The 144,179-nt window shown below is 37.9% G+C and overlaps 1 protein-coding gene and 2 pseudogenes across 3 annotated transcripts; all 3 read right to left on the reverse strand.

Moving 5' to 3' along the window:
• Window positions 1-1,306: 1,306 nt before the first annotated feature.
• Window positions 1,307-75,434, reverse strand: ZFR (zinc finger RNA binding protein). 3 transcript variants are annotated; one of them, XM_032470637.1, is made up of 21 exons: window positions 75,282-75,434; window positions 74,896-74,995; window positions 59,276-59,299; window positions 57,500-57,782; window positions 55,855-55,999; window positions 53,575-53,793; window positions 47,418-47,665; window positions 44,260-44,451; window positions 43,444-43,735; window positions 41,357-41,550; window positions 39,596-39,715; window positions 38,417-38,562; window positions 34,780-34,942; window positions 33,510-33,715; window positions 32,585-32,735; window positions 30,529-30,670; window positions 25,848-25,945; window positions 24,888-24,983; window positions 7,880-7,991; window positions 7,672-7,769; window positions 1,307-2,923 (listed from the first exon to the last, which is right to left on the reverse strand). In XM_032470637.1, the coding sequence occupies exons 1-21, from the start codon at window positions 75,316-75,318 to the stop codon at window positions 2,744-2,746; spliced, it is 3,246 nt and encodes a 1,081-aa protein (XP_032326528.1). In that variant the 5' UTR covers window positions 75,319-75,434; the 3' UTR covers window positions 1,307-2,743. The 3 variants fall into 3 exon arrangements, 2 of the variants coding, with proteins under 2 accessions (XP_032326528.1, XP_032326533.1); XM_032470642.1 differs by lacking the exon at window positions 59,276-59,299; XR_004316251.1 differs by lacking the exons at window positions 1,307-2,923; window positions 7,672-7,769; window positions 25,848-25,945 and having other exon boundaries at window positions 7,946-7,991.
• On the reverse strand, window positions 9,110-9,251 carry LOC116662878 (annotated as a pseudogene).
• A 54,371-nt stretch (window positions 75,435-129,805) lies between the features above and the next one.
• On the reverse strand, window positions 129,806-130,137 carry LOC102523425 (annotated as a pseudogene).
• Between the last annotated feature and the right edge of the window lie 14,042 nt (window positions 130,138-144,179).

Here is a 144,179-nt window from a genome sequence, read left to right on the forward strand (position 1 = left end):
AAGATTTATGCTTTTTGTCAAAAAGCAGGAAAAAATGATTTGAAATACTAACTAGAAAAGTCTGAGATCTCTTCCTATGCTGTTCATGCAAGTTTGTATTTTTAATACTAGCTTATTCAAAGAAATAGAACAAACAATAGTGGTGAAGACAAAAATCTAATTTGGAATGCATCAGGTATTGGGGAGTGGCTGAGAGGAATCAACTTATTTTATCTGGGTTATCATTACTGAAACATAAGCATGCACTATATAACAGGAAAAGCCAGTCTGAGATGCAGGGAATAACTGATAAGTAAAAGTTTAGTCACCAAAACAACTGGTTGAAGAGTGCATTAGCAGGGTGATAACCAATGCTTCTTTTGACTAGAGTTTAGTTTTCTTTAAAAATTGTCAAAGCAGAAGAAATACTGAAAAACACTCAATCGAACTTATTTCATAGATGGTTAATATAGATCTAGCCTCAGTTATGAAAACAATTAAGCCATGCAAAAAATACTGAAATAATTATTTTAGTAAAAAAAAAATTCAGTGGTATCACTTGTATATCTGAATGAAGACACCCAAACGAAATGCAAAAATTTGAAACCTGGGCTGAAAACATTTTTAGAACATAACTGCAAGATGAAGGGAGCAGACTGGCAAAGTTCTGAGCATGAATGAACTTTGAAACCTGGCTCTCAATTTCAACTCCGTCACTTAAACTCAGGTACTGCCTTTAGTCAGCCATTCCGGGCTTCAGTTTCCTCATCTGAAAAATAAGAAATATGACACCTTCATTTACTCTTACTGTTACGATAGTTTTAAACAGGAAAATGTATGAGAAGACCTAGCATGGTGTCTGTCCACAGTGCATGATAAATATCAGTTCTCTCCTCTCTTAAGAGAACTTGAGAAACAAAATTCCAAAACTTTTACTGGGTGGCTAAATATTCAAGAGCAAAATGAGATCCAGAAAGATTACAAGGAAGGAAGGAAAGAAGGAGGAAAGAAAGAAAGAAGGAAGGAAGGAAGAGGAAAGGGAAGGAAAGGAAGGGAAGGAAGAAAGAAGAGAGAGAAGAGAGAGAAGAGAAAAGAAGTCTGCCTGAGTTACAAAGATAGTACGTGAGAAATTTGGGAGAAGAGCCCGAGTCTCCTGTTCTATTTCCTCAGTGGTCATCTCCTACAGTCTCCTGGTCCTCTAAGAATCCAGGGGATGATTCTGACCCAAAAGCAACTGAACCAATATGGTACTGCATAATACAATTTCCTGGAAATTATGTGTTCAGGTAACATCATTTGTCAGGAATAACAAGATGTAAGTACCCAATAAATCTGAATATGGTTTTACTGAAGCATAAGGTCATTTCAAAGCAAAAGCAGTTTATGATGTCAATTCTAACATATAATACATTTAAGTCATTATATGAATTTAAGTTTTTATTTGTGTATTTCACTGTAGTGCTGTGACAACAAAATGACATTTGTGTACCAGAGCATATATATATCAACAGTAAGATGTAACTTTTCATTACACCACTGCTAGAATATTTAGCTTTTTGTAGGACGCGTAAGCATGTAAGATGGCCACACCAAATAATTTTCTGTTTTTTTTCTTTAGATAATCTTAATTTTTTAAATCAGTAATACTTTATCAACCTCACTGTTAATAGAACTGTAAATTATCTGGGCGATGGGGTGTGGGGTAGGGGGCAGGGATCATTCAACTGTGTTATACTGTAACAGTTGCTAGAGTAATCTCACACACACCAATAAGGAACTGTCATAATTAAGGGCTAGTTACTGTTGTTAGTTGCACAATGATAAAGTTCTTTTGAAAATATTGGTTAGCCCACTTATATATGAAAAATGCCCTTTCCACTTATGCAGAAGAAAAAAATACTCAGAAAGTTATTTTTGGCCTTGCTATGTCAAAAAGTCAACTGTACAAAGATCTACGTGTCAAACCTAAAATTATAATTTTAAAAGTCTATTAAAAACAAAACTGTCATGCATTTTTATTATCAATTATGCAGAGGCTTTAAAACTGTTGCAAGACCATATAGTATATATTAGCTTTTATACTGCTAATAATGCACAACTGACGGCAAACTTGATTAGATTAACAGAAATATGTCTTAATTACACCTTTATATATCACACTAGAGAGACAAATGCCACAAGATCTGCAGAAACATTCAGTTCTGAGCACTTAAATGGCAGGATAACTTTTTTGTGTTGTAATCTGTCACACACAGAATAACAAAACAAAAGGAAAAAAATCCTGCAGTCTCACGTTACAAAAAAACGTACTGCTGTAAAATATTAAGGGATAAAGGATATCTGTAACACAAAGTAACAACTAGTGTCAAAGAGCAAACAAAACCTCTAAATAAAAATATCAGAATACACATAGCAACTGAAGAACAAATACTGCATTAAATACAGTAAAGATTTAATAGGACTAGTTAATAAAAGACACAAATATGAGGGACCTAGGGCAACCAGCAAATAAAACCAAAACAAAGGGGAAAAAAGTCAGAACCATTGTTTTTCCCCTAGTCGGAGCACAACTTTTTTGGGGGTGTCTTTCCATTCACATAATACCTAACACTGTACATTAAGATTTTAATGTCATAGAAAAACTTGGTTCTTCCATGTAATTCTTTGAATTCTTGATAATTTTTTCAAAGTAGACATTATTATGAATGAAAAACAGCCAACGAATGGGCACTTGTTTTTAACACTGCAGATTTACAGAAACTTTTTAAAAGTTATCATAATCTTTTTTGTCTTTTTTCCCCTCGGCTTCAAATCCATCAACTCCATCGCTATCCCTTCTTCGTTTCCTGTTGTTGTGGATGTTAAAACGTTGGCTCATTTGGGGTAGTGGATCCATGCCTAGAACTTTGTGTATCTGGCGGAATGCAAGGAGTCTCAGTGCAAACTGCAACAAAAAGAGCCAGAATTTAGTTAATTTAAAAAACCAATATTAATTCTTATTAGGTTTCTATCCCCATAAAACAACATAAGAAAGCATGTTTAAGGAAAGAAACACATTAAACAATATTAAGTTTCACAAATGAAATACTCCATATGTTCTGATGTTTTTATTTTCAGGTTCTTTTGTGTGCATGCTATTTTGTTTTTTTAATATATAAATTAAAAAAATTAGTATTATGTTCATTAAAAACAAATAGAAAATCCTAAAACAACATACAGCAAAAGTGTATCACTAACTGAATGAACCTCTATTTAGTTCATATTCATGTATTTTCCTACTTTTTCTGTGGATGTCCATACATACACAAATGCTCAAGGCCTGGAGTTCATATGCGCACACACACAAACCTCCCCAGGTTTACAAAATGAGGATCATACTTCTTCAACTTGTTACTTCATGAACTAAGAAAAGACTTTCACTACATGGCTATGTATACATAGGAATGTTAGGCATCAATGTCAAAAGATCTCATGATTTTGAAACTAGAGGGACTTTTGAGATATGATAGATACCTTTTAAACTAATTTAAGGAGATTTTAGTCATCTGATTAAATGGCAACTTTCACTATATGGTTAAACCTTCAATGTAACTGCTTAGACTATTTTTTTGAAATATAATTCATATATTTTAAGTGTCACTCTTTTAAAGTGTACAAGTCTGTGCTTTGTAGTATACTTACAAAGTTTTTCAACCATAATCAGTCTTTGACTCCAGAACATTTTCATCATCCCAAAAAGAAACCATATGGTGCAATAGCCATCACTGCTCAATCCCTCTACCCTAAAGCCCACACAACCACTAACCTATTTTTCTATCTCTATAGATTTGTCTACTATGGACATTTCATATAAATGAAATCAGACAATATGACTTTTTGTATTTGGCTTTTTTCACATAGCGTAAGATTTTCAGAATTCACCTATATTGTAGCATGTATCAGCACTTCATTCCTTTTAGTGGCTGAGTAATTTTCCACTGTATGGATATACTGTATTTGTTTATCCATCCATTCACTGGCTGATGGACACTTAGGTGGTTTCTACTTTTGGCAATTATGCACAATGCTGCTATTTGTCTATACAGTATTTTTTTTGGGGGGCGTAATTGGGTTTATTTTTAAAATTCATTTTAATAGAGGTACTGGGGATTGAACCCAGGATCTCATGCATGCTAAGCTCGTTCTCTACCACTGAGCTATACCCTCCCCCCTATAAAATTTTTAATGTACATACATTTTCAGTTCTCTTGGGTATATACCTAAGGAGTCAAACTGCTGGGTCATATGTTTAACTTACTGAGGAAGTGCCAAACTTTTCCAAAGTGGCTGCTGTTTAGACTGTTTTTAATCCTTGTTTGTTTTCTTAAGCTGAGATATAATTATTGATTACAATTATCCAGTGAGAATTTACTGCTCTAAAACTTTTTTCCAGATCAGATGATTCCAGTTTAAATTTACAACTTTGCCTCATATATTTGCTTTTTAAACCTTGAAAAGTCCCAAATCATCTGTGCTCAGAACGTGATACTGCATTCTGCTTACGCCTGCAATTCTGAATTTTTGACAGTACTGGTTGCTTCTCTATCTCATTTATTCTATAAGGCTGTTAACTTTCTGAAGTGAAACCAGGAATATTTATCATAATAAAATACTCATTCTTTATTTAAAGAGACTTATAAAAGGTCCTTCTCAAAGATAAACAGAATAATGTTTTCTTCTGTATGAAAAGAAAATATCCAAAGATATCTACTGCATTATAATGAATAGTAACACATTTCTACAGAGATATTGTTACTGATCATCAGCCTGTTCTAATACTAGGAGTTTCTAAATGTAAGAATACTCCAGTAAGGAAAAGTATGATAGCCATTTGATGCTGGAGTGAGCACTCTATAAGCTTTCGTTCTGCATATGGTTTGCAAGTATTTCTAACACCTGACAAGAGAGAGAATTCTAGTGTAATTGGCAATTATTTAGCAGCAAACAAAACTTGAGAATACTGAAATTATTCCTATACAAAGTCATTTTGGAGTTTTTAAACAATATCAAAGAAAACTTACAGTTTATTTAATTCCTTTTATGAGGGGGAGGATTAACCTTATAAATGTGCCTTTTAAAAGGTACATTGTTCTACTGGACACCTATAGGAAGGGATGTGAATAAATGACAAAGGTACATCTTGCAGAAGCAATTTGAAAAGGTTACTAGAGAATAGTACATACAGAGTCATAAAAAAAAAAAGGTAAACATTATGGAAGGAAAAGAATAGTCCCAGACAGAGACAAAGGAAGAGAATTATTGACATGGGTGCTACAGGCCACCAAAACCAAACTGAAACTGACAAGGGTACAATCTACAGAGCTTATTCAGATTTCACCAGTCATACATATACTTGTTTACATGTTTTGCAACTACCACGTGTTTGGCCTGGCATAACCACCAACACAAGACACTAAACTGTACCATCACCACAAGACTCCCTTTATAGTATCACCCAACCTTCTCCCATATTCCTAACTCCTAGGAACCACTGATCTGTTCTCCATCTCTATAATTGTTATTTCATGATTGTTACATAAACGGAATGATGCAGTAATGTTACCTCCCCACATTCATTTATTCATTACTCAAGGATGGTTGATGTACACTAGTATACAAGTTACAGGTATACAATATGGTAATTCACAATTTTTAATGCTTATATTCCATTTATAGTTATTGTAAAATATTGGCTATATTCCCCATGTTGCACAATATATCACTGTAGCTTACTCTATACCTAAGTTTGTACCTTGTAATCCCCTGTCCCAATATAGCCCCTTCCACCTCCCCACTGGTAACCACTAGTTTGTTCTCTGTATCTGTGAGTCTGCTTCTTTTTTGCTATATTCACTAGTTTGTTGTATTTTTTAGATTCCACATATAAATATCATACAGTATTTGTTTTTCTCTGTCTGACTTACTTCACTTAGCATAATACCCTTCAAGTCCATCCACGTTGCTGCAAATGGCAAAATTTCATTCTTTTTAATGGCTGAGTAGTATTCCATTGTGTATGTATATGTGTGTGTGTGTATATATATCTATATATATATATATATCTCTTGTTTATCTATTCATATGTTGATGGACACTTAGGTTGCTTCCATATCTTGGCAACTGTCAATAATGCTGCTATGAACATTGACCAGGGTGCTTGTATCTTTTCAAGTTAGCGTTCTTGTTTTTTTTTTTTCAGATACATACCCAGAAGCAGAATTGCTGTATCACATGGTAGTTTTATTTTTAGTTTTTTGTGAAACCTCCATACTGTTTTCCAGTGGCTGCACCAATTTACTTTTCCACCAGTAGTGTACAAGACTTCCCTTTTTTCCATCATAACTTCTTCACTTTTAACTAGGACATTTCTAACTACCTCTTAAAACCAGACTACTTTCTTTACAGACATTAAAAGAAAATTGCCTTCCTTTCAAATACAAATTCTCTTAAGTTTTCGAATACCCTGCTCCTAAGCCAAAATTTATAAATAATTCCTTCTTTAAGTACCAAGGGAGAAACAAAAGAAAAGACACCTACGGTAACTTTCTTCTTCCTTAGAAAATTAAACCCAAAGAAATAAAAACAAAACAAAGCTTGTTTAACACACGTGAGTTGGAAGTCTACAGTCTGTTAGATTTCATAATCTTCTATTACTATTGACTCACCCTCAATATACTTTTAGCATAACAATTTACTTTAATCCTGGTATCTTCCAAATTCCAAATCATTCTTGCCAGAACAGATCAAGCTCAACTGCCTTACAGTGGATTATTATTGTTTACAGCTAGTAGCCATTTCTACTCTTAGTACACTTCTAGAGTCAAAAAAAAGAAAACTACAGCAGTTCTAGATTGACTGAAATTTTAACTCATTTAATCTTCCCAACAATCCTATTTGAGATAGATACTGCTTCACCCCTTATAGATGAGATAAAGAGCTGGTATTCAAACTCAGAAGTCGTGACTCCAGAGCCCAGTTTTAATTACTATATTAGATGGCCTTTTCAGTGGTAGGAAAGGCTAAATAATAGCAAAAATTACCATAAACCACACAGCACATCACTTTTGTACAACCAGAGGACATAGTTTCTCTACTGATCTTTTTTTTTAATTCAAGTATAGTCGATTTACAATGTTGTATTAATTTCTGGTGTACAGCAGAGTGATTCAGTTTTGTGTATGTGTATATATATTCCTTTTCATACTCTTTTTCATTATAAACTATTACAAGGTATTGAATGTAGTCCCCCATGCTATACAATAAGACCTGTTGTTTATCTATTTTATTCATAGTAGTTACTATCTGCAAATCCCGAACTCCCAATTTACTCCTCCCTACCCCCTACAACCAGAGGACATAGTTTCTCTACTGATTCTAACATATAATGTAATAACCAGATTTAATGACACTGAAAATACTGTTGTGTTTTTGTATTTATATAATACATTTAATAAGATACACACATAGTTAAAACAATAAAATTTAAGATTATATTAATGCAATCTAGTTTAAATTATATCCCCTCTAAGGGCTTATTTACTAAAGAAGTAGAAGAATTAATTCTATACAGTGACTTCTTCTAAAGGACAATTATAAAAAACCAAAACCTTAAGGGCAGTGAACAAAGCTTTGGGATTAGGAACACACTGGTACCTGCGCACTGGATGTGATGTCTTCACGCTGCTGGTCAGTCATTGTTGCCAAGGTATCAAAGGGATCCTTCTCACAAGGATCCAGAAGTCCAGGACTACCTGTAGCAATCAGCAGAGGGAGAAAGAAGAATTAGCATTATCCATTTGTAAGAGAAAGAATTCTTATTTAACCATCAAACACAAACATTAAAAATGAAGTTAAAACTTACCTTTAAGAATAATCCCTGAAGAAATGCACTCAAAAACTCTTCTCAGTGCATCTCCAGGGCTCTGAGGACTAGAAGCACTACTGATTGCTTTCTCTACTAGTAACTCCATAGCCTAAAAATAAAAACATAAAAATGTGTTTAACAGCTTACAGCCAAAGGAATTAATCATTTTCAAACACCAGAATGACAAACTGCTTGTGAAATTGTCATTAAAAATTTTAAAGATTGAAAAAGTTACACAGAACAAATCACTAAAAAGAAAATAAAAATTACATAATATAAAATCAAAATTAAGTAAAACAAAAATTAATAAGGCAATGTATAATCTGCATTTTAAAAGTATTTTGCAATTTATGCTTAATGAAAAAGTAGATTAATAGGGTTTTTTTGTTTTTTATTTTTAGTTATTATTATCCTTTCCAACTCTTTAGATATTTATAGGGCTCACATACATTTGTTCCTTATACTTACATACTGGTAATACTAAGGAGTTAGATCAGGATTTTCTTTACAAACAATGGATGTTATCTAAACTTTCATTGAATGCACAATTAGACATCTATTATCCTTAAGGGAAATTATGCTTTCACTGTAAATTGCATTTGAGAGACTCAAAATCTAAACTGATGACTAGAAGACAAAAGTAAAAGTATAGATATAGATCTAGAAGTGTTGTAAAGGGTATCTTATTAGAAAAATTTGCTTCCATTTAGGTTTCAAAAATTGAGATATAATTCACATAAGATTCACTCTTTCAAGGTATATAATTCAGTGGTGTTTAGTACATTTACAAACTTGTTCAACCATAACCACTCCCTAATTCCAGAACATTTTCATCACCCCCAAAAGAAACTCCAACCTCAAAAGCAGTCTTTTTCCATTCTCCCTTTTCTCTAACCTCTGGCAACCACTAAACCACTTTCTATTTCTATAGATTTGCCTCTTCTAGATATTTCATACAACTTGAACCTTATAATATGTGACTTTTTGTGTCTGGCTTCTTTCACTTAGCATAATGTTTAAGGTTCACCCACGTAGCTTTTACTTGAATTTTAAATAAGATCACCAAGATTAATTCAAAGAAACTAAATAGATTGGAACTCGAATGAAATTCTTAAAATGACAGTGAAGCCGAAAATACCTTAGTGAGAACTCATTCTGAAAAAGTATACTTAAAAAGCTCAAAGATCTAATCCAAGGTAACAACTACATCCACCTATTCACGCCAAGGCCACTTACTCAGATATTTTAAATAATAACGCTTTTTTTCCTATTTATTTATCCTCCCTCCTTATGGTTTCCGGTGCTCTACATGTTCAGAGAAACTTCTCTAGTAACAAACTATAGAAATGATCCCTGAAAGTACAGTCTTAAGAATAATTCTTAAAAGATTGGACATGTGGAGATTCTAGTACCAAACAAGTTAAGAATGAACTGTAAGAAAACTAATGTATGTATATGCATGACCGGGACATTGTACTGTACATCAGAAATTGACACATTATAACTGATTGTACTTCAATACAAAAGAAAAGAATAAACTGTAAGAGAGATGGGAATTTAAAGAGACAGTACACATTAACAGCTACAAAAAAATGATAACTGAAAGCATAAGACTGGAAAAAATCTGAGAAAGGATGTTAATAATGATAAATGTAAATCACAACAAAAAATTTAAATGGTCCAGTTTATTCAGTTGAAGAATGCAGGAAGATGTTCCAGACACTTTTAAAGGATTTTTCATTAAAAATTTTTAGTATTTTAAGGAATCAGCTTCAGTTATCTAGACAATTCTATGAATATGTAATCTCTCTCCTTTCCAGACAAGTATTATTTCAAGATGTCCAAAAGACTGAAATCTTTTTTAAAAATTTGTTTTGGGTTTTTTTTTTATTTTTGGGGGGGAGATAATTAGGTTTATTTATTTATTTTAATGGAGGTACTGGGGACTGCATGCTAAGTGTGAGCTCTACCACTGAGTTCTATGCTCCCCTCACCAAAAGACTGAAATCTTTGAAGATAAAGATTGTCAAATGTCATTTATTTTGAACCCCTTTGCCCAGCATTAGTAGCCAGCACATAGAAAACACTCAACAAATATTTATGAAACAGTATTTTTAGAAGGAATGTGAAAATAATCCTGCTGATTAGAAGAAATCACGGGTTATAATTAGCAACCTACTAAAATACAAAATTGATCAAGTCTTAAGCAACTTTCCAAAAATATCTCAAATTTATAAATCCTTTTAGAAACTGTTGGAGAAAAATAAGTATCAGATAATCAGCTATAATATAGGTATATCAAGATATAAAATGTGTTTCAAGTTAATTCAAAGCTTTTTCAAAGTCTGCTTACTAATTGACCTCAGAAGTGGGAATTTGCGATTTACACTTGCATAATAAGGTAGAAACTAACTAAAACCAAGAAAGAAATGGAATTATTTATGGAACACAAAAGGTCTATATATTAAATCACATAATAAAACTAAGTCAATTATCTGCCTTCTGAGATCATCTGCTGTGGAGCAAGGAATTTAAAAATATTAATTTTCTATGGAACATGGTTGTTGTCTAAGGAGATGCCTATAGTTAAGAAATCAACAAAAGTAGAATATATGAGGTTTATAAACTCTGAAATGTATGCATTCAAAAGTAAAAGGGCAACATCAAAGATGAACAGAATCAAATTAGGGAAATTATATTTAGGCTTTATTGTAAAGGATCTTGGTGGCTAGTGTTATTAAAAGAGAAATGTTCTCTTAAATATAAAATGATGTGAAACCTATGTAACATTTGCTTTAAAAAACACTCATGAGGTATTATTTTTCCTTCTTATCTTTAATAGTGGCAATAAGAACAACACTTACTAACTAGTAGGCACCATGCTCAACACTTTAAATGCATGGTTTCATTTAATTTGTCCAAACTAGATGCCATTATACCACAATTCTAAAGATTAAACAAACAAAAAACTTTAAAAGAGGGCTAGGATTTGAATCAGTCAGGTCTAACTGACTTTTAATGCAAACCTAGTTTTTGTTTTTTTTTAAACTACAACTCTGTTCCAATAAATATCCTTTACAATGAATGATCCAGACAGGTAACATTAACTAGTTTCCTTGGATGTTAGTTTCTAATTCTGGTACAGGTAAAAGGCCATGTTTAGGAAAAAAAAAACAAAAAAAAACAAAAAAAACTAACCCCCCTCCCCCCAAAAAAACCCTCAGGAGACTGGTAACACAGATACTTTCACTTAGTGGGAGTGTAAACATGCAAAATCTTAAAAAAAAAAAAAAAAATCCCACAATTGGCAAGTTCAAAGGCACATACTAATGAACTCAGCAATGTCAGTACTTAAGACTTACAATAGGACTATTACACTTAATGAAACCACAAAAAGTGTTCAGTGTGGCTGTTTGTCTGTTAATGGGCTGGAAACAATCTAAATATCTAAGACCAGGAAGTCTGGCTAACTAACTGTAATAGTTGCAGTTATCCTCTTTACCATTGTAGCCAACTTACTGTTTATTATATATACTAAGCACTGTTCTAAGCCTTTACATATACTAACCAATTTTAATCTTTATGTGCATGATAGACTTCTCATTCCTAAGTCCATGAGTAGGATGTTACATTTTTGTACTTATATTTGAATACTTCATACTCATCAATTCTTAATAAAAACTGTCATGTCTTCTTTAAAAAAAGTTTACTCACAGCTTCTGGTGATTTGAGGGTGTTTATGTACTTCAGTGCATGGTTTTTGTTATGGAACAGCTAAATGCTAAGTTATCATCTTTGAGCTAAATTGAGTGAAATGATACAGTCCAAATATCATCTGCTAATTCTTCTGCAAGCTAAAAGAATGTTAGTTCTTTGCCCTGTGATGTCTGTGTCCTATCAGTTAAAACCTCTTCATTGGTTCTAAAACTGACAGGAGCTCTCTTACTACAAGCCACCATCACTAAAATCTAATTAACTTATACTCCTGAAAAATCCATAAAGTATGTGGAAAGAAATGCTGAATCATATATTTTAACTGATATTTGCGCAGAGTACACTTATATACATTTATGGCAGTTTTCTCAGCCTCTTTTTTGGGGATTTTCTCTTCACATTTGACAGATTTTTTTTTTTAAGTGAGATAAAATGCACATAAAATAACTATTTTAAAGCTAAACAATCCAGTGCATTTAGTATATTTACTATGTTGTATAACACCACCTAGATCTAGTTCAAAACATTTCGATCACTCCAAAATAAACCCTCTGGCCCATTAAACGTTTCTCCTCATTTCCTCAGTCCCTCCTTCCCCTAAGTCTCTAGCAACCACCAATGTACACTCTGTTTGTATGGATTTGTCTATTCTGGATATTTCATACAAATGCAATCGTATAATGCATGACCTTTTGTGTCTGGCTTCCTTAAATTAGCATAATGCTTTAGAGGTTCATCCTGGCTATAACAGATCATTCTCTTTTATAAAATATTCCTCAGCCTAATATACACTGTTTAGAAATAAAATATATAATAAACATTAAAAAATTAACTATATGCCTTTTTGTAATTTATAGAAGGTATACCATTCTAAAGGAAGTGTAGATTCTACATCAGCAATTCTGATGTCAAACCAATCTTACAAGAGATTTTAACCTCTATTTTCTTTACTTCATCACCACAGATTCAGGACAAAAGCAGAACTAATTTGAATGCAGAGTATCATTAGCAGCACTTATTGCAGTGGTAAAGGAAAAGCCTACATGCAGGTGTTACTGAAGACTTATTCAAGTAAGTAATCTGAATACTAAATATATTGGAAGATAATAAAGTTCATAAGAAGGGGGGGAGGTATAGCTCAGTGGCAGACTGCTTGCTTAGCATGTACAAGGTCCTGGGTTCAATCTCTAATTCCTCCATTAAAGTAAATAAATAGATCTAATTACCTCCTCCCACAAAAAATAAATAAATTAAAAAAATTAAGTTCATAAGAATTTCAAATTTCTTTTACGAAAATCAAGAAGAAAAGTTATTCTGCTTAAGGTGATAGCACAAAGCCAAATCTCAAGATCTCTTAACCCCAAAACCTGATTATGATTAAGAAATATGTAATGATGCACATTAATGCCACCCAAGCAAAAAAAAAATAACAGCTTCAACTAAACAGTATAAAAGGCCAATGGAAGAGAGAACATTTCTATTGCTCCTAATTTGGCTCTCTAATAAAAGAATGAGGAAGGGATTAGTTTAGCGAAAAAATTTTCTAACCGTAAGATCCTCTTCTGACCACTTTCCATCCAACCAGAGAAAGGAAAAGTTAATAGAACTTACCATCTTGAAAACTCTTTGTGGAAGACAAGGAAGGAAGAGCAGAAGAATAGTAATTATCCATATCTAATCATCTCTAATAATAAAATAGGCATTTGATCAACATGTAGATAAAAGAAAAAATAAGTAAGGTAAGGTCATCCAAAAGAGTAATAGGTAGGGAAAAATTAGTATCAAAGATGGCTGTGAACTCTAAACACAGGTGTCCCAAAGTGGCTTTACATACCCAATACCCTCTGTTAGGTCAGGGAAACAGAAGCTGTTCTTGAAAGGAGATAGTGAATAGGCTCAGGAAACAGAGCATTTTCTGCATAAGCAAAGGCTCTGTGAGCCTAATCTGCATTTGCAACCTGAAGCCTGAAGGTATGCCAATGGAATCCTCCTCACAGACTGTGATGGCACACTCAATCAGGACTAGGAGAGAGAAAGCCCATGTCTGTAATAAGGCTGCACACAGACAAACCCTACTCCTTTTCATAAATAATCCTCAAAGCAGAGCTGATGGAGGAAGAAAAAGAAAAGATATTTAAAAAGGTGTGGACAAATTCAAAGACAAATCTTATTTGGATGTCTCGGCATAGAAGGCTGATTCTGCAATGAAACTACAATGCTAAGCACTAACGAGATGAAAAAAATTAAAACCAGGCATGACATCTTCACATTTGGGTAGAACACAGCATGAAAAATCGAAATGAAAACTCTATTCTCTGTGGACTTTGACAATTTGTTATTGTGTGTAACAAATGTGTAGCTCTAGTGCAGAATGTTGGGGGGAGGCTATGCATGTGTAGGGGCAAAGTATATGAGAACTCTGTACTTTCTGCTCAATTTTGCTGCGAACCAATAATTGCTTTAAAAAATAATGTCTATTAAAAAAATTTACTCTGAAAGACTCTTAATTTAAGGGAATGAATATCCCCTAATGTTCTATGTTATAAGAGCACTTGATAAATACAAAAAGCCAATAAAATTAAGAGCTCAAAGTTGAGATGAAAAGGAAGACCACAAAACTAATAAAGCAAACTGAAATGCAAAATAACATTATTATAGAACAAATAAATGAGCCATAAATAGCAGAGATTAGGATATAGCTGAAGACTAAGCTACTGTCAAAGAGACACATGAGAAATTAGAACAAAGATGAAAATAATCACAAACATAACAGACGTGTAGGACAAAGGCAATCCAATAGAAGAACTGGTGTCCCTGAAAATAGAGAATCATATTAACCAGATATAACAGGAGACTGTTTCCCCCCCAACTGAAAGAAAGATTGAATCTGTAGGACAAAAGGACATAAATTTCAATGAAATGCTGTTATTAAATAACAGATTCCAAGACATAATTTGGCTAAGTTACTGAAATTCAAGATTAAAGAAAGAATTCTTTTAGCAGCCTGTAAGAAAAAGTAAAGGCAAAATATTAGGCCAGACTTAGATTTAGTAATACTCAATGCTGGAAAATAATGGAGCAACACCAATAAATGGAGGAACTTACAACGTATTTTCTCAATAAAATAATGGTAATTGGCAAAGATTTTCAAACATGAAAGAAATTTTAAAAAACTTACAACACATTTTGATTAAAAACTATTTGATGATAAAACGCAATCAAAAAATGAAAAGAAGCATCCCCAGAAAAAGACCTGCTAGTTGGCACTGAAACATTTTAAATACAAAATATTAAACAACCAAAGGGATATGACTAAAGAAGGTAAGTGTAGTTATTTTTACACTTTTAAAGTTTAAAAAAAAGCATTAGGTGTAAATTTCCTTGTCTTCAGTAGAATCAGTATATACTGAGTAAGACAGATAAATCAAGAAACAGGTTTAAATACATTACTTAAAGAAATGAATGAAACAAAAGAAAATATAACAAAAATCTCAAAACAGGATTGGGGTGGAGGAAGGAAGTGGTAATTTTCTCAGCTTTTATAGATGACAGGTTAATAGATGTTATCTAAAATTATTAAAGAAATAGATGAATGCAAATACCACATCGAACTATAAGGGCAACACCAATTATCTAAATAACCAGAAGAAACACACACACACAACAAAGAACAAGAAAAGGATAAGAATTACGGTAAAGGACAGAAGAAAATAAAGGAAACAAACAGAATCGTATCAGACAAATGCTAACAAAAAAAGCCACATTTTAGGAGGGTGGGGGTCCAGATAAAATAAGTGAAAGGGATTTAGAGGTATAAACTTCTAGCTAAAAGACAAATAACTCATAGGGATCTAAGTGCACACAGGGGAACATAGTACATAATATTGTAATAACTTCATATGGTAACAGATGGCAACTGGTCTTATTGCAATAACCATTTCATAATGTATAAAAATACTGAATTGTAAAATCTTTTCAGGTGTACAAGAAAGAAATACTCTATGTATACCTGAAAGAAATATTGTATGTCAGTTTTAATTTTTTTTAAAAAAAGCTAAAGTTTTGATACTAAGAAATGGGCAAGATGTTAACTAATGGCAGAAATGTTAATTAAATGCCCTTTACAATGACACAGGGTTCAAATTCACAATAACATAACTATACTAAGTATTTATGTCCAAAACATTACTGCAACAAAACAGTAAAGCACTATCTGTAGAAAACACAACAGAAATAGATTTTATTTAATTCATCTTTGTCAGTTCATGGACAGATGAAGTAGACAAAACATATGTAAAGAAAGGAAATGGGAATTCAAAGTCCTGAATGAAAAAAAGATGCAGCCTAGGACACTCTATCCAGCAAGGCTATCCTTTAGAATAGAAGGAGAGATAAAGAACTTCACAGACAAGCAAAAACTAAAAGAGTTTAGCAACACTAAACCCATGCTAAAAGAAATATTGACAGGTCTACTATAAATAGAAAAGAAGCAGGATGCTACAAAAATGAGAAACTCATAACTGGAAGGTGATAACTACATGAATTCCAAATAGAATAAACAAAAAATTGTAAAAGAAGACATCTAAATCATTAAGAGTGTGAGAAGGAAGCAAGAAAATAGTATTTTTTTCTTTCTTTTTTAAATTTTTTGTTCTCAGTAGGATGGGTTTGAGATTATATTACTATCTGTTTAGTACAAACAGTTATAGTAATAGGTTAATAGACTTACAAAATAGGGAATCACAAGCCAAAAACTTACAAGTGAGTCACAAAAAGTAAATACAATCCAAGATAATACAAAGGAAAATTACCAAACCACAAAAAGAAGAAGAAAGGACCAAAGAGGAAATACCAAATCAACTGCAATAATAAGTTCAAAATGGCAATAAACACTCATCTATCATTAATTACTGTAAATGTTAATGGACTAAATGCTCCAGTCAAAAGACACAGAGTGGCAGACTGGATAATAAAGCAAGAACCTTCAATATGCTGCATACAAGAGACCCACTTTAGGGAGAAGGACACATATAGATTGAGAGTGAAAGGATGGAAAAAGATATTCCATGCAAATGGAAAAGCCAAAAAAGCAGGTGTAGCAGTACTGATTTCAGACAAAACAGATTTTAAAACAAGGGCCATAAAGAAAGATAAAGAAGGACATTTTATAATGATTAAAGGAATAATACAAGATGAGGATATTATAATCAATATAAATGCACCCAATATAGGAGCACCTAAGTACATAAAACAACTACTAACAGAGATAAAGGGGAAATTGATGGGAATACAATCATTGTTGGAGATTTTAACATCACATTAACATCACTAGACAGATCTTCCAGACAGAAAATAAACAAGACAACAGAGAAATTAAATGATACAATAGAAAAATTAGATTTGGTGGATATTTTCAGAGCATTACACACCCCAAAAATAGGATATACATTCTTTTCAAGTGCACATGGAACATTTTCTAGGATTGATCATGTACTTGGGCACAAAAAAAGCCTCAACAATTTTAAGAAGATAGGAAGTATTTCAAGCGCATTTACTGACCACAATGCTATGAAACTAGAAATCAACTACAGAGAAACAAAGGAGAAAAAAAGGTAAGCATGGAGATTAAACAACATGCTATTAAAAAAACCCCAATGGGTCAATGATGAAATCAAAGTTGAAATTAAAAAATATCTTCAGACAAATGAAAATGAAAACACAATCACACAAAACTTATGGGATGCACCAAAGGCAGTGCTAAGAGGGAGGTTTATAGCGATACAGGCCTTTCTCAAAAAAAGAAGAACAATCTCAAATAAACAATCTAACCCACCAGCTAAAAGAACTAGAAAAAGAGCAAAAACACTCAAAAGTCAGCAGAAGGAAGGAAATAATAAAGATCAGGGAGGAAATAAAATAGAGGTTTAAAAAACAACAGAAAAAAATCAATCAAACCAAAAGCTGGAATTTTGAAAGAGTAAATAAAATCGACAAACCTCTGGCCAAACTCACAAAGAAAAAAGAGACAGCACAAATAAGCAAAATAAGAAAGGAAAATGGAGAAATCACAACAAGTAACATAGAAATACAGAATATCATATGAGAATATTATGAAAAACTATATGGAACCAAAATGGATAACCTAGAGGAGATGGACAAGTTTCTAGAAACATACAGTCCACCAAGACTGAATAAAGAAGAAACTGACCACTTGAACAAACCGATCACTAGAAATGAAATAGAAATAGCAATTTAAAACCTCCCTACAAATAAAAGTCCAGGACCGGACAGCTTCACTGGGGAATTCTACCAAACATATAAAGAACTCATACCAGTCCTTCTCAAACTCTTCCAGAGGACTGAAAAAGAGGGAATACTCCCAAACTCATTCTATGAAACTACCATCACCCTGATACCAAAACCAGGCAAAGACACCACCAAAAAAGAGAATTACAGACCATTATCACTGATGAACAGAGATGCAAAAATCCTTACCAAAATACTAGCAAATAGAATCCAACAGCACATAAAAAAGATTATACATCATGATGAAGTGGGGTTCATCCCAGGGACACAAGGATGATTCAATATACGCAAATCAATGTGTACATCACATCAACAAGAGAAAGGACAAAAACCACATGATCATCTCAATAGATGCAGAAAAAGCTTTTGATAAAACTCAACACCCATTTATGATAAAAACTCTCACCAAAGTGGGTATAGAAGGAACATATCTCAACATAATAAAAGCTATATATGACAAACCTACAGCCGGCATAGTACTCAACGGTGAAAAACTCAAAAGCTTCCCACTAAAATCTGGGACAAGACAAGGCTGCCCACTATCACCATTCCTATTCAACACAGTCTTGGAAGTCCTAGCCACAGCAGTCAGGCAAGAGACAGAAATAAAAGGGATCCAAACTGGAAAAGAAGAGGTAAAAGTGTCACTATATGCTGATAACATGTTACTATATATAGAAAACCCTAAAAGGTCCACACAAAAACTACTAGAGCTGATCGAAGAATTCAGCAAGGTAGCAGGTTACAAGATTAACATTCAAAAATCAGTTGCATTTCTTTACACTAACGACGAATCAACAGAAAAAGAAAGCAAAGAAACAATTCCCTTTAAAATAGCACCCAAAGTAATAAAATACCTAGGAATAAATCTAACTGAGGAGGTAAAAGACTTATACACGGAAAACTATAAAACACTGATTAAGGAAATTAAAGAAGACTTAAAAAAATGGAAAGATACCTCATGCTCTTGGATTGGAAGAACCAATACTGTTAAAATGGTCATACTGCCCAAGGCAATCTATAGATTTAATGCAATCCTTATCAAATTACCCAGGACATATTTCATAGAACTAGAACAAAATCGTAATAAAATTTATATGGAACCACAAAAGACCTAGAATTGCCAAAGCATTACTGAAGAGAAAGAAAGAGGCTGGAGGAATAACTCTCCCAGACTTCAGACAATACTACAGTCATCAAGACAGCATGGTATTGGTACAAAACCAGACATATGGACCAATGGAACAGAATAGAGAGCCCAGAAATGAACCCACAAACTGTTGGTCAACTAATCTTCGACAAAGGAGGCAAGAATATACAGTGGAGGGGAGGGTATAGCTCAAGTGGTAGAGTGCATGCTTGGCATGCGCGGGGTCCTGGGTTCAATCCCCAGTACCTCCTCTAAAAATAAATAAACCTAGTTACCCACCCCCCAAAAAAAGAATATACAGTGGAATAAAGACAGTCTCTTCAGCAAATGGTGTTGGGAAAACTGGACAGCAACATGTAAAGCAATGAAGCTAGAACACTCCCTTACACCATACACAAAAATCAACTCAAAATGGATCAAAGACTTAAACATAAGACAAGATACAATAAACCTCCTAGAAGAAAATATAGGCAAAACATTATCTGACATACATCTCAAAAATGTTCTCCTAGGGCAGTCTACCCAAGAAATAGAAATAAAAGCAAGAATAAACAAATGGGACCTAATTAAACTTACAACCTTCTGCACAGCAAAGGAAATCATAAGTAAAACAAAAAGACAACCTACAGAATGGGAGAAAAGTTTTGCAAATGAAACTGACAAAGGCTTGATCTCCAGAATATATAAGCAGCTCATATGACTTAATAAGAAAAAAATACACCCAATCCAAAAAACGGGCAGAAGACCTAAACAAGCAATTCTCCAAGGAAGAAATACAAATGATCAATAGGCACATGAAAAAATGCTCAATATCACTAATTATTAGAGAAATGCAAGTTAAAACTACAATGAGGTATCACCTCACACAAGTCAGAATGGCCATCATTCAAAAGTCCACAAATGACAAATGCTGGAGAGGCTGTGGAGAAAAGGAAACCCTCCACTGCTGGTGGGAATGCAGTTTGGTGCAGCCACTGTGGAAAACAGTATGGAGATTCCTCAAAAGACTAGGAATAGACTTACCATATGACCCAGGAATCCCACTCCTGGGCATATATTCAGAAGGAACCCTACTTCAGGATGACACCTGCACCCCGATGTTCATAGCAGCACTATTTACAATAGCCAAGACATGGAAACAGCCTAAATGTCCATCAACAGATGACTGGATAAAGAAGATGTGGTATATTTACACAATGGAATACTATTCAGCCATAAAAACCGAGAACATAACGCCATTTGCAGCAACATGGATGTTACTGGAGAATGTCATTCTAAGTGAAGTAAGCCAGAAAGAAAAGAAAAATACCCTATGAGATCACTCATATGCAGAATCTAAAAAACAAAAAACAAAAAGCCATAAATACAAAACAGAAACAGACTCATAGACATAGAATACAAACTTGTGGTTGCCAGGGGGACGGGGGGGTGGGGGTGGGAATGGGATTTCAAAATGTAGAATAGATAAACAAGATTGTACTGTGTAGCACAGGGAAATATATACAGGATCTTATGGTGGCTCACAGCAAAAGAGAATGTGACAATGAATGTATGTATGTTCACGTATAACTGAAAAAATGTTCTCTATGCTGGAATTTGACACAACATTGTAAAATGACAATAACTGAATTAAAAAAAGTTAAAAAAAAAGGAAATGGGAGATATGAACAAAATGATGAAGTTGAAGAGGTATATATTACATGCTATATATACACGTACCTCGTTGAGAACATATTTTGCTCATAGGTTTTAGTTGTACATATTAAACCACAAAGAAAACTTTGAATTCCAAAAATTACAAATAGTGGAATATATTTATTGGATTACATGCTACAAAAAGTAGAAGTTATTTACAAAAACAAAAGCAACCCTTCTCCAGTCACGCAGAATTTAAAGATTCCCTCAAAACTACTCTTGGCTTAAAGATAACATTAAAATGAGTTTCAGATTGCACAGAAAATAAAGAGGAAATACTACATATATAGCCAAAAACCTGTGTCCAGCCTTAAATTACAGCTTTAAAATCTCTATATAATTAAAGAGTGAATGAAACAAGTGTACAATTCAAGAAGTTTGTAAAAGAACGAAAATAAACCCAATGAAAATATAAAGTTAGTAGATCTGGTAGCTAAATTCAAGGAGCTGGCTCTTGGCAGGAGGGGTTGGGAGGAGATGAAATAAACCACTGACTAAAGAATAAAATACTAACAGAGATTTTTAAATGTCAAAAAACTGACATTTTGGTGTGCTTTAAGCTATCAAAATACTGGTGTATTTTATGTTACATGTACATGATTTCAAAGACTGGCCAGCAGCTTTGCCCTCCTTGATTCTCCCATCATTACCCTGCTACGGCCTATGCTCCTCCAATTCCTTTTACCTGTACATCCTCCTCTTTTCCACTCAGTTCTTAGAGTTCTGCACCCTCAGAGGAGAGAGTGCCCCTTGAAGTTGATGGCTCTCTCTGATAAAGAGGAAATGTAAGGTACAGGGCAGAGCAAGGCCATCTGCATTGCTGGATCTCCAGACTCCAAGATTTGCCAGCAGTGGCCTGAGAGCCCATTCTCAAAAAAGCACTGATGCTTACACTTACTACAACAGAAATATCCTCAAGGGCACCTTGGCTGAAGGAACTGAAGTTGAAGGAAGAAGGAAGTAGAATAATAATGTACAATGCTTATATTTTTATACACTTAAAAAATTTAAAGTTATATAACATCCATAAATTTTTACATTTAAAACCTATTAATAATTCAGTGAACTCTGATCATAAATAAATACTGAAACACTCCTATGTCATTTTGCTCCTATATGGCAACTGCTATTATTGGCTAGTTTATTCAATCAATTAAAGAATTAAAAGCAAAAGAAATGGGTATTTAAAAGACCCTAAGAGAGAAAAACTTGTATTAAATAAAAATCTAAGTATCTGGCTGAATTGGTTGATTTTTCTGGGAAAAGATAAGTTCCCAAAATCAATCCCAGGGGAAAGAAAAATTAAACAAACAATTAATCACAATAAAAGAAACTAAGAAAGAGCTACCCCCTTTAAAAGGGACTGGGAACTGATGATGTTACATGAATTTAATAAATTATCAAAAAACAGATAGTTTTGATGTTACTAAAAATGGTTTCAGAGTTTAGAGAAAGAAAGCTTCAAAATTATTTTTACAAAGTGCACACGCTATTGATTCACAGAGGACAAAAATAAAACTACAAAAATTTGTTTTATGTCACTGCAAAATTCCTAAGTAGACTACCAGTTCATTAAGATTATCCTTATATATATGAGAATCATCTCTAGAATGAAAGGTAGCTCAATATGAGGAAATCTATTTGTAAATGTAGAGTATAAACAGGTTGAAGAAAAACTATATACTCATGTCAATAAACCTTGAAAAATTATCTGATAAAATTCAATTTTCATTTCTGGTCTAAACTTAGTAACTAAGAGAAGAATGATACTTCTAACATTACAAAGAAGTAAATATCTCAAATAAAAGGCTTTTTTTTACCCACCATACTTAATATACTTTACATACTAGAAGTAATTTCAATGCAGTCAGAATATAACATGCATGTAAAGTATTGTTTCTTTTATTATACATTTATTGTAGAAGAATCAATTAAATTAGAGAAGAGAAAGAAGGCAAAATATTGGAAAGGAGGCAAAATATCATTTGCAGATGTGGCTCTAAGACTAGAAAACCCAGAAGAATCACATGAAAAAAACTGGTACAAATAAAGGAGTGAAGTCAGGTGGTGGGCTACAAAATTTAATGTATTTACTATATATAATAACCAGAAAATGGAATTTAAAAAACTCTGAAAGATACATACTTAGGTTCAAACTATCATCAACAAAACATAAACAAAACAGAACCTATTGAAAACTAAATAAGCACATACAATTAATTCCAATAAATAGGATATCCCATACTCTTAGCTAAAGAGTCAGTATTATACAAGTGATGACAGTCCACAAATTATCTATTAATTCAATGCACTACTACTTAAAAATCATCAAGAGAACGTTAGAGAAACTGAACAAAATGGTTATCAAGTTCATTTAACTTGAAAAAGAAACATATAAGAAAATCCAAAAAAAATTCTTCGCTGTAACATCGTGTTTATAGTGAGCGGCACAGAATGGAAAGGGAGAAATGTGATGAAGAGGACAATCAGCATTTTGAAACACACTATGAAGTTTTAATAATTAAAAGAGTTTTAGCACTAGAGAAGAACAAAGACTGAGGAATGAAGACTGCAGAAACAGGCTCACAAAAAAAGGAACTTTGGATTATTACAGTGTTTCTCATTCTTAGAGCTACTGATGAACAGTTTTGACAGCTGAAAATATCTTCAAACACTGCCAAATGTCCCTGAAGGGCAAAACTGACACTGGTTGAGAATCACTGGTTTATGATAATGGTGACATTTCAAACTGGGGGTTGGGAGAACAAATATCACTACTAAATAAAATGGTATTAACTGGCAACTGATCTGGAAAAACATATACTGGATCCATCTTTAGCCCATTTATGATTTTTAAATCTATTCCTAATTATACAAGTAATATATGTATATTTTATCCTACTAAAACCCAAACATTACAGATCTCTAACCTAACCATCTCTTCCTTTCACTCCTCAGAGACAACCACTGTCTTAAGTTGGGATATATCCTTCCAGGAACTTTGCTACATATTAAAAATAAACTTATGTATATACACACATTTGCAGAAAATATAATTTGACTAGGGGGAAAAAAACTCTAGAAAAAAGCATGTGTGAGCAAAAGACTGCAAACAACCCAATTGTCCATTAAATGGACACCATTTAAATAAAATACGGCATATCCATACAAAGGGAACACCACTTAGTTAATGCAGCTCTCCGAACGCTCCAAGATGTATTTTATTAAGAGAAACGCAATCACAAAATGCAACAGTTTGAAGAAGAAATACTATACATTCACATCAATAAACCTTGAAAAATTATCTGATAAAGTTCAATTTCCATTTCTGATTCAAAATTACTTAGTAAACTAAGAGAAGATTGATACGTCTAACGTAACAAAGAAGCAAATATCATGTCAGAGTAAACAGCATGACACACTCCTGTGTTAAAAAAAAGAATTAGACAACCCTGGCTATTCAACTCTCCCTAACACAACTCTAGAATCAGTAGGTTCAGTTATATTTTTGAATGAATCCCTCTCTATCTGAATTCTTGCTATTTAGGAACCAAAGTAACTCAACATCAAAGGGATATTTGTACATAAATGAAAAACAGGAACATACATGATGCATACACATGCATTTTTGTTCCTGGAAGAAATCATAAACTGCGTCAAGATAACTTGCCCTTAAATAAGAAGGCTTTTGTTTCTTATTTTTTGCCTTTTTGCATTATTTGAATTTTCTAAACTTATGCATTTTTGAATGTATATTTCTGAATTTTTAAAATTCCTAAACTTATACATTTTAAAAAAAGTCAAAAAAAAACCTTACATAGGGAGATTAGTAATTATTTTTAGTTTTCTTTGTACCTTTATGTATAATTGTACCAATTTTTTTTAAGTAATAAATATTGTGAGAAGAGTTTAAAAAAAAAGGGCTGGGGGAGAGAAAAATACAAAAAGAAAACGAAGTGCAAGTCTCAGAAAATTAAAACACTCTAAGACCCCCCTAGTGCTTCACTAGAAGAGGAAAGAAACTATGTTTAGGAAATGAAAATGAAGTTGATAACTAAATGCAAGATGAGGCTGTAAGAAAGCTGTAGAAATATTTCCTTAATGTTTATTTTTCACACTGTTCAGTTACATACTACTCACCCAGCTTGGAAAATCAGACCAAGTTGGAACTCGCTGACAGAGGTCCCGGAGAATACGTATGATAATCACACAGGACTGCAGACCGTTAGCTCTAGCCTTGAGAGCAACACAAAAACCAACTGAATTAATCTTAGAAATACTGAAAATATCCCTTGATGAAAAAAAAAGTTAAAATACCACTGTTCAATGGAAGCTCAGATAAAAATAAAACAAAATAACCACAGTTAAAATTGGATTCAATGAGCTGCCATTTACAGCAATATTTTATACCAAGGTTAGTATTTAAAAGCTGATATTTTAGGTCAAAGTAAACAGATTATACAAGAATAATTGTTCTTGATCCCCTGTGAACCTTGACCTGTGTTCATTCAATACAGTAAACTTAAAAAAAAGTCTGCCTACATCAGAAATAAAAGAAAAAGTAAAGAGCTAAAAAGTTTGTCTAGGGACTGAAAGGTTAAGGAAATCTGTTTGGTTTCCCTTCTGTGCCTTTGCATGACTGCAAAGTCACTAAACCAAACAGCTGCTTCCTCACCTTTCATTCCCTACACTTATTAACTTAGAGAAAGAGGGGGGAAAAATCTTAAAACTATACAGAAAGCTTTAAACACATATTCCATTATTTAAAGCAAAGTTTATCTGCAGCCTTATGGAATATAATATATATACAAAAACATGTGATGTTCCTAAACAAGTCAACTTTAAATATAGTCACTAAAAATAAAAATAAAAAAACCCGAACTACAAAACACCCCCCAAACCTGAGTTTATCGTCAAATTAATAGTAACTGCAATATGCAGATCTTTATACCCAGCTTTCTATGTCAACATATTTTCTGATATTTAATTTAAATAGTATTGCTTGAGCAATCTTTTGAAATGTTTAAACACAGTTAAACATGTTGTACTGAACTACTCTCTCATAAGGCTACAAGAGAAAAGTAAAATGATGTTCCGAACCTGGAACCACTTAGCGTGGCGTAGAGCAGCCAGAGCGTCAAGGCATTTTTGCCTGTCCAAGACGTCCGGTGGGTCTTTCACCATACCCGAGGTTACATCTAAAATGGATTGAATTGGCAAAATGCAGTGAGGAATGGGTGTTTGACCAGGTAAGCAAGACACTTCCTTAAAGTAGCATCAGTGTCACATGAGCCATTTGAGAGTTTATCAGCACTTTAAAGTACCCAGGGAGTTATTTTCAACAAATTTACATAATCCAATATGAAGATCAAGAGGAGAATTAAACTCTTTAATTTAGAGGTGTAATAAATAATTTCTGCAAATATAAACCCTACCCACCAAAATAAAATCAAAAGGAAGGAATACTGGACACAGTGCACCAGCACGGAGACCACAAGACAAGACAAGAGGGAACACAAAAATCCACTTTAATAAATGAGAATGTACAATAACCTACTGAGTTTGTTCAGCATTTTAAATGATCATAGGTTATTCTGGAGCTAATATAGCAAAGAACTAATGATAAATATGGGATGATTAATGCAGTAATAATCATAGAAAAAAAAAAGAGCCAAAAAACAGGCATTTTGAAGAGTTCAAAGCTTTCTCTTCCAAAAGAGAATTTTAGCTGTAATGGAATACAAAATGCCCTTTAGAATTCAAAATTCCCATAAAGTATTTCAAAGAATAATTGGAGAAAAATAATGAATGAAGTAGAAAGGGGCAATAGGAACTAGCATGGTTAAACAGAGTAAGTACAGAAATAGAAAAGATGCAGTAAGCAGAATGATTTGATGATAAATACGTAGATTCTTTAAAATTGGTTATAACTGACTTTAAAACTTGAATCAGATTACTGTATTAAAACATAAATGAGCTATATAAAATTTAAGAAAATCTGAACCTAAATCAGGGCAAGTAGTTTACATTGATAAAATTAGTTGGAGGGCCAGTTTTATATTCATCTAAACACATGTATAAAAATTCCTAATCAAATTTGCTAATCAAACTATTAAGTAAGTCAATCGAATTCACAACTCTTGGTGACTTTAAAAAATTTTCTATATATAGGAAAATTATATACCAGGCAAGTAATCTATTAAATTTAACAGTCTTCTAGACAAAAAGCACCAAAATTATGGGGCATTTAGGATATAATTTAATAAATCACTGATGATAACAAATGAATATGAGGGAAGAAATATATGATGAAAAAATATTAAAGATGATTTTATTTTAAGAGTACTATTGTAACTCTTGGCAAGTTAATTTGATAATACATTTTTACATGAGCATTCAGAAATCTTAAAAGATACTCATCCTTATTTTGAGTAGATGACAAACAAAAAAGCATATTTTAAAAGCAATGAAGAATTCTATCCCTTGTCTGGGCTTTCTATTCTTAGTTCTTACTCCTTAAATAATCAGATGGCACAGATTTTCAGAAGATGTATTAGAAGGGAGATTTACAGATAATCAAAGAACACTGTGTGGCATTCTGAAAATGAACGCTGAAAGAGGAATCTGGGCACTAAAAAGAAACTATCAAGTCAGTAATTTTTAAAAATTAATAAATAATCTCAAAACCTGCAAGACCAACTATTTAATCCAGAAATATACTGAACTAAATGGGCTATTCTGAGAAGAGGAAAAGAACATAGGAAAGCACAGCTAATTATTAAAGAAGAAAGAAAAGAAAAAAGAAACAACAACAAAAAACCACTCCCCAAAGCAGGGCTACAGAACATGCTGAAGAACACTTTCCATGTCCCTTATTATTTTAATCATTTGCTAAAGCTAGAATGCAAATAGGTGACAATGTGCAATCTCTTTCTAAAAAAAGTGTTTCTGAATTTCTAATATTAATTCACAACGTTTTAATTTCCTCCAATATGTAAGAAATAATTTATTTTTCTACACAAGCATTCACAACTTTAGAATTTATTCAAAGATGCCAAGACACCTATTGCAATTATAAAAGAATTAAGAGCTATAAGTGGGAAATTTCTGTCCAATCTTGAGTGTGGATTTTTGCACCCATTTTATATTTCAAGTGGATTAACCCCTTAGATATACTGTACTAAAATAATCCTTGTTTCCTAATACCCAGTTAACAAAAATCAGTTAATTTATTAAAAGAAAAAAAAGCAAATTCTTACCCTACAAAAACATATTTCATAAATTTTAAGGGGTTAATCACCAGTTAGAAGACATGCTGTGTCCACACTATTTTATGATTAAAAGTTAATGGGAATATATTAATTTAAATTAACATGGTTATGTAAAATGTATAATCCACCCAACAATTTAAAAACTAGTGTGAACACTGCTCAATTCTAGAAGAGACAAAGACAAAACGAACAAAACAGCCACACAAAAGACAAATGCCAGACTCTGTATCCAAAGTCCCTCCTTTATCAAATGGCAGATGTGACACTGAGCTTTTGAAAACCTTGGTCAAAAATCCTTCCGATGTCTTGGCAGCAACCCCTGACAGGAATCAATTCCCTCTGCTAGAAGGCTTTGGACCGGGCCTGATAAGCTACAGGTGGAAAAAAACACACACAATACTTGACTTGCTGCAGAAGAGATTCTGTAGCAAGGGTTAGAGCATTTTGAACATTTCAAGCTTCAAGTCAATTAAATGTTTAATGTTTTAACTGTCAAACACAGTACCATAAAATAGATCTGTCATGTGTTTAACAGTTATTTGGGCAATTTAATCATCTCCTTTAAATAATTTTTGGTATTAAGCAGGACCATTACACATTAAGAGGCTATGACAACTATGAGCAAGTCGCCAGTCTCATGATTTACAAGTGCTCTTCCGGCAAAGCCTTCCTTACTCCTTTACTAACTCCCCAAAGCAAGCTATAGGCTTTAAATGATTTTAAGACACAGAGCATTCGGAGCTGCAGTGAGAGAGAATACATACCGTTATTCTGCAGCAATCTTCACAATGAAGCTAAAGACATGGTTTACTGCAGATATCTGCAGCAAGGAACACTATCAATGTTTCTACATTTTTTGCACATCCAACTTTTCAGCTCAGTGTCTTCAAGTAAAATCTTTCAATTTTGAACTCATCATTTCTCTCACCATAATATATATCAAATTCAGAATAATAATTCTAACTCAAATCTGGGTCAGACAAAAATGTAATTTTGTTTCCTTTAGAAGGGATAGGTTATTGAAGACCACTACAAATACATACTATTAACTTCAAACTTTTGCAACATAATAACATGACTTGATACCACACAAATTTAATTAAGTCTAAATATAATTGGACAAAATATGCTCTGAAATAAAGTTAAATGGTTATATGAGTATAATTTTATAGTAAAGGTACAGCAACTGTTATTTTTAACGTAATTTCTAAGATTTCTTTTTCAAATCCTAAGAGTCATATGCTGCATATAAATCGACCAGATTGACTCAGGAACTGTTTTTCCAGCAATATCCATGGACAGACCTTGAGTGGAAACTCATGCTCATATAAAAGATCCTTTACATAAACCTCATTTATTCATAAGATGTTATACAACATACAAGACCTGATATGGTATATATACATAGTATGCAAGGTTAGACACATCTCCCAGTGATGATATTTTTAATAAAAATGTTCTTTTCCTGGGTTGTGGAAAGCCCAGTGCCTTAAAAAAAAACAAACCTGATTTGTCGTAAAAAAAAAACAAATTTAAAGGGACAGTAATTGAGAGCCTACTTATGTTATTTGAGACAAAATTAATTTAAGTATTCTCTTTTCCTCTATCCTTATCACAAAGAAATATTAGTGTAGACTGTAATTCTATACTCAACAAATCAAGATGTACAAAAACAACATGAAAGGAAACAAAGTAAATTTTATCTGACCCATAAAACAACAGAACCAACATACGGCAGACACTGACCATGCTTTTTTGCTTAAAAGCTTTTGAAGCTTTGAAAATGTTACAGAACAGTCCCTAAAGCAACATTGCTGGCACCAGCAGATTTCATATTCTATAATTGTGAAGTAAGTTTAAAAACCTTGTACTATAACTTACTAACTATGCTGACACCATTTATTTTTCAGTATCTCTACTATAATAGTGGGGTCAGATGCCCAAATCTATGTGCATTAGGATGCTCTGCATTTATGAAAGTGCTCCAAACCAAAGAGCAACCTCAGAGAACTAGAAATATTTACCTCAGGACAAGCCAAATCCATGATTACATACACATCAATGTCTCTTAAGCTGTTATGGATATTTAACCAATTTTATTTATGAAATTCTCTTGTCTTTTTTTAAGATAAGGCAAGAATAAGAGCTTCTTAAAAGTTAAATTTGTGGCCCCTTACTGGCAACATTTCTTTAATTTTTTCATGGGTCAACTGTGCTGTTAACAATTTTGAACTTTTTTTCCAGAAATCTGAGGTTAGCAAGAAAAGAAAAAAAAAAATTAAGAAAATCAGTAATACCATGAGTTATTTTATATAAAAGTACATTACAAAAAAGACAATGAAAGATCTGGGAAATGATCTTAGGTAGAACTGGTTGCTATATAAGTCAAATCTATCCAATTCATATGTAATGCCAGCATGTTGCCTTCTAGGGCTTAATGCCATCTTAAAGAGTAGGTAAATGGGGGGAAAAAAGCTAATTAAAAGTAGAATGTGTAATGGCTTTCCAACCTCCTTCCCTCATGTTCTCTTCTCGAATAATTGGAGATGTCAGGGTGATAGTGACTTGCATTTTGGGTTCCACACATGAATTCAAAATTATTGCCGCTTCAGAAACAGCACATTTGATGTCATACTTCTCAGGACTTATAACCTATATAATGAAAAGTACAAGAAATTAGATGGAACTTTAACATTATCAAATAAGGCAGTTTCATTATGGCTCTTACATTTTCTCACTAACTTAACCATTTTATAAGAACTAGATCCCCCAAGAAGCCTTGTAACATGTACAAGTATTATAAATCTCTTGCTCTTCTTTCCTTTTAGAATTCTTTATTGAACTAATGTTTACCATTATTTGTATCATATGAGTTATTTGCATATGTCTGTGTCCCTCTTAGATGATGAATTCCTGGATAAAAGAAACACTGCCTATTTATTACTGTACTTTTCTAATAGCATCTGGTGGTTAAGTACCCAAATATTTGCAAAATTTGAGTGAGACTAAAATAGATACCTGAAACTAACAGCAATCATAATTCAACCATTCCCACTGTACCATGTCTGTGAAATCAACAGATCTACATTTTTATCAGGGAGCAGAAAGTCCTGATCAACAGAAGAAAAACCAGGATTCATTGCAATTGAATACACATGTAATAAACCCCAGTTAATATGAACAAATGAAGACTCTACAGAAATTACCTGGTGCATTTATAGCATAGTATCTAGGTTCAAATCCTAGCTCTGCTACTTTATTAATAATGTGAAGAATTACTGGAAGAATAAATGAATTAACTACACAAAGTACTTAAAACAGTGCCTGGTAAATAGGAAGTATTATATAAACTTTATAACTATGACAATGATGATGAGAATTAATGCTATTTCTCTTGCTTATCCACTTATACAAGTACAGACTGATTTGGAAAGAGTATTCTGCTTTTAGTTTAATTGCTTAACTTACTGAATAAATTGTTAATTATTTAGTTAGGATATAATATTTCCTGCTTTGTAGTTTCACTAAGCACCACAATTTGGGACCAAGTTGTTTCCTGCAAATTACATACTTTTCTCAGGGTCCTCAAACCTTCTTCCCCTTCATTGCCCTAGCAGCCTCCACAGAGGGGTAAGAAGCAGAGACACAATGACAATTCTCATGACTTAAAAGACTCATTCATAGAAACTTCACATCTGGAATGATGGTAATATAAAGCAAACAACAGTAAGTGCCAGAATTGTCAGGGCTTAAATTTAATAATTAAGCTTTTGTTATCAGTTGCTCTGCTGTGGTCAGGTACTATTTATTCTCACATTACTTATCAAATACATATAACCAATGAAATGTCAACGCTTGGATTTCAAATATCTAAGTAAGTTTTATACATTATTCAAGGAATCTTTATTTTAAATCTGTCTGCGATTCTGACAAGATACTGTATAACATTAAAAAAAATTCAAACTTAAAAAACAAAAGGTTTGTTTCTGTAGGACCAAAAGGAGATATTCTATTAATCGTACACTGCCACAATGTGCTGGGCAGAGAAAGTGAGAAGTAATTCCTATCATTAAAACATGTAGAAAATCAAAAGCAATCAAAATAAAACTGGGGAAACTCAAATTTTGAAAGATTCTCTATTTTAATTAATACATTCTATTAAAAACATGTATTCAGCTGAATAGGGAAGAGGTTCATGAATTCTAAAAATTTAAGCTCACTGTATATGGGCTTTGTTTAAAAAAAAGAAATCACTTTTTGTCCCGAATAACTGTCTTCTCTTTTATGATTCAAATCTTGGGGAAAAAACAAGAGGACATGTGCTGCAATTTTATATTTTGAAATAAATTAGCAAGATGGCTTCATGCCAAAGAGAAGCACTATAAACTCTAAAAACACAAAGTAGAAAACAGTTCTACCAATTTGCACAATCAAGCAAAAACCTCAACTTGGAAATTCAAACCAAAACTTTAAAAGGCTGGCTTAGGTAAGCTGAAGCACATTTAGTCCTGCCAAAAATTTCTGAACCAGACACGGGGTAAAAATGAACATTTCCATAATACTTACAGCAAGCTGTTTGGGTAGGTTTTCTGCAATACGGCTTAATAATGACTTTGAAGGTTTCTCTGAGCACAGCAAAACAAGGTTGACATTTCTGTCTCCTCGGAGAAGTAATCCTTTTGCCAATACTCCCACTCGCAAAACTCCTTTTAAAGCTCTGCAGTGAAATCAAATTATGACATTTCTTTTCTCAACCAGAACCATGATAATCTCTCAACACACAATAGTAAATGAAATAATTTTATATTATTAAAATTTTCATCAAATACAGTATAAAAACATTCAATATTTTTAGTATCCTTCACGTAGGTAAGAAATATGGATAAATTAATAAATTAAGAGCTATGTTGTCACAGGAATAAATGTAAAGCAAAGGACATTAATGCTTTTCTGTGTCTCATTTTACAAATTAGAATAAGGAAAGTCATATTTAATATAACACAAAAATATTTCCAAATGGTAAAAGGAAAATGAAAAGTTATGAGATCGTAATACAAACTTGATACGAAAGTTGTTGCTAAAGCTTGGGCTTATTCATGTTTATGGTCAATGTATTAACGAAAAAGAAGTTGCTAAAACATGGGTGAGATGAACATGGGGCAGATGCAACAAATAAATAAAAACTGAATAGGAGCTGAATGCAACTGGAAAACTATAAAGGCTGCTTTGAAAATAGACTTGTTTTATGTAAGTTTTTAAATAATTTAAATTAAAACAAATACATTTACAAGGTTGGAGATTGTATGAAATTACGTTATTTTTCTTTCTAGCAAAAAGCCGCTGAATACATTAAATATCTAACACAAGCATGATAAGACATGCAGACTGACATCAGAGAATTTTCAGGCTCTGTAACATTTATTTCAAGTATAAGAAGTCCACATAAAGGAAAACAAAAATATACAAAGTAAAAAACTTTCTGAAAACACACCTGTCTTTACCTCCCTCTTTCTTATCATCTCCCTCTTTGCTCTTGCTCTTCTCATGTTCAGACAAACTGTCTGAAACAAGTTTTAAAGCACGTTCAGTGATAGAAACAATTTTCTGAACTGCTTGTAATTCCTCTTCAGTTGGATAAATGGTTGCATGTTTTGTCATTACATAACGATCATCAGATGAGTCAGGACGACGTAACGGCTGGAGAAGAAAAACAGGTAACTTCATTTTAAAAAATGTTTCCTGAGAAAAAGTAAACTATTATTTTCAGCTATACATATGTTTGTCATATCTTTTAAATAAGAAAGTCAATTATGCAAAATGCTCATTTAAAGCTATCTTCTCTTTTTTTCCATTTCAGTAAAAACAAAAATGTAAACTATGCAAAGCTACACTAACAAGAGTGAGTATGCAGGTATGCATGTATGCATGCATACAAGCATGTTTTGCTTCTAAACAAATAAAATTATAAAACCCACCATCTAAGGTTATGAAAATAACTTTTTACTCAACTTTAAAAACCAGTGATTCTGAAGCATTTTGCTTTTAATAAAACAAGTTTTGAAAATGCTTATCCTACGTAAATACAAATGAGAAAGAATAGGTTAAACAGAAATTGCTGTTTCTTTCTAAGTGATCTCTAGAAACAGGAGGAAAAAAAAATCCTCTTGTTTTCTGTAGTCTGAATTTATAGGAAATATTCCTCGTAACCCAAATGTCTCCTCTTTCACAGAACACAAATTCTCAAGATGCAGATATTTCCTCAGTTTTCCTAATACATCCACTGTGTGCTCATCTTGAACTACTACCTGCCTCTTACCCTGTACTCAACTGACAAGTAATGGTAGGTTTTAGATGCTCTGGATTTGAAGAAGGAAAAAAAAAATTCTAAGCCACTGGTAATGGGAAAATAAGAATAATTTTGAAATGCAAAGCAGTTGCTTTCAAAATTAGTTATTCTTGATAATCTAAAGAACAACAAAGGCAAGAAAATCTCTTATGTGAAAGAACAGTTGGCAAAAGAAGCTCTCCTCCTGCAGCTTATACTGAAAGTGAGAAAGATTCATGGAAATTCTCTAAAGTCCTTACACATCAGGACACAAGTTGAGAACCTGTAAAAGGAGGGAAAATTCTAAATCAGATGAAAAACTTACGCTGAAATTCAGAGATTATTAGGTCTAAGAATTATCTCTTCAAACTGTTACCTTCTAATGCTGACTCAGTCTTATGCTGTCATCCCCTGTGTAAACAAAGCGGACACTCACTGCGGGCCCCTGTGGCTGAGGAGGCATGCCTGGTCGGACTCCCAGAAGGCCTAATGGGCCTGGGGGACCATGAGGATAGCCCCCATCAGGCATTCGGCGGCGATCATCCCAATGATGCTGTTCTTCCTCCATTCTTCTCCAGTACATGTCCTCTTCATAACGTCTGAAACATAGAGAGTGATACTGTAAGCCTGCAAGAAAAATACACCCCAGGAATTTGCAACGATAATGATATAAAAAGCAAACAAAGAAACAAACAAAAAAAAAACCCCTCAATCAGTCTAGCTAACACCTTTTCCCCTATTTTATCTGATTACCTTTATTTGCTTTCATCTAGAAATAAATGGAAATGAATCCAAGTGAAAAGAGATGGAAAAAAGAGAAAAGCAAAACAAAACTTAATAGCCTGAGGACAAAGTTAAAAGAACAAGCACCAGAAACCTCAGAGTTCCTTCCAACCTCTTCCTCTTGAAGAGAGAGACTGTAAGCTTAAATGCCTACCTGATGTATCCAGACAAATAATGTGTATGAGTAAAAGACCCAAAGCACACATTTAGGAATTTTCTTCATGTCTCCAAAGAAATGTGCTCTCTCCTATCTTTTTCTTAGAGAGAGACTGTTAAGACTATCTTCAATTTCCCCATCTGATACAGGGAAAGACAAAACTATTTTTCCACTATGAGGAAAAACAACTCATATGCCTGTGTAAGTAGCAACTCATATCTGGTCTCACTCTTGGGGACATATTAAGGGTGATGGGAGCTATGGTAAAGAAGAAAATGCATGTTCTGGCTAGAGACAAGAGCCCCAATGTAGCTATTAATTACTGCCATAAGGGAATATAGATTGTAATCCAAAAGTCATCAGGATTTTGTGAAATCTTATGACCTTTAAATGTTGGTTCATATTGGCATCAAAAAAATACCATGTGTATCAAATAAAACATCCATGGGCTAAACTTGAACTATGAGCAGCCAGTACATAGCCTCTGCTTTAATGATTAACATTTTTAGAATCCAATTTCTTTTTTACCATCTGACTCTCTCCCTTCTCGGTTCTATCCTCATTTTCAGCTTCAAACCAGGATACTAATAACTCGCAAGGGAAATCATGTCTCTACAGCAAATTTTGATAGCAGTTAAGTTTTTACTAGACCAATTTATTTAATACAAAACATAAGAAAGAACCATGCTTCTCAAGCAGCACTTAGAAACCAACAACTTCTTCAGTGCATTTCAGGTCATCCAACTTAGGACTGATAGAACCAAACTTCTATATTACTTAGGCCTTAAGAGAAAATGAATGAAAACAGCTTGAAGGCTCTGGAAAACCACGCTCATTCCAGTTTCAAATTGTTTGTTATAACTAAGATGTTTAAGTTAAATAAGGGCAGGGACCTTTATCCATTGTTCACCAATTCATACTTGGTGCGTAACACTCTATGTGCTACTGCCTGGCACACAGTAAGTGCTTAAAAAATATCTGATATAACAAGGAAAGAGGAAATAACTGCATAATCTAGGCATAGAGAAGAATTTCCAGCACATTACAAAGACAGAAACTTCATACATTAAAAAAAAAAATCAATACATAAATAACAATAAAGACTACTTAAAGGTAACATCTTAATGAGTTAATAGTTAATCAACAACAGGTAAGTTAAAAAAATGAATAGGCAATTCTTCACAGAAGAAAAGTGGTTAAACATGAAATAAAAATTTAATTTACCCATAATACAAACAATTTAAACTGAAACAAAACTGGCTTTCATATTTCACTTTCTCACTGGCAGAGATTTTAATAAATTATAGCAGCAGTTCTCAAAGTGTGGTCCACAGACCCCAGGTGGTCCCTGAGACATCTTCAGAAGGATTCATGACATTAAAATTACTTTGATAATAATATCAACACATTTGCCTTCTCCATCCTCATTTTCTTATGAGTGTATAGTGGAGTTACTTATAGGCAAAACACGTTCTCACAATCTGTTTAACACAGAAGTAGATAGGAGAATCATGCTACCTTAAACCAGACATTATAAAGAATTTTGCAAAAATGTAAAACAATGTCATTCTCATCATTCTGGGGAAGAAAGTTAGTTACCATATTATGTTTATTCACCATATTATATTAATAAATATATGTGACCTAATACTGTAATTATCAATTATATTTAAACAAATATAGTTAAATGTCACTTAAAAACACATTCATAAATATTTAAACATTTCTGTTTCCATTTCTGATATGGTAAATATTGATAGTTATAACCCACATACACAAAAGCTCTTTGGAGTCTTCAATAATTATTGAGTATAAAAAGTCCTGAGACCAAGAAGTTTGAGAATCACTAAGTAATACAATCCAGCAGAGGCAGAAGTATAGGTATCTGTCAATCAAACATTTCTGTTTCTGGGATTTTATTATTAGCAACTAATCATGATCTGTAGATATAGCCTCAAGGATAGTCAGGATAATAATTATAATAGGGAAATACTGGAAACAACCTAAATATCTAACAATATGAAATTTGTTATAAGGAAAATTCTGTATTTATCCAAGAGAATACTATGCTGCCATGGAAAATAAGATAATATTAACCTCAGCTTAATTTCTTGAAAAAAGTTTATATGTAAATGAAAAGTGGGTTATAAAATACACATACATTATGTTTCTATTCATATTATCATAGTTGTATTTTAAAACTTGCACACAAATACTCATAGCAACAGTATTCACAGTAGTCCCAAAGTGGAACCACCACCACAATGTCCATCAATTGACAAATAGATAAACAAAATGTGGTACATTACTACAATGGAATATTATTCATCCATATAAAAGAAGTACTGATATATGCCATTACATGCATGAACTGTGAAAATATTACATTCAATATAAGTAGTCAGATGCAAAAGACCACATATTTTATGATTCCATTTATACAAAATCTCTAGAATAGGCAAATTTACTGAGACAGAAAGTATATTAGTGGTTGCCTATGGGTAGAGAGAGGGGTTAAGGGGGAAATAGGGAGTGATTGCTAATGGGTTTCTGGTTTCTTTTGTGGATCACAAAAATGTTTTAAAATTGACTGTGGTGATGGTTGCACAACTCTGCAAATATGATGTGTACCATTTCAAGACATGCCAGTTGTATCAATAAAACTAAACATTTATATATTCCTGGGAAATGTTCTCTCATTTCTCCTTTCCTGTAGCCTCTGAAGTTTTTATAATAGAAGTTTCTTAAAAACAAACAAAACCCCACACAATATTAATGTTTAGAATTTATTAAATCTTATATTCAGGATATTTTTATCATGTAACCAAATGTTCTATTTTGCTTGTTCTAAACTGAGGTATTTATTTACAATATTGAACTATTCCTTCATATATTTAATATATATAAGATACCATTTTCCAACATAACTCCTAAGATCAAGGACATGATCAAATATTAGAATGGCCAATAACCTAATTCTAATGCATTTATTTCCTAGACCTTCCTGAGAAGTGAAAACTAAAAGCACAGTAAAGAAATCTGGATTGCTCTGAATGGGAGTCACACACTTAGAATAGCTAAGGTTTTCTAGAAAAGCTAAAACTGCTTATCGTGGTATTAATAAAGATACTACCTCATTTCCATTCTCCAGCGTTCCTCCTCTTCTCTTCTTCGCCAGTACTCCTCCTTCTGCATTTGCTTCCTCATTTTCTCTTCTTGAATCTTTCTTGCTCGAATACTGGGTTTTACTTCTACTTGCAAATCTGGATTTACTTTTTTCTGTTAATACGGACAAGACATTTGATAAACCAGCAACCTCTCCAACAATCCACACATATCTTTAAATTATACAATCCCACAGTCTTTCATTACAGAGGCTTTTAGCTACAAATTTCCTACTATAAGAGTAAAAGCAGTAAATAAGCTGAATCAGAGGAAACATTCAGAATACGTTAATAAACATTTTTTCCTTCCTATCCCCCAAATTCTTAAGTGTCCAAGTTTAAAGTTATACACTTAGTATGTAAAAAGTACATAACCTAGGGCTAATCAATAAAAAGAAATCCTTAGGGGACTGATGAATATTTAATTTTCCTTTGTTTGTAAATAAACAATTCTAGGTGTCTGAGTGTGGGGTTAAAAAGTTTCTTTTCATATAAAAGTATTGCCCTTTAACAGACTTTTTAAATTTTTACCACTTCTGTGTTTAGAAAACATGAATCTAGTGCATCAGTCCAACTTAACTTAAAAACTTTAAATACAATATTTAGATTTAACTTATCATTTGCAGTGTTTTCAATGAAGAATTCCTCACCTCAAAATTCATTTTAAGTGGGAATTCTGCCAAATAAAGGAAATGAATGGGGGGGAAGGTATAGCTCAAGTGGTAGAGTGCATCCTTAGCATGCAGGAGGTCCTGGGTTCAATCCCTAGTACTTCTGTTACAATAAATAACTAAATAAACCTAATTACTCCCCCCAAACAACAAACAAACAAAGGAAATGAATGGAGACCTGATGTTTCTTTCAAGCACTTCATTTGATGCAGTTATCTTTTGAACGACTGCTCAATGTTATAGTTTTATTTTGCCACTGTCACCAGAAATAATGAAATATGATTATATCGTTCTCATGTAAGTATAACAAACTAATCAATAAAACCCAAACATCTGAATTTATCTCAGTGAGATATGACAAGCCAATCTTAGAGTGGGAGCTCATGGACTTAATGAGTTATATTCACCTACTTTGTTTTTGCATCTAGAATGTTTCAAACCACACACACACACACAAAAAGCTGAAATTTTACTCACTTTATACTGAAGTCTGTGTCTTCGCCCTTTTAAGTGCATCTCCTTAGCATTGGGATCATTAAAGCTGCACTCACATAATTTGCAATGGAATCGAATCACTTTTCCTTCATCATTTCGTACCTTGACGTGGAAAAAAATTCAAGAATCACAACAGGAATGTTAACAGCTGAAGATTTCATTCGTAAAACCTCACAGGTTCTCTCTGAAATTGTAAATAACTTCTAGAATTTGGAGTGAGAAAAAAAAAGAGGCAATGTCGGTACTTTTTAAAAAGGATAATCTATAGAAATAAAGGTTAGAATTTTTTAACTATAGCACGTAGGATGTTAGCATGTACTTAGCTTTTGTAATTAATTTTAATACTTCTGTTTACATGTAAACATTTAGATTTAAATGCAATTAGATACCTTGAATTCTCTAATAAATATTTACTGAATACCTGCTACTGGCCAGGTACTGTTCTTGGAAATGGAGATAAAGATGAATAAAGGTATTATTCTGGTTTATTTCTAGAAAGCCCAAGCTTTATTACCTTATGGAAAACCAATGTCAATTTCTTTCTCACTGAACAACCAGTTAGGAAGACAAGTAGACTAGGATGTTATTAAAAAGTCTACAACAAATTCTAAGTTCAAATTGTGCAAGTCTTAAACATTGGCTCTGAATGTAATTCTCTGAAGGCAAGGATTACTTAACCAGTATTATTAGCAATTAAGATGTTCTGGCTGTACATTTTTTTTAAGATAATCAAGTCTTACTCTTTTAAGAGCTTTAACTTTAAATTAAAATTGCATGTGAATTACTTCCAAACTACATAGCCCAGATTTCTATCTTTTTTTTTTTTAAGTTTAACATTTTTTATTGAGTTATAGTCGTTTTACAATGTTGCATCAAATTCCAGTGTAGAACACAATTTTTCAGTTATACATGAACATACATACATTCACTGTTACATTCTCTTTCACTGTGACCAGTTTTCTATCTTGTAAACAAAGAACTCAGTATGTAATTTTTCTTGATGGGAAAAAGGAATAAATAAATATTTGTCAAAAATCAACTGTATGCTAGACACTGTGCTAGGAACTTTAATTTCATCTAATCTTCACAACTTTGTTGGACATCCAAGTTACATATGTGCACACTGAAGCTCCAAGAACTTATGTTCCACAACGCAGTGAAAATAGAGAAGGACTACACCATTGTATGTTCGTCTTTCTGCCAACAGCAAATATTTATCAAGCCCCTCTGATGCTCCCTCATCTTCCATTTACTGAGTTCCTTTACTTGTACAACAGGAATAGCTTTCTAATCAGCTTGAGAAATCAAATAAACAGGATCTGTTAAATCAGTAACCCCAATTTTATAAATGAAACTACATGACTGTTCAGAAAGAGAAATATTGATCCTTTGTCAACATTTTTGCTGCTCACAATTTTTTTTTTTTTACTTTTTATGTTCAGGATAGAAGGATACATTAAAAGAACGCCTGCCAAATAAAGGGAAAGTTACCTCACATCACAGTGATGATGTCAGCAGGGAAAGAGATAAGTAAACAAAAAAACATGTCACTTAGGCAAGGTTACAGGGCAGGCTTTTAAAAAGGCCTTCAACAAAGATTCCTTTGATATTCCTTCATAAATAACCCTAAATTTAAAATATAATTGAATATAATTTAATTTTACATGTAAAGCATGCTTGTAACAAACTGATATACATCTTTCCTTTATCTAATATCATAGCGTAGTATTTTCAAATCAATACCTCTTCCACATAATCATGGCCCACTGGCTGCACATCACTCTGCAAAGCAGCAAGAGATGCAGGTGTGACTGATTCTGACACTGTGTCTGGCTTTACTTCTGGAATCTGTACAGAAGTGACAGGAGTGCTTTTAACACATTCAGTTCCTTTTAAGTCTTCTGTTTTATTTCCTGTTGACTGCAGTTTATTACCACCTAAAAGAGCATGAAAGAATTACAGTCATTTTCTCTCTGTACAATGTATAACCTGATACAACAAAAACTTCAGATAAAGTTCTGATCTTTACTACCAATAGTCAAACCCCTGCTTGACATACAACAGGATCAGAAATTTTGAAGAACCACATGCATCACTTGCCTTTTTCATCCTATTAATGAAATATGTATCTTTTTCCCCTTTTCTACCTCCCAACACCCAATGGTCCTCTCTGTCCTCACCATGGCTCTTAAAACATCAAGTACCTAAAAGTAAATAGCAAGTACCTGAAATGGTAGAGTCCAAGCTTAATTCATGCTTGGATCACTGCCAAGGAACTGGCCACTGTCCTAAGTTCTGGTAATATAAGACAGTGTAGCTGCCTTTGAGGTGCCAACAATTTAAGGGAAGATACAAGTCATTATAACAATATGGTAAGTGCTGCAGTAAGTATAATAGAGTATTGTGGAAATGTAGAGGAAAGAAGCCACTACCCTTTAACCTGATCCAGTTAGAAAAGGCTTCACCAAGGGTGTGACACTTGAGCTGGGCTTTGAAAGAAGAGTAATGAGGATGAACTGGCTAGGCAGAAAGAAGAGAACATGTCTAACCAGAAAAAAATAGTATGTCCAAAAAAAAAAGCATAACAACATGGAGTTAAAAAGACTATGGCAAATTCAAAGACGACTCAGTAATTCAGTATGAATTACTATCCAGGTAGAGGTGATGATATATGAGGCAGGGGTCAAATTATGAAGGGCCCTGGATGACATAATTAAGGAATATACAGTTTTTTTTCCCTATATGCAAGCAGAAGGCCACAGAAAAATTTTAAGCAGGAGACTAACACAATTTAATAAAAACATATTTTAATAAAATGACTTTGACAAGGGTGTTGGAGAGGCTGGATGCAATAAGAGACAAAGCTCTGAAGAAGAGGCTTTAAAGGCTTAAAAATAAGGCAGTGGCCATGAAGAGGAAAGGACACGTTTTGGAGAAACATTGTAGTGATAGAAACAAAAGGACTAGGTAAATAACTAGAGGAGGCAGTAAGTAAGAAGAAATAATGTCAGTGAAGTTTTCAATGTGAAAAAGCAGCAATTTTATGAGATTATTTCATGGTACTTTTGTGATGAGATAACAGGTTAGAATGAGACATTGGTAGGCATCAACAGAACTATATAGATAATGACCAGGAAATATCTAAAATATGATTCTAGAACTCAAGTGGGAGTTTTGAGTTTGCCCAAATGATTTTAAAGTCACTTCACACAAAGTAGAATAGATGAGACCATTCAAGCATATTGAGTAAGTAAAGTGAGATGAGAGCCAGAATAAGAATCTTAGGAACACCAGCATTTAATGAACATGAAGGCAAGAAACCAATAAAAATACCTGAAAAGGGGGTGAGTGGACATATAATAGTGCGACAAAGATGCATCTTAAGCTTTAAGGTATAGCAGTCAACTGTGTCAAATGTTAGAGGTTAACAGGATGAAATGGAAAACTGGCTAACTGATCTGGCATTTAGGTCTTCGGGGAATCTTGAAAGCAGTTTCAGAAAAGTATAAAGTTGAAACACTACAAGAGACTGAAGACTGGACAGGAAATAGAGAAGTAGAGAAAATAAGAACTAGGTTAACAGCCTGAAGAATAAGAATATATATATTTAAAACTATGAAAGACACAGGTATACCTGATGACTAAAGTAAAGAGAGAAGAAACCATTATAGAACTGAAAAAATTCAAGGAAAAATACAGATATGTGACTGAATAAGGCCCCAGAAAAGGAGAAGCTGGTACAAGATTGTAAGTAGAAGGGTTAGTACTGGAATGGAGGAAAAACATCACTTTAACAGTTAGGAGGATCACAGAGAATCTTTAGTACTTGCCAACAAAGTTTATTTTGGGTGTAGATGTTTTCTTGGCAGCCATATTTGCAGGCACTGCTGATACTTTAGTGTTGGCTGTGCTATTAAGAGATGAGTTTCCTGTAGTTGTAAGACCTTTCACTGAAGAAGTTGCAACTGATGAAGTATTCACAGTACAATTGCTTGCTGCAATGCTTGAAGGAGAGGCAGTTGGTTTTGAAGCAGACACAGCTGTTGAAGAAGTAGCTTGGCTAACAACATTTGGTTCTGTTGAAGGAATGGGTTTACCAAGTTTTGTGTGTAATTTAACCACCTACAAAATAAAAGCATATTTATTTGTCAGGAAACTCAAGAGTGCAGATTTTTAAAAAAAGCTTGTCTAAAAGACACTATAAAATGAGAGTTGTAACTATATTTTTCTTTATTTTTTGTAATACATTTTAAGATAAAAACTCATTATTTTCAAAATAATCTGTGAAGCAGATATGGATACGTATTCCATCTACCACCAGGTAGGAAATCAAGGCAAAGAAAGATGAAATGACTTGGCCACAGGCATATCAACCTAGACTTAAGCAAGACAAAACGAGGAAAACAATCACATGACTCAATTTCCAATTGGAATAAGTGATCTAGTTCAATTTAAAAAAAGGTCTCCAAGCTTTCCTTCTTTAAGCAATGACTATTTGATGTTATCTTTATGTATATTAGGCATATAAGCAAGGATTATAATGCAAAGTTTTCAAATTTTGAAGCCTCCTTTACTTTAAACCTCCCATTGAAAAAGGAAAAGAAAACAGAGTTAAGACATACGGGTGTGTGGGAAAAAACACCTACTTTCTGATGCTTAGCACCACGAATGTGGGCAGCATATGCATCTGCTCCTGTACAAGACACATCGCAGAGCTCACAACGTAGCTGATTTTGAGTCCCACGAGTAGAGTTGTTGCTGCTGCTGGTATTCTGTGAGGCTTTCAATGCGGCTTCTTTTTTTTTATGTTTCTGTCCTTCTAAATGTTCTTTATAAGTCTGTTTCAAACAAAAGAATAAACTTTGCTTCACTAATTTTCTATCTACATCATCTGAAATTATTCAATTCTCTAATCTTTAATATTAATTTTCAAATGAGCACTAAACAACTTTAAAAGCAACTGAACAGGAGCATGTGGTTTCCCTACATATGTGATATATCTATGGTTGTCTGTATCTTGTTTAAGTATACATTTATCTAATACTTTGATTTACAAAGGACTTTCATACATAGCCCAAATATCAATATAGGGTAACTGCTCTTAGTTTTAAAGAGTGTGTATCTTTTACTACTTATGCATATTGTTGGATAGAAAATAAGAGTTCCACAAATTCCACACACACACACAAAAAATCCACAAAAAATTATTTAACTATAGGATTAAGATGAGGGAGGGAAAATTTGTCTGCCATATAAGAAAAAAAAAAGTTACTGAGTTACTCTTTGGTAATAAGACTCTTTATAAACAGGCATGTTTATTTATAAAACTGACTTAGAAAAGTCAGTTGCATCTGAGAAAACCCAGTATGCATTTTCACACAGTATCTGTGCTGGAATCCATGTCACGCTGGACAAAAGCCCATTTAAAATATTTAATAGCCAAAATTGTGTATCTTTTTTTTTTTTTTTAGCATTTTTTTCATTGAGTAATAGTCATTTTACAATGTGTCAAATTCCAGTGCAGAGCACAATTTTTCAGTTATACATGAACATACATATACTCATTGTCACTTTTTTTTTCTGTGAGCGAAACTGTGTATCTCTGCAAGGAAAAATAGTATTATTACAATACTAGCCATCAAAATAGTGAAATTAAAAACTGTCTTGGATACAGACAATTGAAAAAGGCAGCTTTATTAAAAAGGGAGGAGGTTAAGGACTGCTGGGGAGTTTGTTTTTTCTTGAGTGGGGCCAGACAGTTACTCTTTCATATATTATTTTAAAAATTGTTTTTAAGACAGACATGATTAGCACAGAATTTCAGAGCAGGACTTTAGAGAGTACCTAAAACAATGATTTTCTAAATTTTAAACAAGAGAATCCTTTCTCCAAATGAAATTTTATGTACTAGTAGAGTTACTCTGTTTTTTGAAACAAAAGAAGATCTAAGACCTAGCCATTTGATTCTCCTCTCATTATCTGCAGCAGCCTAAAGTGGCTCCATGAAGCAGTCTGAGCCTCGATTATTTAGGACAAGTCCTTATCACAGAAATGAGGAAACAAAAGCCCAGAGAAGTTAAGGTATCCAGCTTGCCCATGGCCACAAGTCTGGCTGAGACAGGACTGGAACCATGGCCCCTCATTATCTGAACCAACTTACTCTCCCTCCTTATGCCTACGCCTAGACTGTAACTCACCACCTCACAATATTTTTCTCTGAGGCTCATTAACCCCTTAAGGCACTGCCTGTGACTTGTAAAAGTACCCTTGGCCTGTTCTTGTGTAACCATCCAGCTCCCCCAAATTAATGGTCAGCCAATATACTCATTTTAAATGCTGCTGTTAACCCTAGAGGCATGTTCTGTCCATTTATATGGGTACCACATTTTCAGTAAGTCTTTTAAGGTCTGTATTTGCTACTCATCATCTCCTCTAACCAGTCATTACTCAGTAGTATATACTAAAACTAACATCCTTGTTCTCTTTCATGTTTAATCCTGGGTTGCTGCAAACATTCCTAACCAGTCTTCTCTCCCTCAATCATGTAATCAAAATGAAAGTGTTTTCCATCATACTCAAAATAGGAAAAAAGGTTTTATATTACTAGCCACATACATTAAAATATTCCCTAACATAGTGTAACTTGGGGAATGCTGCTAATTCAAAATACCCCCAAAATTCAGTATTAAAAGGAAACAAAACTTATCTAGTAAATTAAAAAGAATGTACACAAGTTGGGCAGGGGTGGGAGACAGATATAACTGGAAGAAACTACTACAGGGTAAAAATCTGATCTTTTCAAATAATACGCCTTTTATCCGCCAAACTGCCTATCAAAATTTTATATAAAAACTAGACACTCTTAGAGAAATTATTAACAAAGATGGGATGGAAGTTGAACTCACTGGATTTTATAAACAGACTCTTCCCTAAATCACTTATTTTAAGGTGTAGCAACCAGCAAAAAACAAAATAAAAAAATAAAGGAATAAAAAGGTTCTGCATGCTTCTTTAGTTGACATTTTTGAAAAAGACACTTCCTTACACCTTTCTTGCTCTCAAAGTCTCTGTACCTTCATGGAGGAGATTATACAGAAATAAGTAACATTCTATAAAGCATATACAAAATTGTCTCATTAGAAATTTTATTCTAAAATTATAGATTAAAATAACTTCTTTTGGGGATTTTTAATATTCCAGCAAGACAATTTTCTTCTCTTGTTTATAGGCTCCAAAAAATAATACATTTGACAGAACCCTGTCATCTTTAATGCAAGTATGTAAATTGAATTATCTCTACAGTCTTTCCTTTTTGCCTGTAAAAATTCTATTCATACACTCAAAACGGATCCGGAAGAAGAGCTAAGAAAATCAGTAACCAATTGTCTTAAGCTGAAGAATTTTGCATAAAGGCTTTACAAAAGCAAGTAAGAGGTGCCAAAAAAGAAATAAAAATTCAATCTTACTCTCAAATCCCAACTAAATTGAATATAAAACTTTTAAGCTAACTTTAAAGTTTTATTTAAAGATCTAAGTATCCTTCCTGAAAAAAAGCTCAATTGGTCCATTTTTCATTTACAATTATAATCATTTTTATAGTATTTGTCTTAATAGAATTCTTACCTCTCAATACAAACACCTTTAAAAAAAAAAAAAGACCATTTAGTGAAGTATGGGTTAACTAAAAGCTAACAGGAGAGAAAATGTAAGCCTTCTTTGTAGGCTTTAGAGTTAGAATATTAACCATACATAATTATCGAAAATAATCACATAAGACTTATGGTTAAACATACAACGTAAGTACCTGTGGTCCAGCACAGCTGATCTTACAGACATCACAATAGTGAATTTGGGGTGGTTTGGGAGGCTGTTTTGGTTTCAGTTGTTTATTTTGGAATGGTGCTTTTTTAGTAAAGGTGGTCCCTGTCCAGGCAGCTGTTGCAGCAGCGGCCGCAGCCGCCGCCGCTGCCTGCTTCTGTTGCTGCTGCTGCTGTTGGTAGTAGGAGGACGCAGCCGAATAGACTGCTGCTTCATAACCTGAATAAGACGTACCTTACAAATAAAATCAAACAAAGATTATGTTACATAACTGTTAAGAGGCCAAGATAAATGTTTTGAATTTAAACTCAATAAATTCTGCTAATGAAGACAGCTTTACATGACCATACTGACAAATAAAGTATATCTCACAAAACCTAGGAAAAAAAAATCTCATTTATCTTCCTTCTACATCAATCAACAAAGTGTTTACTCAATACGTGCCAGATGTGGTGAGGATATAAAGCATAAGATTTGGTCCTTGTTTTCACGAAAGGCTATAGTTCAGTGGAGGAATGTGACAGGGTGTCTGATAAACATATATGGTTGACTACACAACCTGTTATATTTCCCCAAGTAGAATTCCTCTGAATACCATTTGGGAAGTGTTGGCTTTGAGGAAGAGTTTGAATTAGGTTACTAGATAGGAAAAAAAAAAAAAGTCATGAATGTAAGCTTTTACATGTTTGGTGGCTTACAGGATAAAAGATATGAAAGAGGAAAACACACAAGGTGACACCAAGACTTTGAATCCCAGTAACTGACTGATGGGTTGTACAACCAATAAAAGCAAGGAGCTGACAGAAGCTGTTTGAAGAGGCAAAGTGAATAAAGTTTAGTAGAAGTCTACGATGTGAGGTTGGAATTCAGATGAATGAACAGAACATCAAATAAAAGATTCTGGAATAAAAAACCAAATATACTGGTTCTCATTTTCCAAAAGAGAAAAAAGCACTGAATTTTCTGATCAAATGTATGGATTCTATCCATTTCCACTGTTCAAAGTCTTTGATGAACAAGCACATTAAGCTAGTTATTGACATAATATACACATACTGTTTATGTTCAGTGGTTTATAGATTTAAAAATCTATAAAAATCTATTTAAAAATCTAAAAAAGCTTTATATTTGACAAAGTTGCTGATTTAGCCTACCTCAATACTGGAAAACTTACTGCCTTCTGAACTAAGATCTCTGGAAATTTGCTGGACTCCCTAATTATCATCCTTTTTCTCTAAAGTGGAATGAGTGGGGAAAGAGTCAAGTAAGGCTCAAGAGTGGGATTCCTAGTTGCCACGATGGCACAGAAGAACTACTTAAGAAAAACTTAACTTCTTGATATCTCAAATTAGACTACTATACTGAAAAGTAAAGACTTATGACCCACTGATTCCAATATATCTTAAGGGTCTGAAACTGGACATATTCAAGAGAGTAGTTGGGCAATTTTCATGAAAAGCCTTCCTAGATTTTTATGTCAGGTTATTAAATTATAAAAATGCTCATGAAGATACGAATATAGAAAATGTAGGAAGAGAAGAAAATATCTAAAAATGAAAATAGGAAGAAACAAGTAAACATATCAATAATAAACATATGACCAGATTTTTAAAAATTAGAAAACAATGGATATAATTGGTTAAAACAAAAATTCTACAGATCACTGAACTCTTTACTTGTCATTACTACCAGTGTCCTCTATTACTGAAGAATGTGATAAAAGAATATAATTAAGCTCACAGCCAAATGCTTTCAAATTTACAGGCAGAAACACACACAGTTTAAATTTTGCTCTTTGAACACTGTAAAATTGGCCAATTTAAAAAATACCAAAGCTACTTGTGGATTATTACTGGTCAGGACCACAGTTTTTACATGAAATCTCCATTAACTGAACTTTTCCAAATGACTAGTTGTTGTAGGAATTATAAGCATGCCTCTTATATTTATCTTTATGAATTACATGGCAAGAAAATAGAGCAGAATAAGGGGCAGCATCCTACTAGACTGGACAATCAGGACTTCTAGGTTTTTTAAAAATTGAGAATCTACACTATGAGAGGCAGTGGTTCCAGATACAGTGAAGTCTCAGGATAGATCTATAAAATAGATTCTGCAGGTATTACTACACTTATTTTACAGGTGAGAAAACTGAGGCTAAGAGATTGTAAGGTCCTTTAAACAGTTATTCAAGCAATAGAAATCACCACGTTAAGCTAATATGTACATAATAACCTTCACTTGCATACACATAGTCTAAAACTAATAAAAGGTAAGCTTATTTATAGCTTACTATTTATTTTTTGAAAAATCACAGCATAAACTGGAAGGTAGGCTGAAAGTTCTAGAACTCTGCTAAGGAACACCTTTAAATCTCCTATGACTACTAGCAAACATATTTTTTTGTATAGCATTATGGGAAAATAAACATAAGGTTGTGTCTCTAAATGAAGTAAAAGTTCAATTTTTGAATGCTACAACAGTTTCACTTAAAAACTATTTTTATTACATATAAATTAGTTAATTGTAACAGTTGAAATATCATTTTTAAAGGTACGATATCCCAAACAAAAACTATCATTTTTGCAGTAAATCATGCCACAAGTCACCATTTAATAGGTACCAAAACTCTAGAACTCAATGAGATAAAAAGAATAGCCTACTCAAGCTGTAGCTGATATAAAACTGCAGATATAGAACTCAAAAGCCCTAACAATGATCTCTCTGAATGGCAATTTCATATTGTGCATCACATATTTAAAAAAAAATGCATACTCTTTGATAAAACAGTTTCAAATTTAGGAATTCATCCTAGGGAAACAACTGGCAAATACACAAATCTTCACATAAAAGGATTATCTTACTCAGTGTTGTTTTTAGTTTTTCCTTAATATGAAAATAAATGTCCTAAAATAGAAACTTTAAAATACACAGTAAAACAGTATGTAGTCATTAAAAACTATGTTTTTCTAAGCACAGATCTTGGTTTCTAAATAGCACTTCCATACAGGGAATCATGGCTCCTTTGTGACCTGGCTGATTGTGAGTCCAGGGCAGGAAAGGCTAGAAGTGTATGGTTTGTTATTGTTCTGCATTTTATTTATTCCTTAATTATGTTTTGTTCCATGGAGGATTTGAGGTGTTATGGACAATTTCAGTTCTTACTTCTTGATGTTTTGCTGTAGCTTGGGTGTTAGAGGTCTAGCTACTGAGTTTAAAATCTTTTTTCATTTCTCAGAGATTTTTTTAATCTCTTACCCTATGTCAAATGTTATGCTGGGCACTAGGGATACAATGGTGAATCAGAGAGAGCAACATGTCATTTTACAGGAACGGAAAGAAGTACTCAGAAACTAATGAAGCCAAGTTCAAAAGACCCAGAGCTGGCTTGAAAAGGATCCCAGTGGCTAAATTTGGGACACTGTGTATCTCAAAAAGAAAAATGAAAGCAATGGGTTATATTAGACTGAATAAAAAAGGAGCCCATACTAATACTAAAAAAAGAAGTAAGGGGATTCTTCTTTAGGGAAGATCACCTAACAATCCAAATCCTTTTACACTGACTCTTAGTAAAAGGATTTTGCATTCACCATTGTAGAACTTTATTCAGTTACTGAGTTTTTCAAAGGATCAAACACCACGGAGAGAAAGGTGGTTGGGTAACAGGCCCACAGATTACTTGGTTAATTACAAATGTAAAAAGCTATCTTTACAATGGAAAAATCTGTTAGTTACCACTTTAATCAGTGATTATACTTGGCATCATCAATAAGGAATAAACTGCATCTGTTATGTGCACCCAATGTGATGAAATGGAATGTTTACAAAGCTGTTTTATTAATTAAAAAGCTGCCAGAATCTAAACAAAGAAATCAGATAAATCCAGATTGTAGGATATTCTACAACTCAACTGGACCGAACATTTCAAAAACATGAAGACCATGAGACACAAGATAAAAATAGGGTTATTCTACATTAAAGGAAACTGAAACTAACAACCAAATACAACCAATAATCCTTGACTGGATCCCGAATTTAAAACAAAGCACCAAACACAAATATACCAACCACACAGAAAGCCCAGCCATAAGAGACATTTGTGAACTGGAGAAACTTATTAGATAATATCCATGTCCAATTCCTTTTTATGATATTTGCATTGTAGCTATATAAAAGAATGTCTCGATTCTTAGGAAATACATGTGGAAGAATTCCAGGCAAAGCACCATGTCACCTGCAACTTATTACACTGCTGAATCATTTGAAAATGTTTTAAGAGAGCAAAGTGAATGTGACAAAATAATAATTGGTAAATCTAGGTAAATGGTATTATAGACATTTGTTGTACTATTTTTTTTTCAACTTTTCTGCAGAACTAAAATTTTCTAAAGTTGGGAAAAACATGAACTAAGGAATGGTGTATCTCTACACTTAGTGACAAGAAAAGGCATCCACAATGAAGAAAGCAGTTTACACAATAGAACATAGAAGACAAATCCAATTTTATAAAGAAATCATGATGTTTATATATGCATATTCCCATGGAAGAAAAGTATAGAAAGACATGTACTAAAATGTTAATAGTAGTTAGTGTTTGGAGGGTAGATGTCCAGTAATTTAATTTTTTCTCCTTTTTTAATCTATAGTTTTGAGTCAAAATTATTTATTACTCATGTAATAAAGCAGTAAATAAAAATAATTATTTTCATTCTGTGTAAGGTATAGTCAAGCAACTGAGAGACAAAGGGCAAGGGACAGAGACACATAAAAAGAGTACATGTAAAAGAGAAACAAGGAACAAGAAAGGATATTACCATACTCCTTATGTTGTTAAAGATAATGTAGACTTTTTTTATTTTAAAGTGCCCAATCAGATTTCATTGAAATAATTCTGTTTACAGCTGTAACCAGTTAATCAGATAGGGGCAAAAAAGCTGTACCTAGGCAATCTGAATGACAGATGTAGGAATAATAACATCTGACTCCAGCTCATTTTCACGTGGTTGTCTTAACTTACAAACCTGCATTCATTGCTCCCTTTCTTGAGATCTCTTTGGCATCCTGTCTGCCCACAAGACACAGACAGACACCACAGCAGATCCTAAGGCTTTCCACACTGACATTTCCAGCCTCTTCTGATATTTACCCTATATATCCTGCATTTCAGCCACAACAAACTGCTAATTCCAAACATTCCATGCCTGCCTGATTCAACATTGTACCCTAGCATACAGTACAGCATGTGATACAGGGTAAGAGACAAAAAACAAACAAACAAACAAAAACAAACCTCTGAGAAATAAAAAAATATTTTTAAAATTCAGTAGCTAGACTTCTAATATCCAAGACACTACAAAACATCAAGAGGTAAAAACTGAAATTGCCTAAGTCACCTTAAATCCTCTGTGGAACAAGACACACTGTCTTAAGGAATAAATAAAATGCAAAACAACAACAAACCGTACAGTAGTACAAGGCTAAGTGTCTTCAAAAAAGTAGTATGTGGTTTTTATCACTGCAATGCTATAAAGTACTTCCAGTGGAAATTAGGAAGAGCAGTGAGCACAGCAACACAGTTTTAGTGACTGATTATTCTTCTCCATGAAAAATATATAAAATTATTTAGGGAAAATAAAGCTATTCTGTCCTTCCAAGAGATGTGTGTTATATAACCATCATTTTACAGATGTTTATAAAGGCCACCCAATATCTTCTTGATAAATAAATATGAAGAAATAGCTCCTTGAGGGCTGAAATAAACAATGTAAACAATTTGTTAGAGGTGTTTCCTGAAGTTAACCTTGATTTTTCAAATCCACTTGGAAAAGTCAGATAGGAAATGACCCTGTAAAATACTAGGTGTTATTTTCTCTAATGGCAATGCTAGGCCCAAGCTTTCAAATGCCCAAAGGGCATTTTACATTCTGCTAAAATTTCCTGCCTTTAAAAGAAAAAAAAAAAAAAAAAGCACACAACTTAGAATATGGTTCACTTGTCACATTATGCACATATACTTGTATTAAACTATCAATCATTTCAGTTCTGGCTACTGGGAGCAAGATCACTCCAGAAAAAATCAAGACAGTTTCTTGGTGCATCTCTTTCTAATTTGCTTACTCATTTAAATAGTTTATCCGCCTTACCAGAATAAGTAACTGCCGTGGTACTATAAGTAGCACTCTGGGTATAGGATGGCACCACAGTAGCTGCAGCTGCTACTGGCTGTACGGTGGAGGATACAGGATAAATAGAGAAAGTAGTGGTAGCTGGACTTGGTGTGGCTGGTTTTATGGCTGTCACTTGTCGAGTTTGCTGGGCTTGTGTATACTGAGTTGCACCTTGGCTATAACCTGCTTTAGGGGCTAAATTGGGAAAGAGACATCAGAAAATTAGAAGGGTGAACCTCTATTGTTACTGTTATCAATATCCTTGAAAATTAGAAAAATAAATGTAAACATCATTAACCGTAAATTTTATGCTAGCAATTTCTTCTTGGTAAAAGGGGTAAAATTTTTATTAGCAAATGAATAAAATATAACATCTATATAAATCCATTTACTACCCCTTCTTAGACGGTTTTTACACATTTCCAAAATGGCTCAATGTCAAAAATTTACCACTAATTGAAATACCAGTACTACTTAAAACATGTTATTAAGAAAGTTTTTAGGAAAGGGGCGTGTGTGTGTGTATTTGGGCTAGTCAGTCGTCGGTCTACTTGAGAGTTATGCTTAATATTGTGACCAGGAGAGAGTCTCAGAGTATAATTCAAGACACAGTAATGTTTTCAATGTTTAATTACACAGAACTTGTCCATGTGTCATTCACTGCAGTTCACTGATTTACCCGTAGTAACTTCAATCTAATTACTACCCTCAAGGTGCTACTGACTTAATTCTTCAAATGTCAACAGCTTGAGTTCAGCTGTTCTTAAGTGGATACCAGTAATGTCTCTGATAAACTTTCTGCTGCCTTTCACCATATTCAAAACAAAGGTATACTTTAAGAATCTTATGAGCCTTATTATCACTAAATTAAAAATTAATCCCTTATTGATGATCACTGAAGCATACAAATGTAATTTTCTGACAAAGGTCTCAATAGCAGGGGCCAAATTCATTTTATGCCTAGTTAAATAAAGGTACCTTAAATAAATAGCACTTAAAGAGATTAAAAAACTTTTATCTACATATAGTATGAAGTTTGATCCACACAACATATAGATGAGGACAACATTTTACAAGAAAAACCTAATGTCCAAGAGCTAAATGATTTACAAAAGTCACATGGTCAGTATCAGAGCTTAGACTACATCAAGGTCTTCTGACTCAGGTAACTCAGTACTGTTAAGCACAATCTATCTAACCCTGGTAATCAATCAGGAAGTTCATTAGAGATCACTATACCCACAAATTAAGAAAGAGACTATAAAAAAAAAGTCAAGGTCATTATAATTCAAAATATTTTAAAACCCTTTTCAAGGAACTCATAAAATCTTATTACTAAAAGTATCGTAAAGGGGGAGGGTATAGCTCGAATGGTAGGATGCATGCTTAGCATGCATGAGGTTGTGGGTTCAATCCCCAGTACCTCCTCTAAAAATAAATAAATAAACCTAATCACCCTCCCCAAATTAAAAGTACCCTAGAAAAACCTAAGTCAACTACCCCATTCACAAATAAAAGAACAGAAATGAAATAAGGTAAAAACCACTTGTCCATGTTAGTGGTAATGTCAGAGCTAGAAACCAATTCTCTTTCATAATTCAAGGCTCTATGCACACTCTCATGATCTTTTAAAAATAATTAAAGATTTCTACTTTTCAGAATTCAGAGAGCTTTGTTTTAAAAGTCTGCAATTAAATCTCTTATGGAAAAAAATCCATCTTTTAAAGATTACAAATATGTAGGCTTATTTGCAAACAAACCACCACCTACATTTGAACCATCAATATATACTGTCATATCTGTTGCTGGTAACAGAACCAGCTGTCATTACAAATGAGAGAAAGATGAATTAAAAATATAAGCTCACAAAACGGAGACCACTCTAGGGTCTCCACTAGTTAAAGGCAGTCAGCAGGTATTCTGATAATTTCTGGCAAAGAGAAGACAGCCAGAAGTTATTGCCGCAACTTCTTCTGTACAGTTTATTTCAGCAGGAAAAGAACTATAATAAAAACCAGAAATGAAATACATTTCCAGGAGAGAAGGGCATGATTATGAATTGCCTCCGTGGTCTTATTTCTTTGGGATTCAAAGGCATTCCTGCTGAGAAAGAGAAGAATATGGCTATAACCTGCCTCTTAAGGTAACATAAGACAATGAATTTAGATGGATTCAAAAGCGTATCGCTGTTTAAAAACACCTTGAATAATACGTTTCAATAGTGTACAATGAAAGTGTGTTTTTAATATGACCCACCTGTCTGATAGTAGGTCTCGGCAACAGAAGGCTGGGGCTGGGCGGCAGCAGCTACAGCAGCAGCAGTTGCTGTTGGTTGCTGGTAGTACTGCTTACTATCATAAGCGACAGCAGGAGCTGTGGATCTTACATATGAGTATGAGTCCTAAATAAAGAGAAAGAAAATTTCTGTGAGTGAGACGGCAGGAAAAAAAAAAACCATTTTCATTACATAAAAAATGCAATAAAGGAGAACAAAAACCTAACTGATATATATGAAGGTAGATGGAAGAGTCCAATTCGATACAAATGGGAATCATTTTGGACTTCACTGAATAAGGACAAAATCGTTTCGAGAAGCATGCTTAACTTTTATGATCAGAAAAATCACTGAAATATTTAAAAATAAGCATTAAAAAAATTAATTTTATTAAAAAATGCATGGCAGATTTGCCTTAAAGAGGGATCCCACAGTAAAGAACACCTGGGTGTTCTAAGCTTTGTGACTGCTCCAGCTTTCTCTTCATTCTTCCTTATTTACTACTATTCATTAACATAATGATGACTAGGAGCTCCTAAGTGGAGGAAAGGCAACAGAGGTTCCAGGAGAAAGAAACGCTATATATAAATCTCCAAGGCAATGAAGATCAAGGTGAGCTGGGTGAATTTTGGCACTGCATATAGTGAGGAGGGGTGGAAAGGTATGCAGTGGAAAAGCTGAAGAAGTACACAGGGCCCAGAAAATGATGGGCTTCATACACTCTATTAAAAACAATGGAATTTATTATTCTGTCTCTGGACATAATGAAAACAATCACACATGTCAAAGGAATTCCGAGTTTAGTAACTTGCTAAATATTAACAGAAAATATTAATATTGTTGATTCATATAGCAACTTCTTACTTAAATCCTTATACTTTAGAAAGAAAATTAAAAAATCAGGCAAAGCCAGAAGAACCAAAGTTTAAAAACCTGATCCTAAAAGCAAACAAACAAAAAAATGGGCTAAAGGAATTAGGACCAAATTTAAATAAGTAAGTAAGTAGTAATTCAGTGTCATAGTAGACATAAAGAGAATTATATTATTATAAAGAGAATCAGATCTTTACATCCCCGTAAACCTAATAAGAAGCAATCAGATGAATTAAGAGCAGGATAGATTTGCTACATACTAAGAAAGAAAATCTTGAGGGGAAGAAGGTACATGTAGTCAACAGATAAGCATCAAGATAAGCATCAAGAAACCTGCAAGTAATTTGTCCCCATAGGCTCACGGTTCTTAACATAGGAGACATACGGGTGTCACAAGTGGATAAAATAATGCTAGAATACAAAAGAGGGGCAGGAGATCCCATGTCTTAATTTTTCTCAAAAACTTGGGATACAATTAAAATATTTAACCAGTAATTAATGTATTTTTTAAAAAATTAAAACAAACATAGATATAAAATAGACTAGGGGATTGTTAATATAAAATTCACCGCAAGGAAACAATGCTTGGAGTATGCCCCCAAATTAACTAGGAATACACATTCACTTTTCTCTATCATTAGAGGTCTACTTTGGAAGATCTAAGTTTGAAAAGTATTGGTTTGAACATTATATCAAATACTGAGGCCACTGAAGCCTGTATGACAAGGCTATTGAAAGCAGTAGTTTCCTTACCTGGTAGTTCTGTGTAGTAGCTGGGGGTGGTGGTGGAGGTGCTTCTTGTTGCCTCTGGGTATAACCATAGTCGGTTGCTGTGTGTGCAGTGGGGTAACCTCCATAAGCAGCAGCTGTTGCAGCAGCTGCAACAGCTACTGGAGCAGGCCTGGCAACTGCAACTGTGGCGGCTGCTGGTGCATAGGCAGCAGTAACTGTGTGAGCAGCTACTGGAGCCTGATGGACAGTGTAGCTAGCAACTGTAGTTGGATGAGAGTAGGCTACACCCGAGGCTGGCTGCTGGCTATATTGTGGAGTAGAAGAGTAAACATAACACAATTTAATTTTAAAATCTAGGAGTTTAGTCAACTTAAATCAAAAGCACATTTTCCAGCAATTTAATCACAGACTACAAAAGAACAGGTATTTGAGCTTAATAAACCACCTAATCAATAGCCTATCTTTAATGTTGTATAATTTTTCATTCCTTAATCTCAGTGAATTAGTCACACATATTATGTTTCAGATCAAAGATCATATCACAAAGTAGGCATGACAAACTGGGATAAGAAGTAGATTAGGAAGAAAAGAAAAAATTGATCAAACTAGGAATTTTAAAAAGTATTTGTTGTATGTAAAGTTCTTTATTATGTTCCATTGTCTTAAAAAACCTATACAAAGAAATCATATTAAGAAAAATATTGTATTCTAACTCTAGTTATGGAAACCATTTAAGGTAGAAACTATTATCCAGATGACTTAAGAAATACTTCTGATGCTCTAAGGCGGTGGTTCTCAACTAGGGGAGATTCTGCCCTCCAGGAGACGTTTGGCCATGTCTGGAGATACTTTTGATGGTCAAACTGCAGAGGAGGAGGTGGTGATGTGTGCTACTGGTATTCAGTGGGTAGAGGCCAGTGATACTGTTATATATCCTACAAAGGACAGCTATCCACAACAAAGAATTATCCAAAGAATGTCAACAGTGCTAAGGTTGAGAAATCCTCCTCTAGGATACAGAATTTACAATGGAATATCTATTATTTTAGACATATTTTCCAGGTTATAGGCAGCACTTCATTATACACATTTATTTTTCTCTTAAAAATGTAGCACATGTTGCAAAAGGAGACCTAAGTCAGATGCTTTGCTCTCATAACCATTTAAACCTCAAAGAAACAAAAATATTCTCCAAAACTATGAATCAAATGGAATTTTCAGCTAAAGCTCTTAGAATAATGTTTAATTTCTAAATGGAGAGCTTATGTCACATAAAACCAGGCCCACAGATGTTAGCATATGAAAATGACTTTGTTGTTTTAGAACTCAGGTTTTCTGAGTAATACACTCACAATCACTTGCTAAAGCTGTATTACTAAGGCAGAAATGCCTTCTAAAAAAAGGAGAGCCCCAACAGTTATTTAGTGGACAGGTTTTAGCTGACCATAAGTTTTAATATGAGCCAACGGTTAAGAATAGCTAAGAAAAAAAATTCCTGACATAAGCTGAAGCTGCATTAATAAACCAGAGTGTCTGATTCATGGGTTATAGTACAGGGTATTCTTCACTGGTATGCACAATACCATAAAAAAGGGGGCACAGAATTGAAATTTGGGGCCATCATATTTCAACTGTATTATGAAACACTGATAATTAAGATGTGTTCAAAGGGAATCAATATGAAGCTTGTAAGTATGGCTATGATTTCATATAAAAAGTAGAGGACCTGGGGACATTGAGTCTAGAAAAGGCGACTTTGGAAGATATGATAGCTGCCTTCTAATAGAAGAGACTTACTCCATGCTGCTCCAGAGAACAGAACTAGAACCAATGGATGGAGGGGTGGCAGATTTCAGCCCAATATGAAAAAGAAAAAAAAACAAAAACTTAGAACAGAGTCCAAAGAAACTCTTATAATTTCTATTTGGATGAGGTTTCCCACATTTTGATTGTAAAATTAGCTAACAATTTCTATATATATGCCAATTATAAGACAGGAAAAGGGAAGTTTAAATTGTAATAGTGGGAAATTGGTTGGGGACTGACATTTTCTATGGATAATTCCACATTCTTAAGAAAAATTCCAATATCGTTTCTTCAAAATTCCTAGAACTGAGAAATAGAATTATGTTTAAAATATAAATACACCAGTTCTGCAAAACTTGTATTCAACATTTACTGGTATGATTTCACACACCCAGACTGCGCTGCATAAGAAGGGGTTTTGGTTACATAATAATTCAGACAGTCTTGAATTCCTATACTGTTTCCACTGATCCCACTATTCTTTATCAAATATCTGTTCACATTTCTTGGTATCCCAAATGTGTCCTATAGGATAAAAAGCAAAGGTGGGAATGAGATAGGAATGTCAACTACACTAGGCAGGCAAATTGACTTATGCTGCCTCTGATCCTTAAAAATCTATGTGATTCAGGAAGGATCTTGTGCTCTGGTTTATGTCTACTATCCCAGCATAATTAATAGTATTTTCTCTTTCTTACATGTCTTAGTTTGAACAATAAATTTTATAGTCACACACCCTAGGAACTATATAAAAAAGATGTCAGTGCATTTAGTAATTACCATATACATCTGTAGGGCTGCTTAACCTAACTCTCCTCTGAATAGCAAGCTCCCTACCCATCATCTGGGCTGGAACCACATCCTCTGCCAAAGCATCATGAAAAATAATGATCCAGTCCCAATTCCCAGGTGGTCAAGGGCTAGAGCAGCGAACTGATGTTCAGAATAAAGATTCTCTGGTTTGTTATCTTAGACCCATCTAGAAAAGTCTCTTCCAATTTCAAATTTCCTTAGAAAAACTGCCTTTTACATGATGTAGACGAGCAGACTGAACCATATCAATTCAATTAAAGATCAAGTAGCTAATCTAAGTAAGTAAACTAATTTTTAAAAATTCAGGTCAAATCAAATTCAATTTAGTTTACGTAAAATTAGTTTTAATTTGAAATAGTTCAAATCAAGGCTTTTGGCTAGTCTGAAGTGTTAGAATAAAAGGTGGTAAATTATACCCCTACATAAAATGTAAGACTTAACTGTCTTTAAATACTTTCTTAAGTAAAACATGACAAAAAATAAAAACCCAAATCTTATGCCATAAAAATACATTTGTGAAATATGAGATTTTGCATTTACTAAGCAACTAGTAAAGCAGAAGCTTTTATTTAGATATAATAACAGCCTTGGTCAGTTTTAAACTGGGACAAACTAGATAATAAATCACGAAACAAACATATAAAAACAGCAAGTGCATGAAAGTTTAAGAAACAATCAGACATAAAATGGAAGGGTATTTCTCTTGGGGGGAAAAGAAAAAGTATTTAGGAAATTACTAATATTAAAGAGTAAAAATACCCTTTCTATTTCTGGACTTGAGAAGGTTAATAATGGTCAGCTCCCCACCTGATTACTAAAAAATGAAGCCAGCCAGAAGTCTTAACAAAATAAACACCCAACCAAAATCACCAGATATTTGAAGAAAGCTTATTATAAAGTGCAAAAGAAGTAAGAATGACCCTAGGGGAAATGGGTATCTCAAAGCAACAGATAAGAATTTTCAAAAACTTGAATTTGTATCCATAAAACAAGAACTTTTACACTAGTTAGGAGATAAAGTTGAGGGACATAGACAAGTTAAAGGCATGAAAACTATAAAAGAAAAGAGAGAACAAATATAGGAGGTTGAATAACAAGAAGGAACTCTAGAGACAAGGAAAAAAGCAGATGGAAGCAATTAAGAAATAAAATTTCCCACTCTTGATGGGAGGCACATATTTTCAAATTCAAAGGGTCTACAGAGTACAAAACAGAATGAAAGAATACCACCTAGAGACACACGGCATTTCACAACACCTCAAGACAGAAAAACCCTTTAAATCTCCAGAGAGAAGAAAAACAGGTCACCTACATACAACTAAATGAAAATCCAGGCTTATTGATAACACTAGTGGCTGGACAACACTAAAGTTTTCAAAATTCAAGGGAAAATGATTAATATAGAATTCTGTACCCAGCTAAACTATTAAAGCAGAAGAAACTTTTTTTTTTTTTTGACATTCAAGGTTTAAGGAGTTTACCTACCAAATACCTTTTCTTAGGAAGCTACATGAAGATGTACTTCAGCAAAAAATAAACCAAGAAAGAAATCCTGCAAACAGTGGATTCAAACCTAAGAGAAACCCAGGTCAGCAGCCATGCAGCAGGCGCAGAAAGGAAATGGATTTATGAGGTTGGAATCAAAGAATGGATAGAAATCTCCAGGAGAAAGATGTCCAGAAAAACAGAGGACTGGACAATACATAGCAGACCAGGAGCCTGGGGAAATCTCATACAATCAAGGCATCAACAAGACTTGGGGAAAAAATAAAAAATAAAAAGGTAATGAAAAGACTTCAGGAAATACTGAAACTTCTTTAGGAAAGACACGATCACAGCTGAGCAATTAGTACAGTGTAAAAAAGGAAAAATCCATTTGAACTTCAGCCTAGAAAGATTCTCTATTAAGTGATACCAGGTTGTAAAAATGGAATGCATTAGGAATTAGAATCACAGAACAGCACTTGGCTCCACAGTAAAAACTATTTACAGTCATAATGATGAAATAAGTTTTTGCTTTAAAATTTTAGAATTAACCTAAATCACAGAAGATAAACTATGATTACAGAACATGATGTAAATGTTATCACAAGGAAAACTATAGCTAAGTTGGGGGATGGGATGAAGACAGAAAGTGAAGCACAAGAGTTTTAAAATTCTTAGAGATACTGCCTACCTTTGCTATAACTAGAATTGGAGTATATTGTATGAAGGAACAGAGACAGTCATATCACCGAATTTGGGAGGAAAAATGAAAAGCATGAGAGGAAAAATGAAAAGCATGGTTAAATCTTAACCATGACTGTAAGAAATCAAAATATAATGCATAAAGTTGATAAATTAGTACATAAAAAAGAAGCATATTATTTAGTGATACGGGGCTTAGAAATAAAACCAAAATGCATTAAAGGTTGGGGATCTCTAGGAAGCAGAATTAGGAGACAAGAAGGAAAATAAGGGAATGCTGTTTTCATTAAGCCCTTCTACACAATTTTAAATTAAATTAAATCATGCATTACTGGGGTGTTGGGAGGGGAAGCATAAAGATACCAGAATTCTCAGCCTGGCAACCTGAATGACTAATAAACCAACTCCAAATTTTAAATACTCCTTTCTAGTTATTCCAACTCGACTCTAATTTCTACATTTCTGGCCTTAATCCTAACCTATACCCAACTCTACACCCATCCTCAAGTGCTTTCAAATTTCATCAATATGACTTGGCTTTACGTTACACTACCAAACTGAAATCAAAATAACTTACGTGTACAAACGGCTTGTCTATGTATGTGACGTCTGGTAACAGGGAAAACATTTCTATACCTCTTGTAATTTCTATATAACAATGGTTCTCAAAATGTGATCCAAGGACCGCTAAGGGTCCCTGAAGATCCTTTCAGAGGGTCCAGAAAGTTGGTTCTCCCTTTTTTATTAATTATAGATTGCCTTTATATACTTTATATCTATACAATGTACTGCAGCAGACTGAATGCAGAAGCAGATCTGAGAATCCAATCATTTTAACTGAGATACCATAAAGTTTGCAGAAATGTAAAACAGTGCTTCTTATCTATTTTTTGAGGGATAGGAATATAGTTATTTTTTCATAAGGATATTTTTGGTTAGCTTGTGGTTTTACTGCTATTTTTAAAATGTTTAATAAATATTTTAAAATTTTCTTGTATGGTAAATACTAATACAACCCACATAAACAAAAGTTCTTTGGGGTTTTCAGCAATTAGAGATTAGGAGGGCCTCAAACCAAAGTTTGAGAATGACCATTTTATGATACAGAGCATTAACTTAGAGTCTGTGATGGTATTAACCATTCATTTTCCTGCTCTTTACTTATTATACCTTTAAGCAAAATGTCTCCTCCTATCTTGTAATAGAGAACAGTATTTGTTCTCAGGTAAAATGAGCAGTGCATGAATGACCAGAGCCCCAAGTCTGTTGCCTACAGCTGTAGTATTCTTATCTAGGGCTCCAAATCTCCTAGTTTATCCAGTGTGCTGCTCTACAAATATCATTTTCTGTGTTAGCAGAGACATGAAAGGCATTGGGAAGCAATGGCTTAGAACTTTGGAACTTCCACAAGAAACCAACAGAAGGTGAATTAGGAAAAAGCTCACTTCCCCCTTTAAGGAAGAACTGTAAGGAAATCTTACTGTCTCAGCCTTGGCTCTGGGTAAAGGAGAGAAGTCTCCCCTCAATTTTTAACCACAAGCCAGCATTCTCCTAGCTTGGGCTCTGGTATTCACATTTTCTGACCAGGAAAACACCAAGCTAAGTAATTTATTACATTTCTGGGCTGATGCTTCCAGGTATCCCAAAATGCACACACCTCTTGAAATGCTACAATGTTCTAAGAAACAGGAGAGCTCAATAAAAAATCACAATAAAACCCATAAGGACAGAAGTTACTATGAGCAAAGGTTTGCAGAATTAAAAAAAAAATTTTAAAGACTACAAATTTTAGAATAATTGGATACAAAATATAAAATAAGTACACTTAAAGTAAGAGATAATCAAAACCAAGACCAAAGACTAAACAATCAAAAACAACCAGTAACCAGATGAATTTTTAAAAGAGCCAAACAGAACTTCCAGAAATGAAATACAACATATAAAAATTATAATCAGAAACTCAAGAAAGGTATTACTATAAAAATTACCCAGAATGCACACAAAGACATGAACGATACTAAAGAGATTAAAAGACCAGGAGGAAAGAATAAAAAATGGTAACTTAAAACTCACTGGAGTTGCAAATGAAGAAAAAGAATGGGAGAAAGGAAACACTTAAATAGAATGTCTGAGATTTTCCAGAACTAATGAAACATAACTATCTTCAGATCCAGGAGCCCTGACAAACCCCAACTAGGTAGGATTAAATAAGGAATTCTCACCAAGATGATTCTAAGTGAAACTGTAAACACCAAAGACAGAAATACAAGCAGCTTGAGGAAAAAAATTCCCTACAGAGACCAAGTGATGACTTCTCAATAACAAGAAGGGTGAATTGAAGATATCTGGAGATTAAAACAAGCATAAAACTGCTATTAATTAGTAGATCCACATTAAAGAACATTCTCAAAGATTTACTTTAGGAAGAATGAAAATGATCTCAGAATGAATGAATGTTAAGCAAAAAAAAAAGTGGTTAAACATAAAGGCAAATTTAAATAATCACTGGCTATATTAAATAATAATCGTGTTCAACAATGATTGTGGGGTTAAAAAAATCTAACATATAGTACAACAATAGTACAAAAATCATGAGGGGACTAATCAAAGTTAAAGCATTTTAAGTTCTGGTACTGTTCAGGAGAGTAAAGATAATGATTAATGTTAGTCTAAATGAAATATTCATGCTAAATTTCCAGAGGAATCACTATAGGACAGATGCAGAATGTTTACTTTCTGACCTTGAAAAGGGAATGAGGGAAAAGTCTCAATCCAAAAAATGTACACAGCTTCTGTCACTTACATTAGATGTGCTTTTTTCCCTTAGAAAACATACTGTGTATGTGTGCATTTGTTTCCATTTTAGATAAAATGGTGAAGTAATTGACAGATAAAACTTTTTTTTCTTTCTTTCTCCTGGCACACAAAACAATTTGAACTTTCCATTAAGCCAAATTTAATGCTCAACACCGTTGGATATTTCTAGGTCAAATTATAGCACTTTACATATCTACAAAATTACTAACAAATTTAACTTCTTTAAATTAGACTTAATACGTTATGTTGAAAATGATGCAAAATTAAACTTCCTCACAGAAATCACCCCAAAGACAAACCACCTTTAAGTATTCTGTATACTTGATATTGTAAAAATGTCATGCTCCCATTTCTCACAATGCTATTAAAACAATAACTGCATCATTATAGAATTTTAGGTGTTTAAATTCAAGCCTCAATTTCTTCTCAAAAACTAGAATAAAATAACCAATCCTACAATTTGTATCAACTCACTAGACTGGTAGACTACAGGGAGGGGAGTGGTTAAATGCCACATGAAAACTGTTAACAGTTTTCTTGGGACCTTTCACACTCAATATGCCAAGAGAAATAGCCATTATCATTTATCATTTGGGTCCATTAGATCTTTTACATTTTCTGTATTTTTGAAGTCATCTTACAATTTATGTAAGAATAAGGGATTGATAAAAAAACAAGTATGAGAAATTTTTAAATAAGAATTAAGATATAGTAAAACCAAAACTTTTATTCCAGATACACACAAAATGGATCATGTTCTCACCAACTTTCATGCATGAACCTGGAATATGTCCATCACATAACTGCTGATTTCACATTTCAAATACTTCTCTAATAACTCATCATTACTTCTGGTTCTTCTTCCTACACCTGAATTGTCAAACTGCAATGCTTAAAAAGTTTTGAAACATTTGATGGCTCATATTTTGTTGAAGAGAGATGGTCATCTTTGTTCTATTAATTGCCAAACTATCAATTTTTTTGTTTTAGAATGATCTAATGAATGTTTTAATTTCTACACCATCTATTTCTTTCCAGTTACCTCTGTATTTATATCTGTCTTAAACATCTGTCCACTAATGAATCATACTGAGTAAATTTTATTGCACAAACATCACAAAAAAATGAAAGAATTCTGCTATATATATACTTCTAGCAAAATGAGATGTTCTGGATTTTGTCACAGACTATTACATAATGAAGTCCTTCCTATTAACTAGGTAAGAATACCTTATTTCCTTTTATATCCTTAGAAGTATGTTGTTCACTCATTGATTCTTCAGTTTGAAAAAATTAATCTAGGACACTGTATTTGAAGACTCAGTCTGAGATTTTGCTTACACAATCAATTCCACCATTATCATTTGTCTAGAGTGGTGCTGTTTTTGCATTCATCTTATTTATCTAATAATTGTCAAATATCTTCTTGTGTTAACTTTCTTTTCTTTGCCAGTATGAATGAGGAATGAATAATTTTGACTCCTCTACTGTGTTGAAGGAAAACTAAGAGCAAACTATTAAATGTAGTGTCCCTCCTTTCTTTCATACCTCCTTGAAAGATGATGCAATACTTTGGGCAATGCAATATCCTCTAGTTATTTTCATTATTGTACCATCCTCCTAGGTGATTCCAACACCATTTTCCTACTGTCTTGGTCTTTTTAGCATAGTTGGGAGTAAGTGATGAATAAAAAGGAAATAATCCCTAGGTTGATGAAACAGCAAAATGTTTTAAGATACAGAAACATAAGATCACTGAGATCCCTAAGATTCCATACTCTAAATCTCAGACTTAGAAAAAAGATCAAGTGGTTCCACGTGGTAATTTCAAGATAAAATAAATTTCATTCCATTAAAAAAAAAAAGCCATTTTATTTGGAAGACCTCTAAGAAAAAAAAACAATGCAGTTATCAATCTTTGTAACTACCTGTAAATAGAATTACTCAAAAAAGAAACAAATTACTGGGTACAATTAAAGCTGATGGACACCATAAATTAATTAAACCAAAGTGCTCTATAGCTTTCCGTACTCAAGAGGAACATATCCTTCATTATATCACAAACACATTAACACTTCTTCCAGGAAGGTATGAATGTTGACACTGCGATGAAAAAAGAACTAAAAACAGCCTCCCCCCGACTTAGTTTTTACTGTCAAGTTTTTTTTTTTTTTTTTTACAAACTTACTAGCAGTGTTTACAGAAGTTTTTGGATTTCATAAATGTGGATAAGAAATTATAAGCCTGTACAATAAGATCCCCAAATTCTCTAAATATAAAGTTAGCATAACCAGATATTCTGAAAGTAATGGATAGCAAATGAAGGATTTTAAGCAGAAAAGTATTGTGATTAAATTTACATTTTATAGTAACCATTCTAATAGTAAAAAAAAAAAAAAAAAAAAAGGTTTGGGATGGTATGGACTGAGAGAAGCAATAAGCCCATCTTCATAAATCACATTATTTGCCCTCATCTATGTGTTTTGTTTAAAAGCCTTTCTTACTGTTTTTTCTATCAAGAGTGTCAGACTTCTTTAAATCTCTTTTCAAGGAACTTCTCTGCCCATTTAATGCTGACTACTATACCAATATAATGCATTTTATATATCTCTTCCCAGAACTAAAAAATGAATTAAAAATTTTATTTTCATTCAATTGACCTCCAAACACAGTGCTTCCAAATACATTAAGCCCACTTAATCTTTAGGATCTGCAAGAATTTACTTGAATACAAAATTAGACTACAAAACCTATTTTTTGCAAAATTTTATGCTAGTCTTTCTGTAGCTCCAAATGATCAGATTCCTTGGTTGTCCATTAAAATTATAACAATGATTTGGTAACTATTAAACCTTTATCTGGCCTATCTTCTTTTGGTTTTTATGGCACAACATGCTCCCAGCTTTCTGCCCATTCCCCAAACCCCTGCCCAGGATGTTTCTTTCACTGGCTCTACCTTAAACACAGATGGTCTCCAAATTTGTAACTATAGCTCTATTCTTCCTATTTTCCTTTCATTCATTCAAAACAATGTTCACTAAATGATGTATGCCAGGCACTGTACCTTCTCTGCTTTCATCCAAACTCACAGCTATAATGGTGGATCACCAGCACATTGATGACATCCAGATTTACACTACAATCCTGATCCCTTTTTGAGTTCCATTTCCAAATGCTACTGAATGTAACAGCTAATATTGATGGCAATGTAACACCTGTATGCCAGGGACTGTTCTGAGCACTTTAAAAATATTATCTCATTGAATTCTCAAAGCACAATGGAGCATGGAGAGGCCTACTGGGATGCTGACAAAGTTCTGTTTTTTTGACCTGGGTGCTGGTTATACAGGTGTACTCAGTTTATGGCGTTTCATCAAGCTACACTCTTGTACGTGCAGTTCTTTTTATATATACTATACTTCAACAGAGATTTTTTTAAAAGTTTCAATCCTATGAGGTATCTAGTTTATAGACAAAGAAACTTAAGTACCAAAAGACTGCCTAAAGTCACATGGCAAGTAGTAGAGGGAGCCAGGATTCAGCTCATGTAGCCTGACTTCAGAACCCACCATCAATCATATCAAGCAATTCATTCATTACTGTCTTGGCTTAAAATATTTTTTTGTCTAAAATTACCTTCTCTTGATTTTCAGAATTAAAGACCATGAAGCCTAATAAAATTAAAAAAAAACCAAAAAAAAAAAACGAGAGATGAAGACCATGAAGCCTACCTCAGACTCCATAGTCAGAATCCTCCAAGTCCTCATTTTAGCATTTCATTAAAACTCAGTTATAATTATCATGGCATAGTTCCTTGTAGGTTTTTCTGCCCCTACTCTCATCCCCTAGAAGTGTAGGGGACTATGAGAGCAGGGACTATGCATACTGTAGGTATTCATTAAATATTATTTCAGTTATTTCCAACAAATGTGTTTTAAGATACATATTACACAAGCAGAGGAATATTAAAACCAAAAAAAGCCCCATGTTCTTTATTAATTTGCTCTTAGTAAGGATGAACTAAGAGCTGCATTGCTTTCATAAAACACTAAGAAATGTCATACTCAGAACAATGACTCTAATTCTAATAAGAGTGATGCCAAGGACAATATATGGACAAGCACAGTAGTAGGTGCACTCCTCATCTTTTATCTAATTCTAACATACTTTGTGAATTACTACACTTATAAGCCCAAGGACTGTCTTCTGATTATCCTGATAGTGTATTTCTGAATATTCACTGGTTGATTTGTTTGGTTTTTTTTTTTTTTTGACAAATACCTCTACTTAAACAGCTATATATTCTAATCCAACTGCCCATAAACATACCTTTATTTCTGGGATACCTATTTTAAGCCAATGATCTATTTGTCTATCCCTCTACCAACAACACATTTTCCTGTTTAATAAAGTTTTGGTACCTGCTAATACAAGACCTTCCTTATGATATCTTACAAGACTGTTGCAATTACTTTTGGACAAATACTTTTTTCACTATCAACATTAGAATTCCTTTACCAAGTTACCCCCAAAAGCCTGCTGAGATTTTTATTGGAATTACATTAAATACATAGATTACCTAGGAGAAAACTGGTAACTTGATAGTATTGATTTTTTTCCACTCCATGAACACAGCCCACCTTCATTTATTTGTCTTCTTTTACGGTCTTTATAGCCCGTTATATTTCTTCCTTAAAGTGTTTTGCATATCTCATCAGTTTTATTCCTACGTACTTAGTAAGTTTTGTGGCTATACATAAAGAATTGTTTCAAATTTAATAATCTAACTCAACATTGCTGAAAGAATAATGTACTGGTATTTTCCTGATCTCAGACCCAGGAGATTTACTGAATTCTTATTTTTCTCATATTTGCCTACTGATTATAATTACGTTGCTTTCAAGTAATAAAAAATGTCCTTCCATGTTTATTGATACTGAAACTGAGGTCTACCAATTGATACCCACGTACCTACTTTTAAAACATTTTACTTTTGAGATTATGAAACTCTATATATTAAGTATATGATAGACACCAACTAAGGATATCTTGAAAAATCCTTATAGTATTATTTTATTCAAATCTCTATGGAAAACTAGTATTCATAAAATGCCTACTGAAAATCAGGCACTAGGCTAGGAAGTTTTATATTTAATCTTCACCTCAGAACAAGATAGGTGAGGAAAGCTGAGTCGTAGAAAGATGTAAGTGACCTGGCCAAGCTTCTGAAGGGATAGTCTGAGTAGCTCATGCCCTTTCTATTTAGTTTATTGTAAGGCAGATTACAAAAGCACAGTCAAGTATACATCTTAAACGGTTGACACAGGGCTACTTTGGCTCACCCCCCTCTTAAAGCTATTAATAACACATACAGAAAATATCACAATAACAGCAGTAATCCTTTTGGAAAGAAAATTTTCATTATTTCAAATTCATTCATGCAGTATGAATCCTAGGTTCTCTGATTCAACAATGGAATAGCTGATATAATTAGCAGTTGCAGTAAAAATTTTTTTTTTGGTAGAGCCAGTAAATTTCCATCACCAAGACTGATTTCAAAAACCTGTTTACCTGGTCTTTTCACCATCTCAGTGACTACTTCTTTCTACCTTACTAGTGTTACTTTTACTCTTCCCTTCAAGACACAATATTCTTAATTCTACATTCAAATGAAAAGTAAAAAAGAAAAGAAAAAAAAGGAAAATTTGCTGGCTAATCAGCCTACCCAAGTTACCTTAGTGACATGAAGAGATACTTATCCTTAGGAACAGATATCCCAAAGACATCTCAAGAATCATTAGATGAGATGCCTTCTTTTGTCTGGCAGATGCTTAATTTAAACTAATGTCCAGACATCACAATCCACTTAAACATTATTCAACAACATGTGCTAAGTCTCTAAAAATATGGGGGTAAAGTAATTACTTTGCACCCTTATACAATCATTCCTAAAGTCTTTTGAACTCAATTAAGTTCTAGGTATTAAAAGTAAAAAAAAAAAAAAAAAAAAGTTACCAAATGATTATTTTTAATAGCTAACTTTATTGAAGGTAGAATAACAGTCAGATATCAATGATACACTAAGTTATAGATAAAACAAAGAAAATTAATTTAAGCACAAGCTAAAGATTTAGGTTATGCAGGTAACAGACAAGTATCTTTAGTAGATAAAAAGGTGACAAGGAGAGGGGAGGGAATAGCTCAAGTGGCAGAGTGCATGCTTAGCATACACAAGGTCCTGGGTTCAATCCCCAGTACCCCCTCTGAAAAAATAAACAAATAAGTAAACCTAATGACCTCCTCCCCCCAAAAAGCAAATTGAAAAAAAAAAGTGACAAGGAGCTGGTGTGTCCAAGGCTTTTCTAAAGAATAAGAAAAACTGGCTATTTAAAATTTCCATAGAAATGGTTATGTCCTATTAATAGTGGGATTACTTTAGTTTACTTATATTACATATACATAGTGTATCTGTTTATGTCACAAATCCCCTTCAAAAACAGAACACCTATGAGAATTTCTGTATAACTGCCAATGGAGAGGAAAAACATGATTCGAACCTATTAAACTATTAATTAAAAAGTTTTTTCTACTGAGAATTATCTTTCTCACATTCTTTCCTACCCTAAGTCCTTACAACTGTTAGGCTAGTTATTTCCAAGATTTATTATAAAATTAGATGTCTGCCTAAATGTTTTTAAGTATACCTTCTTAAACAAAAAAGGTACCTTACTGAAGTAGATACTTATCCACTAAATTCCCTTTCTGCTATGAAGCCATTCCTACTTTTTTCATCATGCTTGAGATCTGCTTTGTCCTGTGCACCCCAAATTAACATTCTATCAGAAACATATATTAAAACACAGTAATTAATACTGAAAAATTTTTTGATTTCATTTCCAAGAGGAAAAAAACACATGAAAGGTAAGAAAATGAAAAGATTACATTTGCAAGAGTGGCAAATGACATAACAGGTTTATTTACTTGCCTTAAAAAAACACAAAGAAGAAAAACACTCAGTAGCTGATGGAATGTGTAGCACAAGGACTGAGTAAATGCTTACCACAAAAATATTTAATATGTGTTATACAAATTAAAACTTTGGTTTATCTAAAACTTATTAGTAGCAGAACTTGAGATCTTTATAACATCTCTTAAAGAAATTTGATATTTAGTATACCACTATAAATCTCAAATATTAACAAGCAAAAAGAAGTCTACATTTAAAAGAAATTTAATCATATACCTTACATAGCTGTAATGAAGAACACTAAGAATCAGAATTAAATCTAGGCTAGGATAGTTATTTTCAGTTATCTCTGCACTCAGTGACAAATGAAGCAACTATTCACATAATCCACATGTAAATACTTAAGATTTCCTTGAATTTACATCCTTCAAATAAAAAAAAAAAAAAACTTGCAAAGTAAACCCTGGTGTTCCATACCTAAAAAAGTTACATTTTAATGATTTCTAGACCGGAAGAAAGATGAGCATTTTTTTGCATATGTTTTCACTGTTACTGCCATTTGTTCATCTTCTTTAGCCAAAATATTAGTATTGGGTCTGATTTCTTTCCATTAAAAGCAAACAATTTCCATGTACTATGTTATATACAAGGACAGATCATCTTAACAATTAGTTTTGCCAATATTTATCCATAATAATGACAAAAGACTAGTCTTTTCTCATTAGACACACACATAATAACTTAATACTTTGGACTGCTGTTACAGTTTACTGAAACTTTGAAATTCAAAGCCAAAGAAAAACTACAGAAATTCTGTAATGGTTTCCTATATTGGGATAAAACACATATATGCAAGTATCTTACCAAAGAATGATTAAGTATCTTCAATGAGCATTTCCTCTCCTCATTTCTATCTACAGGTTTTCATTAGAAAAAAATACCCCCAAAATGCCACAAAGAACAAACCCACTACATTTTCAGTAAACAGTTAATCCAACAAATCTACCACTCTGCCCACAATAACAGAAAAATACTATGTAAAACAATAAAAGATTAAATGGTTAAATACAGCCTTGTCTAGAACACACAGTACTCGGTAGCAGTAGATTTATGGCACAGATGTTGATTAGCTATCTCGTTTCCCAGAAAAAGAAAATGACTTGATTTTTTTCTCTCTTCACGAAAATTACTAGCTCTTTATCAAAGCAGCTGATACTTTGTTGGTTGTTCCGTTATCACAACTTCTAAACAAAGAATTTTTTAATACTTGAAAAACCCCAAGGTTTTGCCCCAATAATTTGTCACCTCAGTCCTTTTTCTGGAAATAAGCTTTAAGGTAAAAGAGACTTGTAATAAATGCCACATGTATTCAAGGCATTCAACAATTAGTAAAATACCAATTTCATCAACAAAACACATATTTATACACGTTAACATCTCTTAAAATTCAATAGAGTCTTAAGCATTGAGTCATATTTTAACTGGTAGTGATTTTTTTTCAGCCATAACACAAAATAATGATACCTCTTACAATAAACGGCATCTTGTAATTCCATGAAATATGGCAACTCTGTTCCTCAGAATTACAAGTTTTAACCCAAAAAGAAATTCCAATTTTACAGATGAGGAAAATGAAAGCCCAAACAAGTGATGTCCCAATGTCATAAAAGCAGGAGCAAAAAAGACTAGAACCCAGGTTTTCTGTTTCCCAACGGTGTCCTTTCCATTAGACAACCTGCCGCCTGAAGTGAATGAGGTAAGAAAACTACATGGGTTTAACCAACAGCTAATTTACCTAGTACACACTTAAAAAAAAAAGCTGATCACTTAGGGGTCTTGTCCTGTACACTTATGGCCTCAATCTAAAGAGACTGTCTCAGACTGACTCAAAAGCAACAAAAACAACAAAATCTAGCGTCTTTCTTTTGATAAGATGTATAATGAACTTACAGACACTTCAGAAATTAGAGATTCCCTTAAGGTAGAGATTTCATATGGCTTGTTTCACTTAAGACAGTACCTCACTTGCATTTTTCTTTTCCCCACAGGAGAAAGACCAGCCAAGGGGAATTATTGGCCCACCCGGAGCCTAAACTCAATAGCTAGAACAAGGCCTTGGACTCATCAGCACGAGAAACTTCGCCCATCTTTTTCAGTCTACCAACTACACCATTCACAGGTGGTTGGTATGTTTACCTCTCTCTTTGAAAGGAAAACTAAAGGAACCAAATGAATGCAGTGACACCCGCAGTTTGTTCGCGGGGCTCGGGTGGAGGGTCAGGGGAGGCCACAGGATGGAGGGGGAAGGCACCCGAGAGAACGACACGGGATCTGCTCAGGGGGCCGAGCACCGTCCGAGGACTGGTGCGCGGAGGCGGCGCGGAGAAGGCCGGTGGGCGGTGCGACTCGGCACTCCCCGCGAGGTGCACTCGCCCACCCTCTCCATCCCCAAGTGGGAGGGGATCAGAGGTGGGGACTGGCCGGGCGGGCCTGGGGCGGGGGGACCGCGGGGGCCGCGGCCTCGGCTCGCTCCCTCCCTCAACCCGCCGGGCGGGGGTGGAGGCTCCGCTCCGAGGCCGCGGGAGGCCATTTTAGCTGCGGGGCCGGCGAAGGCCCAAGCGGCCCTCCACGGCCTCCAGCCTCGGCCGTCTCTCGCTCCCGCCCCCACCGGGGCCGCCGTCCGCCGCGGGCCGGAGAGGCCGCGGGGCCCGGCCCACCGCGGGCCAGGATTCGGGACCGGCGGGGGCGGGCGCGAGGGCATCGCGTCGGCGGGATCGGGGCTGAGGGGCAAGCACGGGAGAGAAGGGAGAGGGCGGGGAGCCGTTACCTATACTGGGCCGCAGCCGCCGCCGCTGCCGCCCCGCTGTGGGTGAATCCAAAGTAGTTGCCGGTCGCCATTTTGGCATCTTCCCCCAGCCGGCTGGGCACTGCGGCGGGCACGGAGAGTCGGGTCCCATGGCGGGAGGAGAGGCGCGGAGGGGCAGAGACGCCGAGGGAGGGAAAAAAGAGAGGCGCCGTGAGAAGCCGCCCTCGCCCGGCCGGGGCCGCGGCCGCGCCGCCTCCCCCTCCCGCCTCGCACTCCCTCACTCACTCGCACGCCCCGGTGGCGGCCGCCGCCTCCTCCCCCGAGCCTGCCCCAACCCCCGCGCCTCCCCACCACCCGGGCCGGGGAAGGGGTCGGGCGGGGACCCCGGCGGGACACATTATACTCACCATAGGTGAAAGAAACTACAGGGCATATGGGAATCATGGGCTCGGGCTGCTGCTGCTGAACTCTGAACTCTCACCCGCTGCCTCCCTCCTCTGCCCCGCTCCTCCTCAGCGGAGAACAGACCGCCGCCTCCCGCCGCACTGCGCAGGCGCGCCCACGCTCGGCACCCTGGGAGCTGTAGTCCCCGCCGCCTTCGCGGCTCCCGCAGGCGCGTGCCAGGCCTCCGCCGAGGCGGCCGGGGTGAGGGGTGGGGCCTGCCGGAAAGGCGGGACCGGCCTCCTCCGTAGAGGTAGCGAAGGCGAGCCCCGCTGCCCCCGGCCGGGAGTGGGGCAATCAGGGAGAGTGGCCGGAGAGAGCGACGTCCATCAACCTTTTTTTTCTTACTTTACACTTTTGCGTGTGCATTTGTTCTCTACCTTTTGGTCCTTCTCGCCCGTGCACTTTTTCGTCAGGATTTGAGCTGGACTGATTTGTATTCTTCCTTATTTCCAGCATTCCCGCTTCTTGTCCTTAGCCTATAAAGAGTGGAGCGGGAAAGACAGGGAGGAGAGAAAGAAGAAAAGACTGCCAAGTGTAGTATTGCGTTGGACACCCCTTTCTAACATACCTCTTCCCGGCCCCTTTCACCCACCCGCACCCATTCCTTGATTCCTACGTGTATGGAGCCCCCACAAAGCGTCAGGCACTTTTCTGGGTATTGAAGATAGAGCAGTGAGCGACACAAAGTCGCTGTTCCCTCGGAATTTACTTTCTGGGAAGGGGAGGGGGATTCAGACAATAGCCAAGTAAATAGTGAGTATGTCGAATGTTGATTGCAGCTTTAAGAATAAAGCGGCGTAAAGAAGTTAGAGAGCGAGGGAGGTGCTATTATGTAGCGTGTGGTTAGAGCAGCCGTCGAGTAGGGGGCCCTGGAGGAAGTGAGGGGACAAACCTGGTTGATAGTTGGGGGAAAGACAGCAAATGGTGGGTCCTAAGGCAGGAGGGCTCAAGAGCAGCCAGGAGGTTAGTCTGGAGTTGAGCGACAGGGAGTTGGATCAAGTCCTCGGTAAAAGAGTGCCAGATGTTTCATGGTAAGGACGGAAGGATACTGTCCCTATGCAATCATGTCTTTGTTCCTCCTGCTTATCGCTATTTCCTCTTTACTTTCCCTGTGCATTTTCAGCCATTTTCTTTCCTCTTGTAGTCCATCCTCTGACTGACTATTTTCTTCCACGTCGCCTCTTTCCTGCCTTATCCCTGCCTAAGTGCTCGATTTCACCTCTTCCTCACCTTCTCGACGCCCATCCTCCAGACCTTCAGCTACTAGCCTCTCAATGTTGGAAATGAGCATTAAAAAGAAATGCAAAGGGTGAATCAGAGCTCAGTCATGAAGTTTAGGGCTTTATCCCACCTTCTCATGCCAGAGCAGAAACAATACCTCAGTTCTGATTTGTGCCAACTCTGCTCCCCCATACCTCCTACAAAGGTACGAGTTCTAGGATCCTGTCTGAATTATCCTCTTATTCATTTCAAAAAAGGGAAAATGTAGAATATTTGAGAAAAATCAATGCCATTGTTTTTGAGAATATTGATATTTCTCCAGGAAGAGTTATTTGTGCTCCAAGTGTGCTGCTGGGAAAAAATATCTCCTAACATAGGCTATTAGAACTGCATTTTAAAGGTAATTTGCCTTGAACTTCATGGAGCAATCAAGCCTTCAAGGTGCTGACTTGATAAGTGCTTTGATAAATTTGCACTGTTACCAGGCTATTTGGAAAAAAACTGGAGGAGAAAATACAGGTGCTAATCACTTGCCCAAGAAGATTCTTTGTAAGCCAATTTTATGCTTGATTGCTTGGCAGGTCTTTAGAGGATGGAAGAGGACTGTGGGCACACCCCAATGAGCAAGCAGGTAACTAGAAAGAGGGAGGCATGCCTCTTCTCTTTGGTAACTGTTCCTGGAGGTCAGAGTAGGTGTGGCAGCAGTGAAAACTGTTTATAACGGTACACTCTGCAAAGAGGGAATCTATTGGAATGGCTTCAACTAGCCCCTGACTTGGGCTTGGAATCAAGAAGACTTGGGTTCTTTTCCTGGGCATTTGGTAGCAGAATGACCTGGGCATGTTATTTAACCTTTCTGAACCTGTATGACAGGAGTAACAATAACCCTCACAGGACTGTGGTGGGGATTAAATGAGACAGCATTTCTGTAAAACAACCGTCATTCACATTTCAGCCAGAGTGATGGGTTCAAAATACAAATCTGATCAAACCCATTTGTGTTTCCCCTCACTCTTAGGATGAAGCAAAACTTCCACATGGCCCACTAGCCCTGTGTGGTCTGGCCCACCCACCTTTTCCACATCTTCCTCCTTATTCTCTCTGTTCCAGCTACCTTGGCCTCCTGTTTACCATGCTCTGTCCCATCCCAGGGCTTTGCATGCTCTCCCCGCCTGGACTGTTCTTCCTTCCTCTCTTCACCTGGTGCTTACACCTCATGCTGTAAGATCTCCACTCAGTCAATTCCTCCTCAGCCTTCCCTGACCCCCTTGGAGGGACCAGACCCTTCTTGTGCTTCAGCACTTAATTGCCTTTGTCACAGTTGCAATCTTACACCTATTGTGTGGTTATTTGAGTGATACATATTTCCCCCATCAAAGTACAGCCTGATGAAGGCAGGGTGCAACATTGGGTGCCGGGTGATAATACTCATTTAATGACTGAACCAGGCTGTTCACAGCTTAATCTTTCTTGGATGATTCAGAAGGCAGTTAGGGAACCTGTAGTGCCTCAGGGTTATCAATAGGAACCTTAATTAGCATCTGAGGGCAAGTGAGGAAATGTCAAGTGGCAGACCCAGACAAAGTGGAGCTAGCCTGAGAAAGCCTGCCCCTAAACTTACCTGAAGTACACCTAGTGGCCTTTCGTCACAGCGTTGAGTCAAAAACTGGTGTCCTGAAAGGCCTTCTTAAAATATAAACATGTCAGCCAGAAAGGATCACACATAAGCTACCCTATACCAAGAGAAGTATGTCATAGTAAGAGCACGGACTCTCAAGCTGGACCCAGCTGGCTTCAAACCTCAGCCCTGGCACTCACTGCTGTGACTCACCTCAGCCACAACCTTTTAGTGCCTCCCTTTTCTCCTCTGTAGATAGAGATGATGAAAGTCATGTCAACAGCAGGGGGTTGTTGGTAGGGCTTAACGGCATCCTAGATGTAAAGCTCCTAGATCAGAGCCTGGCTCGTTGCAAGGACTCTTTGAGTATTGGCTGTTATTCCAGCCACCACTCATTCTTGTCACAGTCAAAAATGGGCCAAAGGATGGGAATTTTTTTTTTTTTTTATAGGGGAAAGGGGAGACCAAGCCCACAGGGCAGAAAACGGGAGGTACTTGGATGGGGAGGGATGAGAGGGGAGACAAGGGACAGGCAGCTGCCGCTCCCTCATTTGTCCTGGAGGCCAGGAATCTCCTGTGGAACTGGTGATCCTCTCCCTGGAAAGACAATTACAGTCCTTGCATTTGGGGCTAATAAATAAAGGAAGGGAAAGGAGACTCAGACTGCAGGCATTCTGGGATCCTTCCAGCACAGGGAGGAGGTGGCGGTGGGGTGGATAGCATATGGAGGACAACAGGGCCAGGCTAGGGAGCTGACCCAGATGTCCGATTGGTTCCTAAGCACCAGATGGGGTACGACAGTGCTCCTGGTTCAAAGGAAAAACTGACTTTGTTCAAGAACTCCTGATGGAGTGTGACAGTGAAAGACCAGGAAGCAAGCCCATCTAAACTCTTCCCTTCCCATCCCTTCTTTTCTCTGTCTCTCCCCTCCCCTCCCTGTTGTCCTCCTCCCCTCCCTTGGAGGAATAACTCTGTGGTCTAAGAGATGTACTAAGTGGAAAGATATTCCTCAGAATCCAGTTGAAGTTTTTTCTTGAGTTTTGGCCAATGGATGGTGGATGGTGGATAAATGGATGGATACGTGAAGGTCTTTGAAAGAATTAAGGGACTAACGGAGAATGGTGACCCAGGATCTGATAGCAGAGCAATCCACAGAGATAAAATGCATCTTTGATAGACATAGTGACAGCTACTGGTGTGAAAGGAAATTTAATGTGGAATATGATGTATTTAATCTCAATAAGAGAGTTTATGATATAGTGGTTTCTTCTAGAGCCAGGTTTTGTGGGTTCAAATCCTACTTGCACCATTTACTAGTTATGTAGATCTAGGGCAAGTTATATAAACTTTCTGGGCCTCTGTTTCTTCAGGAACTAGTGATACTTAGTTCATATGATTGTTCTGGGCATTGAATGAATTAAAACGTGTAAAGTTCTTGGAAGATTTCTTGGCACATGGCAAGTGCTCAGTGCAATCCTTTTGGTTACCACCAAGACAGAATAGATATTAAAGGATCTCTTGGCATAGACAGAGATCTCTGATCTATGCCACCCTATTGTACTAATTTTTTTCAATTTAATTTTTTTGAGATATGATTTATATGCTATAAGATTCACCCTTTTAAAATATTCAGTTCTATGATTTTTAGTATATTCACAAAATTGTGCAGCTCTCACCACTGTTTAATTTCAGAACATTTTCATCACCCCAGTAATAAATCCTATACCTATTAGTAGTTATTTCCTGTGCTTTTCCTCTGTCTTTATGGATTGGTCTATACTAAACATTTAATATAAATGGAATTATACAATATGTGGCTTTTTGTATCTGGCTTCTTTCACTTAGTCGTATGTTTTCAAGTTTCATCTATGTTGTAGCTTGGATCAGGACTTCATTCCTTTTTTACAACTGAATAACATTCCATTGTTTGGATATACCACATCTTGTTTATCATTCACAAGTTGATGGATATTTGAGGTGAATTCACTCACAGCTAGAGCTGAGACATCAATCTACTCTTGCCCTCAGACTTGGAGGTCCTGGTTCTTGGGCCTTATGGCTCCAACAGGGATATACACTATTGGTCTTGATTCTCAGGCCTTCAGTCTCAGACTGAATTTCATCATCAGTTTTCCTGGTTCTCCAGCTTGCAGATGTCTTATCCAGAGACTTCTCAGCCTCCATAGCAGCATGAGCCATTTCCTAGAATAAATCTCTTGTGTATATCACTGTATATCTTATGGGTTCTTTTCTCTGGAGAACCCTGACTAAGACAAGTTTTCATGTGGACACATATTTTCAATTCTCCTGACTTAATGTTTTTCTTTCCCTGAGGGAAAAATGTAAGTTTCACAGAGTGAGGAAGTATGTCTGTTTTATCTGCCACTAGTTTCCCAATGCCTAGGACCAAGGCAAGAACACAGCAGGCACTAAATAACTGTTTGTGAGATAGATGAGCTTAGTTGTGTGTCCTTCATTTCTTGAGAGCAATGGTTTTCTGATATAGATCTCTGGTACCTTCCTCCACCCTCCTCTATCTGCTGCCTGACACGGTACCAGGCACATGAGCAAATGCCAGCCTATTTTAGTCCTCTCAGCCGCCTAGACACTCTAGCACCTGTCATCTGCTGCCAAGTCTCAGCAGCCAATGCCAGTGTTGTAAGGGTTTCTTTGTGTCAGTAACATATTCTCCAGAATCTCAAGAACACGCAGAACTCGAGGCAGACAAGGAACAGCTATTTAAGGGATTGGAGAAGAGTCCAAGCTGCACTGTGATCTGGTTTAGAGCTTGGTATGATCATTAATGAGAGACACTGAAGGGCATATTGGTTTAGAGCCCACACTTTAGAGCAACACTGCCCAATAGAACTTTCTTCAAAGATAGAAATGTTCTTTGTTCTCTCCAGTGTGGTAGCCACTAGACACATGTGGCTACTGAGCACTTGAAATATGGCTAGTGTGACAGAAACTAAACTTTTCATTTTATTTAATTTAAATCTAAATACCTATATATGGCCGGTGACCACCATTTTGGATAGTGCAGTACTAGAGTCAGGTGATCTAGGTTCAAATCCTGGCTCCACTATTTACTGACTGTATGACTTTGGCCAATTTACTTAAGTTCCTTATGACTTGGTCTCCTCATGTATAAAATAGGAAAAATAATAATGGTACTAGCCTGATAAATTTGAGGTGATGATTAAATGATTAAACATACACTTTATTCACGGGTCCATCAAGCTAGCACTAGGGTAGCTGGGAAAAGAGGCTGACCGACATCTGGAAATGAGTCATGTTGTCTGCCTGATTAATGGAATGCCTCCTCCTCTGGGAGCACCCTCTGGTGAGAATTTACATGATATATTAGTTTCCTATTGCTGCTATAACAAATTGCCACAGGCTTCCTGGTTTAAAACAACACATTTATACATCACAATACTGTAGTTCAGAAGTCTCATTGGGCTAAAATCAAAGTGGCTACTGGGCCACATTCTTTCTGAAGGCTCTAGAGGAGAAATCATTTCCTTGCCTCTCCCAGTTTCTAGAGGTCACTGCATTCCTTGGCTCAAGGTCCTTTCCTTCATCTTCAAAGTAACCAGTAGAAGATCTTCAAATCCTTCTGATTCAGACATTGCTGTGTTCTTCTTATTTGGACCCTTGTGGCCCACCTTGGTAATCCAGGATAATCTCCCCATGTCAAGATCCTTAACTTAATCACATCTGCAAAGTTCCTCTTGCCATATAAGAGAACATATATTAGGTTTGAGGGCCATCATTGTGTTCACTGCACATGAGATATGAACATTTTCACATTCAGTGATGTTCTGAAAGGTCCATCCATGTACCTCTCCCCTAGACCTTCATGTCACAATTTTCTAGCCTGTTCTTTTGCAGTCCCTGATCAGCTGTGAGTGCTCATAAATAACTATAGATCTGTACTCAGTCTATTGTTCCTTATATATGAAGTAGATAGTAAGGTGTACACCCCAAATCCTGCCCTCTCAGAGGACTTCTCTTTTCCACTGTATTTCAGGGTCACCCTGAGTGGGACAGTAGGGTAGCAGTTGTCCAATTTCAGCTGAAACTGGTATGCCATGCAGATCGATCCAAGATTCAAGCCCTTGATTCTCCCTTATTTGCCTCTTTCATTAACTGGTCAAGGGGAATTCCCAATGAGGCTATAAAGATGGCTGGAGGAAGAGAGTGCAAGGTAATAGGAGCAGGTAACATGGGATTCTGAGCCAACAGCTTGTGATAGTTGATTTGTGCCTCCTGGACTGCACCAGCCTGGTCTCATACATATATGCTACTTCTATTAGGAAGGCTGCTGTATGCATTTACTTTCACTGTTTGCAGGATGAGGTAATACCCAGTTCATGATGAACAGTTCTTACAGTCGATTGATGTTCCATGATCAGATGTTCAATCTTTACCAGGGCACAGAGGCCTCCCAGGCTGGAAGTAAATTTCTAGGTATGGTGTTTAATTGATTCAAATTTGCTATAGATTGTGAAAACAGCAAAGAAAAACACTCTTCCAATAATATTTGAAAGACACCATTGATTATAAGATGCATTCCAAGTCCAAAGAAGTTAAAATGTGAAAAAAAAAAACCACCCAAACCGCGTACCTTAGAATCATTAAAATAAGGTATTGCCTAAGCCACCCTTCCACTGTATACATAAGGAAACAGGTCTAGAGAGGTACTGACTTTTCCAAGATCACACAGCTCCTTAGCAACAGTGCCGTATCCAGACACATCTCCTGACTTTCAGTCCAAAGCCAGTTTCATGTCATCATATAAATTTATTATTAATGGTTAGTATGAATAATATAACCACAACTTTGCACATACATTAAATGCCCTTATTCTGCTTTATGTCAGGAATACCAGGAAAAATATGGTTTTTCAGGTGGCTCTGAAATACAGTGGCTCTTTAGGGTCTGCACCCTTCATTACCACCACCCCCTTGCCCCAGGCAAACCAAGTAAAATTACAATAAAATTACTCTAAATCCAGTGCTTCCTTCAACTTTCTGATGATAAGAGTCTTCTAATAATACAGATTTCTTGAATCCCAGTGTAATCTTGCTAAATCAGAATCCCGGGACCCATGGCCTGGGAAGCCTTTTGTTGTTCAAGTTTCCTCAAGTGATTCTTATCAGCAGAGAAGTTTGGGGAACACTATACCCGGCCCCATCATTCTAATGATGAAGATGATGAAGTTCAGAGAAGTTGAATGACTTATTGAAGACCACGGTGTCTATCTTTTGTAAGCACAGACTGCTCCTGAAAGGACTGTGCCTTTCTTTGGGGAAGGCGCCTGGAGGACTGGCAATCTAAGAGGCAAAAGAGACTTTCATTTTTTCATTATATCTAAGAGGCAAAAAAGACTTTCATTTTTTCATTATATGACCTTTTGTGGTAGTGGGAAAAAAATGTTTTCCTTGTATAGTAAATTAATTTTTCAGTTAAAAACCTGGTTCTAAGTACATCTGATTTGCATATATTTTGGAAATACAGCCATTTGTACCCTGGCTCCCCCTACTCCCACCCACCTACCTTGAGCCCGCTTCTAGCTGACAGACAGCCCCCTCATTTCCCTTTCGTCTGCCTACTCCACTCTCCACCTACGCAGCCAGCTCCCCATTACTCCAGCACCCCAGCTAGGCTGGAGGCCAGGAGCACTGGAACAACCCCTTCCCTGCCTAAAGGGCCTTGGAATTGAGTCATCCTCCCCCTGAAATGCCGGAGATGGCTGGGCTTGGCTGTGACTCACTTGCCAACTACGCCCCTAAGTGACAGTCCTGAGTACATTCAGAGAGGACTCTATGCTGAGGGGCTCACCCTCCCACCTTTCTAGTTTCTCAAATCCCTGAGGGCAAGATTCTATGTAAGGTGGGATTAGAAGAAGATATTTAGATGTCTAAACATGAGAGTGTGGAGCAACTCATAACTACAGAGGGAGTGCCAATTTTTTTAACCATTTTGGAAAACTGGCAGTATCCACTAAAGCCCAACAAATGCATACGTATGTTCCAGGATTACTACTCCTAGATACACCTACAGGAATGTGTATATATAATAACAAATATGTACAAGAATATTCATAGGGACAACTATTCATATAGTCCAAAATTGGGAATTACTCAACTATTCATCAATAGTCAAATGGGTAAAATAAATTCTATTATATTCGTACAAAATAATAGTATCAGCAATGAGAGTGAATCACTGATACATGCAATGGCATAAATGGTTCTCACAGATATAATGTTGAGAAAAAAAAAGACAGACATAAATAAGTACAGAATTATATGATGTCATTTACATGAAGTTTTTTCTCTTTTCAATTTTATTGAGATATAATTGACATGTGTAAGTTTAAGGTGTACAATTAGATGATTTCATACACTTATTGAATACTATATATATTGTGAAATGATTACCACAGTAAGGTTAGTTAACACATCCATCACTTCACATAATTATAATTTTTTACATGAAGTTTTACTTAAAAACAGTCAAAATTAATTTCTGGTTTTATAAGGCAGGATACTGAGTGGGAAGAGACTGGGAGGGGTGTGAGGGGAGTTCTGTGGAGCTGGTAATATTAGGGTCCATCAGAGGAGATAGGTAATTACAAAAATTTAATTTATGAATACATAAATTAGATAATAATGGGTAATTTATAAAAACTCATTGAGAGGTCCACTCATGATTTGTGCATTTTTTCTGTATGTATATTTACTTCATAAAGTTTACTTTATTAGTTTTCTTTTAATTAACTTATGTGCTTCTATTGAAGTATAGTTGATTTACAATATTATATTAGTTTCAGGTGTACAGCAAAGTGATTCCATCATACATAAACATATATAAATATTCTTTTTTAGATTATTTTCCATTATAGGTTATCACAAGACATTGACTATAGATCCCTGTGCTATACAGTAGGTCCTTGTTTATCTATTTTATATATAGTAGAGTGTATATGTTAATCCCAAACTCCTTATCTATCCCTCCCCACCACTTCCCCCCACCCCCGGTAACAATAGTTTGTTTTCTATGTCTATGAGCCTATTTCCATCTTGTAAATAAGTTCATTTGTATCTTTTTGTTTTTAGATTCCACTTGTAAGTGATATCATATAATATTTGTCTTTCTCTGTCTGATTTTAAAATTTACTTTGAAAAAATAGTCCCCATAAGAGCAGTAATTCTCCATTTTATCAAACCCAAAAGCCCCCCTTTTATAACAAATATTCTGTAATATCCTCTGTACTCTTCTGAAAGTTTTTAATTTTATAATTAAAAAAAGCAATATAGTGCCTTAGTAGAAGTATAAAGAAAAAAAGAAGAGGGCAAAACTTTATAATAAAATAATGTGTATTTCAGAGTATTGGTATTTGGTCAGGACTTCTCTGGAAGACCCTGAGTACAACAGGTGCTTGCACCTACTGTGAAAATCTTTATGAATACAACATTTGCAAGTGCAGATGGCATCAGGTAACATACTAGCTAATTACTAGGGCACTGGTGATGGGATTTTTCTGAAATGGTAAACAATCTGGGCTAACGTTTTAAACAGAACGCAATGTAACCACCCTTCCATTTCCACAATAATGACATTGCTTTCAAATCTAGAGCATGTTAAAACTATGCAAAAATACTTTGCTTTTATATATCAAAGCCAACTTAAACTCTAGGCTTGGATCATTATAAACACACTTTACATGTACCTGAATGTCCAATTTGATATTGAGACAATCCACTCTCATATAGGACTGTCCTGTGCATTACAGGATGTCTAACCTCCATGGCCCCTGACCATTAAGTGTCAGAGGTGTCATTGCAACAACCATACACTTCCAATATTCCCCTGGGGACAGTGTCACTTTGGTGGAGAACCATCTGTGTAGAGGATAACTTCTTGGCTATAAACCATTAATGTTCTCATTCATGAAACCCTTGAAGATCTATGTGATCAAAATAATTTGATGGGCATAATAATTTGAATAGACTCTTTCAGGTCTTCAAAGCTTCTCTACTCATTGCACTGCTGATCTGTCCCATATTAGGCTTCTTGGAGTCATAGCTTGATGAAGATTCAAGGGTTCTATAGTTGATGCCTGAAGTTAAAGGTCCATCAGGGGTATGAATAAAGTTTATAGACAAACAGGTGGAAATTACGCCTTTAATTTCAAGCTTTATCCTACGTCTGCCTTAAGAGCCTCACTCCCTTTTGTAAATAAGACCCCTCAGCTGTTCCAGAACAGAGGCCCTCCTTGATTAGTCAGCCTGTACAATCGAGAGTTGCATGAATCAATGCTGGATATTCTTGTCTACTAAATACTGAAGACCTTATACTTCATCTTCTGTCATGGAGCACAGCAAATATTTGAGTGATTATTATATCCTAGGCTATATATGAACTTTGTGCTAAGCATTTCACAGGTATTATCTCATTATATTCTCACAGAAACTCTATGAGGTAGTCACTAATATTCCTAGGTTTCAGTGGGGAAGGAAACTAAGACACAGAGAGGTTAAATAACATTCCTAGGGTCACAGAGTTAATCAGCTTAAAAGGCAGGATTTAAACCTGTGCATCTGATTCCAAAGCTGGAGCTCTTAACTTTTACGGTATTCTGTCTCCAAGCTGGGGGAACACCCTTTTGCCCAGAATCTGTACCCTGGATATAGAGAAATGGTACAGCCATTATCTAAAGGCCTTTCAGAATTCAGCCTGCCTGGGGAGAAGTCCAGTGACCTCTTGTATCAGTGAGATTATTGCAGTCAGCTTCAAATAACAGAAAGCTGACTAGTAAGTGTGGACAATAAGAACATTTGTTGCTTACCCAACATGAAGTCCCAGGGCTGGTTAAATGGCTCAGTAATATCATTAAGTATGATATTGGCCTCACCGTTGTCAGAGTATTAGCTTTTCTTTCTCATGTGTGTTACCTCCTGGGTGCGAGATGGCTGCTGCTGCTCCAACTGCACAAGAGAAAGGAATGGGTAGAGGAAAAGAGATTTTTTATAGCTTTTTATCCTGACTTCCTTTTGATTCTCACTGGCCATAACTGATTGATATGCCCACTCTTAAACCCATTCGTGGAAAAGGGGAATGGTATTACAGTGACTGTCTTAGGCAAATCATTATTCATCCCCTGGGATTCAGTTGCCAGAGCTTTCCACCCATTATACAATAATGGTTCTGTTAGGAAAGAAAGGGAATGGCTACTGTTTTAATCAGCTAGAGCTACCATAACAAAATTCCATAGACTGGGTGTCTTAAACAACAGAAAACTGGAGGCTGGGAAATCCAATACCAAGGTCCAGCAGGGTTCAACTTCTGGTGACAACTCTCTTCCTATTTGGACATGGCCACCCTCTTGCTGTGTGCTCACATGGCCTTTCCTGAGGTGTGTGCTAGGAGAGAGTGGAAGAGCTGAAAAACAGTGGGCTCTTTGGTGTCTCTTCATATAAGGGCACTAATCCCATCATGAGGGCCCCACCCTCCTGACCTCACCTAACCCTAATTACCTCCCAAAGGCCTCAACTCCAAATACCATCACATTGGAGGATTAAGGCTCTGACATATGAATTTTGGGGGGAATACACGCATTCAGTCCATAACAACTGCCAGGTGGGCAATAAACAATATCTGCCTTACCTTCTCTGTGGGATGATTGGGTGGTCCCAGCTTGGGTAGCCGACTGGGGATTATGTTGATTGCAGGGGACACCAAAGATGTGATTATGGTACTCTCAGTAACAGTGAAATCATGTGTCTCTAGCCGCTCAGCTCTGACACATTGTCACACATTCTCCCTCACAGACCTTTAGAGACTGAAATGACTAGTCACTAGGCTCTGTGCACAGAGGGTGTCCTTGATCATCTCAGCCATCAAAAGGCAGGCCGAGTGTGGGTGGAGCATTGCTTCCATTGGAACAAGACCTGGTTTATTCCAAAGAGTCCAGAATCTGTGGAGATGTACAGTAGCCTATTGGCAATTTCCTGAATGCCCCACACATGCAATCTTTGTCTGCCTATGGCCTGTCTCCACCACAAACAACTCTATGGCTAGCCATATTGCCCAATTTCTGGGCAAGGCCTGGAAATGTGCATTTCTAGTCTCCTGCATTAAGGAAGTAAATATGACAGATTAGTATTCATTTACTTTTTGAAAAAATTTTTTGGGGTAGGGAGGTAATTAGGTTTTTAATTAATTAATTATTTGAATGGAGGTACTTGGGATCGAACCCAGGACCTCATGCATGCTAAGCATGTGCTCTACCTCTGAGCTAAACCACCCCTCACCAGATTACTATTTAATCAATAGTAATCTGTGTACCTCCTCCTTTCATACTCCAAAGCTCTTCATTTCCACCACCTTTACCCCAGATAGCTAGACCTGAGCTGTCTGCACTTCTCTGTGGTGAAAAAATTAGGGAATTTTGATTGCAAGTTATAGAAACCAACTCTGGCTGATGCAATTAATAAGGGACTTTAGAAGAGATTTTAGAATGCTCATATATTTAACAGGAAGGCTGGAAAATCAGGCTTGGCATGGGCAGGAACAAACTCATCCTTACTGGAGGATAAGGAAGCAGGAGCTATTGGAACAGTCTGGACAGACACCACTGCCTGAAGAATAAGAACCAACCATCTTCAATTCAGTTCTCTGCAGAACATTCAAACTGGAGGCAGAATCAATTTCGGATGGATTGCAAATTTAAATGTGAAAAGAAAATCAATAAAGCCTTTAGAGGAAAACAGAAGAGAGCCCCTTTGGGGCAGAGTGGGCAGGGCAGTGTGTCAGACACAAGCCAGGCTTGCCAAAGGGAGGACTCCTGGTCTAGACCAGAAATGGGAAATGGAGGCAGAGCCCAGAGCCTTGGAGGGTGGGGCTTAGGGACTTGAGAGCAGATATCAGGCTCATGGCAGCCATGGAAGGATTCCAGATCCCTTTTACTGTGGCTCAGGTTTTCCCACCGCACCTCCCTTCTTGGTCAGGGCCAGCTCAGCGGCTGGCAAAGGGCCTCAGGGCCCACAGCTGAGCAGGAGCAGTTAGGGGCTCATGCATCTCTTCTCCCAATAAAGTGCTTAACTAACTGGGGTAAGGGATAAGGAGCCAGCATGGGGCTTAGCAGGGTAGAAATCCAGTGTTCCTGATGGAGCTTTCGGAGAGCATGCAGTACACAACTCTGAGGTCCAGAGGCTGACATTCAGGGCCACTGGTGACCTCAACAGGGGCTACAGGAGTGGAAGCAGAGACCTTGTGCTTTATGCTTTAATGAGAAACAGCTATTACTATTGTGCCAGGCCTATTCTTTATGTGTGCCATCTTATTTAATCCTCCTAATAACTTTCATGTAAATTGCTATTACTCTCCTCATTTTACAGATGAGGAAATAAGCTCAGAAAGCTTAGGACACTTGCCCCAGGTCACACAGCTATTTAAAGAGGCAGAGCTAAGATTAAAATGTTGGCAATATGGCTCCAGAGATACATACTGCACCTTATATTATCTCTTACATAAGCCAGGCAGATAAACATAGACACATCAGACTCTTTGAGCAAGGGCTGGCAACCAGAATACATCAGAAGGCAAGGAGGGGGCAGTAGCTCAGTGGTAGAGTGGATGCTTAGCATGCATGACATCCTGGGTTCAATCCCCAGTACTTCCCTTAAAATCAAAAAAAGTCAAGGAGATGCAGATACAGGTGCATTTCAAGGAGGAGAACCATAGAGTCAAACAGGATGGAGAGCAGGAGGAACTGTCAGAGTCAGGGTGTGGCTGTGTTGAGTACGTTGCACCTCCCTTTTGGAGGGCTCCCAAATGTGGTTTTGAAAGGTGCCATATGGGACTTCTGACACCCAGGATGATAATGAGAATCTTGGGTTCCTTCAGGATTCCACAGTGGAACTTGCCCAGCAAATCCTGCTTCTTTGAGCTGTTTTACATACACATCAAACCCCTTCAACACCTGCCTCCTATCTTGGTGAGAGTAGACAATGGTTCTCCTTTGCCTGTAAGACTGTGTACATATTTCTTACCCTGGCCTCCAAACTTCTGCATAACCCAACAACCCTAAGTCTCAGCTGCAGCCTACCCAGTCTCCCCACTGAGCTCCACGTAACAGATTCATGTTCCAGATTCTCCCACTTTGCTTTCCTGACATGCCTTTTCCCCTTGTCTTTAACCATTTAAATGCCACCGATCCTTCATGGTTTAGCTCAAGTTCCATCATCTTCCTTAGTCTTCTGTATTAGTCAGGGCTCTCAAGAGAGCAGAATCAGAATATAGGAACAGAATATATATATTTACAATGAGGAATTGGCTTATGCAATCACAGAAGGTAAGAAGTCCCAAGATCTGCAGTCAGCAAGCTAGAGGCCCAGAGGAGCCAATGAGTAGCTCCTGGCCAGGTCCGAAGGCCTGGGAACGAGGAGAGCTGACTGTGTTAAGTTCCAGTCCAAAAACTGGCAAGCTCAAGACTCAAGAAGAGCCAATGTTTCAGTTTGGGTCCAAAGGCTGGGAAAAAGCTGTCCCAGCAAGCAATCAAGCAAGAGGACTTTCCTTTTGCTCCAGGGAGGGTCAAACTTTTTGTTCTATTTAAAGCCTTCAACTGATTGGATGAGGCCCTACCCACATTAGGAAGGGATCTGCTTTACTCAGTCTACTGACTGAATTTTTTTTAACTTTTTATTTTTTGGTGGAGGGAGGAGGTAATTAGGTTTATTTATTTTTGGAGAAGCTACTAGGATTGTACTCAGGACCTCTTGCATGCTAAGCATGCAGCCCTACCACTTAAGCTATACCCTTCCCACTGAATTGTTAATCTCTTCCAAAAACACCATGGCAGACATATCCAGAACAAGTTTTGACCAAAAGTTTGGGTACGTCATGGCCCAGTCAAGTTGACACAAAAACTAATTTACACACCTTTCTTTATTTTTTAATTTGAACTCTTACGACTTGTGGTTACTCTTGAGGGTCGGGATTCCAGGAGAGGACAGGAGAATTTCCATTTTCACTTTTTACTATTCAAAAAGAGGGTTAAAAGTGGTAAAACATTAAATAAATTGTATTTTCTTTTTTTGGTGCTCTTCCGTATTACCCTTTTTGGTGTGCTTTTCCAAATTATCTATACAGTTGACCTTCCATATCTGAGGGTTCTGAATCCACAGATTCAATTAACTGCAGATAGAAAATATTTTAAAAAAGAAAAAAAAATTCCAGAAAGTTCCAAAAGGCAAAACTTCAATTTGCTGCACATAGACAACTATTTACATAGCATTTACTTTGTATTTATAACTGTTTACACAGCATTTGCTTTGTATTAGTTATTACAAGTAATCTAGAGATGATCTAAAGTATAAAGGGAGGATGTGCATGGTTATAAGTAAATACTATGTCATTTTATATTAAAGACTTGAGCGTTGGAGGATTTTGGTATCTACAGGGGTCTGGAATCAATCCCCTGCAGTTACTGAGGGATGCCTGTACTAAAAAAAAAAAAAAAAAAAAAAAAAATCTAATTCCAATTACCAGTTATAGAGCATACAGAGGGCAGAGGAAGATATTTAACAAACCACATGATGCAGTAAGATAAATCTATAAATATTGGAAATTATTCAGGATAAACAACCTGGTTTCTTCAACAGATAAGTTACTAGTGTTATAAAAAGAAGTGGAGGGAAAAACCCATAATTAAAAGAGATTTGAAAAACATGGCTACCATTTGCAATGTGTGAACATTATGTGGATCCCATTTTTAAAAAACCCCACAAAATGAAAGAGAAAAATTCATAGCATTTATGAGACAAATGTAAATACTGACAGGACACTTGACGCTACTAAGGGATTTTTTTTTAAGTGTAATAATTGCATTGTGGTTATGTTTTTTCAATGTATCTTTTAAAGAAGTATACTCAAATATTTATGGATGAAATAATGTCATGTCTGAGATTTGCTTCAAAATCGTTTAGGGGGAGAGGAAGTGGATCAGAGTGTGGATGGGGCAGATTGATGGTTTTGGGGATGAGTGATGGGTCCATCATGGGCTCATTATACTCTTTGGTCTAGTTTTGTGTAAGTTAGACATTCTCCATAAGTAAAAAGATTTTTAAAACTATTATATGATTTGCAGCAACATGGATGCTCCTGGAGAATGTCATTCTAAGTGAAGTAAGCCAGAAAGAGAAAGAAAAATACCATATGAGATTGCTCATATGTGGAATCTAAAGACAAACAAACAAACAAACAAAACATAAATACAAAACAGAAACAGACTTATAGACATAGAATACAAACTTGTGGTTGCCAAGGGGGTGGTGGGTGGGAAGGGATAGACTGGGATTTCAAAATGTAGAATAGATAAACAAGATTATACTGTATAGCACAGGGAAATACATACAAGATCTTAACAGTAGCTCACAAAGAAAAAAATGTGACAATGAATATATATATGTTCATGTATAACTGAGAAATTGTGCTCTACACTGGAATTTGACACAACATTGTAAAATGATTATACATCAATAAAAAAATGTTAAAAAAACTATTATATGGTCAGCACAATTTAATTATAAGTGATTATTTCTGCCCCAACAATTGTGAAAGATTTATTTTAAGAACTTAGAGGTTCACTCAAAAGATAGTTGAAAATTTCAAATGTTAAGAAATTTTCATCTCCATTTTCCACCTCCCACACAACATAATTGACATCCTGGCCACAGAACTCTTATGAAACCACACACAATTCGAAGTAAATTGTCAACTCACTCCTGGTTTCTGGCTGTAACTCAAGACTGATTTGGCTGTGTTCCTTCAGGTTCAGAGCTGAAGCCTCAGTTGAGACTTGCTGCTACTTAGACAGGGGCCAGACACCAAGCTTATGCAAAATCTGGAGGGGTGACCAAAATGATTAAGACATGGCTACCACCCTCAAGAACATGGATCCACCATTACATCCAAAGGGAGAACCATTCACATTTCTCAAGGCATCTTCCAAATTGTGAGATTCCAGACATATTGGACTCTGTCCTCAGATCCCTTCTCATACTACACTTTCTCCCTTGAGAATTCATCCTATTTCATAGCTTCAAACGCATCCAGTTTCATACCTCCACCCTGGCCTTTGTCCCGACTCACATAGCCAACTGTCTTCCAGAGTCCTCATAGAATATGAGGAAGCAGGGGAGTGGCTTGCTGCAGGAGTCTCTCTCATCTGGGCTACTGCAGTAGCCTTCTAACTGGTCTTGCTGTTTCCACCTTGTGTTTTACATCAGTGAAGATTGGGTTTTCAAGATATGAATCCCTTCTCAAGCCACTCCCTTGCTCAACTTTTCCATTTATAACAAAATTCAAATTCCTTATGTGGAAGATAGGCTACTCTGTGACCTGGTTCCTGCCCGCCCACCGTTTCCCACTTTTCCTAGCTTATAGTCCTCTAGCCACTGGCCTTCAAGATGGCCTTTGGATATTTGCTCCAGCCACAGGATCATTATATTTGTTCTTCCTATTCTAGATTGTTCTTTCTTAGAACTTATGGCTTATTCCCTCCCTTGATTCAGGGGTCTACTTAAATGTTAGGCTCTCATAGATGCCTTCATTTTGCCCTAGGTAAAGAGCCCTACCTCTTTCCACCATTTACTCTCCTTTTTTTTTTTGTCATTTTTTTAATCACTTATTGCTACTCAAAGTTATATATGTAGTGTTTCTTTATCTTCTGTTTCTTTCCCCTCTTCCTCCCAGGAATGTAAGCTTCACGAGGGCAAGAACTTTGTCTCTTTCACCTTTGTATCTCTAGTGTCTAGCACAGTATTTGAGTAAGTATTGGCTGCATGAGTGAATGTATGAGTCTTCTGGAACTAGTCTGATACACACTTATCTTCTCTAGACAATAGGAAAGTGAAAATACTGTTTGCCAGCTACTTATGCTACTTAGCACCCCAGAGTGCAGGCAGAAGCCATAGAACTCATGTGATTTTCTACATGGAAATTCCACGAATTCTTTTCTCGCAAGAGCCTGGTGCCTGGTGCACCAGGACTGACAGCTGGCCCCCAGGACTGACAGCTAACCCTAATCCACATCCAATTAGAGAACACTGACTTTACCTTAACCTTGTCAGTGGTGTTCTAAAAGGAAAGCAACTCACCCCAACAAGAGCCAGTGCATCTCTGGGGAGAGTCACAAAATGATCTTTAGCCAAGTTGTCTTATATCAGACTCCTGGTGAGATGAATCCTGTGCTAAAATGAAAAAATTCATCAAGCTTAATAGCTCTTGATAACAATACAGGGTAGTTCTGTTTTATGGCTTCATGAATTTTAACCTAGGTTGGAAGAAAGGGTTTCACTTCATTAGTAACTGAGGGGAGCTGTAACTTGCCCTTGACCCCAGAGATGTGGGAGCCATTACACGGGATGATTGGGGCACCAGGCACAGTGGGGAGAGTGGAGACCCAGGCACCAGAGTCACAGTGTATGTCTGATACACTGTTGAAATGACAGGGGAGCTGCACGGTCAACACTAGGGGCGTGCCAAAGAAGGGAACCGGACCAGTCAGGTTTCACTGCATTGATTCTATTTAACACCACCCTCCCTCCACCATTTCAGTGGCTTACAGCAACATTAGCACCACGTTTGCGTTTCTTACTCTGGGTCTTCAGCTCGGCCAGGGTGGTTCTGCCTAGGCTGTGGCTTCACAACTCTCCTGCCAGGACCAGCAGCTTCTGGTGGAGGATGACAGAGGTTCAAGAAGTTGAATCATAAGTCAAGTCATTATGCCGTACACCTTAAAATTATAGAGTGCTGTATGTCAATTACATCTCAATACAACTGGAAGGATAAAAGAAAAAGAAGAAACCAGAGCGTGCAAGCATGTTTATAAGCTCTGCTTAGGTGACATTCATTAATATTCCATTGACAAGCAAATCGCATAGTCAAGCCCCACATCAATGGGCATGAAAATGTACTGCAGTGGGAGACCCTCCAATGCTACAAAGCAGAGGCTGAGGATGTTTCATTCTACTGCAGGGAGGGAGTGGAGGAGGAGTAGCCCAGTCTCCCACAGGGCCCATCAAGACTGTTTGGAGGCATGAGTGAGTTACCATGGAGACGTCTTGAGCCAGAAGACTGATATCTCAATGGTAAGGATACGAAGCCTAAGATTGTTCCTTTGTTACTATTACTTTGATGCCTACTCCTCGATTTTCACCCTCTGGGCTAAAATTTCAGCCTCCTTGATTTTTACCCCGAGGCTTACAATAAGCCTGCAGAAGCTCAAATTACAGAACCATGAACTTCTATACTCTGGCAGGAAGCAACAAGGCTGAAAACTTGAGTACACAGAGCTTGCAACTTCTGAGATAAAGGGCTGCACACCCATGCAGTCCAATGCAGCAACCAGGTCTGGCGTGGGAAAAGAAGCACCAGGGTCTTCTTCAGGTTCATTTAAAATTATAGGTAAGATCTTCCTTGCTCTGCATTTACGAGCCTGGTTCTGCAGTGACTTCTTTTTATACCAAAGAATTATAGCAACACTCAATGTACCTGACGTTGGGTGGGAATCAATGTTCTGCATGACTGATATTTGCATGTAATGGGAAGGTGCCAAAACAGTGTTTACTTTTACCATTTTTTAAAAATAGAATTTGTTCTAAAATATATAATTTATTACCTGTCTTAAAAATCAAGCGAGCCTACCATAATTCAACTCTAAGAAAGAGTTTTAAGAAAAAGATTCAGAATATCTATTGTTATGTCCATTATTATGCGAGACAGCATACTTTTTTCTCCTCTGTTTATCTGTATTCTTCTTTGTATTCAGCTTTCACTTCCTTTTGTATCATTTGATTTGTTTCTTTTTTTTTTTTTAAAAAGCCCTCGATTTATTTTCTTGCTTCCAATCAATGGTAGACAGGAATTCAGTTATCCAGCTTTATTAGAAACATGTTAAGATCAATGTAGGTAAGGGAAGACAGTGTTTGATAAAGACATTTTAAATCAGTAGGGAACAGGGGAGGGTATAGGTCAAGTGGCAGAGCTCATGCCCAAGGTCCTGGGTTCAATCCCCAGCACCTCCTCTAAAAAAATAATAAATAAGGAAACCTAATTACCTCCTCCAACCAAAAAAAATTAGTAGGGAACAAATAGAAAATTGTCCATTCATTTGGGAAAAAAATAATGAAACAACTCTGTGAACAAAAAAGGAACAAAAGAGCATCACTAATCAACTAGTTACATAAGGGGTAAGTTGTAATCCACTAGAGTGGCCCACTGGCAGTGCACCCTGAGAGGAGTTCAGATAAATGAGCCCCTAAATAGTTCAATGACCCCAGATTCTTACATCTTCATACATGTAGGAAAGCACTTAAAATCATTAACTTGAGATATCACCCAAGAAGTTCATATATATATACTGACTCCTCCCCTACCTCTTCAAAGCAGTTCCTCAGAGCTGTTTCCCAGGCTATAGTCCTCAGTAAGCCCCTGAATAAAACTTAAACTCACAACTCTCATGTTGTGCATTTTTCTTTAAGTCGACAACTCCTTTGTAAGTTCCAGATGGATTTTTACATTTTTTCAAAAATGAAACAACAAAGGGTTTGAATAAAATGTGGAAGAATCTTAAAATAATGCAGACCTTCTTAGCCAAGAAACAAAATGCAGGCACAATAAAGTAAAAAAATAAATTTTGACAACCTCATAAAAATAAAATTTTCTATACTACCATACATACACACTCAACTTAAAAGGGAAGCAAAAGACTGGAAAGAAAAGTTGCCACAAATACAAAAGGCAAAACATTAGTATCCAAAATGCATAAAGAATGCCTACAAATTAATAAGGAAAAGATAACCTAATAGAAATATGAGCAAAAGAAATGAACCAGAAATTCTGTAGAGAGGAAGTACAAATGGCTGGCAAACATATAAAAAGATGTTCATTCTTTCCAGTGACAGAATCATATACAGCAGGGGGAGGGTATAGCTCAGTGGTAGGGTATATGCTTAGCATTCATGAGGTTTTGGGCTCAATCCCCAGTACCTCCATTAAATAATAAATAAATAAACCTACCCCACCCAAAAACAAACAAAAAAAGGAATTAGAATCATATATAGCAAAACAAAACAGAGATATCCTTGTTACCTACCATATTGGCAAACATTTAAAAGATCAATTATAACCTATATTGATGAAGATATGGGGAAATAGGTATTTGCACACATTTCAGCTCAAGAGCAAATCATGTACAGCCTTGTTAGAAAGCAAATTGACAGTGTTTATTAAAATTTTACATGTTTATACTTTGAACTAGATATTCACTTCCAGGTAGCTAGCTTAGAGGAAAACTCACACATGTGCTATGTGAAACATACACAAGATCTTCCCTGAGGATATTCATTATGGAAAGATTAGAAACAACTTAATTATCCATCACCAGGGGAATCATTAAACTCTGGTAAAGCCTTACTATATGTTGGGGGAGCCTCCATTTTTTTTTTCCTGTTTTCATATTTCTAATGAGGGGACATTAAATTCGAGTAATGTCCTTACTCACACCTCTCTACGGGAAGAGGGGAGATCTAGGATTAATGAATTCGGGAGACGGAACTGGGCATGCTCAGCTAAGTCCTTTCCTTCTTCTCTTTTTTGATGACTCTCAGGGGCACTGCATTTTGACCTGTTTTCCAGTGTGGCAGGTTCCAGTCCTCTAGGACTAGTTGTGATCGAGTGAGGGAGCCTATCTAATTTGACCCTGTCTAAATGTAGGCTGAAATGTTTTTAGCCAAAGATTTGAATCCATGTTCAAGCTAATGCTTATCAGTAAAAAAGTGGACACTATGATCTGCTGCTTGTTTTTTAAGTTGGTCCTGTTTTGGGATGGGAATAAAAACTATGATATAGCGGCCTTCTAAAAACCCAACCACATGGAACCTTGGGCAATAGAAAAGGCCTGGCCCTGAGAACAGAAAGAACGTGTGGAGAGAGAATGCTGCTGGCAGGGCCAGGGCAGCTGGTGGCAGGCTTTGTTGTTGCTGTAGGAAGGGCTGAGCCAGGGGATGTGCGGGGGTTGTCCTTGGCTGTTTGAAATATGGTTTGAAATGTGGCCACTTTTTACATCTGCTTTTAGGGCCAAGCAGGAAACTAACTTTTCTGATTCATTTGGCTTGTCTACAAGTTGAGTCACAGCCCACCATGTTGACCAATTATATAACCTCTGGCCATAACTTTGAATGTTAGAGAATCAAAAATTACAGCTTCCTTAACAGAATGAATGTGTGTGTGTGGAGGGGAGAGGGGTGTTTAATAAACATTAAAAAAATTTAAATATAATATGCATGCAAAAAAATGCTCAAATCCTAAGAGTACCAATGCAATGAATGATTACAAGGTAACACTACCCACATCCACCACCAGATCAAGAAACAGAAATGTGTTTTATTAATAAGCAATAGTGCCAATTTCTCAGTTTGAGGCAGAGAAACAACTCAGTAAAATTACTGTAAAGCAAAAGGCAAAGGCGGCGATTAAAGCGCCTGTACCTAGGAGTCAGAGAGTCAAGGAGGAACTGGCGTAGGTTTGAAAAATATGTTTTAGGATGGAGCAGTGGAAGAACACAAGAAAAATAAAGAGAGATTCCCTTCAGAGAAGGTTGAGGTCTGCGAGCTGCGGCCTCAACGTGTGGTCCCCAGACAAGCAGGAGCATCACTGGGACCTTGTTAGAAATGCAAATACATTTTACATGACTCTAAAAAAAGACAAATTAACTTATTTACAAAACAGAAACAGACTCACAGACATAGAAAAAAACTTATGGTTACCAGGGGGTGAAGAGAGTGGGGAGTTTGAGATTTGCAGATACTAACTACTATATATAAAGTAGATAAACAATAAGTTTATACTGTATAGCACAGGGAATTGAATACTACAAGAGATACTTATCTTGTAGTAACCTGTAATGAAAAAGAATATGAAAACAAATATATGTATGTATATGTGTGACTGAAATATTATGCTGTAACCAGAAATTGACACAACGTTGTAAACTGACACTTCAATTGAAAAAAAAAAAGAAATACAAATACAACAGCCCTACTCCAGACCTATTTCTTCAGAGCTCCTCTGTAAGTATAATGTCTTCAAGATTCATCTGTGTTGTAGCATATTTCAGAATATCCTTCCTTTTTATGGCTGAATAATATTCCATTGTATGTGTATGTCAAATTTTGTGTATCCATTCATCCACCAATGGATATTAAAGTTGTTTTCACCTTTTGGCTATTATGTATTATGCCGCTATGAGTTTGGGTGTATAAATACCTGTTTGAATCCCTGCTTTCCATTCTTTTGGGAATACCAAGAAATGAAATTGCTGGATCATACGGTAGTTCTATTTTTAGTTTTTTGAGCAAATGCAGGCTGTTTTCCATAGCAGCTGCACCGTTTTATATTCTGACCAGCAATGCCTAAAGTCTCAATTTTTCTATGTCCTCATCAACACTTATTTTCTGTTTAGAAAAAAATTTTTTTTTATAATAGCCATCCTACTGGGTGTGAGGTGGTAACTCTTTGTGGTTTTGATTTGTATTTCCCTAAAGATTAGTGATGTTGAGCATCTTTTCATGTGCTTATTTGTCTTTTATTATATCTTCTTTGTAGAAATTTCCATTCAAGTCTGTGTTAGTTAGGGTTCTCTAGACAAAAAACCAATAGGATCTTATAGATAGGTTGATACATAGAAGAGATTTATTATTCGAATTGGTTCATGCTGTTTTGGAGGCCAAGAAATCCCATGATCTACCATATGCAAGCTGGAAAACCAGGAAATCCAGTGATATAATTCAGTCTGACTTTCAAGACCTGAGGACCAGGAGCTCTCATGTCTGGTGGCAGAAGACAGACTTCCCAGCCCTCAAAGAACTGGATGATTCCAGCCTACATTGGTAAGGGCTGATCGTCACTCAGTCTACTGACCAGAATGCTAATCTATTCTGAAGAAATCCTCACAGACACACCCAGAAATAATGTTCTACCAGCTATTTGGGTATCCCTTAGCCCAGTCAAGTTGACACATAACTTTAACAATCACAAAGTCCTTTGCCCATTTTTAATTGGGTTGTTTTTGTTGTTGCTATTGAGTTGTAGGAGTTCTTTGTATATTCTGAATATTAATCCCTTATCAGATATATGATTTGTGAGATTTCCATAGGTTGTCTTTTCACTCTGCTGATAGTGTCCTTTGATGCACAAATGTTTTTAATTTTGATGAAGTCCAACATCCATTTTTAGTTTTGTTGTTGCCTGTGCTTTTAGTGTCATATCCAAGAAATTGCTGCCAAATGCAATGTCTAACACCTTTCCCCATGTGTTCTACTAAGAGTGTTACAATTTTGCCTTTATATTTAGGCAATTGCTCCATCTTGAGTTAATTTTTGTACATGGTGTTAGGTAAGGGTGTAATTTTATTCCTTTGCATGTGGATATCCAATTTTTCCAGAACCATTTGTTGAAAAGACATTCTTTCTCCATTGAATGATCTTGGTATCCTTGTTGAAAACTGCTTAATCATACATTTTAGGGTTCATTTCTGCCCTCTCTATTCTGGTCCATTGGTCTATAAGTCTGTCTTTTTGTCCATGCCACACTATTTTTGTTTACTGTAGCCTTGTAATAAGTTTTTTAAAAAAAATTTCCACTTTATAGAGGTATAATTGACACATAAAATTTTAAGATCTTTAAAGAATACATTGTGGTGATTTGATGTACAGATACATTGTGAAAGGATTCTCCCCATCCTGTTAGTTAACACATCCATAACCTCATATATTTATCTTTTTCTTTTATTGGTGAGAACATTTATGTTCTACTTTCTTCACAAATTTCAATTTATACAATACTATATACGAATTACACAATACTATATTTCAACTATAGTCACCTGTTTTACATTAGAGCCTCAGATCTTTTTTTTTTAAAACATTTTTTAATTGAGTATAGTCATTTTATAATGTTGAGTCAAATTCCAGTGGAGCCTCAGATCTTATTCCTCTTGTAGTTGAAAGTTTGTACCCTTTTACCAACCTCTCCTTATTTCCTAGCAACCATGTTTCTGCTCTCTGTTTCTATAAATTTAGCTTTTTTTCCCTTTTTTTTTTTTTTTTTTGAGATTCTGCATGTAAGTGATACCCTGCAGCATTTGTCTTTTTCTGTTTGGTTTATTTTACTCAGCATAATTCCCTCAAGGTCCATCCATGTTGTTACCAATGGCAATATTTCCTTCTGTCTCATGACTTAATAATATTCCATTGTATATGTCTGTATCTATTCATCTGTTCATGGATACTTCGCTTGCTTTCGTATACTGGCTATTATGAAGGATGCTGCAATGAACATGGGAGTGCCGATATCTCTTTGATATGCCACTTTCATTTCCTTTGGGTAAATACCAAGCAGTGGCATTGCTGGATCATATAATAGTTCTATTTCTAATTTTTTTGAGGGACCTCCATACTGTTTTCCATAGTAGCTTTACCAGTTTATATTCCCATCAAAGGCACAAGGGTTTGCTTTTCTCCACATTCTCACAAACCTTTGTTATTTCTTATCTTTTTGATGATAGCCATCCTAACATGTGAGGTGATATCTCATTGTGATTTTGATTTGCATTTCCCTGATGATTATGATGTTGAGCATTTTCATGTACCTGTTGGCCATTTGTATATCTTCTTTGGAAAAATGTATATTTAAGTCCCCTGCCCATTTTTTAATTGGATTGTTTGGTTTTCTGATATTGAGTTGTTTAATTTTATACATATTTTGGATATTAATCCCTTATCGGACATATCATTTGCAAATATTTTCTCCCATTTGGTAAGTTAACTTTTCATTTTGTTGAAGGTTCCCTTTGCTGTGCAGAAGCTTGATGTAGTCCCACTTGTTTATTTTTGCTCCTGTTGCCTTTACTTTTGGTGTCAAATCCAAAAAAAAAAAAAAAAATGCCAAGAATGATAGCAAGGAGACTGTTTTATTCTAGTTTTATGGTTTCAGATCTTATCATCAAATCTTTAATTCATTTTGAGTTAATTTTTGTGTATGGTGTAAGACAGTGGTCTAGTTTCACTGTTTTGTATTTGTCTGTCCAGTTTTACCAACATCATTTATTGAAAAGACCATCCTTTCCTCATTGTATATTCTTGGCTCCTTTGCTATAAAATAATTGGCCATATATATGCAGGTTTGTTTCTGAGGTTTCTATTCTGCTCCATTGAATGAAGCGTCTGTTTTTAATGTCAATACCATACTGTTTTGATTACTATAGCTTTATAATATAGTTTGAAATCAGGGCACATGATGTCCCCAGTTCTTTCTTTCTCAAGTTTGCTTTGGCTGTTCAGAGTCCTTTGCATTTCCATATAAATCTTGAGATTCTTTGTTCTACTGTGAAAAATGCCATTGGAATTTTGATAGGGATTGCATTTAATCTATAGATGAACATTTTAACAATTGTAATTCTTCCAATTCATGAGCATGGACTACTTTTCCATTTATTTGTGTCTTCAGTTTCTTTCATCAATGGCTTATAGTTTTTAGTGTACTGAGTCTCACCTCCTTGGTTAAATTTATTCTTAGGTATTTTGTTCTTTTTGATGCATCATAAATGGAATTGTTTTCTTAATTTCTCTTTCTGATAGTTCTTTCTTAGTGTAAAGAAACAACAGATTTTTGTGCACTGTTTCATACCCTACAACTTTACTGAATTCATTTGTAAGTTCTAACAGTGTTTTGGTGGCGTCTTTAGGGTTTTCTATATGTAATATCATGTCATCTGCAAATAGTGACAGTTTTACTTTTTCCTTTCTGATTTGATTGCCTTTTCTTTTGCATGCCTAATTGCTCTGGCTAGGACTTTCAATATGTTGAATAAAAGTGGCAAAAGGATGCATCCTTATCTTGTTCTTGGTCTTTGAGAAAAATTTACAGTCTTTCATCATTCAGTATGATGTTAGATCTGGGTTTTAATATGTGGCCTTTGTTGTGTTAGATATTGCATTTTTGAATGGAGTACCTTTTTGCTATATAACCATTGGTTATTCTCATTGGCCACTGTGATTGGGCATATTTTTGGTGAGAAACAGAATATGGAACACACTTTTGTTTACTCAACATCAAGGTCTAGGAGTTAATATCAAGTGGACTGTCCTAACCCATGTTAGAGTCTTCTGAGGCCAAAATATAAATGATTCACAAGACAGATCTACAAAAGAGAAGTAGCTGGTGTTGAGGGAATGGAAGCATGATGGTGGAGACCAGGAGTGCTTTGATAATTGCCTGATCTCTTCTTCAGTGGGGAAGGGAGAGACAGTTATGCCCCTGTGGATTTGGGGCTGAAAGGATTACAAGAACAAAAAGCTAGAAAATGTTCAGGGGAATCTCCATTTCCCTGGCCTCAGTTAGATTCTAGATTACACTCCTGTCATCCTTCTCACCCCTCATTCATCCCTATTAGAAAAGGACTGGTTTGCCCAGCTGGTGAGTTTGGTAGAAGGGGCTGGGCACCTTAGTTAGCTCAGCCAGTTCATTGCCATCTTGCAAGGTGCCTGTGCTGAGGGCATTCCAGCCTGTGCTGTGCTCAGTGGCAAGCTCTGAAGCAGGAGGACACATTGAGTGTCTGGGGATGTCTGTGAGCCAGCAAGTCAGTCTATACTCATTCAGGGGGTGAAACATTAGCAAGTTCTTCTTGATGTGCCTTTAGGCCATGTTTTCCAATCTGCTTGTTAATAACATGGATATTTTGATTTCTGTCTGTTTTCTTTTTTAAATTTTTATCTGTCTGCCTCTGCTTCCTTCTCTCTCCATTGAGCCCTGACTTAGGAATGAAAGAAAGGAGTATTATTTTGGCTTTCTAAACTCCCAGTAATATGGAATAGAGCACAGCAGTTAAAAAGAGCGTAATGGCTCCATATGTAAGCACAGAGATTTGTTAATCAAAGAAACCTTACTGTTAACTTAAAAAATCGCTCTGCAAAAGAAGATGGATCCTATTTGTTTTTTTAAAAAAGCTCCACGGGCTTATGAATCTGTGTATGTGTCCATATATACTTATATACGTAAATACATATAGAAAGTTCTGGAAGGGCATGCTCTGAATTAATAACAATGGCTTCTGTGTGTTGTATTTGATTTTTTTAAACAATAGACTATATCTGTATAACTTATGGTCAAAAATAAAAAGAATCTTGCGTGTGTATAGAGTGTCTGGCTAAAGGCCCGAAGCCACTTAGGAGGTTCAGAGACCCTTTTCTATCACTTCTTGATGAGGAGTTGTCAAGAGTTTCACATATTAGGGTGGTGGGGATGGAATGGGCATGCGAACCAGATGGAGCCAGGGGCCACAGGGTGCAGGCAAGGTCTGTCTCCGGAAACAGTTTCTGGGGTCCATAATGAGGGGTGAATGGTTAGAAAAACAGACACTGGAAAGGAGGGAGAGGCCAGGCAGGCAGGCCTGGAATTGAAGTGTGGGTGCTGGTGGAATGAGAGAGCCCACACTCAACCTGGGGCTTGATTTTTACTGATTGCTTTCTGTGACTTGCACTGGTGGGTTGGCCTGGTTCCATGGATAGAGCTGGGCCAGGCAAGAACTGTGCTTATAAGTGTTGCTAAATGTCTGCATTTGTGAAGTAGCAAAGCACCCACCTGTTAGAGGTGTGTAGAATAAAGTCTGAGGATGCCATCAGAGCTATGGTATCCTTACCTGTCAGTCCTGATGCACCTTTGAAGAGGACTCTGCACCTGAAGATCTGCCCCTGAAAAAGCTCTGTGTGGGTGTTGAGTGGTGAAATAAAATGCAAGGACCGGATTTTCTTCTTCCGAGGAAAATTGTAGTTTACCTTCAAACCACCAGGGGGCACACGCACTTCGGTCAGAGATGTGGCTTGGGGCTGGGCTGCAGCAGGGGTGGTGTTGGGAGTTGGGAGGGATAATTACTTCCAAGTGGGGGGGACTCTTCGGCCTCTTCCCCGAGGCCATAGAAATTAACCCTTCAGTTGGCTAAAGGGACTGTCTTTTTGAGTATTGGTTTCTGCTCTCTGGCTATTGGCTCTAAGCCAGGTTTATAAAGACACCACATTAACAAATGTCATTTAACTCTCCAGTATCCCAACTTTCATTTGAGAGCTCTTGGAGCTGGTTGCTTCCTTCTTACATGTTAACTTTTAACTCTGCAAATATGGCAAAAATTGAGTGGGAGAGGAGGCAACCATTTGCCCTCATTTTTGTCAGCAAAGACTAAATCACAGAAAAGACCTATCCCCTTGCAAACAGAAAGGGAAAAATGGCACAGAACCGCCTAGAAACAACATTCCATCTTTTGTGTTTTTTTTTTGTCTGTTTGTTTTGTTTTAAGGTTGTGAGCAGATGGCCCAGCTACATCAAAAACACATAAAGTCAGAGCTTACTAGGAAAGAGTGAGCCGGGGATGCAGGAGGGCAGGCTGGGCTAACAGCTCACCCTGTCTCCCCCTGGCACTACTTCTCCAAGTGTAGTCTGCCCACCACCTACATTTGAACCACCTGGGGAAGGAGGCTTGTGAAAACACAGCTTTCTGGGCTGCATCCCAACCTGCTGAATCAGAATCTGCATTTTAAACAAGTTGCCTAGTTGTTTCTTATGAATATACATTATATTTGGGATCGGAGGTAAGCCTCATGGGTGAAGTAAGAGGGGAAGATGTGGCACTCAGGGGTATTTCTGTATCGGATTTAAGACCTTACCCTGTGGTAAAGGTCATACATCCCAGGAAGCTGCTGCCCTGTGGAAAGCGAAGTGGCCTGAGGAAGGACAGGAGAGGCTGTGAGGCTGCAGCGCTGGCCTACGGTAGTCATTGGGAGGCATTTGGAAGGAGAAATGGGGATGATTGGACAATACAGGAAGTTGCTCTGAAGCGTCCCTGAGGAACTCCTGTTCTCTGACACTCAGGTGCACTCAGAAATCCCAAGAAATAAAAGTCAACAATATTGGTACCATCTGCAGAGCACCTGTGAGAAATTCCTCTTGTCCCCCAGTGCCTCTCTTACTATAGGAAATCTCCCCCCTTAATCGTGCTTCCTGGAATTTCACCAAGTACTGCTTTATTTGTGTGGGATTTTTGTTTTGTTTTTAAATCTCCTTTTCAAATGCAAATCCCCTTGGGAAAATGAAGCTTCTATTCACACAGTGGAGGGAATTTGCTTATTACTTCTTGTTGCATAATTGTGATCTCTCACACCGAGAAGAAAAGGGAACATTTGTATTGAATTGAGGGAAAGAGGAATTTTAGAGCCAGGGAAGCTTAAATGAAGGCTGGAAGAGTGGGAATAGGACACTGATTCCAGGGACATTCTAAGCAGAGAAAACTCCAAGAACCGCTTCTGGTCTGGAAGGATGGGGAGCCCTGGGATAATCCTGGCCAGAAGAAATCAGAACTAGTGAGGACCTATTGTAGGGAAGGAGATCTTAGCTTTCGTTATTATTCAGTGTCACCTTAATTTCTATTTTGCTTTCCTGTACTGGTCCATAGACTAGATTATGTGTGACAACAAACAGTCCCCGTGGGGTTTGAGGACAAGTAAGGAGCCCCATAGAGAGCCAAAGGGGCTCCAGTCACAGGATGTCTGCCTGCGCCCTGATCACTCAGGTCAGGAAGATATAAATTTAAAAGAACACAAAGAACACTCCTCTCCCAACATGTAATTGTTTTAGCTTAACTGACAACCCTGAGTTATGACCTAACAAACTCCCTCCAAAAATTTTTCTCAAGCATACCAGACTGCCTACCTCTTCCTAGAGATAAGATAATGATCAACTAATGTCTGGAAACCTTCAACACACCCCCTTCCCTAAAGCACGTGGATGGTCAGACCCTTCCTTATAAAAGACTATAAGGTCTGTCCTCGTCGCAGGGAAAACTCTCGTCTGCCTGCCCACTGTTGTCTGTAGCAGTGTATCTAATAAACTTTTCTTTCACTTTGCTTTGCTTCTGGTAGATTCTCTTACTAAGTGCAGTACCCGCCTGCCTTGATCCACGGCAGTACCCACATCTCAGTGGCTTAACACGATGGAAGCTCTTTCTTGCTTACGCTACCTGTCCACTGTGGGTTGGCAGAGGGTCTCTACTAGCTCTTGTCACTTAAGAATCCAGGTTGGAGACCCCATCTCCTCATGTGCTTCCAAGGTCACCTTGGCAGGGAAAAAAAAGAAAATGTGACAAATTGTACACAGGCTTTACATTGGTCAGGGTTCTCCAGAGAAATTAAACCAATGGAGTGTGTGTGTGTGTGTGTGTGTGTGTGTGTGTGTGTGTACGGAGAGAGACAGACACAGAGAAATTTACCTTAAGGAACTGGCTCACACAATTGCAGGGGCTGGAAAATCCTAAATCCGCAGGGCAAGCTGGAGACCCACGGAAGAGTTAATGTTATAGCATGAGTCCAGAGACATTCTGGAGGCAGAATTCCTTTTTCCCTAGGGGACCCCAGTCATTTTCTCTTAAAGCCTTCAGCTGATTGGATGAGACCCACCCACATAATGGAGGGTAATCTCTTTTACTCAAAGTCTACTGATTTAAATGTTAATCACGTCTAAAAAACACTTTCACAGCAACATCTAGAGTGGTGTTTGACCAAAAACCGGGTTCTGTGACCTAACCAAGTTGACACATAAAATGAACCATCATGAGCTTTTAACCTTCAGCCTAGTCAGGAGACATCTTACTGTGCTCATGTATCATTGGCCAAAGTGTATCACATGACCACAGCTAACTTCAAAGGGGCAGGGAAATGCAAATCCTACCATCTACCCAGGAGAAGGAGAACCAGAATATCTATAAATAGCTTTAATGACCACCATACTCCTCATTTCACTAAGGCAGTAGATATACAATCTAAGCCAAACTGGGTCCTCTCATTCCTGGGTTCCACCCATGGCACGGTACAGGGGCTTACATATACCATGATAGAGGAGGGCATCTGGACTGCAGTCATCATCTATTCAAGTTAGCATCTCCTGAGACATCCATCTGGTCTGCAGTTGTCTGTCCACCCCGTTCCAGTTTGCTGGGCTCCATCAGCAGAACCAGTACTTTGTGGCCACATCTGTGCCTCTCTGGGGCAAATGGGAATTATTCTGCCCTTACTGGGCTAAATTAGGGCCCAAGAAACTCTTTGAGGCTGGAGTGCTAGGGACTGTTAGTTGCCCCCCAGTGTCTGTTCTTCTCTTCTATAGAAGTGGAACACCTAATTTTCAGTTGGGCACATATTGTCCAGAGTAATGACTACATTTCTCAGACTTCCTTGGTAGAGTCATGAGACTAGATTCTGGCTATTGGGATAGAAGCAGAAGAGAATATGTACAACATTTGTCAAGGAGACTTACAGGGAGAAGGTGTGCTTTTGTTCCTTATTTTCTCCTCCCTGCTGTCTGGGACATGGATGAGATGGCTGGACTATGAGCAGTCATTCTGGAGAATGAGGAAACTTTGGAGATGGAGGTCATGCAGAGTAAAGCAAAACATATGAGTGCCATACCAGTCCTCGACAACCTCCCATCAGTCTGCTATAGGAAAGATAAATTAACTTCCTACTTGTTTAAGCTGCATTCCTAGGTTTTCTGTGACTTGAAGAACATGAAGTAATGACAGCACAACAAGAATTTCCTTACCTGGTGGGAGGTGGGTCCTTGAGACTGAGGAGGCCTCTCCTTCAACTTAATGGCATAAAAGGTAATGAGTCTGGAGGGGTGGAGTGTAGCTCAGTGGTAGAGTGCCTGCTTAGTATGCATGAGGTCCTGGGCTCAATCCCCAGTATCCCCACTAAAAAATAAATAAACCTAACTACCTCCCCTCTAAAAGTTAAAAAGAAAAAAATAATAATTTAAAAATAAAGGTAACCAGTCTGCAGCTCCAAATGCCTCTGACCTGGCAGGTTCCTATATCTACTGAAAATAAAGTGTTTTGCTTTTTAAGAAAATGAAACGATACAGGGAAATGACTGTCTTTGGAAATAATTTCACTATAAAATGACTTGTGATTTAACTAGTGAGAAATATACTTTTTTGTTGTTTAGTTTTAATGAGAAATATACTTAAGTGAACTATCAATACGTTTTTTCTGAAAATAAAAATATAAGTAATTAAAAAAAAACCCCACTGTTCAGAGAAGAACTAACGAGCCATCCACTCACCTACTTCCTTACCTAGTATGTATCCTTTGCCCTCTTTGCCGATTCAGAGACAAACCGAGGAGAGAGTAGTTCCTGAACTGTAAATAAGTCATCATTCATGTCGCTTATTGAACCTGTGCTGGATTTTGAAGAAATGTCTTGTTGTCTTTGGGTTCCCCCAGAAGTATCCTGAAGATGAAGATTTGGGTATGCAGAGCTGACACGGGAGGTAATTCCAGGAACCTCCAATTGGGTGATGGTGAAGTGAAGAGGGCAGAGGAAGAGAGCTATCAAGTGAGCATCACGTAAAGTCTCCACCCCGGCACCTGGAGCTCCCTCCCTCCCTGAGGGGCTCTGGGACTAGGGTGGCCATGCCTGGGAATCATTGCAAGCATCCCTGTTCCTGCGGGGCGAGGAGGGCGAGGCGCATGCCCACTCACTCTCCGTTCCTCTTCACTCAGGATGCCCCACGTGCAGCCCAAGCAGCCTCCTGTGGCCGGAAAAGAGTCTCCAGGTGGGTGTTGGCAGTAAGCAGCCCTCAGAGCACAACAGGGAGCGCCAACGGATGTGGGCGGGCACTTATGTCCACTCCGACTCTCCTCCAGTGAATTCCCTACTGTGAAATCAGACCATCCCAGGAGGGGAAAAGAGAATCTCCCCTTTGAGAAAGGAATTTACTTAAGTTACAGTCAAATGTTCTACCCTGAGCTCTACTCCCTGCTTAAATTGAAGCCATGAAATGACTCCTGAGAACTTCTATCTTTCAGGTTCCCTACCGTAAATGGCCCTGGCCAGGACACAGTACTTACTATGTGAGGCCTCGTCAAAATAAAAATACAGGGCCTATGTTTAAAAATTATTAAGAATTCCAAGGTGGTGGCCGCAGAGCATTAACTGAGCACACGGCTATCTATGCACGGGAGCCTGAGCAACAGTGAATCAAGCTGCTTTGGTGTTTTGCAACACTTTGTAAATTGTAGGGCTCCTTGAAATGTCTGTTGGTCCAAGCTCCAAGTTTCCAACTCAGATTTTATTTTACTCCCCCTGCTTTTCTGGGTTTTATTTTCCCTCTGACTCCTGATGCTGAAGATCAAAGAACATTAGGGCTCTTTCTCTCCAAAGTGCCGTGATCGCATCTTTCTGTATTGGATGTGAAATGGCCCCTTTCTTGGATGAGCTTCATGCTAGGTAATTGCAGGAAGTCATGCAACATGGTTAATACTGAAGACAGTTTATTTCATAGTTGCAATGCATCTGTGGACCTAAAACAGACTGTCAGTTATTTCTCCAGTAAAAATGTTTTTTTGGGGGGATCAGCAAACAATGGCAATTGGGAGTCTGCAACCATGGTGAGCCATGTACAAGACCTCTGCAAAAATGGAGAGGAGAACCCTTTTATAGAGGGGGGAAAGGAAGTTGGGAGGACTATAGGAAACAGAGAGGATTTTCATTGGCTGAGTTGTGACAGTCTCCCTTTGGCCGAGCTCTTGCCAGGCAAGAACAGGAAGACTTTCTTCTTCCTATTGGGCTCTGCTATCAGCATGGGGCATGAGAGCTCCCCCTTCTGGTCTCTGGATTCAATTTAATTAAGATTTCTGTTCACTAGTTTTTTACACACTCATAGGTTGCTCTGTATCTCCCCAGCTCCTCCCTTGTCATCTCTCGGATTTGTTCCCCAGTAAGTCTGGTGGAGTTGTTTACATCAGGCCTATAGCAACCCTGGCTGTGGGCTACCACATAGTCCATGTGGGAAATAATGGTGACTGGGGTCGGGGGTAGTGCTGAAGACAGAGAAAGGCTGATACAAGAGAGAGTGAACATGTAAACTCAGTAGGCCTGGGCAATGATTGAATAAGGGAAATCGAGGAGGGTATTGAGGGCTCCTGGATTTCCAGCATGAACAGAACATGGTTTCTGTCTTTCATGCCTTGGATTCATATTAAACGAATTTCTCTCAAGTGTCAGGCACTGTTAGGCCCTTTCAGACACTGAGTTCCTTCCCCCTCATAATTTATTTGGCAAAAGTTACATGAAGTCATTCTGTATAAGCTCACTCCTAAATTTGATTTTCCCCTCATGGAACAAGGCTCTCTCTGACTTTCAGGGACAACATCCAAACAAAACAAAACCAAACACGAAAAATAGAAACCCGAGAACCGCGAACATCCCTTAACTACTAAACACGCCAGATAATCACAAATTTAAATGACAAAAACTCAGAATAATGTAACAAAAAAGATAAATTTTATGTATGAGACTAATGTGATGTTAAAATAAAAATAATTTTTAAAATTGAGGTGTAATTGATATATAACATTCTATTAGTTTCAGGCATACTTAATAATGATCTGACATTTGTGAACATTGCAAAATGGTCACCACAGTAAATCTAGTTACCATACAGGGTTACACATTTTTTCTTGTGATGAGAACTTATAAAATTAATTTTCTTAGCAACATTCAAATCTGCAGTACAAAGCTATTGACTATAAGCCCTATGCTGTATGTTACATCCCCATGACTTGCTTATTTATTTATTTATTTATTTACAGTATCCTTTTTCTTTTTTTAATTTTTAAAACAATTGATGTATAGTTGATTTACAATACTGTGTTAGTTTCTGGTACAGCAAAGTGGTTCAGTTATACATATACATATTCTTTTTCATATTTTTTCCATTATAAGTTATTATAAGATATTGAATATAGTTCTGTGTGTTATACAATAGGACCTTGTTCATCTATTTCATATATAGTAGTTTGTATCTGCTAATCTCAAACTCCTAATTTATCCCTCTCTCCTCCCCTTTCCCCTTTGGTGACTGTGTTTTCTATGTCTGTGAGTCTAATTTTGTTTTATAAATAAGTTCATTTGTATTATATTTTAGATTCCACACATAAGTGATATATGATATTTGTCTTTCTCTTTCTGACTTACTTTATTAGTATGATAATCTCTAGAATGTTGCTGCAAATAGCATTATTTCATTCTTTTTCATGGCAGAGTAGTATTTCATTGTATGTGTATGTGTGTATGTATGTATATACCACATCTTGTTACATCATCTTTATCCATTCATTTGTTGAGGGACACTTAAGTTGCTTCCATGTCTTGGCTATTGTAAATAGTGCTGCTATAAACATTGGGGAGTGAATGTATCTTTTCAAATTGGAGTCTTCTCTGGATATATGCCCAGGAGTGGGATTGCTGGATCACATGGCAACTCTGTTTTTTTGTTTTTTAAGGAATCTCCGTACTGTTTTCCATAGTGGTCGCATCAAATTACATTCCCACCAACAGTGTAGGAGGGTTTCCTTGTCTCTACACCCTCTTCAGCATTTGTTATTTGTAGACTTTTTAATCATGGCCATTCTGACTGGTGTGAGGTTATACCTCATTGTAGTTTTGATTTGCATTTCTCTGATAATTAGCAATGTTGAACATCTTTTCATGTGCCTATTGGCCCTCTGTGAACCTTCTTTGGAGAAATGTCCATTTAGGTCTTCTGCCCATTTTTTGATTGGGTTGTTTGCTTTTTTTGTTATTGCTTAAACTGTTCGTATATTTTGGAAATTAATCTCTTGTTGGTCGCATCATTTGCAAATATTTTCTCCCAGTCAGCAGCTTGTCTTTTCATTTTGTTTATGGTTTCCTTTGCTCTGCAAAAGCTTATACATTTGATTAAGTCCATTTGTTTATTTTTGCTTTTATTTCTATTGCCTCAGGAGACTGATCTAAGAAAACATTGCTACAATTTATGTAAGAGAATGTTTTGCCTATGTTCTCTTCTAAAAATTTTATGGTGTCATGTCTTACATTCAAGTTGTTAAGTCATTTTGAGTTTATTTTTGTATGTGGTGTGAGGGAGTGTTCTAGTTTCATTGATTTACATGCAGCTGTCCAGCTTTCCCAACACCATTTGTTGAAAAGACTGTGTTTTCTCCATTGTATATTCTTGCCTCCTTTGTCAAAGATTAACTGATGGTAGGTGTGTGGGTTTATTTCTGGGCTCTCTATTCTGCTTCACTGTTACAAGATGTGCTTCACTGATAGAGTTGTACCTGAGACAGTTGTCTTAATTAAGATCAGGTTGAGCTGTAAGTCCCCTGTAGTACAGAAACAGTAATTTATCCAAATTAGAATTCCTCTCTCATTCAACATCTCCCCTTGCCCCTGGCTCTCAGGGTTCCCTCTACTTTTATTTTTACTTCATATCAGTTATCACAGTAAATATATATGTATAATTATTTACTCAGGCTTTTCTCCTAGTGGAGTGTCATCTCCTTGAAGGCAGTGTCTGTTAATCTGTGAAACGCACCACTGTAGCCGGAGTACCTAGCACATATTACCTAGTCACAGAATACATACTGAATGAAAGAAAGAATAAATGAATGAATATGCATATAAGCAAATAAATAAATACTATGGAAATTTCTCATTTGGGTCTCAGGCATTTAGTTCACACTGAAAGATGTCTTATACCCTGAACAATCTTAAAATCAGCTCTTGAGGAACCGGGAAGAAGACTGATGAATCTTCCCAAGAAGAAAAGAAGAAGAAAAGAAGCTTAAGAAACATTTTATTCACAGAACCACATAGGAGAAGAGGGAAGACAAGTATAATTCCACTGATATTTTTAAAAATTGCTTAACGTATTAAACAAAGTAATATAGGCACATGATTTAAAAAAAAATTAAATTCTGTAACACTGGACTCCTAGAGCAGGAATATTTTCTGCTACCCAGAGGCAGTTACTTGGCTTCTGTTTTTTTAGGTAATTACTTCTGTGTGTCTAAATACTATGCTTACACTGCTATTTCTTGGCTTATCAACTTTCAGACGTTATCTCTTGACTTCCTGTTGTGAATAATAAGGATGTAGCCCTCTCACGTGCCCCTCCTGGTAGAGGTATACTGTTATTTTCAGTTCCTCTGGTGGTTACTGTTTTAACATTCAGCAATGGACTTCAATCTTTCTTTCTTGTTCCAATGATTTTAAGCAATATCGTCTTGACACCTCCCTTTATTAAAACCCGAAAACACTTGCTTTTCCCTTAAACTCTTCTCTCCAAGCTCCACTTCCCAGTTCCTGACACCTGTAACTTTACTATCCCGTTTCCCATCAAGGCTGGGAAGGTTTACATTCTGTTTTCGTAATTTGTTCCTCCATACTTTATCAAGCTTGAATCTAAAAGGTGAAAATCTCTGGGGGAGGAGAGGAATGAGGGGAGAGGTTTGGAAGTTCCCCTGAGACAGAGCTGGACTTGAAGGGGCTTTTCATTAAATGGGTTTTATTCAAGGGCCTGGGAAGTAGTGTGAGCTGAGTCGTCACCTGCAGGGCAGTGGTCACTCCCTGCGCCCAAGGGCTAGGCTGGCTGAGCTTTGAGAACTTCTCTTCCACAGTAGCCAGCACCTCACCCAGTGTTGTTGCAACCTGGTGATGCCTGTTGTCCCTAAACCTTTGCTCAGGCCCTTGTTGACTTATCCCTATATGGCTCAGCCTCATTCCATAACATCCTGGAACATCAGTAGGTCCCCCAAAGCAGCCCTAAAACTCATCAGGGGAAATGCCCTGCATCGGCCCTGGAATTTGAGGGGGCATCAAGGTACCAGCTTCAGATGCCTCACTGACCACCTCTGGGGCTGGAGCCATGGTTAGACATTCCCCCGTGGCCTTCAGCTGACTCATTCTCCTCCTCACTTCTCCGTCAGCCTCTGTCATTCCTCAAGAATGCTGGGAGGACATTTTCCATGGCATTTCTACACATTTTATGACCGTTTTTGTCCAGACAGCCTTTTCAAGAATGTTTGTGTAGCAAACATCCTTGGAAACTGGAGATAAAGTCTGTCTGGTTTGGGGGACAGTTTTGTTTCCGAGCAGTGTAATAAAGACACTGACTTCCCCTAGGGCACAGGTGGGGTTTCCTTAGAGAATTGGGGTTTCCCTCAGCTGTGACGTGGATCTCTGTGTGGGCAGCATTCACCCTGGTCGGCTCTGCTTCACCCCTGAGACTGGAGGGCAGGTGGGCATGATGCGAACACGGCTGCTGCCGCTCCATGAGTAATAAATAGACTCTCTCTGTAACTGGGCTGCTTGTTCCCTCACTGCCTAAGAAGTGTAGCAAGGCAGACCCAGCAGCTGTGTGCTCATTGCTGTTTAGGGACAGCCTGACTGCTGGACACAGATCCTCTCTGGGGCTCAGACCTTCCCTGTACATTCAAGGCAGCAGTTTCTTCCGTTTTCACGCCTCTGAAATCTCTTAGTTGTGGATGCCTCCCTTCCACTCTCTTTACTGTCATTCAGATGAGGTGTCAGGTTTGGGAGGTGGTAGATTAACATATGTGCTCAGATTACCTAGTTGGAACAGAAGCTCCATTTGCATTTCTTTATAGACTGAAGAAAGAATTCAGAGAAAGCTTTTTGAGATGTCAGTAGCTTTGTAAATATCCTACACCATTCAACTAGTAAACTGCAAAGCATAATGCACCATGAAAAGGGATGTTTTTGCTGATTCCAAATCTCTCCCTCTTGCATGGCTTCTCAGAGTTTCACCATTGGGATCAGTAGAATCTTTTAAAGATCAGAGGCTGTGTGGTGTTTTTCAGTGGCAGCAAAGATGGGAGAATGGGGAGACATGATATGCTTGATGGCAGAACTCAGAGATGGCCCGGTAGAAGGGTTCACAATACAAATTCCACATGCTCCTGTATGCAGGGGCGGGAGAAGCCTAGGATTACTAGACTTCTCGGCAGCTAGGGCTCCTCAGACAACTCGCCCAGGTGACACTTCAGGGTGCTAGAGAGGTGAGGAGACTGCATGTTTCAGAAAGCACCATCGCGAACATTTTTAGTTCTTCTGGAACAGCTGTGGTGAGGTTTCTGTTGTTCAATATCTGCTATCATGGGCATGGTTACTGCTCACCCATATAGCAGCTTGGTATTAATTAGAAAAAGATACTGATTCCTGCTAAAACACTTTAATTCCTTTTGTAAAAATAAAATTGTCATTAGTACACTAAAAAATTTTTTTGTAACTATGTATGGTGATGGATGTTAACTAGACTTGTGATGTATGTATACATATATACTCCTGAAACTCATATAATGTTGTATGTCGATTATACCTCAAGAAGAAATGCTTAAAAATTGTCATTAGTATATACAAATATTAGAATCAGTCACCATCTGCTGAAAATTGTAATAGACAAATCTAAGATGTCTATGATGTGAAAAGTAAGCCCTGGGATTATAAAGAGAATCCTGGTCAGAGATGCCAAGTGGCCTGTGTGGCAATAGTGAAGTTACTTATAGGAGTGGTTCCTTAGTCCCAGGTGGATTTCCCCCTGGGGAGGGTGCAGAAGACTATCTAACACCCTTCAATAAATCCCTTACTGCAGAAACTATCTAGAGAGGGTTCTTGTCGGCCACAAACAACACTGACCAAGACATACACAAAAGACAGAGAAAGCAGCAGCCGTGAGGAAGGGAGGAAGAAAATGAAATGAGTCTTAGGGGTCTGTAGGAAGAAAGGAAGGGTCTCAAAGGAAGAAACCACAAAATAGAGAAGTTAGTTTTCACTTACCTGCCATGAAGGCAATGAGTTCCTCGAAAAGAACTCATAATGTACACAGGTAGGGGAGGGTTATAGGTCTGGTACAGGAGAAGAAATATATTTACTTGAGAAATGAATTCACTGGAGATTTTACAGTCAGCAAAACATCCCTTCTTCTGATGCGTTGTGCTTTGCAATGTACTAGTTGAATGTTTTTGACCTAAATAAACACATGATCCCATCGGTTTATCCATGTTGGAAAGGAAGTAGCTGTCTGATCCATGCCACAAATGGATCCAGTGATGAAGCCCAGACACAGAGTCTGGAAGAATGTCCTTTAGGGGCCCCCCCGGGGGGCAGCTTGGAGCTCTGGAGATGGTTTCTCTGCTTCATTTTTCCAGCTTCCCTGCTGGTTTTCCTCCCTGTTATGTAAAATCTTCATTTAGAATCGTTTGAGCCAAATTGCTGGGTCTTCCTTTGCTGGTAAAAGCTAGATGGGAGGAGGGGCAAGTCCTTGATTTTTATCATTGATTTAAAGACTGTATCTCTGCATCTAGCTGCATTGTCTCCTTGCAAATAGAAAAATATTGGTCCCCGAGAAGATGGTAAAGAAATCCTTGCTTTTACTTTCTACCCCCTTGGATTTCTTATCTCCTCTACCTCCCCACCGTGGCTCTGCCTTCCCTTACTGCCTTTACCCTCCCCCTCAGTTTGAATTCACCCCCTCAGCTTCATCTGGTTCTTTTCTGCATGGATCCAGGGCTTTAGGCCAGGAGAGTGCCGGGAAGAGAACAGGAGAGGCCTCTACATGGACCTGCCCTTGGGAGTGGAGAGAGGGAACCACTGACACTTCCCAGCTTAAGGGATCTTTAGGTAATTCCATTAAGAAGCATGTGTGCCTCATTTTGTTATTCTAATCTATTTTGTATTTAACCCCAGGAGGAAGGGTAAAGGAGGAAAAAAAAATCTTTCCTGCCACACATAAAATATCGCAGATGTTAACGGGTGATTACAAAAGACGGTAAAGCAGGCCAAGAAACGTTATGGGGAGAGGGGGGTGTTGGCTGAGCTGAATGTTCAGGGCAGGTGTTCCGGAGATTAAATGACAGAGAGGGAGGTTGTGGGTACCATCCTCCCAGCCCTGCTATTTCAAGCCAGTGGGAAGGAGAAAGAGTCCACTCTCCTTGTCTTTAGGGGGCACTTCATTTCCTGCCTCGTTTTAGAAAATGAGGCCCAGCTCTGCACGTCTGTGGGTGCCTTTTCCATGAAGTGTCACTGGGAGACTCACCCCACGGAGCAGTGGTAGATGGGGCATGTGTGGATTTTGTCTCCGCTGCAGCCATTGCCCACTCCCCTGGTAACAGCCCTGGGATTTTGCGTTGGAGGCATCTTTCCTCATTCCCCGTCCATACGGTCAGTGGGACTGACCCTCATCTGACTCAGGCTGGGCACTTATACCATCGTAAGCAAGTGGTCATGGGATCCTAATGGAAGGTCCAGGTGGCTTGTGTTAGGATGGGAAGGGTCAACCCCGGGATATTTGCTATCACTTCTGTGAAAGAGGGGCTTGCTTTCTGCTGCATGTGCTGAATGGAGGGGATGTGAGCCTGAAGTGCCTCCTGGCTTGTTCTGTGAAATCTTGCCTGAGCCAGAGGCCATGTAGAAGACACCCAGTTGTGTGATGAAGACGGAAGGTTCTGAGGACCTTGTGGGAGCATATGCTGCAAGTCTTGGGGAAGCACTGAAACTGATGCTACCCCTAAGACTTGTAGTTGTATGAGCCTGCAACCTTCTTCCTTCCCCTTTATTTTCATCATTTCGCATGTGGGTTTCTGTCATGTACAACCAAAAGGGTCCTACCTAATACAAGTGGCGTCAGAAAGCCCAGGAGAGTGGCTTGTCGAGGTGACTGCCGGGCAGAACAAACTGAATGTCACAGCTCTGCCATCGCCTCTTGCTGTGCAGCTCTGATGGAGGATGAAGCTCACAGGCTTATTTCCAGGTCGTATTTAACTCAGAGGACACAGCTGCCTCAGAGAAAGATTGCCAGCCAGGAGTCGGCAGCCAGAACTCAGCCGAACAATTGACACATTCAGTTCTGTGCTATCATATGGCAGTGCTCTCTGAGGACACCCCCAAACAAAAATGAATGTCATAAAGACCCAACATGCATTCAGAAAGCCAGAGTTTCCACTTGCACCCACGTGCAAAGGAATAATTGTTCTCAGATCCCCTGGAAGGGACTGCTCTTGGCTCACTGACATGAGCTAATGTGAAAATGTTCCTTGAGTGGAAGGCAGCAGGAAGCAGCTGTTAAGGGGACGGGCAATTAGGAAGGAGAGGTCACTTTCGTATCCATTAGTTTGTCCAGCAAATACGAATCGAGTGCCTTCTTTTGTGCGAGGGATAGAAACACTAATAAAAGACAAAGTTCATACTCTCAAGAAGCTGGCTGGGGAGTCAGGCAAGAAAACTGATGGATAAATAATGTAATTAGTGATCTTCAAATGGAAATACGAGAAGGGGGATGCCTGCCCAACAGCATCCCTCTCTTCTTCCTTAGTTCATAGAACCCTGATTTTGTTTGAGGAGGCAAGATGCTCAGGTAGGTGAACCCTTCCCCAGGCTCAAGGATGAACCATGTTAGACCTAAGCCAGTGATTCTCAAATTTTGGTCTGCATCAGAATCACATTGAGGGCTTTCAAAATCCAGACTCCTGAATGTCATCCCCAACATTTCTGATTCAGTAAGTCTAGGTGAGGGCCCAGAATTTGGATTTCTAGCGGGTTCCCAGGTGATGCTGTTGCTGCTAGCCTGAGGACCACTAAATCTAAATCAAGCCCGGTTACTTGTTTCACCTGTTCTGGTGTTTGGTTTATGGCTGGACACACCACCAAGTTCTGGCCAGTGAAGGGAAGGAGAAAGCCTGTGGAGGACTCTTCCAGGAAGAAGTTTTGCTTCCTCGAAAAAAAGTGCAATGGAGCCCTGTCCTTTCATCCCACTTTGAGTGGAGTTAGGTGAGGACATGCTGTTTGAAGTCACTGTTGTCATATTGTCACCATGTGGACATGGCCGAGTGACTTGGCAAAAATCCTGACCCAGAGCCCTGACAGTGTTGAGGAGCTGAGAAACCTGGAAACCACCCTCCTTCAGACGCTCTGTTGTGTGAAGTAACTAAGCGTTGTTATTCCTATTCTCACGTAGAGTGGGAAGTATCCCCACTGATTCAGGGGCCGCCAGCCTGAGCCTGAGCAGGATGGAGTAGCAGGAAAAGCCTCCAAGAGGAGGTGACTCGCTCTCATTCCCCAGCTCTTCAGGGAGGATGGTTCCCATTTGTGCTTTGGCAAAATGACAAATGACGACAGTTTACGGACTCATATTATGGAGTAACTTTTGAACTGGTTAAACCAGGAATGTTAAATTTATGAATACCAAGGGTTTGTTTCATGTATTAAAAACTGCATGGGAACAGAGAATGAGGAAATCGTATCTACCTGGGTAAAGTCAAAGGAAAGACTTGTGTAGGAGGTGACACGTGGGCAAGGCCACACAGGGCTGATCAGCTGGGTGGGTGGAAAGTGTGCCTGAGCCTGGTGTGTAGTAGGTACCCGTGTGTTTATGGGGCTTAACTGATGGTAAGAACACATCATCCAGAGGAAATGGCACAGACAGTAAGCGTCCAAGGACATGACAGCTTGGCGCTTCTGGGTAAGAGCACACTCTTTGGTGTGATGGCCTGGAGGCTGTATGGGTTAGATTACGCCATGACACACACACAAAAAGTTGAAAAGCAATGGATTAGATTAAAGTGGTAAGAAAAATCAAGGAGATCAATTTAAAAAAAAAAGAATATCTGAACCCTGGAAGTCTTCTGTATCCCAACGTTTGAGCCTTCCCTCCCTCGGGAGGGGGTATCTCCTTTGTCTTAAGGAGGCAGCCCCTCCCTTGGAGTAGGAGTTCTTTCACGCCCTACTTCTCCTTTTGCTCTGGCAGTAACCACAGTCTATATGCAGCAGGGCCTGGAGTGCAGCAGGGTTGGGCAGAGAGGGTGTGCACTGAGCCAGGAAGTGACAACAGAGAATGATGAGATTTAAACAGATGGGATCGCTGACAGCTGGGTGACCAGTCCAAGGGCTCCATTCACCCAGCCCCCACCCAGGCACCAAGGCAGTGAGGGGAACAGTAGCTCTACACATGGGTAACCCACTGCTTATTTACATTTAAAAAAATCCCAGTGATGCTTCTGACAGTGAATCAGAGGATGGCTAAACAAGGAAGATGGAATATAATTTTAGTTTGGGCTGATATGAAGTAAAGTATTTGGGGCAAATGGGAGAAAACTGGTTTAAAAATGGACAAGATTTAGCAACAGATTAGATGTGCATGGGATATTTCTATGCATAACAAGTAACAAAAAAGGAAAAGTCAAAGATGACTCTAAGTTTTCTAGTTCAGGGGATTAGGTGGATGATGGTCCCAATAGCTAAAGTAAGGAACACAAATGGAGGAGCAGATTGATGGTGGGAGAGAAGAGGTTTTGTTTCTGATGTGCTGAATTTGAGGTGCATGTGTCATGGAAAGGTCAGAGGCCAAGGGACAGCGGGAATATAGCCAAGATCAAGTGACAATTCAGATGTATAGATTTTGGAGTTTTCAGGATAGTGATAGGAGAGAGAAAGAGCATAGAGTGAGAACAGGACCTGAGAGAGAACCAACATTTAAAGGTTAGTGGACAGTAACAAAGCAACAGGTAGATCTAAAGAAAAAGAGAACAGGGTAACCACACAATTAAAGTAAGGAGATGAGTGCGGATGTCTGAGCTGCACAATCACTCCTAATGGTGGTGATGTGTTGTTCTTCATAACACTTAGCTAACACTCTCGACTCAGTGATAAAGAGTGTTGTTGAGCAGATGATGAATTTGTAGCGTGTCACCTACTCGTTAGCCTGATGATTCCTTAAAATCAGTGCCTTGAACCTGCAAGATAATAGGATAGGTTGGGTTTGGAACCAAGGTCCAGAATGAAGTCAACTGTCGACTTCTGAATCATTTATTGGATCAAAAATGCCCTAAAATGAGATATAAGGCCCTTCCTGCTCTGACCTCTGATTCCTTTCTAACTGTATTTCTCATGGTTCTTTTATGTTTACCTTTCCCTCCAGGCAGTCTGATTCCCTGACTGTGCCAAGTGCTCCCTCACACCTTCATGCCTTTCAAGATGCTGTTCTCTCTTACTCAGCCATAAAAAAAGAATGAAATAATGCCATTTGCAGCCACATGAGTGGACCTAGAGATTATCATGTTAAGTGAACTAAGTCGGACAGAGGAAGACAATATTATATGATGTGGCTTACGTGTGGAATCTGAAAAACAAACAGAAAATACAAGCTTTATTTACAAACTGTGGTTATGGGGCGGGGGGAGAGTGGTGGGGAGGGATAGATTAGGAGTTTGGGATTAATAGATACACATTACTGTATATAAAATTGATAAACAACAAGAACCTACTGCATAGCACAAGGAACTATATTCAATTTCTTGTACAAAGCTGTAACAGAAAAGAAACTGAAAATACAAATATGTATGTTTGTATATGTATAACTGAATTGCTTTACTGTACACCTGGAACGAACACTGTAAATAGACATTTCAATAAAAAATAAGATTAAAAAATATTTTTAAATCTCCAAAAGAAAAAAGATGCTGTCCTCTCAACTTGGAATATGTGTCTCCAGCCCAGTATCCTTCATTAACTTCCCACTAGTCTTGGAATAAAATTCAAACACAATCATGCATGACTGCATTCTTGCCTACTGATGAAGAAACCAACCCGCAACAAAGGTTCCGATTACCTAAGCTGCCAGTCGGAGGAAACATTGACATCTCAGGAAAGCCTCAGATCTTTAAGATTTTACTGAGCACGGTGTTTCGTTTGACAGGTCATTCTATCATCATCTTTTACTGAACCCAGCCTTCTGAATTTGCTAACTTGTAATCATGTTTCCCCACCACTGGGGAATAACATGATTTTCTTGTTCCTAGCCTCAGTTTCATGAAACGTCTCCTTCTTCGCCAAGTGTCACAAAATCCCCTCCTACTCGGAGTATCACAGGACAGTTCTCAGCCAGGTTCTTGAGTTGTATCTATGTTAAAAGAAAACATGTCACCTCATTGCTATTGTTCTTTCCCATAACCTCAGTCTAATCCCGAGAAGACATCAAACAGACACAAATTAAGAAACATTCCACAAAAATACGGTCCTCCTGAACACTGTCAAAGTCAAGAGAAACAAGAAAAGAGGGAGGAGCCGTCATAGACTGGAGGAGACTAAGGAGACATGACAAAGGGTGCAACATGGCTCCCTGGACTGGATACTGGAACAGAAGAAATGATTTAGTAGTAAGCTGGGAAAATGTGAATAAACTGTAGTTTAGCTAATAGTAATGTACCAATGTTAATTTCTTACTTTTGAGAACTGTACCATGGTGTGTAAGATGTTATCATTGAGAAAGCTGAAAGACAGCCCATAATGTGATGTACTGAAATAACTAAGACACGGGGGTCACTCAGCATCTGGATGGTGAACACTTCCCTTCTTCCTTCCTTAGTTCTTAGTAAATGACACATCTCAACACTAAATACTAAGTCCCATGTTACTTCTTTGATCTTATCTTGTGCCATCTTTCCTTTGATCAACTCTACCCTAGCCACCATGGGCTGCTTCTAGTTCTCAGGACACGTTGAACCTGACCCCACAGCGGGGTCCTTGTGCTTGTCATTTCCTTTGTCTTGGAACTCCTTTCCTCTGCTTCTCTGTAGGGCTGGCTTCTCTCCTTCAAGTCTCAGCTAAATGTCACGTTCAGCCTCATTTGACCTCCTCTCCCATTAATCTCTGTCCCAGCATCTTATGTATTTCTCTTCATTGCCTTAATCACAATCTGTAAGGTATTGATTTGTTTATGGTTTTCTCCCCTCCAGAATGTTTGCTTCGTGAGGGCAGAGGCCTGATCTGTCTTATTCTCTGTTACATTCCCTGCCCCTGGCACGCTGCCTTACCTCTAATAGTTGTTCAACAAACACTTGTTAAATGAATGCCAAAGGATAATTTTCCACGAGTCAAACACATGATTCTCATCAAACATATAGTGAGCATGTTTCAAATATTTATTTAACTCATTTATTGACGAAACCAGCAAAACAAGCTGGTCCAAGGAAAATTCTAAGAACAGAGATTTATGTAGAGTCAGGAGATATGTGGAGATGTGTTAGCTTGGTTAGAGATAAATCTGGTTAGTGTCCTTTGGGGTAAGAAACTGTCATCTTTGGGGTTGTCTTTTCCACTGAATAGGAATCATTTGTGTTTCTAAGAGAGGAAAACTTAGAAATTAACAGGTAGCTTCACAGAATCTGGACCCTAATGATAATTAATGAATCAAACAAAGATATATTCTTTAGAGGACTACTGCTGGGGTAGGTCTGTTAAGCATTGCTCCAGCATGACATTGAAAAGATGTGCAATTATCTTTTTGCCTTAATCCTAAGTTTTGGACAATTTTTACAAAACCCAACAAATGAATGAAGAAATATTCCAGTTGCAAAGGGGAGGGCTCAGTCAGTTGGGATGCAAGATAGTAGACATCTGCTTCATCTTATCTTCCCTGAAAGCCATTGTCGTTTGATCTAGCACCCACGGTTCAAGATGTCAGCCAGTGTTTTACTTTCTCTATGAAGTCTGCTTAGAGTTTTCTCTTGCCCCCTGGCAGGCAAACTAAGGTACTCAATCCTTGTTATTAAGACAGTGGTTTTTAATTGAGGCCCTAGATTTTTTTTTTTCTATGACATGTGCAGCCCTGATTTATACCAAGACACCCTTACCCATTGTAATCCTTGTTTCCTAGTTTGTGTTTTTGTTTTGTGCATATACATGGGACACCCTCTGGGGATTCTCGGAAATAACTGAGGTGGGGTAGGGAGGAGACTTTGAAGGTGGGAGCCCTGTCCCTAAAATCTACAGATGAAGGCTGGGTAAGGCTCAGGACAATGGAAGCAGAAATTTAAAAATGACCTCATTCAAATCACACCTTGTGAAACCAGCTGCATAATGGTTAGCCAAGTATCAGAGCTGCTACTTCACAGCTCTTTTGATCCCATGAGACGCTGCTCTGTGAAAAAGGTCCAGAGGCTTGCCTCACATGTGTATCTTTCTCTAGTTTTAAAATTTACTTTATTCAGGGGGATAAAAATTTGGGGGATCAAAGTCCTGAGCATTGAAGAGGGACCATCCTGAGAAAAAATCATTTCCAAGGCAAATAATGACTCAACTCAAACTGAAAACAGTCCCCTTAGTACCTCAGAAGGGACCTCTGGCAAGTGGCATCTTGCCAGGGAATTGACTCAAAACAAATCTCTAGCAGCTCAGAGGCGCTGGAAGGGCGTTTCAGAAACAGTCAGCCTGGGGAGGACTGTGTAACAGCTTACAGGAATTGCCTCACTCACACTTTGATGTTCATCCTCTGCAGAACTCTGCTCATCTCTGCGGCTTCAAAACAGCACGCAGGAACTAGAGCTGGTTACATCAGGAGGAGACCTTGGACACATGCTATTCCATCTCTTTCATTGTACAGGTGAGGAATCCAAGGCATGGAGAGATGAAAGGATTGGCCCAAAGCTGCACAGCGGAGAACTGTGAGCAGAAGCCGGATCTCTAGTTTCCTAGTTCAAATATTTCCAATCCCTGATATCTTATATATTGTTTAGGCAGATGGTGTGGTGACCCCATGGATTTGCCTTCTTGCTGTTACATCTCTGTTCCTGGTGCCGAGCTCAAGCATCAATCAGCAAACAGTAGGAAGAGATAGACATGGCCCCAGTGCATGGGAACAGCATGTGACAGTGTGTCAGCACGGACATAATTTAAAGCAGTGCCATGGCAACCAGCATTCACTCTGGCCCCAGACAGCACTGTGAGCTATGGAGTGTCATTGAAAATGGTTTCTCGCTTGCTGAGCAGAATGTTCAAGCTTCTGTTTCCCCTGCAGTGAGTGACTCTAAAACAGATCAAGCACTGAGTGCAGAAATAGGACCCGTCCAGCTCCGTTACCAAGGGTTGGGGGGTTTCTCACAGGAGAAATAAACTCAGCAGCCTTGGGAATCCCCAAGCATCACTGTGTCTAGCAGTATGGTTTTGCTTCCTTTTAGAGCAAATGCATTGTTTCAAAGTGTGTTCCCAGAACACTCATGTTCCAAAGAGATTCCCAAGATGATTATAAAGGCAAGGGGGAAGGGCCCTACCACTGGTATCTTTCTTATATGCAGAAGGTTCTGCTGCTCCCAAAATAAAACAAACAAACAAAAACAAACAAAACCATAAAGCAGGGCAGCAGGCCTGGAGAGGTCTGGAATGACTCAGACTCCATCAGTAGGATTGATTTTTAGGCCATTGTACTGAGATGTTGATGCCTCCTTCTTGATTTTAACTTGAATACTCATCTGTCAACAGAACTCCTGACACAGACCATGTGGCGTCCCTGATATGTGATCTCCCTTCTTTTTCTGAGTTTCTAATTGGGCACATGGGAATAAAGACTTGCAGCTTCCATGACACTTAGGCATGGCCCTGTGGCCAGTTCACACCATTGCTCTGTGGGTGGACGTGCAGTTTTCCAGACTGTGCCCTCATCCTTGGACCTGCCCCTCGTCTCTTTGGCTGGTTTTTCACTGCAGTGGTGACAACCACTTGGGCCATGAGGTGAGGGACCATGGAGCAATAAGACATACTTTAATGTAATTCAAAAATATTGCTACTTATTTTACCACTACTATAAAAAATTAAGTGGGAGGTACCCAATATACTAAATAGATGAAGCTTGGTTCTGCGCAAAGCTCTTGAACGTGAATTTCTCTCTCTATATATATATTTAAATATATATAAATTCTTAAATTCTTTCTGAATGAACCAATATCCTATAATACCCCTACCAACGCTACCATTGGTTATGCTAGAAGTTTTATTTAGGATGCCTTGGTAACAACCAGCTTCTGCTCAAAAGTAACTTAAAAACATAGGAATTTTTTAAATGATGTCGCTCCCCAAGAAAATAAAAAGTTAGGGAGTTCCCAGGTTGGTTCGCTGTTAGGTTGTTGCTGACAAATTGCTACTATGACATATCATCACAAACTTGGTGGCTTAAAGCAATCAAATTTATTCTCTTGCAGTTCTGGAGGTCAGAAAGCTGAAGTCAGTTTCTCTGGATTCAGGTCAGTTGGCACGGCCGGTTTTTTCTGGAGGCTTTAGGAGAGAATCTCTTTCCTTGTCTCCTTCAGCTTCTGGAGGCCTGTTTCCCTTGGCTCGTGACCCCTTCCTTGAATCACTCCAACCTCTGGCTTCCTATTTCTGTAGTCAAATCTCCCCCTGCCTCCTTTTTTTAAGGACCCTTGTGATTGTATGTAGGGCCCACCCAGATAATTCAGGATAACCTCTTCATCTCAAGATCCATAGCTTAATCACTTCTGCAAAATCCCCTTCCTCATACAAGGTAAGGTTTGCAAGGTCTAGGGATTAGATCACAGATATCTTCGAGGTCTTTACGCAGCCTACCACAGCAGTTAAGCACCCAGGCTCTTTTTGTAATGAATGGGGAAGAACATATCTGACTCTATATTAGATCTGTTTCTTTTACTTTAACCTTTGTCTTCTATTGCTTGTTAATCACTAAAGGGATGTTGCCTGTAAGCTTCAATTGTACATAATGGCCCACCTCTGGGAATCCTGCCTCCCAGGTAATGAGCTTTAAGCTAAAATACCTTTGTTTAGCCCACAGGAAACATCCTTACTTGGTCCATTCGTGAGTGACTGCAGGAAGGAAGAAATTAACACCTCCCTTCCAGAGTCTATCCAGAACCAGGACTTTACCCCTTCCCCTTTCAGTACAAAAGAAGCCTGAATTCAAACTCGGAGAGGATGGTTTTCTAGGACATTAGTTCACCATCTCCTTAGTTTGCTAGCTTTCTGAAGAAAGTTGTTGTTCCTTGCTCTGACCTTTGTGTAGAGAGCAGAATGAGTCCAGACTTGGTAATATTTTTTATTTTCCTACTCTGTTGTTCTCAGTGTTTTGGTGATACCTCCCTTCATGGTTTGTTTGTCTGTTTTAATTGAGGTTAAACGGATTCACAATGTTGTGTTAATTTCTGGTGTACAGCATAGTGATTCAGTTTTATATATATATATGAGTGTGTGTGTGTGTGTGTATATATATATATATATATATATATATATACCTTTTCATATTCTTTTTCATTATAAACTATTATTAGATATTGAATATAGTTCCCTGTGCAATACAATTGGACCTTGTTGTGTATCTATTTTAAATATAGTAGTTAGTATCTGCAAATCCTAAACTCCCAATTTATCCTTCCCCATCCCCTTCCCCCTCCCCGTAACCATAAGTTTGTTTTCTATGTCTGCGAGTCTGTCTCTGTTTTATAAGTAGGTTCATTTGTGTCCTTTTTTTAGATTTTTAGATCACACATAAGTGATATCATATGGTATTTTTCTTTCTCTTTCTGGCTTACTTCACTTAGCATGACAATCTCCAGATCCATCCCTGTTGCTGCAAATGACATTATGTTTTCTTTTCTATGTCTGAGTAGTATTTCATTGTATGTGTACACCACAACTTCTTTATCCAGTCATCTGCCAGTGGACATTAAGTTGCTTCCATGTCTTGGCTATTGTAAATAGTGCTGCTGTGAACACTGGGGCACATATGTCTTTTCAAATATGCCAGGAGTGGGATTGCTGGATCACAAGGTAACTCTATTTTTAGTTTTTTAAGGAATCTCCATACTGTTCTCCGTAGTGGCTTCACCAAACTACATTCCCACCAATGGTGTATGAGGGTTCCCTTTCCTCCACACCCTCTCCAGCATTTTATCATTTGTGGACTTTTGAATGATGGCCATTCTGACTGGTGTAAGGTGATAAACTCATTGTAGTTTTGATTTGGGTTTCTCTGATGATTAATGATATTAAGCATTTTTTTCATGCCTTCATATTTTTAAAATCACTTTGGGGTTCCAAGCTCCACATCCTCATGAGGCCTTGTCTCCAGCAACATGGCAGGGGTGTTCCCATCCTGCCTCTGCAGTTATTAAGGAGGACCTGCTTTCCAAGAACTTCTCAGCAGAAGCCACAGCAGGTCCCTGGAGCCAGGACTGGGTCACCTGCCTGCGATCTAGCTGCAAACGATCCTGATAATTTGCTGATTTGGCACTTTTAACACTGACAGCTGGACATGGATGCTGCTGCCAAGAGGGACGATAACAGCTAGGGAGGCAGCTACTCACTCTTGAAAGTCTTGCAGGATATTCCATGGGCATGAGCGCCCTCCTGGAGCCCCTGTCTCTAGGCAGCAGTAAAAAGCACATGTGACAAGAAGTTAATCATGTTTACTGTATTTACAAAATAACATTCCATTTAACTGTCAACCACGGATGGGAGGAAAGATACTCAATACTTGTGTGTGTGTGTGCACATGCAAAGCACCAAACGTAACGTCTGACAACTTTTATCATGAAACACAAGGGCAATGTGTGATAACTGAGTTGTCCTTTTATTCATTCAGCCAACATTTGAAGCCCCTTCTCTGTGTCAGACTGAGAAGATGATTTTTTTTTTACTTGCAGAACTTAAATATTTCAAGTGGACAAAGAATGAGTATCACTTACAGTATCTGAAGATAAATTGCCTTTGAATGGTAGCTTCCTTTCCAGTATTTTGAGGTCTACAAGACGTAACTAGAAAATTTACTACTGTGGAAAAATGAAGACTGCTTAAATCGAATGGAGGGGAGGGGAGGGCCTGTGGCTTTTCTTTTTAATTAATTGCTGTAACACTGTCCATTGGGTGGCTGAGGGAGTATCACATTTTCTTTAGACACCATTAGGCGTTGATGCTCCTGCAGGACAACTCTGATACTCTATGAATTCTGCCATTTGGCTAGCAATGATAAGGCTCTTGGGTCCACCACTCCATTAGAACTATTAATGCCATTCATATTAATTTTGGTTACACATGTTACAAAGGGGGTTGCTTCTGGGTATTTAGGTACACATTCTGTTTTAAGGTTATATATTTGGTTATCATAAATTGTTCTTGAAGGCCCAGTTATCATCCTGTCCATCTTCTAAGTGTCATGTCTTTGTCATCTTCTAGACCCCAGCCAACTGTGCCATCTCCTACTCCTTTCTGGCCTTCTTCGAGTTCTCTATCACAGGCTAAAGTTACAAACATGAATAAAAAAAGATCTCTGGTGTCGAGGAGATCCTGGATCACTGTAGGAGAGACAGGCAGTCTAAGAGAAGGAATGGTGTTGCTCTGGTGGAGACACAGGATGCTGGGAGGTGCACAATGATGCTCTATGGAAGCCAAGCACTCTTAAGCTTCATGAAGTATCAGAAGCCAGGACTGGCTGATCGTCTCTCACTGTCCCATTTCACCATTTCTTCCCTCCATGCCATCTTTCCCTTTCTCCTTCTTTGTCCACATGACTGAAGCCAGCTGCCCTACGACTAATGGGCTCCCCTGCAGTAGGCTGTCCCACTACAGTGTGATGAGGTCATACTATAACATAGATGCTACAGCCAAAGTAGGAGGCTTGAAATGCACCCACCGGTACCTTTCAGAGATGATGAAAGGGAAGAGGAAGTGGTGGGGAGGGGGATGCGGGCAGAGGTGGTGGTTGTAATCTGAGTTATTCAAGTGAGCTGTCTCCTACCCGCTTTCAGACAACTCGTTCCACTTCTCTGAGCCTGGAAAAGGGTGAACGAAGGCCTTGCTGGGTTTGGAGGAGGGAGGAGCCGCCCGCCGCTCTCTCCAGGGAGCACTGGCTCAGGCTGCCACGCAGAGGCTCCCGGCAGGTGTCGAGACGTGGGGATGGCGCAAAGCCAGAACCTGTGGTTTTTTTGGATCGAGTAGGAAAAGTTCCTGCCCAGAAATAACAGAGACTGGAGAATGAGTGTGGGCTTTTCTCTCACCCTCAGCACGTCTCTACTTCCACCCTGGTCTCATTTCAGGAAGGAGGAGGTTGGGGCGCTGTTGCCGCTGGCAGGTCACTGTTGTTCCTGGCTTGTTTAAAAGTTTCACTTCCAGAACCAATTACAGGGCAAATGCTTTTAGCAGAAATTGTCTTTTGGGGGGGTCAACATTTCAGGTCGCAAAGGCCCTGAATCTTTAGGAAAGCTGAACTTCGTCATTGGAGAAGGTGAGAGGGGGTAGAAATGGAGACGCAATCTTGGCTGTCATTAGCTGTCATTTCTCCCAAAAGCTAACACCTACTTCACCTCGACTTTCTTAAAAACGGCGATGGTAAGAACAGAGGATCATGGGAAAGCTTGTTTCCATGAGGAAGCACTGTCTCCTCCTTTCTCTGCAGGTTCAGGCGCGCCTCAGGTCAGCCTCACCTGGGAAGGAATTCACACAGTCCCTGCCTCTCCTGGGAGGGAAGGTGAAGCAGTGCGATTGGAAAAGCTGGCTTCTCTCTGTCCCAGGGGAGAGGGGGTCAAGGGAGAACCCCTGTTTCTTTACTGTTAGTAAGGGTCTTCATTTTAAAGGCTCACAAAGGTTGTTCGTGCTGAGCAATGTTGAGGAGAATAAATGAAAGAAAGAAAGACTAAAGAAAATAGGGTGTTTGGGGGACAGAGCTGGGGATCCTGATGAGAAAATTTGGAGGTAGTGGTGAGAGGGGCAGCTGCCCAGGAGGGGCCCCCAAAGAAGGACATTTTGGAGACTGTTCTTGAATTAAAGTCCCGCCAGCCTTCCCATGTCGCCTGTACAGTTTTCACTGCACATTCTGGCTTCCTTTCTTTTCAATCACAACTTAATTCCAAGGGCCTAATCCTCATCCTCTGGGGCTGCACGCTGAATACGCTGCCCCTTCTCTTGGCTCTTGCCATTTACGTGAGTTCAAATCTGCATCCGCAGAACTTGTCATCACCGTTGTGACGGTTTCAGCACAAGCCCATTTGATCTTCAAGTCACCTGTCCTGAGATGCCTTGCCAAGACTGTCCCTCTAATGTACCAATGCATGCAGGTTGCCCCTGGAATGGCCTTTAAGCCCCAGGGCCTCTTGTTTCCTTCAAGCCCCAGGACCTCTCCCACTCTATTCCATGAGGTCATAGGAATCCCCTAAGACAGGTGCTTCCTGTCTGCAGCTGTTAGGGCACAGAGCCTTAGTCTCTGGGCCACAGTGACATCTGTCCTTCGGCCTGTCCCTCCTTTCCCCTAGCATGAAGCAATTTTTTTTCCAGTGTGGGTCAGTCTCCTTCTCCCCTAAACTCACTTCCAAACATTCAGCTCCTCTAAGTACCAGGATGGGCTTCAGGCTTTTGGAAGCAACAGTTGGGAAGAAGTCTGTCCATTTCTCTCATTTTCTTTAGCTTTCTATCTCTCATATCCCTGCCAAATGACCATGGGCACAAAATAGACCATCTGCTGGAAATGGGGAATGGGCAAAAGAGAAAAATGCATGCAAAAAATTAGTTAAGGCTTCAAAATGTCATTTTGCCCTCAAGGAGGTGGGAACTTCACGTCACCTGCCCAGAACTAAACCAATTGGAACATCTGGAATCAGAATCACTTATGTGCTTGCTAAAAATAAAGACTCCTGGGTTGTGCTTGCTCCGAAGATTGTTCTGAGCATTTTAATTCGTGTTTATATCACACAGGGGTCTTGTTAATTTGGGTGGTGGGACCTCAGATCCTGCATTGGTAACAAATGCTCTGGTGGTTGGAGGACCACACCTGGAGTGGCAGAATTTTAGAGCTGGTGTTGATTGATCCCTTGCAGACCTTTTTGAGGCTATCTTGAGACCTCGCAAGTTTCTGGTGGCAGTGATTTGCTTGAACTGGGTTTGGATATTGCTCTGTCCTCATGGATACTTTGTTGACTGGGGTATACCTGGTGGTCATCTAGTCCCACTCGGGCCCCCTTCTTCCCCTTTCCCTCCCCTCACTGGCTGTGCTACTCCCACCCTAGCTGCCACCCCTACTCTGCCTTAAAGGGCAACTCCACAGCCATGCCCTGGTCTTCCTCACCCCGTGGGTCTCCTCTGCCTGTAGATAAATAACTGAACATCTCTAGAGAATTTTGAAATGTGCCTAATATGATAAAGTTCTTCTTCCTTCTGGGAGAAAAGGGGATGTGAAACTTGAATAAGCACATAGAGGTGAGTTAGGAGTTCTTGTTTCTCTCTACGTCCATCATCAGTAGAAAAAAAAATGTACAACTGTCTACTCTAGCCTTGACTTTGAAAGAAGAACTGAGTCTGTGGGAACTCCTGCTGCTTTCTGATAGGTGGAGGGAAAGGGGAACCAACCCTGTATACGCTTGCATGGCAAATGTCTGACCCTCAAGTCCTTAGGGAGTGACTGGGGGAGAGTTATGGAATACAAAAAGTGGTGAGGAAGGAGGCAGAGTTTGGTGGCAGAGTCTGTGCTTAGCATGCACAAAGTCGTGGGTTCAATCCCCAGTACCTCCATGACAATAGGTATATATAAATAAACCTAATTACCTTCCCCCCCACACAAAAAAAGAAATGGTGAGATTCTTTTCTGTAGCCATGGAGAACTTCTTGTGTTCAAACTAGTATGGCATTAATCTCTGTTGCTTAATAATAAGAAAGCAGGTCTAAAGCAGATGTATAGGGAAAGACTGACCATGGGAGCACTCTAGACGTGGAGAATCATCACTCACATTGGATGATCTAATGGTTGGTATGAAGCCAGCAGTGGCCAATGGACTGTAATGCCAATGGATCTAGAAAGAGACTTCATTCATGTGATTACTGACCAGGGGCTCTGGACCAGAGTGAGATCCTCTAGACCTGGGAGGGTAACCAAGGAAGTCACTGACCCTGCGGCTGGACAAAAACAGTACCTGAGAGCAGTGGCACCCAGACTAGGGTCTTCAGAAAGCTCTGTCAGCATCACTTGGGGAAATTTAATAACAATGACTCCAACGCCTACCCTAGAAAGGCTGCTTCATTGGGGCCCAGTGAATTATATTAAAAAAAAATACTATTTGGGCAATTTTTTGACACACAGCCAGGTTTGGTAATTAATGCCTTAGCACACGATTTGCCAAATTTTTAGCAGAAAATTCATTTACCAGATAAATACTTATTGAACAATTACTACATGCCATGTATCGTTCTAAGTCCTAGTGGGTAAGATCACTGATGGATTCCTAGAATTTCAAAATATGAAACAGATCCAAGTGAGGAGTGGATTTTTCAGGAATTTAAAATATTCATTGTTTGGCAGAAAATGCTGTTTTCTGCTGAACCTCTGAAGCACCAGCAGATTCTGTGGCACATTGTTTGAGAACCATTGCCCCAGCGGCCTGGGAAGCAGATTGGAGCACACGCTTTCAGTTTCCTGGCCGATCAGGTGGAGACACCTTGCTTTATTGTGTGCACATAAAGCGTAGGGTACAGCACGTGGCCCGCTGTGGGCCCTTGTGGCATTTTTGTTCTCTTTCCCTCGCCTTTGCTTGAGGGCAGGTTACCTGATCTAGAGGGAAAGTAGGAGGAGGAAATGAGAACATAGTACCTGGAAATGTATTGCAAGAGGGATCTGCAGATCAGGAGGGGCACAAAATGCAGAGGCCAAGAAGCGGCCCAGCCCCTAATGCAGCAAGGAGCAAACATGGTGTAAGATGGTGCAGCTGCTGTGGGAAACAGTCTGGGAGTTTCACAAAAAAGTGAAACATTAGTGTCACCATATGATGCACCGAGTCCACTCCTGGTTATACATCCAAGAGAAAGCGAGACCCATGTCCCCATCAAAAGCTGTCCACCGAAGTTTATAGCGGCAGCATTCACAGTAGCCAAAAAGTAGAAAGAACCCAAATGTCCGTCAAGTGATGAATAGATGGACAAAACATGATCTAGCATACAATGGAATATTATTTAAAAAAGGAATGAAATCCTCAAATATGCAACAGCATGGATGAACCTAGAAGACATCACAGGAAGTGACAGAAGCCAGTCCCCAAAGGCCACATACTGCACACTAGCCCCACAGGTAACAGGCACACAGGCCTTGATGGTGTACCTCTCCTTGAACAAGTCTTACAGGCTCCTTGTGGGTGGGTGAAGAAAGCATTTTCAGGAGAAGCCACTTGAAATTTACATGCTGTATGAAAATGCATTAGGGGGACAGAAGGCGTTTTTCAGCATGAAAAGTTTGGATCATTGATGGCAATAGAGGCCTGCCAGTGAATCTTAATTCCACTTTCTGGCTCCTGGTTGCCTTCGGGTGTTCTCCCGTGAATGGTTCTGACAATGTGCCATTCTACAGAATGTGTCATTGTCACTTCCGAACTGCCGCATATGCTCTGCTGCACATCTGGGATTACTGCATCAGGTCTGCAAAACCGATGAAACAAAAAACCCTTGTGAGGTTTGCCTTCAGCATTTTGCAGGGAGGTTGCTCACCATCTGTTTGTTTATACTCTCTAGTGATTGTTTTGCACATTATCAATGAGTAGCATGCAATTACATCGCTATAATGGCAAGTAGTAAACTGAATTCCCAGCAGGGCATTTCTGGGGGAATAGATGTGCTCTCTGTAGACCTAGTGCCCTGACCAGACTCCACGGTTAGACAGCCAGTGGCTCCGGGGAAATGAGGGCCCTGTGGTCAACTGCTAAAGCCCGGGGATTCTAGCAACTCTCACCAGGCCATTAGGCAACAAATCTCAAAGGCTGACAGGACTGCCAGGCTGAGCTTTGCCAAGAGTACATTTGAACCTCTTGCTACCCATATTTCTGACCCAAATTATTCATGACAAACCTCCCTTCTGGAATTGACACTGAATTAAAACGATCCCAGTGATCTGGATATAATTAGAATCTCATTTGTTCATTCTTTTTTTAAAAAATAGCTTTATTGAGATATAATTCTCATATTATAAAAGTCACCCTTTTAAAGAATACAGTTTAAGAGTTTTTAATAGTTTTAGTTTTTAGTTTAAGTAGTTTTTTTTTAACTCCTGGAAACCGATTATCTACTTTCTGCCTCTATGCACTTGCCTCTTCTGGACGTTTAAGATAAACAGAATCAGACAATACGTGGTTTTTTGTTACTGGCTTCTTTTACTTGGTCTAATGTTTACAAGGTTCATTCATTAAACAATTTTTAAAATTGTCGTAAAATACATATAACATAAAATTGACCATCTTAACCATTTGTAAGTATGTAGTTCAGTACTGTTAATTAGCTTCATGTTGTTTGTGCAACCAATCTTCAGAACACTTTTCATCTTGCAAAACTGAAAATCTATACCTATTAAACAACAACTCTTCATTCTTCCCTCCTCCCAGCTCCTGGCAACCACCAGGAGAAACCACCTACGAGAAACTATTCTGCTTTCTGTCTCTAAGGACCTGCCTACTCTAGGTACCTTATATAAGTGGAATCATCCAGTATGTATTCTTTTGTGAGTGGCTTATTTCACTTAGCATACTGTCCTCCAGGTTCATCCATGTTGTAGCATGTGTTAAAATTTCCTTCCTTTTAAAAGCTGAATAATATTCCATTGTATCTATGTACCACATTTTGTTTACGCATTCATCCATGTTGACGGACATGTGGGTTGCTTCCATCTTTTGGCTATTGTGAATAATGCTTCCACGAATACGGGTGTACGAATATTTATTTAAGTCCCTGCTTTCAGTTATTTTGAGTATATACTCGAAGTGGAATTATTGGATCAGATGGTAATCTATCTTTAATTTTTTGAGGAACCACCACACGGTTTTCTATAGCTGCTGCACCATTTTATATTCCCACCAATACTGCAGAAGGGTTTCAATTTCACCTACATGTCTCCAGCACTCATCATTATTATTATTATTTTGATAATAGACATCCTAATGGGTGTGAGATGGCATTCATTCATATGACATCTGACATTTCAAACTAGGTGGATGGGGAGTGGGGGCTGTCAGGAAAGAAAGAACGTAAACAGGCTAGTAAACGCAGTCTTTGCTTCAATCTTATAATCCATTTAGAGAAATAAGATCATAATTTTAACTGCAACATTTCTAAAGCAAATACTATGTGCCAAACAGTGCTAAGTGCTTTGTATGTTTTCTTTCATTTAGTCTTTCCAGTAGCCCTGTGAGGTAGATACGATTGCTGGCATCTTAGACGGCAGGAAAATGGGACACCCCACTGATTTCCCCAGTGTCTCCAGGCCAGAGTGGAAAGCCTAGGTGAGCTTCCTCTCACTCTGAAGCCTCTTTATTATTCAGAGGATGAGGCTGCAGGGCTGGAGGGACCGGCCTGGCCTTCGGAGATAAAGGACAGACAGTGCCAAGGCCCACATTTGACACATTAATTATCTGCTATCATATACTTTTACCCCAGTGTCTAGAACTAGAGCAGAATTTATTTTTAAGTAGGAAGGAGTGGAGAATTCACCCAGATGCCCTCCATCCATTGCTACTTTTACAGAGGAAAGAAAAAGGACTCCAGGCCTCTTGCTTATGTCCTAACCAATGTCATGTAGATGGATACAAGGAGACGTGGGAGACCAGGACCTGGACGCCGGCCTATCGACAAGGCTGATTCTGGCTTATTCTAGGAGTGTATTATTGATCCATTCTTAAACTGATACGCACATTTTCACCCTGTGAGCCATTTTCTTCCTCCTTTGGTCAGTTATCATGAGATACCCAGAGATAAATCCTGATGGACTCCCACTTCCCTTCCTCAGGGTTAGACTAAGGCTGGGCTTGTGACCCAATTCCCCCTAAGAAGATAAAGGGCAAGTCTGTTGTTGGGCACCTGGCAAAATTTTTTTCCTTTAAGAAAAAGACTGGAGCCTATCATGCAAAAAGCTTTTTTTCCTTATGTCTTCTACTTTCATTCTTGGAGCGCGGGCATGAAGATGTAGAGCTTAGAGTTGTAGCAGCCACCATGTGACCATGAGGTGACAAATCTAAGGACAAGAAGCCAAAAGGATGTTCAGAAAGAGGCTATCTCTTTGATGACACCAGGTGTCACTGAGCCCCAGAACCAATTGTGGACCTGTGAGCCTCCAGACCTCTTGCTATTGCAGAGAAACAAAGATCTACAAGGCTGAAACCACTGTGGGTCAAGAATTCTGTTATTTGCAGTCAAATACATCCTAACTGAATTGGTCTCCAGCTGGATTTTAGTTTCCTTGAAGCAGGGATACTGTATTTCATTTCTTTGTATCTGTCATAATACCGTGGAAGACTTTTATCCATAGGGTAGGCACACATTTATTGAATTCATACATGAACTGATAGAAAAATGAATAATAGCCTTCCAAAATGTTCTCTCCTACAATATGGGTCAGCTTGGCCATGGACTGGGTGGGGCATCTGGTAGTCAGAGCCCGCATGCCAATGGGCTAATGGAATCGAAGAAACTTAGAGCTGGAATAGACCATACAGATCACTGGACTGAACCCTATCATTTTACAAACAAGGAAACTGAGACCTAGAGATGTAAAATGCTTAATCGATATTTGTCAGTGACAAATCTGGGGCCAGGTTGCCCTGCTCCCAGAATAATGGTCTTTCTGCTACGTTGCACTTATCTTGGCTAGTGAGCCCAATCCAGGCCCCTTCATCCCAGAATAGCTCCCGGCTCCCCACCTTGGCACTGCAGTGATTTTTGGTCTAGACCACTCGAAGGGTCTAGCCGACCCTCTTGACTTTGAATGACTGACAAAACCCAGCAAGCCTTCATGCAGGAGGGGCTTGTGCAGGCGTTATGATCACTTGGGGAGGAAACGGGGGCACTCCAGCAGGAGTTGGAGTGGTGGCACGGGCTTGAATGAGATGGGAGTGGAGAAGGTGTGTGGAAGGCAGAACCTCCCATTTACCCATGGGTTCCCCAAGTCCAGCCCATAACAGAGAGGCTCCCTAGAGGTGGTTACCCGTACCTGAGCTCTGATTCAAGTCCTCTTGAATCTAGTCCTATTCCACCAGGTAGGATTTTAGAACTGCAGTGATGGTCAGTTTTATGTGTCAGCCTGGCTAGGTTATATCTAGGTCAAACACCAGTCTAGGTGTTGCTGTAAAGGCATTTTTTTTTTTTTGGATGTGATTAACATTTAAATCAGTAGACTTTGAGTACAGCGGATTATCTTCCATTATGTGGGTGGGCCTCATCCAATCAGTTGAAGGCCTTAAGGGCAAAGACAGAAATTCCCCAAGCAAGAGGAGAATCTGCCTGCAATCTGCCTCTATGCTCAAGACTGCAGCATCAGCTCTTCCCTGGGTCTCTAGCCTGCCTTGCAGATTTCAGACTTGCCAGCCCCCACAACTGTGTGAGCCAATTCCTTAAAATAAATCAATCTCTCTCTCTTTTTCTCTCTCACTACTCCTTCTCTCTCTCCTGCTCTCTCTCGCTCTACACACACATACCCTATTGATTCTGCTTCCTTTAAAGGAGAACCCTGAATAACACCACTACCCTAAAGTCCAAAGATAAACGGCCTCTGTGCACCCTATACTTTGATGTTATTTGCTGTTAGGGAGGATATTTACAGCTGATGGGGGTGGCTTAGCTCTCAGGCTCGGTCTCATTGAGGACAAGCCTGCAGGAAAAACCAACATGAGGCATGGAAGGAAGCACAATGTGCATCGATACCCCAGTTTAAACGGGACTAGGCGTCTTTACGGCAGCCTGCTTTGAAAGAGATTTTTTTTTTATCATGTTCTTTCCCCTGATTATATAGCTTTCTGTCTGTTCATCCTTCTGATGCTGTTTGTTTTTCCTGGTCTCGTGGGGAATCTGCCAGATAGCAGCCCTCCTCCCAGGCCTATTCATGGGGGAGACAGTCAAGGCAACAGCAGTCCATCTCTGTTCTATATGGAGCTCATCACTGAGCCAGCTTTATAGGAGACAGCAGGGGAAGTGCTTTAAGGATGCTCAGAGGCCTGGCTGAAAGCAATTGAAATTGATGTTCCTGGGAGGAGAGAGCTGCAAAGCGGCAGATGCAGCTAGAATTAGTCGGGGAGTGGACCGAGCTGGCTGGTCTAGGCTTCCTTTTGAGCAATGCGACTACCTTGAAAGCCATGAGACAGGATATAGGGGCTACAGAGAGGATAGTCCTGACAGGTCCTTTTTGGTGACAAAGGCAGTTAAGGGACCATTATCCCTGTACCATCATAGTTGCCAGGTATACAAGAAATGGCACTAATCACTTTCCTGCCTTGTTTGAGTGTGCAGTGAGATGACTGTGTCCAAGCACCCGAAGATATACGAACACCATTTTACTATAACCTTTGGTACTCAGAGAAAACTAGATCTTATAGCTGGGTTGCTCTAGCGAATGAAATTGTGATACACACACACACACAAACAATATTATCTGTCTGTCTGCCTATCTATCTATCTAACTTTAATATTATATATAATCCTACTATATATGTGAAGTTCAGCACTTAAAAAAAACTGCCACCTATATGATGATTTGCAGTGAAATGCCCTGAACTGTAAATTGAACAAGATTATTGGTTGTAGCAGTTGACATCATTTTGCAGACAGGAAGGGCAGTTTAAGGGAACGTTAGCAGGTGAGTTTTTGTGTCTGTGGTATTGGGAAGTTTTCTGTGGGTATTCTCCGTGGGGTATAGCAAGGGCCCCTGATTCGCTCCTCCTTCACCAGGTCAGAGCTCCCATGTAATATATAAAATAAACAGCTGTAATATTCCTCTGGATATCATTTTAGAAGGAGTCGAATGATGAGTTACTGTTCTGTGATCTGTCATCGTAAAGAATGCTGTCTCCTCTCTTCTCATTCAGAATTCACAGGAATGTCCCATAATGGGAAAGTCACTTTGATTAAGTCAACTGAAGCAGTGACAATTCCCCAAAATTGGAATTCTTAAATAGGGACCATTTTCCCCGACTTCCCGGAAGGGGATATTTGACAATGTTTGGAGCCATTTTTTGGTTGTCGTGACTAGGGGAGGGACGCCTTTGGCATCCAGTGGGTAAACTTCCCGTAACACACAGGACAGCCTCCCCCCAACTCCCCAACAGAGAATTCTCTGACCCCACATGCCACAGTGTCAGAGTGAGAAGCCCTGCCCAACAGCAAGTCGGCAATCCTTCAGAGTGGTCCCTCTTCCCCATTCTTGTGGGAAACATGAACTTACAGTGCAATTACAAACATCCCTGGCTTCGCTCTTTCTTCTGCATTTTTGGCCCCCTTTCTCCTTTCTGCAAGACAGCCTCCTCAGGAGAAGCTGCATGTTTTTAAAAGAAATAAAAACAACTGTTCCTTTTTAGACTTTAATACCTTTAACCCTCAGGTCTTTTTCAACAGGCTTTGTTTTGCCACTGGATCAACAAATGAGCCGTGCATGCTCGAGGGTCCTGCAGGCCACAGTACAGGGAGGAATCCACCAGGAGGGGCCTTCTTTTACTTTTTTTTAAGGCACTTGAACTTTGAGGAACGTTAACTTAAAGCAAATGGCAGGAGACTTCCAGATTTGTTTGAGGGCTCCCTTGGGTGAGGGGATGTCTGGCTTCATCAAAATTGTCTGGATTCAGAAATTAAAGTGTTGCCAGGGGTTAAGATGGGGAAGGTGGATCAAGTATGCAGCTTAAAGAATCTTTCTTGGCATCACGTAGGCCTTGGTGTACTCCGCAAGGCCTAAGCCAGCGTTGCTTATCTAGAAGCTCCTGGAGCTGGGGCAAGGGTAAGAGACAGTGAGGTGCTCAGGGCACAAAATTTCACAGAGGCATTCCTGCTCAGGGTCCCGCAAGTTCAGGTTCGAGGCAGCACCAACCTGAGAGTTCCCCAGGCACCTCTCTTGCATTACTCTAGTCCTGGCCCTGAGGTTCCCCAACCTTCATGAGGGGCTGGAGCTGTCTTGCATCACTGGAAGGACACAGGAGGACACAAAAGCATTGTCAGCAGACATCCCCAGGACCGTGCGTGATCTCGAATCTCCTTTTGCCCAGTTTTGGAGATAAACCCTCACAAAGTCTCTTGATCTCAAATCCTTCCTTCCAGCTCTGACCTAGCCTATTCTTTTTTTTTTTTTTTTGAATTGAAGTACAGTTGATTTACAATGTTGTGTTAGTTTCTGGTGTACAGCATAGTGATTCAGTTATATACATATATACGCACTTATATTTATACATATATACTTATGTATCAGTCATATATACATATATTCAGTTATATATATACAGTTTTATATATGTGTGTGTGTGTGTGTGTGTGTATATATATATACTCCTATATATTCTTTTTCATTATAGGTTATTATAAGCCATTGAATATAGTTCCCTGTGCTATATGGTAGGACCTTGTTTTTTACCTATTCTGTACGTGGTAGTGTATACATGTTAATCCCAAATTCCTAATTTATCTCTCCCCTCACTTTCCCCTTTGGTAACCATAAGTTTGTTTTCTATGTCTGTCAGTCCATTTCTGTTTTGTGAATAAGTTCATTTGTGTCATTTTTCTCTTTAGATTCCACATATCAGTGATATCATGTGATATTTGTCTTTCTCTGTCGAACTTACTTCACTTAATATGATAATCTCTAGGTCCATCCATGTTGCTGCAAATGGCATTATTTTATTCTTTTTTATGGATTAGTAGTATTCCTTTGGATATGTATATATACACACATACAACATCTTCTTTATCCCGTCATCTATTAGTGGATGTTTAGTTTGCTTCCATGTCTTGGCTATTGTCAATAGCTAACTCAGCCTGTTCTTAGCCCGGGATTATTCTACTTGGTTCCCTAAGATGTCTCTCTCATTTTTCCATTTCCAAATCATTTATACTCCTCTTTCTGACTATCTAAGCAGTATGTCTCTTTTGATTTTCTGAATCCCTCAGAAGAAGGATTCTCAGTTCTCAGCTTGTTCCTTATTCAAGGCATTTGCCAACGTGGTCATCCTTTTTCTCTTGCGCTTCCTAACTTACTATTTGTGGTAGGCTAGATAATGCCTACCAAAGAGATCCATGTCCTAATCTCTGGCACCTGAGGATTTTATCTTATGTGGCAAAAAGGACTTGCAGATGTGATGAAGTTAATTAGGATTCTGAGATGGGAGGTTATCTGGGATTATCCAGATGGGCTCTAGATATGATCATGTGTCCCTATGAAAGGGAGGCAGAAGGAAATCTGACTACAGAAGAAGGAGATGTGATGATGGAAGCAAGAGGTTGGAGTGATTCGAGGGAGGGCTGATGAGCCAAGGATTGTAGGCAGCCTCTGGAAGCTAGACGCGAGGAAGCCAGGGAAATAGGCTCTCCCCTCAGAGCCTCCAGAAGGAAACCGCCCTGCCAACGCCTTGACTTTAGCTCAAAGAGAATGATTTCAGACTTCTGGCCTCCAGAACTGGAAGAGAATAAATCTGTGTTGTTTTAAGCCACCAAATTTGTGGTAATTTGTTATAGCAGCAAGAGGAAACCAATACACTATCCCTGTATTTTAGTAAACAGTGCATGTGATTGTCTAGACCGTACAGTGCATGCAGGAATCAGCAGAGCCCCAGGCTTGAGCAGACTGGTTTTGAAGCAGTCAAACCTGGTTTCAAATCCTGGCTGACCCCTGTAGTAGACAGGCGCTCACATTTTGTCTACCAGGCCTTTGAACTTTGTCCCTATATAAGGCAGACAGCCTTAGTTGTTCATTTTCCACTTTCCATTACAGAGCTCTAATTTTGTATAAAATGTGGTAAATGTGACTATCCTTAAAAATAATCACATTTCACAACCTCCCTGGAGGCTACAAGCAGCCACTGACTTTTTTGCCAATGGTCATTTCGGGAGGGACTTCAGAGAAAGCTCTTTAAAGGGGGGTTAATTTAACAGGCATGCTCCTTCATCCTCAGACTTACACTTCTTCCCAGAATGCCACATGCTAAGGGTGGAGGAGGGGAAAGGCAGACATGCCTCGGGTCCCTAGTGGGGACAGGGCTCCAGCCCTGGTCTGCTTACCTCCAGGCTGCGTGCTTTGTGAGAGGAGTAAGCCCCTTCCTAGGTGGAGCTACTCCTTTTCCTGTTCTCTCTCTTTGTTAATCCTAGGACTCACTATTGGTTCTGCTCTGGTGGAACGTACTTATTTCTGTCTTTGATTCTAGTATCCTAGCATATTGTGCACGTGTCTCTCACCAGGTTCTAAACAACATGAAGGAAGCAACTTACCAGTGAGCAGGGGCCCAGGCTCTGGGGTC

This window comes from Camelus ferus, chromosome 3 (assembly GCF_009834535.1).
Source record: "Camelus ferus isolate YT-003-E chromosome 3, BCGSAC_Cfer_1.0, whole genome shotgun sequence".
Taxonomy (NCBI): Eukaryota; Metazoa; Chordata; class Mammalia; order Artiodactyla; family Camelidae; genus Camelus; species Camelus ferus.

What these genes read in the sequence shown, in the direction of transcription:
- ZFR (XM_032470637.1), bottom strand. Translation starts at nt 75,318, where the DNA reads ATGATTCCCATATGCCCTGTAGTTTCTTTCACCTATG. An exon ending in GACACAGACTTCAGTATAAA is followed by an intron (nt 38,563 to 39,595) that starts GTGAGTAAAATT and finishes CCGTATTAACAG; the next exon opens with AAAAAAGTAAATCCAGATTT. An exon ending in TTCAGGGATTATTCTTAAAG is followed by an intron (nt 7,770 to 7,879) that starts GTAAGTTTTAAC and finishes TGATTGCTACAG; the next exon opens with GTAGTCCTGGACTTCTGGAT.